At 48.0% G+C, this 138,105-nt stretch overlaps 1 protein-coding gene, 1 long non-coding RNA gene and 1 other non-coding gene across 10 annotated transcripts; 2 read left to right on the forward strand and 1 right to left on the reverse strand.

The window, feature by feature from the left end:
* Positions 1 to 651: 651 nt before the first annotated feature.
* Positions 652 to 106,435, reverse strand: ABCC5 (ATP binding cassette subfamily C member 5). 8 transcript variants are annotated; one of them, XM_029074063.2, is made up of 30 exons: positions 106,322 to 106,425; positions 100,470 to 100,653; positions 65,742 to 65,899; positions 65,387 to 65,542; positions 64,454 to 64,601; positions 58,699 to 58,932; positions 58,382 to 58,555; positions 57,290 to 57,437; positions 56,481 to 56,629; positions 55,135 to 55,242; positions 52,271 to 52,621; positions 48,513 to 48,584; positions 46,771 to 46,895; positions 46,579 to 46,651; positions 45,317 to 45,520; positions 43,683 to 43,826; positions 37,368 to 37,470; positions 36,348 to 36,532; positions 35,255 to 35,401; positions 34,369 to 34,498; positions 32,828 to 32,981; positions 32,598 to 32,726; positions 30,289 to 30,475; positions 24,760 to 24,849; positions 24,176 to 24,365; positions 22,436 to 22,595; positions 14,860 to 14,938; positions 14,059 to 14,172; positions 9,284 to 9,448; positions 652 to 2,175 (listed from the first exon to the last, which is right to left on the reverse strand). In XM_029074063.2, the coding sequence occupies exons 2-30, from the start codon at positions 100,596 to 100,598 to the stop codon at positions 2,074 to 2,076; spliced, it is 4,308 nt and encodes a 1,435-aa protein (XP_028929896.1). In that variant the 5' UTR covers positions 100,599 to 100,653; positions 106,322 to 106,425; the 3' UTR covers positions 652 to 2,073. The 8 variants fall into 8 exon arrangements, with proteins under 8 accessions (XP_028929896.1, XP_028929903.1, XP_028929912.1 ...); XM_029074070.1 differs by lacking the exon at positions 106,322 to 106,425 and adding an exon at positions 105,173 to 105,207; XM_029074079.2 differs by lacking the exon at positions 106,322 to 106,425 and adding an exon at positions 102,445 to 102,714.
* Positions 69,756 to 102,358, forward strand: LOC114814765. Its single transcript, XR_003762573.2, has 3 exons — positions 69,756 to 69,913; positions 99,148 to 99,426; positions 102,154 to 102,358. It is a non-coding gene; the product is annotated as an uncharacterized LOC114814765 (long non-coding RNA).
* Positions 106,436 to 122,382: 15,947 nt separating the features above from the next.
* On the forward strand, positions 122,383 to 122,520 carry LOC114815644. Its single transcript, XR_003763444.1, has one exon. It is a non-coding gene; the product is annotated as a small nucleolar RNA SNORA7 (small nucleolar RNA).
* Positions 122,521 to 138,105: the final 15,585 nt, after the last annotated feature.

Raw genomic sequence — 138,105 nt, forward strand, 5'->3', positions numbered from 1 at the left:
GCTCGTCACGGCTCAGTGGAAAGAGCACGGGCTTTGGAGTCAGGGGTCATGAGTTCGAATCCCAGCTCTGCCACTTGTCAGCTGTGTGACTGTGGGCAAGTCACTTCACTTCTCTGGGCCTCAGTTCCCTCATCTGGAAAATGGGGAGGAAGACTGGGAGCCCCACGTGGGACAACCTGATTCCCCTGTGTCTACCCCAGCGCTTACAACAGTGCTCTGCACATAGTAAGCGCTTAACAAATGCCAACATTATTATTATTGAGACTCAAAGTTTCTCTCTAGACAGTAAGGTCACTGTGGGCAGGGAACGCGTCTACCAACTCTGTTCTATTGTACTTTCCCAAGTGCTTAGTACAGTGCTCTGTATAGAGTAAGTGGTCGGGAAATACAATTGGCATCGACTGAGCTGGGCCGAAGCGCCCGCCTTCAGACTGGCCATGCTTCGGTGTTCTCTGATGACACTGCTTCTCTGCAAAGTTCCCGATTGTTTGATTTGAGGTTGTGTAAAGGTCGTTCCCTCTCCCATCAGGGTTCGTCAGAAGCATTCATTTTAACCCTCCCCGCTCACAAAACACACAAACCCACTCTCACAAACCACACCCCCGCCCCCCCCCCCCCCCCATCCCCCAGAGAGATCTATTGCACACCAAGAACTTTAGAAAACCCAAAATAGTTTTATTTATTTTTTCGGACTTTTGCCTCCACAAGGCGGTTCGCGAACATGCTAAGGCTACAAAATGTCCAAGTTGACGACGACATGCAATGCTGACCATTCGACGAGTCATTGCTATTACACCCGCAACCGCGCCCACCTGAGCTACCGGTCCCCTTCCCCCCCCCGCCCACCCCACCCCAGCACACGGATGGTTTATAGGAACATTCTCTACCCCGCGGGACTCAGCAACCTGAGGTAGGTCTCTTTACAGTAAGAAGAGTTGACACGAGTGTCACACGCCGATCGGGCAAGGGCTGCTTAAAGCTGCAGATAATCTAGGAGAGAGGGAGCGTCCGTGACGATCGCCGGGAAAGAAAACAGTGATCCTGGAGCGGCGGGGAAGGTGTTTGAAGAAACAAAACGAAACGCAAAAACCGAACCGAAACCCGCAGGTAAATGAAAGCGTGGCTAACGGAGGGGAATCCGGCACCTTCCTCTGGAGCCCACGAGGGTTCTGGGAGCCGGGGGAGCAATCGCAAGAGGAGATATGAAGCGGACCGGTTCGTGAACATTTTGGTTCTTCTTTGAGTCTCCTCTTCCGTTTCCAAACCGGGCCAGCCCCGCGTCTCCTCTTCGGACCATCCCACTCCAGCGCGACAAACGGTGATTAGAGGTGGCTGCTGCGGTCGGGGCTGGGCCGCGAATGTGAAAACGCCACGGAAAAAGCGGGGCCCTCCGGAGGCCCGCAAAAGCCGGGGTGGGCTTCCGGGGGGCGGGGGGCGGTCCCTCCTCCCCCGGAAGGGCCGCCGGCCCGGGGCGTCCCCGGCGGGGCGTTGTAGGGCGAGCTGCGGCCCCGCTCCCGGGTCTGCGTTGACACGCGGAAAGCCCGCTACCGAGAAAAGACCAACTGGAAGAGAACAAAAATGCCACCCTTTTTACAATCTGATAACGAAACCAGATCTCCAGTACAGCAAACTGTACAAAAATGATAGAAAAGAATATGCACCGTTAATAGCACGGTGCTTATTTTAATATAAAATAAACAGCTTACATTTTCACTGTAAATATAGGCTATCTACAGAATTATGTATAGATATAACTACATGTATAAAGCTTCATTATAGGCCTCTGATACATTTATAATTCTGGTTCCCTGAACCATCTGGAGGGCATTTCGGGACGAAAAACAGATCTGAGTTTCCATGAATACGGGATGAAGACAATAATTAAACCACCAAGAGCTTGAAAACCTAAGCACACGAGTCAGTCCTGACCGCTGTGTGAAAATTAAAACGGGGAGAGGCAAGAGATCTCGATTTCGGGACGGGGATTGGGGGGGGGGGGGGGAGAACGGTGCAGGGCCTGCCCCAGGCAGGGAATGGCAGCGCTCCAAAATTAAAGTGACTTCGGCGGAAAGGTTAGCCCTTGACAGCAACCTTGTTCTCTGCAGCAGCAAACATGGCGTAAAATCGAGAATTGTCATTGGACAGAAGGACAGACGGAGTGTCAAATTCCACCACCTGCAAAAGAAGGGCAGTTGGTTAGGACAGAGACAGTACGGTGCCCTGCACATAGTAAGCGCTCAATAAATACGACTGAATTAGCTCCGGATCACGGGACTCGTCCGGGGCGGGTGGGCCGGAGGATCTTGCAGGAGGAGCTGCAGCGACGGTCACCGGGCTCGTCTCGGAAGGGGACACGAGGCCCGTCGGAAACCTGGCTGACACCTCCCTCTAAGACAGTGAGCTCGTTGCGGGCAGGGACTGTGTCCGTTTGTTGTGGTATTGTACTCTCCCAGCCGCTCTGTACAGTGCTCTGCACACAGTAAGCGCTCAATAAAGATGACTGACTGAATGAAGAGGAGGGGCCCTACTGTAGGCCTTGGGACACTGAGGCACGAAGAGAAGTACAGAAAGACTACCGGAAAACCCCCTATGAAGACGACACCGGCTAGCGCTCCCTCTGTGTCCACCAGCCCAGATACGAAGGATTCCCAAACCAACAGGCTCTAACAAGAGACGCTAAGAGCTCCTGAGAAGGAAAAAAAAAAAATCACCTCTCGGTTCACTCACGCTCTGGCTTGCTTCACCGGTTCCCAGCCACACCCAACATTCATTCATTCAATCAATCGTATTTATTGGGCGCTTACTGGGTGCAGAGCACCATCCTAAGCGCTTGGAAAGTACAATTCGGCAACACAGAGACGATCCCTACCCTACAACGGGCGCACAGTCTAGAAGGGACAACAGCCAACAACCACCTCACCCCTCCAAACCTCGTCTGACAGGTTGCTGGACAAATGATCTCTCAAAAGTCCCGTCTATGTTTCTGTGATCGACAGTCGCCCTTCTCTTTGAAATAATAATAATAATAATAATTATGGTATTTATCAAGTGTTAGTACAATCGCCCCTCGTCAGTACAATCACTCATCATATCCCTACTGGATGACTGCATCAGCCTCCTCTCTGATCTCCCAACCTCCTGTCTCTTCCCGCTTCAGTCTATACTGCACTCTGCTGCCCGGATTATCTTTCTACAGAAACGCTCTGGGACTGTCACTTCCCTCCTCAGAAATCTCCAGGGGTTGCCCATCAACCTTCTCGTGAAGCAAAAACTCCTCACTTTTGACCTCAAAGCTGTCCATCCCCTTGCCCCCTCCTACCTCTCCTCCCTTCTCTCCTCCTCCAGCCCAGCCCAAACGCTCCGCTCCTCTGCTGCTGCTCACCTCCTCACCGTCCCCCATTCTCGCCTATCCCGCCGTCGACCCCCGGGCCACGTCCTCCCGCTGTCCCGGAATGCCTTCCCTCCTCAGCTCCGCCAAACTCACTCTCTTCTCCACTTCAAAGCCCTACCGAGAGCTCACCTCCTCCAGGAGGCCTTCCCAGACTAAGCCCCCCTTTTCATCTGCTCCTCCTCCCCTCCCCTCTGCCCCGACTCCCTTCCTCTGCTCTTCCCCCCTCGCCGCCCCACAGCACTTGTGTATATATGTACATATTTATTATTGTATTTATTTTTATTAATGATGTGTATATATCTCTAATTCTATTTATTTATATTGGTGCTTTTGATGCCTTACTTGTACCTGTTTTGTTTTGTTGTCTGTCTCCCCCCTTCTAGACTGTGAGCCCATTGTTGGGTACGGATTGTCTCTATATGTTACTGAATTCTACTTTCCAAGTGCTTAGTACAATGCTCTGCACACAGTAAGCGCTCAATAAATATGATTGAATTAATGAATCAAGCGCTTACTATGTACCAGGCACTATATTATGTACTGGAGTAGGTACAAGCAAATCAGGTTGGACAGAGTCCCTGTCCCGCATCGGGCTCTCACAGTCTCAATCCCCATTTTATAGATGAGGTAACTGAGGCACAGAAAAGCAAAGTGACTTGCCCGAGGCCATACAGCAGACACGTGGCAGAGCCGGGACTAGAACCCGTGACCTTCCGACTCCCAGGAGCTCGTGCTCTATCCACAACGCCACTCTGCTTTCCTAAATGACCTAATGTCTTTTTTACGACCCAGTGGGCTCCTAGTCATGGAACACGTTGGCCCCAAAACAACGTGAATTTCAATCACCTCAGGATGATGGAATCACTTCTAGAACTCCCCCCCAACTACTTCAAAGACATCCGCTCATCCTCTCAAGCAATTTCCCCCATGGCATTATGAGAATGGTTCTGACAGACAGCACAGGGTTGCCGATCCACCCGGAGTGGAGTTGAAGTGCTCTTTGCCTTAAGCTTCACTCTCCAAGTGCCTACAATTACCCCTCGGCAGAAAAGAGCACAGTTAAGCAATCCCTTCGCTCAGACTCGAACGCTGTCACACTGCTGTGCTTTCCTCTTGGGGTGCAAAGATGTATGGAAGATAAAAGACACCAAAAGTCACCATCTCGCCCTGGAATAACAGAGCACAAATAATAATAATAATGATGGCATTTGTTAATAATAATAAAGTTGGTATTTGTTAAGTGCTTACTACGTGCAGAGCACTGTTCTAAGTGCTGGGGTAGATACAGGGTCATCGGGTTGTCCCACGTGAGGCTCACAGTCTTAATTCCCATTTTACAGGTGAGGTAACTGAGGCACAGAGAAGTTAAGTGACTGCCCACAGTCACACAGCTGACAAGTGGCAGAGATGGGATTCAAACCTATGACCTCTGATTCCCAAGTCCGGGCTCTTTCCACTAAGCTACAGTTAAGCGCTTACTATGTGCAAAGCAATGTTCTAAGCGCTGGGGGGGCGGAGATACAAGATGATCAGGTTGTCCCAAGAGGGGCTCACAGTCTCAATCCCCATTTTCCATTTGAGGGAACTGAGGCACAGAGAAGTGAAGTGACTTGTCCAAAGTCACCCAGCTGACAAGTGGCGGAGCCGGGATTAGAACCCATGACCTCGGACTCCCACGCCTGTGCTCTTTCCACTCAGCCATGGATTATAGCAGATACTGTTCATAAAGAAAGAAAAAAACCAAACCAACCACTTATACCTCATGAACTGTTCAGAGACAGAACTGACATGATAGAACTGAACAAAACTAAGTTACAGCTGAAGGACGCCTCACCGAAGCAGGTACAGAATATGCTTTCTTCTGGAAAGAACTTCTCTCTTCAGAGCAGAGCGAGCCCCAACCAGTCAATGGTATTCACTCAGTTCTTTCTGTGTGCAGAGCGCTGTACTAAGTGCTTGGGAAAGTACACTGCAACAGAGTTCATTCATTCAATCGAATTTATTGAGCGCTTACTATGTGCAGAGCGCTATACTAAGCGCTTGGAATGGACAATTTGGCAACAGATAGAGACAATCTCTGCCCAATGATGGGCTCACAGTCTAAATGGGGGAGACAGACAGCAAAGCAAAACGAGTAGTCTGGCGTCAATATCATCAAGATAAATAGAATCATAGATATATACACATCATCAATAAAATACAGTAGTAAATAATATATACAAATATGCATGAGTGCTGTGGGAAGGGGGAGGGGGAAGAGCAGAGGGAGGAAGTAGGGGGAACGGGGAGGGGAGGAGGAGCACAGGGAAAGGGAGGGCTCAGTGTGGGAAGGCCTCCTGGAGGAGGTGAGCGTTCAGTAGGGCTTTGAAGAGGGGAAGAGAGTTAGTTTGGCGAAGGTGAGGAGGGAGGGCATTCCGGGACAGCGGGAGGACGTGGCCCGGGGGTCGACGGCGGGAAAGGCGCAAACGGGGGATGGTGAGGAGGTGAGCGGCGGAGGGGCGTAGCGTGTGGGGTGGGCTGGAGAAGGAGAGAAGGGAGGTGAGGAAGGAGGGGGCAAGGGGATGGACGGATCTGAAGCCAAGAGGGAGGAGTTTTTGCTTCATGTGACAGTTGATAGGCAACCGCTGGAGGTTTTGGAGGAGGGGAGTGACAGGCCCAGAGCGTTTCTGTAGGAAGATGATCCGGGCAGCGGAATGAAGAATAGACTGGAGTGGGGAGAAAGGGAGACCAGAGAAGAGGCTGACACAATAATCCACTTGGGATATTTTGAGAGCTTGTGCCAGTACTGTAACAGTTTGGTTGGAAAGGAAAGGGCGGATCTTGGCCATATTGTGAAGGTGAGACTGGCAGGTGTTGGTGACGGGTTGGATGCAAGGGGTGAATGAGAGAGCAGAGTCAAGGATGACACCGAGGTCGCGGGCCTGTGAGACGGGAAGGATGGTGGTGCCGTCCACAGTGACGGTGAAGTCGGGGAGAGGACAGGGTTTGGGAGGGAAGATAAGGAGCTCAGTCTTGGAGACTTGGAGGAATCATCACAGGCGTACCAACATCTGACCTTACTGATGATCATGGAACATCGCAATGCTTGGGAGGTTTGTAATACCCAAACAGGGGATTTTAAAAAACCCCAAAAGTCATCAGTTCACAAGGGACTGGCAAACTATTCAACGACTGCCTCTTCTGTCTCCAAATAAAATGCAGATATCCATGATCTACATAGTGGTACCTCATCAATTAAGTCATTGTAGGATTCGTGGATCACATAAAGCCCAGGACTGTGTATAAAATAAAGTACTGGACCGACTGAAGTCCACTAGATTCTAAACTCACCCTGACAACGTGGCAATGGAGCAACGGAAGCGGCAAGGCCTAGTGGAAAGAGCCTGGGCCTGGGAGTCCGAGGTCGAGGATTCTAATCCCGGTTCTGCCACGTCTGCTGTGTCACCTTGGGCAAGCCGCTTCGCTTCTCTGTGCCTCAGTTACCTCACCAGTAAAATGGGGATCGAGACTGTGAGCCCCAAGTGGGACAACTTGATTACCTTGTAGCCACCCCAGTCCTCAGAACAGTGCTGGGCACGGAATGAGTGCTTAACAAATACCACAGCCATCACGGTCAATGGATCGAAGGCTCCAACATAGCTCAACGCTAGGTCCCCGAGAACGGAGAAACCTATTAAGAGTGTTTGGACAACACCACTGCAGAGCTACTGGAACGAGTCCCAAATGGGAGTCCGCGATCCCGAGATGCTCCGTGGGCTTGGGGAAAGAACACAGGACTGGAAGGCAGGAGACCTGGATTCAAATCCTGGCTCTGCCATATTCGGCTGCTAGTTTTGCTCCCCGACGGCACGGCTGACAGTACCCTAACTGATCCATTCCCCAGAAAGTCTCTAGACTGTAAGCTCATTGTGGGCGGGGAATGTGTCTGCTGTTGTATAGTACTCTCCCAAGAGCTCCGTACTGTGCGCTGAACACAGTAAGCACTCAAAAATTACAACTGAACTAATGAACAAGGTAAAGTGGGGAGGGGCACAGAGGGGTCTGGTTCTGTTCTATTCACTTTGCTCTCTGTAGCCATGCTGAACGATGCACCCGGAGCGCTTGGATGTTGGTGTTTAAGTTTCTGATCCTCTGAGAAACTCCAAAAGCTATGAGTGGCACTGATAAGCCCAAGAGACAGTCATTCAGGAGCTTCTCTACCTGCCTTGGAGGCGGCCGCCCAAGACACAAAGTGGTTGGTGAACAGCTTTGCCAACACTGATAGGAAGTCTGCAGAAAACCAAGGTTTTGGGGAATCAGCCTGCTCCAGGGAAACCTGACACAGTGACAAAGGTCTCCAACCACCACACGGAACAGATCGCTACCGTGGAATTCTGTTTAGTTGCCATTGTTTTTATGAGATGTTCTTCCCCTTGACTCTATTTATTACCATTGTTCTTGTCTGCCTGTCTCCCCGATTAGACTGTAAGCCCGTCAAACGGCAGGGACGGTCTCTATCTGTCGCTGACTTGTTCATTCCAAGCGCTTAGTACAGTGCTCTGCACATAGTAAGCCCTCAATAAATACTATTGAATGAATGGATGTTCTCTAGGCCGCATTCTAGCCAATGATGCAAGGAAGTGCAACTGAATGGAGAAGGTCGGCCTACATAGCCTTTGGGAATCTGTCATTTCCTCAGGTAGCCACGTGGTATTGGGCTTCTGCCCAAACCGGGGATCTGCGGAGTCGTCCAGTCTCGGATAAAGCTGGGAGACCCAGACCCACGCTCGACGAGCCCACCTCTGGGGGATCCTGAACTTGCTGCTTTGGCATAAACGAAAAGTCCCGGAACAAAGTCAGGGCGAAAAGTCAGCTCGTTAGCATTACGGCTCTGCTCGCCTCCACACGGTGTCACTAGGGAGGATACGGATGACGGGACCCGAGTAGCTGCTGGATGGTGAACTGAAACAAAGCAAGCACGGCTGAGGGACAATAAAAGCCCAGGGCTCAGACCAAACCACCCCAGAGCTGAAATGATGGGAAACAAAGGCGGCGGACAGGCCGGCCTGGTGCCGCAGCGGAAAATAAAAAAAGGATCCGTTTGTTCCGAGAAGCTTTGAGAAGCCCGGGAGACTACGTGACAAAAACGAAAACAGCCCCAGGCGCTGCAAACCGCAAACACATCCACCCAACAAGGAACGGTCTTTGTGAGTGCCTGGCGTGGCTGACACCGTCGGTCCTGAATTAGCCTTTTCATAAACTGTCATCGGTAGCCTAATTTGGGAATCTGAAAGGCAATGCTATATAAACAACCTCCTAGTGGCTGGAAGGAGAGCTAACTCTTCCAAAGAGTCAAAGCTTCCTACTACCAGGGGATAATGTGGGGATTCAGGAACGTTAGGAATAGCAAATAGGAATACACATTAAAAGCTTCTCCCCACCTTCATCTGGTACTAATCAGGTGATTCCGCGTGGCCTAGTGGCAAGAGCACGGGCTTGGGAGTCAGAGGACGTGGGTGCTAATCCCGGCTCTGCCACGTGTCGGCTGTGTGACCTTGGGTGAGTCACTTAGTTTCTCTGGGCCTCGGATCCCTCGTCTGGAAAAGGGGGACTAAGAGCGTGAGCCCCATGTGGGAGCGGGACCGTGTCTAACATGATTACTTTGTATCTACCCCAGCGCTCAGAACAGTGCTTGGCAAATAATAAGCGCTTAACAAGATACCATAATAATAATAACAATCTTTTACCAAGAAAATGCTTCAAAGCGAGAGTGCCGCTCTATAAGCAAACATACATAGATGGCTCTCTCAGCTAATCGACGGGGCTCATCGTGAGAACGTGGGAGTGGGCCAGGAGCCAGGACTCGTCCTGTGCCAGACTCGAACTCCGAAACCGCGCGAGATGCCTCGTTACCTGTCCCTGCGTAAGCACCATGATCCGATCGGAGCCCAGAACCGTGTGCAGGCGGTGAGCGATCGTTAGCATAGTACAGTCTGCAAAGGCCTCCCGGATGGTCTCCTGAATCAGCAAATCAGTCTCCGTGTCCATTGCGGCTGTTGCTTCATCCAGGATCAAAATCTGCAAAATGGAGCGGGGGGGACAGGTCTGAGACTACAAAAGATGGAAACTTGGGGAGTTTCTAATGTTCTATTTCCATTTCTATTCATTCAATAGTATTTATTGAGTGCTTATTGTGTACAGAGCACTGGACTGGGGAGAGTACAATACAACAATAAACAGACACATTCCCCATCCACAAAGAGCTTACAGTCTAGAGGGGGAGGCAGACATTAATATAAATGACAGATAGATACATAAGTGCTGTGGGGCTGGGAGTGGGGATGAATAAATGGAGCCAGTCAGGGTGATGCTGAAGGGAGTGGGAGAAAAGTAGGGCTCCGTCAGGGAAGGCCTCAGAGATGTGCCTTCAACAAGGCTTTGAAGGTGGCGGGGAGGATAGGGGGAAAGTGATCATCTGTCAGATTTGGGGGGGGGGGGGGTATTCTAGGCCAGAGGCAGGACATGGGCGATGGGTTGGCAGCGAGATGGAGGAACAGTGAGAAGGTTGGCACTAGAGCAGCAAAGTGTGCAGGCTGGGTTGTAGTAGGAAAATAGGCAGGTGAGATGGGGGCAAAGTGATTGAGTGCTTTGAAGCCAATGGTGAGGAGTTTTTGTTTGATGCAGAGGTGGATGGGCAACCACTGGAGTTTCTTGAGGAGTGGGGAGACATGTCCTGAATGTTTTTAGAGAAAAATGATCCTGGTAGTAGAGGGAAATATTGACTGGAGTGAGGATAGACAGGAGGCTGGGAGGTCAGGAAAGAGGATGATGCAGTCATCACGATGGGACAGGACAAGTGATTGTATTATCATAGTAACAGTTTGGATGGAGAGACCAGGGCAGAATATAGTGGTTGTAAAGGTGGGACCGATAGGATTTAGTGATGGATTGACTATGTCGGTTGATGAGAGAGGGGTCAAGGATAATGCCAAGGTTATAGGCTTGTGAGACAGGAAGGATGGGGGTGCTGTCTACAGTGATGGGAAAGTCAAGGGGAGGACAGGGTTTGGGTGGGAAGATGTGGAGTTCTTGAAGGTAGGAGAAAATGCTAGACTGCAGAGAGGGAGAGGGATCAGGGCTGGAGATGTAGATTTGGGTATCATCTGCACAGAGGGGGTAATTGAAGCCATGGGAGCAAATGAGTTCTCCAAGGGAGTGGGTGTAGAAGGAGACTAGAAGGGGACCCAGAACTGAACCTTGAGGGCCACCCCCTCAGTTAGGAGGTGGAGGGCAGAGGAGGAGTCTGCAAAAAAGCCTGAAATAAGCAGCCAGAGAGATAAGAGAAGAACCAGGAGAGGACAGTGTCAGTGAAGCTGAAGTTGGATAATGTTTCCAGGAGAAGGGGGTGGTCGACAATGTTGAAAGCAGCTGAGAGATTCATGATGATTAGAATGGAGTAGAGGCCATCGGATTTTGGCAAGAAGATCATTGGTGACCTTTGAGAGAGTGGTTTCTGTGGAATGAAGGGAACAGAAACCCGATTGGAGGGAATCAAGGAGAGAGTTGGAGGAGAGGAATCTGAGAATGTAGACAACTCGCTCAAGGATTGTGGAGAGAAATGGTAGGAGGGAGATAGAGCAATAACTGGAGGGAGTTGTGAGGGTCAAAGGAGGGGTTTTTTGTTTTGTTTTTTTAGGACAGAGAGGACATGGGGGCATGTTTGAAAGTAGTGGGGAAGAAGCCCCTGGAGAGCAAACAGTTGAAGATGGCTGTTAGGGGTGGAAGAAGGGAGGGGGCAAAGTATTTTGATGAGGTGTAAAGAAATGGGGTTGGATGTGCAGGAGAAGAGGGTGGATTCTGAAAGAAGGAAGGAGATCTCTAGAGATACTGCTAGAAAAGATGTGAGAGTTGAAGAAGGGTCAGGAGCAGGGAGAAACTGCAGACAGAGGAGGTTTTAGGGAGCAGTAATCAAGCCTTAACCCTGCTCAGGCGTATAGGGGCTTAGCCAATATCATTATTAATTATTAGTAGTAGTAACATTACTGTCACTGAATATGTATAATCATTAGCTCGTGTATATGCATTACTGTTACTGAATATGTATACTTATTGTGTTGAATCCCATCTAGGAAAACAGTGACTGATAAGGTCAGGATCCACCTTATCAGCACCCTTAGCAACAACCAAACACTGACCGCCAGCGTAATCCTAAAACCCCAAATTATCATCAGCCAACCTGGCGACAGTGAATTCCTGACTGCCACCCGCAGCCTTGAGACCCCAAATTATCAGCAATCCTGTCAACAGTGAATTCCTGGCCATAGACCCATAGCCTTGAAACCCAAGACTTCTTGCGGAAGACTTCTTCGGCCACAGAGTGTCTGCCGGATGACCCAAAGCCGATAATGAAGGAACTTGGTGTAGACAACAACAAACGGGGCGGAGCGGCACGTGATATGCCAATCCAATGCAAGAACAATTGGGACTTGAGGGGAGGGTCAGTCTAGAGGGAGGGACTTGGTGCTGCATCACCCAGGGAAGAGGGACCAGCGGGAAATATAAAGATGGGCTCATCCTCAGGTCTTTGTCTTTGGCTACCAAACAGCCACCGACCTTTTGTTGCAACAAAATGAATAAAAGGCTGGCCTAACCTGACTCGTTACTTGGGATATTTTTCCAACAGAGCTCACACCTGATAGTGTCAATTTTAATACAGTACGTGGCCAGGTCATTTGGGGACAAGGGCTAGGGGAGGTGGGGAGATGGGTTTGAGGAGGGAGTTAAATGTCTGGAACAACTGGCGAGGGCGATGGGCATGAATGTGAACAAGGGTGGAGAAATGATTTTGCCAGGTGGAGTAGAGGGCAGAGTTTAAGCACGCAGGGGTAAACCAGAAGAGAACGAAGTTGGCCTGATATTTAGATTTCTGACAGTAGTGCTCTGCGGCTCGTGCGCGGGAGCCAAGGAGGTGGACTTTGCAGGTGATCCAGGGCTGTGGGTCAGTGGTACGAGATTGACGAAGCGATAGGGGAGTGAGTGGGTTGCACTGAGTAGAGAGAGTGGTGCTGACAGGATCGATTTGGTTATCAAGGGAAGGCCAGAGTTGGGGTATCAATCAATAGTATTTATTGAGCGCTTACTATGTGCAGAGCACTGTACTAAGCGCTTGGAATGAACAAGTCAGCAACAGATAGAGACAGTCCCTGCCGTTTGACGGGCTTACAGTCTAATCCGGGGAGACGGACAGACAAGAACAATGGCAATAAACAGAGTCAAGATCTGAGGTACTTTCCAAGAAATGCAGAGGAGAGTAACAAAAAGACTCCAGGACCAGAAAGCACAGTCTGATCTGAAGGCATGTCCAATCAGTCAACTCAGACACTCATGGTTGAGGCAGGTTTAAGCGTCACTGTAATGACATTTCTCTTCAGATGTAAAGAAAGAGAGACAGGTTTCTCCTCACTGGAGGCTAAGTGGGGAATGATGAGTTGAGAAAATTGGATGGGGCCAAAAAAATCGGAGGTCTCTATGAGGGAACAGTATAGATTTACGGGGAGGAGGTGTGAGGGGGAGAAGGCAAATGAGGAGGCTGTGGTCAGATAGATTTCTACATTTGCTCTATGGTCAAACTGAAGACAAGAGTAATAATAATAATGACGTTGGTATTTGTTAAGTGCTTACTATGTGCAGAGCACTGTTCTAAGTGCTGGGGTAGATACAGGGTAATCAGGTTGTACCACATGAGACTCACAGTTAATCCCCTTTTTACAGATGAGGTCACTGAGGCCCAGAGAAGTTAAGTGACTTGCCCACAGTCACACAGCTGACAAGTGGCAGAGCCGGGATTCGAACTAATGACCTCTGACTCCAAAGCTTGGGCTCTTTCCACTGAGCCACGCTGTGTGTATGAAGGCTGCAACCTTGAAAGAAGACTCATCAATCTTCCTCAGTTTCATAGGGCTCATTTCCCTTCCCCTTCAGAAAATGATTTTCCAAGTCATATGAACAAAGCATTCCTTTTTACCCCTGGAACAAAGAGATGTGTGCTCACTAACACTCAAATCAAGAATGCTCTAGGCCATCTGAAAACGGGGTCCTCTGGAGAATGAGGAGAGCCCTCAGGAGACGAGCAGAAGGCGTAAGCAGGAAGTGACGAAGGCAGGAACGGGGCCTCACATCAATTCTCAAGGAACTATACGCAACGAGTCCAAACTAAATAAGAGAAACCCTCCTCTCTGAGCATGTTATTGGTCCTCGTGGGAGGAAAACTTTCTGGTCCGGCCTCAACAAGGTCTCCAGTCAATTCTCTCTTTTAACTTCCATCCCAGTGGATCTATATGTACTATGTCAAGTGTTTAGTACAGTGCTCTGCATAGAGTAGGTGCTCAATAAATAAAAAAATGGTACCTTTTAAGCTGTATGTGCCAAGCTCTGTACTAAGCACTGCAGTAGTCACAAGACAGTCAAGTTGGATACCCTCCCCCGTCCTGCAAGGGACTCACAGACTAAGTACGATTTAATCCCCATTTTACATCTGAAGAGACCGAGGCACAGAGCAGTGAAGTGGATTGCCGAAGGTCCCACGGCAGGTAAGTGGCAGAGCCGGGATGAAAACCCAGGTCTTCCGATTCCTAGGCCCGGCCTCTTTCCACTAGGCCCGGCTTGCTTCCCGACTGATCCTCCCTCACCTTACAGCGCCGCAGCAAAGCTCTAGCTATGCACAGTAGCTGTCGCTCCCCCACAGAGAAGTTGTCTCCATTCTCCAGCACTTCAGATTCAAGCTTCAGAGGTAGTTGAGCAATCTGGAGGGGGAGAAATGGTACAGATGAGTGGATTTCTCTCAGTTCTCCTCATCCTCTTCCCAGGCGCCCGGGGGCGAGGACTCAGATCCTCCCGAAACACACACCACAGGACTGAAGCAGAGAGCGTGACTCCCACCCCAGGGAGTTTGTGCCTCAGAAAGGAAGCACTGATGTGGACTTAGAGGACTTTCTCTGAGACAAAAATGAAGCTGGAGTTTGTGCTCCAGTTTCTTCTAGGCCGTGGGAACTTCAAAAACCACCACCGAAGGAAGTTCAGGGAATAATAATAATGATGGCATTGGTTGAGCGCTTGCTATACGTCAAGCACTGTTCTAAGCACATGGGTAAAGACAATTAATAATGTTGGACACAGACCCTGTCCCACGTGGGGCTCACAGTCTAAGTAGGAGGGAGGACAGGTACTGAATCCCCATTTTCCTGAGGAGGCCCAGAGAAGTGAAAGTGACGTGCCCAAGGTCACACAGCCGGCAAGTGGTGGAGCCGGGATCAGAACCCAGGTCCTCTGACTCCCAGGCCCAAGCTCCTGCCACAATGCCAAGCTGCTCCTCAGCATAATCTTTTTCTAAAAAGTCAGAAGAAACAAGTCAGCTGGAGGGCAGGAAGGCGGGAGAACCATTTCCTATCCACCAGATCCACGGAGACCCCTCCAGTCTACATCTTACTTACACACTCTTTCATGTGCGTTCTTTCCAAGGCATCCCAAATTTGGTCTTCGCTGTACTGGTTGAAAGGATCCAAATTTGACCTAGAGTAGCAAGTGAAACAGAATTTCAACTTTGTATCAGACTTGTGTCTGACAAGACTGAGTGTGGTCCACGATTGGAATTCACAGATTTTTTCCCCTCCTGCGGGTTCACGTGTCTCATTTCTTTTCATCCCTCAGGACTAAGCAGAGAGACCTTGTGTACAGTATTTCAGGAAGCTCCTTGAGGGAAGGAACTAGGTCTCTTTTATGCTCTCATTAGCCTGGAAGATATGGGGCACTGAAATTTCAGATATAATAATAATAATGTTGGTATTTGTTAAGCCCTTACTATGTGCAGAGCACTGTTTTAAGCGCTGGGGTAGACACAGGGGAATCAGGTTGTCCCACGTGGGGCTCACAGTCTTAATCCCCATTTTACAGATGAGGTAACTGAGGCACAGAGAAGTTAAGTGACTTGCCCACAGTCCCACAGCTGACAAGTGGCAGAGCCGGGATTCGAACCCATGACCTCTGACTCCAAAGCCTGTGCTCTTTCCACTGAGCCACGCTGAAAAACGAAAGGCCCAATCCACCCAAAGGAAAGGGGAGGCTGGCTGACCCCTCCCTCCATCTCCTGCGAGTTGTTGGCCTTGTGACACGAATGCTTTTATAAACAGCTGAAATGAACTTGTGAGCCTCCTTAATCTTATTCGTTACACTGCCCGATATCCGTTTATGAAAGGCTGGAAAAGATGCCCGGAACACTCAGAATGCTACTGGGATAATGTAGAGCTAGTCACAAGAAGTAAGGGGGCAGGAATGTTGTCCATTTTATGGGAAAACTAACCTCCTGCTGTTTAAATTGCAACAGAGATGACTAGGGGTGATTATAATAATAATAAGTGGTATTTGTCAAAGCGCTTACTGTGTGCCAGGCACTGTACTAAGTGCTGGGGGGGAATAGAAGCAAATCAGGTAGGACACAGTTCCTGTCCTGCATGGGGCTCACAGTCTTAATTCCCCTTTTACAGATGAGGCCCAGAGAAGTGAAGTGACTTTCCCAAGGCCACACAGCAGACAAGTGGTGGAGCTGGGATCAGAACCCATGACCTCTGACAGCCAGGCCCAGGATTGTGCTCTATCCACTACGCCAAAATGCCAGGATCCCCCTCCCAGGAATCTTTTCCCCAGAGATGGCCTATGTTCTGCAGTCACCACTGTAACCAAGGCCTGCCAATAAGATGTCTGAAACAGAGAACTGGGCATGATCACATCTACCAACTGTCCCAAGCACTTACTCAGTGCTCTGCACACAGTAAGTGCTTAGTAAATAGGCAATCGTATATTTTGCTCGCTTAATGTGTGCAGAGCAATGGCTCCTACTCTATCCTAATCCTCCTCGACCTTTCAGCTGCCTTTGACACTGTCGACCATCCCCTTCTCCTCAACACTTTATCCATCCTTGGCTTCACGGACTCCGTCCTCTCCCGTCTCACAGGCCCGCAACCCTGATATCATCCTTGACTCTGCTCTCTCATTCACCCTACAGATCCAATCCGTCACCAACACCTGCCGGTCTCACCTTCACAACATCGCCAAGATCCGCCCTTTCCTCTCCATCCAAACTGCCACCTTGCTGGTTCAAGCTCTCATAATACCCCAAATGGATTACTGCGTCAGCCTCCTCTCTGATCTCCCTTCCTCCTGTCTCTCCCCACTCCAGTCTATTCTTCATTCTGCTGCCTGGAACATCTTTCTACAGAAACGCTGTGGGAATGTCACCCCCCTCCTCAAAACCCTCCAGTGGTTGCCTATCAACCTTCACGTGAAGCAAAAACTCCTCACTCTTGGCTTCAAAGCTCTCCATCCCCTTGCCCCCTCCTACCTCGCCTCCCTTCCTTCCTTCTCCAGCCACTCCACTCCTCTGCCGCCACTAACCCCCTCACTGGGCCTAGTTCTCCCCTGTACTGCCGTTGACCCCTGGCCCACGTCCTACCACCATCCTGGAATGCCCTCCTTCATCACATCCACCAAACTAACTCTCTTCCCCTCTTCAAAGCCCTACTAAGAGCTCACCTCCTCCACGAGGCCTTCCCACACTGAACCCTCCCTTTCCCTCTGCCCCTCCTCCCCTCCCCCTTCCCCCTACTCCCTCTTTCTGCTCTTCTCCCTTCCCCTCCCCCAGCACTTGTGCATATTTGTATATATTATTTATTACTCTATTTCATTAATGATGTGCATATATATATTCTATTTATCTTGATAGTACTGATGCCTGACTACTCGTTTTGTTGTCTGTCTCCCCCGTTTAGACTGAGCCCGTTGTAGGGCGGGGATTGTCTCTATCTGTTGCCGAATTGTCCATTCCAAGCGCTTAGTACAGTGCTCTGCACATAGCAAGCGCTGAATAAATTCCATTGAATGAACTAAGCACTTGGGAGAGTACAGCATAACCAAGTTGATTGACACGTTCCCTGCCCACAGTGAGCTTACAGTCTAGAGGGGGAGACAGATGTTAATATAAATGAATTTTACAGCTATGTACATAAGTGCGGTGGGGCTGAGGGAGGGGTGAATAAAGGGTGCAAATCCAAGTGCCAGGGGGACACAGAAAACAGTGGGAGACGAGGAAATGAGGGCCTGTTCGGGGAAGGCCTCTCGGAGGGGATGGGCTTTCAATAAGGTTTTGAAGGTGGGGAGAGCGTCAACATCTGTCGGATATGAAAAGGGAGGGCGTTCCACTCCAGAGGCAGGACGTGGGCAAGGGGTCAGCGGTGACATAGACGAAATCGAGGTACAGTGAGTAGGTCAGCATTAGAGGAGCAAAGTGTGCGTGCTGGGTTGTCACAGGAAAGCTGCAAGGTAGGGTAGTAGGGGGTAAGGTGACTGTGTGATTGATTGGTAGACTATCCCCCAGAATTTCCCCTGGGAAAGAATCAGACAGCCAATCATATTTATTGAGCACTTACTGTGTGTCAAACACTGTACTAAGTGCTTGAGGGAATACGATCCAACAATAAACAGACGCATTCCCTGCTCTCAACGAGCTTACAGTCTAGACATTAATATAAATACATAAAATTACAAATTTGTACCTACGTGCTGTGGGGCTGGGAGTGGGGGAAGAATAGCGGGAGCAAGTCGGGGTGATGCAGAAAGGAGTGGGAGAAGAGGAAAGGGGGGCTTAGTCAGGGAAGGCCTCTTGGAGGAGATGTGCCTTCGATAAAGCTTTGAAGAGAGCCTGGCTCCAAGAAGGGGCTAGCAAGTAACCACATCAGCATCCTTAGGGCTGGTTCTACACTAGCTCGATTACTCACTTGTGAGCTCCACTTGTTTAGCCCTCATCTCTAAAATGGCGGTTTTCTGCCTGCTTTCCCTCCCCCTTTAGATCATGAGCCCCATCTGGGACGCCTGGGTCCCAACTGATTATCCTATATCTTCCCACAGTGCATTGCACATAGTAAGCACTTGAGAAATTTTACAATTATTACTAAGTATGCTTACTTAACCTGGCATTACGAATTATCCTTTGAGTTATCCCGTCTCACAAGCCCATAACCTTGGCATTATCCTCAATTTGCCTCTCATTCAGCCCACAAATTCAATCTGTCACCAAATCCTGTCATCTCTAGCCTTCGCCCCTTCCTCTCCAAACTGGTAGCAGTTGGAAATGGGCAGGAAAGAGTGGAAGTTAGCGATGTTATGAAGGTTGAACTGACAGGATTTAGTGACAGGCCGAATACGTGGGTTGAATGAGAGAGATGAGTTGACGATAATTTCAACAACGCCCATGCACTGAGATCTGAGATCTTCGGACATTTGGTATTTGCCCCGCCCAACCCCACAACACTTAGGCATATAGCCTTAAATTACATATTACAGATTACTTATTTATTCCTGTTAATGTCCATCTCCCCCTCCAAACTGTATTCTCATTATGGGCAGGGAGTGTGTCTTAAATCTGTTGTATTGTACTCTCCCAAGCTCTTAGGACAGGGCTTTGCCCACAGAAAGCGCTCAATAATTGATTGATAATCCCAAGGTTACTACACCCCAGTCTGCACACTTCAATCCTCCTAACACCAGCTTACTTACTGTGCCTCTATCTCACCTCTCTCATCGTTGACCCCTCGTTCACACCCTCGCTCCTACTTGGAACAACCTCCCCTTTTGTATCTAACAGACCACCTCTCTAGCTATCTCCAAAGCCCTACTAAAAACATATCTCCTCCAGGAAGCCTTCCGTGACCAACCCCTCATCTCTCCACCCTATTCTTCCCCCCTTCTGGGTCGCATACGCACTGGGGTCGACACCAAGTGCAACATGGCACAGTGGCTAGAGCACGGGCCTGGGAGTGAGAGGGTCATGGGTTCTAATCCCAACTCTGCCACTTGTCTGCTGTGGGACCACGGGCAGGTCACTTCTCTGGGCCTCAGTTACCTCATCTATAAAATGAGGACGGACACTGGAAGCCCCGCATGGGACAGGGACTGTGTCCAACCCAATTTGCTTGTATCCACCCCAGCGCTTAATACAGTGCCTGGCACATAGGAAGCGCTTAACAAATACTGTTATTATTATTATTACTACCCCCTAAGCACTTTGATACTCATCCCACCCCCATACGCTTATTTACATCCTCCTATACTTCATTCCTTCTTCTTATCTCTAATGTATTTTAGTGTTCCTGTCCTCCACTAGATCAAAGCTCCTTAGAATCAAGGACTATGCTTACCCACCCTATTTGAGTCACCCAAGCACTCAAGTACAGTGCTCTGCTCATAGCACTCCATAAAGCTGACTGACTGAATAGCCCGGGCAGGAAGAAGCCTATAAATGACTCCTTCAACCACAGTGTTCTGGTACTCCTGTTGTGACTATCACTGCCTTTTTAGTCCTATTTTTTTTGTCTTTTTATTTGAAATCCTTCCTCAGGTGCTCAGTCTTTTCAACCTCTCAGCAGCCCCGCCCCACCTTTCAGGTTGTGAGTCTCTTGAGGGTAGGGGAACAAATTTACTGTATTACTCTCCCCAGCTTCAAAGCCTCACTGAAAGCCTATCTCCTCCAAGAGGTCTTCCCAGACTCAGCCCTCTTTTCCTTTTCTTCACTTCCCTTCTCCATCACCCCGACTTGCTCCCTTTATTCACCCCTCCTCCTACTCCCATAGCACTTATGTTACATAAATGTAATTTATTTATATTAATGTCTCCCTTTCTAGACCGAAGCTCATTGTGGGCAAGGAATGTGCCTGTTCTACTGCTGTGTGGTGGTACTCTCCCAGTGATTTGTACGGTCCTCTGCACACACTGAGCGCTCCATAAATACAACTGACTGTTTTGCAAACAGTCCTCCCTGAATCTCAGAAAGGCCAGCGAGCAACCCCTGGCTCTGTGGCTCCTCGTGCCCACTAAGCCAGGCTACTAGCAGATTTGGAGAAAGAGCAGGCTCCGATGGGCATTTCTCCTGCTACTTTGTGTCGCCTGCCTCAGGGGAAGAAATCCTCTGGGGAAATAGAATCTTTTATAACCATTTGTGGGTCTCTCCTTCCCTCCCCTCTAGACTGTAAGCACGTCATGGGCAGGGAATGTGTTTGTTTACTGTTGTACTCTCCCCAGCGCTTAGTTCAGTGCTCTGCACAGTTAGTACTCACATACAACTGACTCCTCAGCACTGTCTCGAGCTTTTTCCTCCTTTCTGTCGTCATCCCTCTCTCTGTTTATTCCTCCCCCTCTCTTGTTCTCGGACCCTCTATCAGCCCTAGTACTGAGCCAGGGTCTCTGCCAACCCACTAACACTATAGTGGCAAGAAACTGATACAAAATACTTTTATTCATTAATTTCATTGCTTTTGCCTCCATTTAGCAATGCATTCATTTGGTTGCTAAAAATTTACAAAGAGTTTATTAGCAATCTGCAGCTGTTTAACAGCTTGGCCCAGGGTACCATATAAGCAGTGTGGCCTAATGGAAAGTGCCCGGGGCTGGGAATGGGGAGATCTGGGTTTTAATCTCAATTTTACCATTTGCCCACTGTGTGATCTTGGGAAGTCACTTAACTTCTCTGGGCCTCGCTTTCCTCAACCTGTTCTCTCTCCCCACTAGATGGGGAGCCCAATGTAGGACAGGGCCTGTCTGATCTGTAGTGTACCTACCACAGTGCTTAGCATCTCCAAAGTGCTTAACAAATACCATAACTATTATTATTATTACTATTACTAGCCTAAGCAGCCTGCCCAGTAGGAATAAATCTGATACATCTACCAAAACCATATACTGTGTAACAGGGACAGATATGCCCCAGAGCTCTCCATCCCCTTGCCCCCTCCTACTACACTTCCCTTCTCTCCTTCTCCATCCCAGCCCACACACTCTGCTCCTCTGGTGCCGCTAACGTTCTCACTGTGCCTCGTTCTCGCCTGTCCCGCCGTCGACCCTTGGCCCAAGTCTTACCTCTGGCCTGGAATGCCCTCCCTCCTCACCTCCGCCAAACTAGCACACTTCCCTCCTTCAAAGCCCTACTGAAAGCTCACCTCCTCCAGGAAGCCTTCCCAGACTGAGCCCTCCTTTTCCTCTGCTCCCCCTCCCCCAACTCGCTCTCTCTGCTCTACCCCCTCCCCACCCCACAGCACTTGTGTATATTTGTACATACTTACTATAATTCCATTTTATTAATGTGTGTATATACATCTGTAATTCTACTTATTTATAATGATGCTGATACTGATGTCTGTCTTTCCCTCCTTCTAGATTGTGAGCCCACTGTGGACAGGGATTGTCTCTATTTGTTGCTGAATTGTACTTCCCAAGCACTTGATACACTGCTCTACACGCAGTAAGGGCTCAATAAATATGGGTGAATTAATTATTATTATTATTATTACCGTGAGCAGAGCACTGAACTAAGCGCTGGGGAGAGTATGACACAACAATAAACAGACACATTCCTTGCCCACAACGAGCTTACAGTCTAGATGGGTCTCTCCGGCTCCCCGAAGAGTTGGGAACTCTGGAGAGGCCTAGGAGAAATGGAGCGGCGTTGACCCAACTGGTGACGAGGGAAGCGGCTTCTGCCACCACCGTCATCAGCTCCCCAGAGTCCGCACCTCCGCTGGAGCACGGCAGGAAGAGACCGAGCAGCTCTAGAAGCACGAAATCCAGAGGCAGAAAGAGCAGCTTTTCTTTTCACCTACTTGGCTCGGGCTGCTGCTCTTGAACCCGGCTCTGGTGAGTGTTCTTGGGTAGGCAGACGCGAGGGCCTGGTGGAGTGGGGAAGGACTGACAGGTAGTCGGGGTGGGGGATCAACGTGTGAGGGTTATTTCAGGTGAAATCACGAGGCCACAGGGAAACAGTGTCTTTCGAGGAGGAAAACCCCTGGCGTGCTGTGCGAGAACGATGCCGGCAAATGGAAGGTATATGAGGAACAGCAACGGCTCAATATGAAATTTCCGCTTCTCAGTCTTCCCAGAGCAGTTCAACATATGGAATCTCAGAGAAGACTCAGGTCATTTTTCGGTGAAGGCAGAGAGATGGCTCTCGCTTCTCCGATTCTTACTCACCGGACGGTGCCGCTGAACAGTACCGGCTCCTGAGGGATGATGGAGAGTTTACTCCGGAGATCGGCGAGGCCGATATCGTTGATTCTCACCCCATCGATTTTGATGCAGCCTCCGGACAACTCCACCAGTCGGAAGAGGGCCATCCCCAGAGAGGACTTCCCTAGTGAGGCAGAAGGAAATGCACGAGGGCAGGCAGTTAAGACATCCCCAAATCAGCAGTTTGGGTAAAAGCCTAAGGTGAAGGTCACGCTCAGGAGCCCTTTGCTGCCTCTTAGGCCTTGCGGATTCCTCAATACGACATCCACCATCAACAGTCATGCGATTAACTAAGAGTTTAAAAACACATCCAATTGTCACGTTAAATCACTCATGCGGTGTCAAGCACATCGATTAGACTATAAGCCTGTCAATGGGCAGGGATTGCCTCTGTTGCCGAACTGTACATTCCAAGCGCTTAGTACAGTGCTCTGCACATAGTAAGCGCTCAATAAATACTATTGAATGAATGATCACTGAACACTAATCCTACACTGTAACCCTTACCTTAACTTCTGTTCCTCTGTGTGTGTGTGTGTGTGTGTGTGTGTGTATGTGTGTACATTTCTTTTATGGGAGATTTAGTTTGCTATTGAATGAACTATGTTTCACAAGATCAGTGAAATATTTGGGCTGACGACTGCCTTAGCTTATATTTTTAATGATCTGTTGCACAATTACACGGATACTTAGAAATCAGCAGCAAACGAAGCAGCATGGCCTAGTGCCAAGAGCCCGGGCTTGGGAGTCAGAGGACGTGGATTCTAATCCTGGCTCTGACACTTGTCTGCTGTGTGACCTTGGACAAGTCACTTCACTTCTCTGTGCCTCAATTACCTCAACCGTATACAGGGGATTAAGATGGTGAGCCCCACGTGGGACAACCCGATTGCCTTGTATCTACCTCAGCGCTTAGAACTGTGCTTGGCACATAGTAAGCACTTAACGAATACCATTATTATGGAGGAGCAGCGTGGCTCAGTGGAAAGAGCCCGGGCTTGGGAGTCAGAGGTCACTGGTTCTAATCCCGGCTCTGCCGCTTGTCAGCTGTGTGACTTTGGGCAAGTCACTTCACTTCTCTGGGCCTCAGTTACCTCATCTGTAAAATCCTGTGCTATCACAGGATAAAGACTGTGAGTCCTGCATGGGACAACCTGATTACCTTGTATCTACCCCAATGCTTAGAAAAAATGCGTGGCACATAGTAAGTGCTTAATAAATACCACCATTATTATTACATATGTATTTACTAACACTTGTGTGGTATATATTAAAAAAATGTGAATACACACATATATCAAAAAATTCACAATACAAATGAAAGAGCCCCTGCACTCCTTTTCATTTACAAGTCAATCAATAGTATTTATTGAGCGCTTACTATGTGCAGAGCACTGTACTAAGCGCTTGGAATGAACAAGTCAGCAACAGATAGAGACAGTCCCTGCCGTTTGACGGGCTTACAGTCTAATCGGGGGAGACGGACAGACAAGAACAATGGCAATAAACAGAGTCAAGATCTGAGGTACTTTCCAAGAAATGCAGAGGAGAGTAACAAAAAGACTCCAGGACCAGAAAGCACAGTCTGATCTGAAGGCATGTCCAATCAGTCAACTCAGACACTCATGGTTGAGGCAGGTTTAAGCATCACTGTAATGACATTTCTCTTCAGATGTAAAGAAAGAGAGACAGGTTTCTCCTCACCTGAGCCTGTCCGCCCCACAATGCCAATCTTTTCTTTGGGTTTGATGGTGAAAGAAACTTTCTTCAGGACCAGAGGAAGGTTCTCCCTGTATCTCATCTCTGCATTTTCAAAGATCACCTCTCCTTCCTGAGGCCAGTCTGGAGGGGGAGTCTTGTCCTTAATTCGAGCTGGAGCTTCCAGGGTGAGGGTCTATATATATTTATTTATATAGATTCAGAGAGAAGGAGAGAGAGAGAGGGAGAGGGTGAGAGAGACAAAGCGAGAGGAAAAAGCAAGAGAAAAAAGCGAGAAGAAAAAAGCAAGAGGAAAAAAGCAAAAGAGACAGGGAGAACAAGTCTTTTGGAGTACAGATTTAGGGGTAAAGGCATTCCCTTTCCACCCAAGTAAAGGTCATCCAGGCCCTTGCCTCACCAAAAGATAAATAAATATGTCCCTACCAGACACTCTATTCTCTTTTCTACTGGAGCATAGTTCTAAAGCATGAAGCTCCTCCCCTCAAGATTTCTCTCAGGAAGCAAAACAGCTGAAACTGCTAATTTGGGGAAAGACGTAATTGGGCACAGATACTTCGGGGCAGTCTGACCTTAATGTAGTGACTGATCCTCTCCACAGAGGTGAAGCGAGCCTCTGTCTCAGATGCCAGTCTGACTGTGAATTGGAACAACCCAGTTAGCTGTGGAGAAAAACAAATGGAATCTTTCATCAGCATCCATCCTGAAACCCAATAACCAGCTTGTCCTAAACCCAATTTCACCCCATTGATTTTCCATATTAATAATTACGGTATTTAAGTGCTTACTAGGCCCCAGGTACTGTACTAAGCGCTGGGGTGAATACAAGAAATTGGGTTGGACATAGTCCCTGTCCCATGTGGGGCTCACAGTCTCACTCCCCATTTTACAGATGAGGGAACTGAGGCACAGAGAAGTGAGGTACACCCTAAGCCCTGGGAAGGAACAAGTAACTTCAGAAAGGTTGAAAAGAACCTCATCCCATTTACTGCACTCATTAGCTATTATAGCTAGTATTAAAGCCTGTGCAGGTGGAATTTTTTTATTTTTATTTTTTTTAAATCCACATCTGCACCACTTCTCCATCTGAATTGGATTTTGGCACTTTATTTTTTCATTATAAAGTCAGTGGTACCAAAAAGCAATAGAGACAGAAATAGGCTTTTTACCTGAGAAAGCAATACAGAGTGGGAGTCACAGGCCCAAGACCCTGGAAAGGAGTCTGGGTAAGAACTTCAATAAAAATTATGGTACTTAAGCGCTTACGATGAATCGAGCACTATAATAAACACTGGGGTAGGTACAAGATAATCTGGTTGGACAGAGTCCCCGACTTACATGGAACTCACCGTCTAGTTAGGAGGGAGTAGGATTAAATCCTCGTTTTACAAATAAGGAAACTGAGGCGTAGAAGTTAAGTGACTTGCCCAAGATCACAAAGCAAAGAAGTGGCAGAGCCAGAATTAGAACCCAGGCCCTCTGACCCCCAAACCCATGATCTTTCCCCTAGGCTACACTGCTACTCTGTTTACAGAGAATGAGGGCCCAAGTGGGAGGAAGGAAGGAACTATCTGAAGAGCAAGGATGTCAGCACGTCGGCGCATCCTTTCCAATAAATGTCTCGTGTGACAGGCATAAGTACGTAGGACAGAAGAAAAAAAAAGAAAAATCAATCGTGTTGATCGAGTACCTACTGCACGGAGCACTGTATTAAGTAGTGCTTAGGAGAATACAGTATAACGGATTTGGTAAACAGGGCCCTGGTCACAAAGAACTTCCAGTCTAGAGAGGGAGACGGGCATTAAAACTTATTATGGATAAGTATCTAAGTGCTGTGGGGCTGGGGTGAAATCGAGGGTACGAATCCAAGTGAAGGATGATACAGAAGGAAGACGGAACAGGGGAGGTGAGGGCTTAGTTGGGGAAGGCCTCTTAGAGGAGATGTGATTTTAATAGGGCCTTGAGGGTGGGGAGAGTGGTAGACTGCCGTAGATAGACGGGGAGGGAGTTCCAGGATATGGCAGAGAGGTCAGCTGAGGTAGAGTGAGTAGGCTGGCGTTAGAGAAGCCAATTGGGCATGCTGGGTTGCAGTAGGATATCGTCAAGAGAAGATAGGAGGGGGCAGGGTGATGGAGCGCTTTAAAGCCGACGGTGAAGAGTGTCTGTTTGATGTGAAGGTGGATGGGCAACCACTGGAGGATCCTGGGGAGTGGGGAGACATGACAGAAGGTTGTTTTTTTTTTTAGAAAAACCATCTGGGAAGCAAAGTGACATCTGGCCCAGAGGGGTCAAGTCAAGCAGCAATAATAATAATGATGGCATTTGTTAAGCGCTTACTATATGCCAAGCACTGATCTAAGCGCTGGGGGAGATACGAGGTAATCAGGTTGTCCCAAGTGGGGCTCACAGTCTTAATCCCCATTTTCCAGATGAGTTTAATGGAATTAGAGAGAAGTGAAGTGACTTGCCCAAAGTCACATAGCTGACAAGTGGTGGAGCCAGGATTAGAACTCACAACCTCTGACTCCCAAGCCCGGGCTCTTTCCCCTAAGCCATGTAGAAATACGATGCTTGGAGGATCTGTATGAGAACTGTTCTCCCTGACAGCCACCCTAGGCTGGGAGTGGTTGATTTTAAGTGTTTAGTTGGGTCTAAACACTTGGAAGAGTACATGGACATGTGGGCAAGTCACTTTAACTTCTCTGTGCCTCAGTTACCTCATCTGTAAAATAGGGATTGACTGTGAGCGTCACGTGGGACAACCTGATTTACCTTGTATCCACCCCAGCGCTTAAAACAGTGCTTGGCACAAAGTAAGAGCTTAACAGATGCCATCATTATTATTAATACCAAATGTATTGCTAATTCTCATACTAATTCTACCGTGCTCTCTCAAGTACTTAATACAGTGCTCTGCGCAGGGAAGGCACTCAACAGACACTACTGATTAACTGAATGGGAGTCAACCCCGGCTTCCAGTCCCAAAGCTGGAAAAAAATCTCGGTGCATTGTACTTTCCTAAGCGCTTAGTACAGCGCTCAATAAATATGACTGAACGAATGACCAGGGGAGGGTGGACCTGGGTTCTACTCCCAGTTCCACCACTCGTCTGCTGTGTGACCTTGGGCAAGTCACTTCACTTCTCTGTGCCTCAGTTATCTCATCTGTAAAATGGGGATGAAGATCATAAGCCCCATGTGGGACATGGACTGTGTCCAAACTGATTAGTTTGTTTCTATTGCAGCGGTTAGTACAGTGCCTGGCACCTACTAAGTGTTTAACATATACCATAAGAAAAAATAAGTACAAAAAATAAGGGGGGGTGATCTTACACCCATACATTTTTTAATGTATGTACATTCTATTCATTCAATCATCTTTACTGAGCACTTACTGTGTACAGAGCACTGTACCAAGCGCTTGGAAAGTACAATTCGGCAACAAAAAGAGACAATCCCCACCCAATAATGGGCTCACAGTCTAGAAGCGGGGAGAGAGACAACAAACAAACCAAAACAGGTAGACAGGTATCAAACATGAGACATTCTAGCGACCAATCCTGCCACTTCTCATTCCTCTTGCCCAAAATGGCTACTGGCTTATTACCTGTGGCTGGGTATACTGGCTCAAACACTGTCTCTGTCTTTCTCCTGACTCGCCCAGCACTGGAGATGACACCACCATCCTTTGTCTCACAAGCCCCTAACCTTGGTGTCATCCTTGACTCCTCTCTCTCATTCAACCCACATATCCAATCCATCACTAAATCCTGTCGGTTCCACCTTCAAAACATCACTGAAATCCACCCTTTTCTCTCCATCCAAACTGCTACCATGTTAATCCACTTACCCTATCCCCCCTTGATTACTGTAGCAGTTTCCTTTGCTGACCTCCCTGCCTCCCCACTCCAGTCCATACTTCACTTTGCTGCCTGGATTATTCCTCCGCAGAAACGTTCAGGCCATGTTTCCCCACTCCTCAAGAAACTCCAGCGGTCGCCCATCCTCCTCCGCGTCCAACAGAAACTCCTCACCACAGGCTTTAAAGCAGTCCATCACCTCGCCCCTCCCTACCTCACCTCGCTACTCTCCTACTACAACCCAGCTCACACACTTCGCTCCTCTAATGCTAACCTTCTCGCTGTACCTCCATCTCATCTATCTCGCCACCAGCCTCTCACCCACGTTCTGCCTCTGGCCTGGAACGCCCTTCCTCCTCATATAGTAGAGACGATGACTCTCCCCCATTTCAAAGCCTTACTGAAGGCCCATCTCCTCCAAGAGGCCTTCCCTGACTAAGCCCTCCTTTCCTTTTCTCCCATTCCCTTCTGCAGCACCCTGACTTGCTCCTTTTATTCACCACCACCCCCAGCCTCACAGCATTTTTGTATATATCTGTAATTTATTTATTTATTTATATTAATGTCTGTCTCCCTCTCTAGACTGTAAGTTTGTTGTGGGCAGGGAATGTGTCTGTCTACTGTTGTATTGTGCTTTCCCAAGTGCTTAGTACAGTGTTCTGCACACAGGAAGCATTCAATAAATCTGACTTCCTGTGATTCCCCAACCCTCAATGGGAAGATTTCTTTTAGACCAACTCCCTAGATGGAGGAAATTCCACACTTGCACCTGATATCTCTTGGAAGTGAATTAAATTCCCCTCCTTTTCAACCAAGATGGTTTTAATAATAATAATTACTATGTGCCAAGTACTCTTCTAACTGATGGGATAGATACAAGATAATCAGGTTGGACACAGCCCCTCTACCGTATAGGGCTCACAGTCTTAACCCCCATTTTGCAGATGACGGAACTGAGGTGCAGAGAAGTGACCTGCCCAAGGTCACACAACAGACAAGTGGCAGAGTGAGGATCTGAACCCATGACCCTCTGACTTTCATTCAATTATATTTATTGAGCGCTTACAGTGTGGAAAGCACCATACTACCACTTGGGAAGGTACAACAAAGTGACATTCCCTGCTCCCAGTGAGCTCCCAGTCTAGAGTGGGAGACACATATCAATACAAATAAATAAAATGACAGATATGTACATAATTGTTTTGGGGCTGGGACGGGGGAGAAGCAAAAGGATAAATAAAGTGACAGTTATGCACATAAGGGCTTTGGGGCTGACAGGAGGTAGGAATGAACAAAGGAAGCAAGTCAGGGTACTGCAGAAGGGAGTGGGAGATGAGGAAAAGTGGGACTTAGTCTGTGAAGGCCTCTTGGAGGAGATGCGCCTTCAATAAGGCTTTGAAGCGGGGGAGAATAGTTGTTTGTCAGATTAGAGGAGTGAAGGCGTTCCAGGCCAGAGGCAGGACGTGAGCTAGGGTTCGGCGGGGAGACAAGCAAGACTGAGGCATAGTGAGAAGATTAGCATGAGAGGAGCAAAGTGTGCGGGCTGGGTTGCAGAAGGAGAGAAGAGAGGTGAGGTAGGAGGGGGGAAAGGTGATAGAATGCTTTAAAGCCAATGGAGAGGAGATTTTGTATGAAACGGAAGCGGGTGGGCAACCATAGGAGTTTTTTGAGGAGCGGGGTGACGTGTCCAGTACGCTTTTGTAGAAAAATGATGCGGGTAGTAGAGAGAAGAATGGACTGGAATGGGGAAAGTCAGGGGCTGGGAGGTCAGCAAGGAGGCTGATGCAGTAATCCAGATACGATAGGATGAGTGACTGTCTAGGTTATGTGCACGGCATCGTAGATACAAGACAGTCGGGTCAGACACAGTCTCTGCCCCAAATAGGGCTCACAGTCTTAACCCCCCACTTTACAGCTGAGATAACGGAGGCACAGAGAAATAAAGTGATTTGCCCAAGGTGGCACAGCAGACAACTGGCGGAACCGGGATTAGAACCCAGGGCCTTCTGACTCTCAGTCCCAGGCTCTATCCACTAGGCCACACTGCTTTCCCCCAGTGATGTTATTTAGGTACTCCTTACCCTCTGTAAAAAAAACTTATCTGTGGCTGGATGTGCCACCAGGCCCCAGAAGAGATTTTTAAACCCAGGAGTGACTCGCTGGGTTAGTGTAACCCGCCCACTGTGCTTCCGAGCGTTGACCCCGGATGGAGTAGGGGAGGTCGCCAATCCCAAGAACTGACCTGCACGGCGTAGGAGATGGCCAGCCCCGCGTAAGCCGGGGGGATCTGGCCATGCATCAGGACGATCATCAGCCCCGTAGTCGTGATCAGAGCGATGCTGATCACATCCAACCGCACAGCCAGCCACCTCATTGCACAGGTAAATAAAAAGAAGGGCGCCTGGTTGTCATCCAACAGTTCCTGGTACCTAGGATAGGAAACAAGACACCTAAGGCTAACAGTAGCCCCGGGGATGCAGCTCTTGGATGGTGTCAGGCTGGAGATTTGATAGCCAAATATCTCTAGCGAGGTCCTACTTAGACTGTGGGACCTGATTACCTTTTATCTACCCCTATGCTTAGTACAGTGCTTGACACATATTAAGCATTTAACAAATAGCACAGTTAAGGTCTGGGACAAGGCTATGAAACACCGTTTGACCCCACATTATGGTTTCCACCGAGTAATCTCCCCCTTCCCGCCGCCGCCTCCCACCACCCGCTCCCGACGTTTGAGGCTGAAACAAAAGATTTTATGAGCAATGCCAGCTTCGTGCGCCGGTGTTGGAAGAAGAAATGGGTCAGAAAGCATGGACGTTGCAGGTGCTGGTTTGCGCTGGAGAATGCTCGTTTAGCTTGTGCATCCGAGCCCAGAGGAAGGAGGAAGAGAAGGAGCAGAAGGCAATGGTGCAGATACAGGCTCACAGTGGGGAGGGAGTTTCATCAGCAATTAAAGGGGAGGGGAGGAGGGGTTGATTCATTTAAGGCCTAATGTTTACAGCACTTGGGACAGTGCAATAAAAGAGGGGTAAATGCCTCCTCCTTACCTTTCTTGTCCTTCTCCCCCTTCTTTCCTCATCCATTTCTCCCCCCCCTTCTCTCTCTTCTTGCTCCCTGTATTGCTAGACTTAATTCTTATATAACCTTACACAGCCTTCCCTGCTTTTGGGGTGCAATTATGTGAGTAAATATGCCACTTGGTGATGATGTTGATGATCTCCATCCGGATGGAGCAAGGAGAATGGACTGGAGTTTAAGGCTCGAAAGACAATCCCCAAGGGGAAGGCTTTCTTGGGCCACTTTGGAAGACACAGAAAACTCCGCTCCTGGAAGAATTCTGATTATAAACCTGCAACAACAACCTTCAAAAACAGAGCCATTGACTTAAGTGTAAGCACCTGTGGAAGCAGGGAAAGGAGGGAGCAAAGATTTAAAAAACATCTAGTTTTATTAAAAATGAACTTTGGCAGCAGCAGACCTCTGAGGCATTCATTCATTCAATCAATAGCATTTATTGAGCGCTTACTATGTGCAGAGCACTGTACTAAGCGCTTGGAATGAACAAGTCAGCAACATAGAGACAGTCCCTGCTGTTTGACGGGCTTACGGTCTAATCGGGGGAGACGGACAGACAAGAACAGTGGCAATAAACAGAGTCAAGATCTGAGGTACTTTCCAGGAAATGCAGAGGAGAGTAACAAAAAGACTCCAGGACCAGAAAGCACAGTCTGAGGAGACACTTGGCCATGTCCGGGGACAGGAAAGGAAAACTAAAAAACAGCTATTGACATGGATGCCATTCCTGGAGGGGGGGATAAGGGTCAATCTATCGTACTTATCGAGCACTTACTGTGCGTACTTATCGAGCACTGTACTAAGGGTCCCTCCTTTCCAGTGACTGCCAAGGGAATAATAATAATTGTGGTATTTGTTAAGCGCTTATTGCACTGTATTGAGCACTGTGGTGGATACAAGCAAATCGGGTTGGACACAGTCCCTGTCCCACATGGGGCTCTCAGTCTCAATATTACAGGTAACTGAGGGCTAGAGAAGTGACGTGACTTGCCCAAGGTCATGAAGTCACAGGGTCACAAAGCAGCAGAGCCTGGCTTAGAACCAAGGAGCAGTGGACTCAGACTGCAGAGAAGACTGGATAAAACATAAGCCAGAGGCTTCTGCCAAACAGGTCAATGGCGTCCCTGGATAGTTGCCTGAGCTGGACGGCCAGCTGAAGGAATCGAGAAGGAAACTGCAGTGCATGCAAACCTAATCAAGGAGATGAAGTAGACTCTCTGGAGACTCCAGCCAGCCCACTCTTCTAGGACTCTTCCTTCCCAGTCAGTGTCCCAGATATCGGAGCCCTGGGAAGTGAGGACAAGTCCCCCTAACTGAAGAATTTCCAACACGCAGCTGGATTTTAAGCAGCTGCTTCATTTCTCCTCTGGACGCTACCACCCTGAGCATCACAATCCCTTGCGGACAACATTGCCGGTTCTGCAGGAACTCGGAAATCAAAAACCTGAGTAGGGTCAGTTAACAGGGAACACTAACCTGTGGAGAAATTCCTGCCCTTTATTGTAGGCGTGGATGGTAGCAAGTCCCTGAATACTGGATGTAATGTGAGAGAGGAAAGGAGATTGGGTGATGTTATCCAGGCGTTTCAGCTCCCGAATTAACACCCTGAAAGAGAGAGGTGGGTGAAGGAGCAGCTTACGAACAACAGTCGTGGAGGCCCCAACTCAATGGCCACCATCTGCCACCTCCCCCAAGCCCCTTCTTACCTAGAGACGACGTGCAGGACTGTGAAGAGGATGACGAGGGGCCCCACCACCACTAGGAACCAGGGGAAGACCCCCGCGATCATCCCAACGCAGAAAAACACCAGGATGACATTCTGGATAAACATTTCGGCCTGGAACGGCAGGCGGACATCCACTGGAGAGGTGGCAAAGGAACACGAGTGAAGTCACTGGGACGGGCAAAGAGTGATTCGTAAAAAGAACGGAGCAGAGTCAGCAAGCTGAACACGGCTCCCACCGACCCTTCACTGAAAAGATGAGGCCGATGGGCAGGTGCCTTTGGCCTTGCAAATGTGAAGTTTGGGAAGGTTCATTTTCCTTCGATCCAGAAAATACCAATGGGGTCAAGGGCATTAGTTAATATCTCCTTAGCCTAAGGAGATATAAGGAATTAATATCTCCTTAGCCTAAGGTCCTACGACAAGGCCTCCTCCTCCGAGAGTGACTCTGGCTTTGGGCACCAGGCCCAGCAAGGATGGGGATTTGGTTTAGAGTCCCACAGCCAACACACCCGATCACTGAGGTGTCACTGAGCCGACGACACCTGCCAGATGGGGGAATGATTTCCTACTACAACACAGCCCGCACACTGTTCGCTCCTCTAATGCTAACCCACTGATTGTGCCTCGACCCCGTCTACCTCGCCTCCGACTCCTCGCTCATGTCCTGCCTCTGGTCTGGAACGCCCTCCCTCCTAAAATCCGACAATTACTCTCCCTGACTTCAAACCCTTATTGAAGGCCCATCTCCTCCAAGAGGCCTTCCCTGACTAAGCCCAGCTTTCCTCTTGGCCCATTCCCTTCTGCTTCGTCCTGACTTGCTTCCTTTGTTGTTCCCCCATCCCAGCCCCACAATACTTATGTAAATATCTGTTATTTATTTATAAATGTCTGGCTCCCCCGCTCTAGAATGCAAGCTCCTGGTGGGCAGAGAATGTCTATTTATTGTTGTATTGAGCTCTCCAAAGCGTTTAGTACAGTGCTCTGCACACAGTAAGCACTCAATAAATACAACTGAATGAATTAATGCTAAGCAGATAAACCCGGAGCAAAGAGCAAAAAGAAAGTCCTCCAGTTTTTGAGGCAGAGGCCACATGGGCAACCACAAAAGAAAACAGCCAATTTCTGGAACCTCAAACAGGGGGCTCCTCTCTTTCCTCAGCTACCTTTCAGGTTCCTGATTCAAATCTGAAAATCTGCTGGGCTTTTGGGAAGGGAATGTGTCTGTTTTCCCTTCCCACAATGGGCTTACAGTTATTGGCAGAGCTCCCAGCTAGGGTGGCCTGGGGCTACTACCTTGCAGACTCAAAAGCCCAGCAGATTTTCAGGTGCTTAGTACAGCGCTCTGCACATAGTAAGCGCTCAATAAATAAATATGACTGACAAAGAACAATCCAATTCTCTTCACTGGGGCCTTGTCATAAGGGCAGGATGACAAGTAACATCTAACCATAAAGAGACCTCTCTGGAGAGGTGAAAGGAAGGGGGGGAAAAAAATCCACCTCCGGAAAAGTGGAGCTGTACCTTCATCCATGTCCTTAGAAAACCTATTGAGGATTCGCCCCGTGGGAGTGGTGTCAAAGAATTTCATGGGGCTGCGAAGGATTCTCCGAAAGAGTTCATCATGGAGTCTGGAAGATGCACGCAGTGTTCCCTGTAGAGAGAGGAAGAGAGATAGAAAGAGAGAAAGAGAAAAAGAGAGAGAGAGAAAGAGATAAAGTGAGAGAGAAAGAGAGGAAAAAAGAGAGAGGTAAGAGAAAGGGAGAGAGAGAGAGAAAAGAGAGAAAAAGAAAGAGAAAGAAAAAGAAAAGAAAGGAAAAGAAAAAGAAAGACAGAAAGAGCCAATCACAGTCTGGAGCTCTGAAAATTGTCAGCCAGTTCTTTTCCCCCTCACCCTTCTCTTCTCCCCAAGACCTAATGGTTGCCAGCAAAAGCCCCAGGAAGTGCATGTAGCTGCTCTCCACACTGGAAAGGACTAGCTGGCTGAGCAAATGATGATGATGATGGCAACTGTTAAGCGCTTAGTATGTGCCAGCTACTGTACTAAGCACTGGAGGAGATACAAGAAAATCGAGTTGGACACAGTCCCAGTCCCACATGGGGCTCACAGTCTCAATCCATTTTACAGGCGAGGTGATTAGGCCCAGAGAAGTGAAGTGACCTGTCCAAGGTCACACAGCAGACAAGTCGGGGAGCCGGGATTAGAACCCATAACCTTCCGACTCCCAGGCCTGTGCTCGATCCGCTCCACCACCCTGCTTATCAAAAAAAAAAAGGAGCAGATGGAGTCCGGCCACTCCTGCTCAGGCTGACATCTGCCCAGCTCAGAAAAAACCCATCCAGGCTCACGGTCAGATTTCCCAGAAATAAAGAGAAGCCAGAGGCTAGCGTGACCACCTCCTCCACGTACCTTGACAAAAACAACACCACGAATGGCTTTCAAGATCATGATGACGCCCATGGAGAGGGCGTAGATGCTAGCGTAATAACGCATGTGAGGATTGTCCTTCATGCTGTCGCTCACCAGCGTCTCATTACCCCGTAGTACCGTCGTGTTCTGCCCGGAGACAGGGAATCCAATTTCAGCTGCTTTCTTGACTTAATAAAGGGGCTTGGGCTTAATGACGGGTCAATATTACTTCCGTGCAGGGCCTTGTGAAGACAAAATGTCTAAGAAGCTCTTTAAGGTTCTTGAGAAGGGGCTGTAACAAACCAGTGAGACTGCGCCTTCCTGTCTCATCTCCCGCTTAATAACCATAATAATAATATTGGTATTTGCGAAGCACTTGAGGTGTGCGAGGCACTGTACTAAGCACTGGGGTGGACACAGGCAAATGGCGTTGGACACAGTCACTGTCCCACGTGGGGCTCACAGTCTCAAATCCCCATTTTATCGATGAGGTAACTGAGGCACGGAGAAGTGAAGTGACTTGCCCAAGGTCACCCAGCAGACAAGTGGCGGAACCAGGATTAGATCCTATGAACTCCTGATTCCCAGGCCCGGGCTCTAACCACTACACCATGCTGCTTCCTTCTTCTTGGGAGAGAGTCAGTAGGAGGAAAAAGGATCTGGACCTCATCTGGGGAAGACCCTGCTTGCTATGACTCCCAGCCCTGACTGTTCCCCCCCTGGCTTCCTCTGGGGGTTTTGCTTCACCCGCTCAAGGATCGATTCATTCATTAATCATATTTATTGAGTGCTTACCATGTGCAGAGCACTGTACTAAGCACTTGGGAGAGTCAATATAACAACAGACCCAATCCCTGCCCACAACAAGCTTACAGTCTAGAGGGGGAGAGAGACATCAATATGAATAAATAACAGAAATGTACCTAAGTGTTGAGGGGCTGGGAGGGGGGCTGAACACAGGGAGCAAGTCAGGGTGATGCAGAAAGGGGTGGGAAAAGAGGAAAGGGGGGGCTTCTACAATGAAATCTAGTGTGTCTGAACGAGTGGCCACTTCTTCGGATCCTTGCAACCGGCTGTTGCCGGGTTTCCTTACCCCACTTCCTTGCTTGATCCAGTAACTCAGCCACCAGTTGCTGAAGGCCGTGCTGCCCACGTTCAGCATGAAGAGGGCCATGATGACCAGGAAGGCCAAGGGACCGCCGGCTGCCTTGATGTAGATGCCGTAGACGGACCAGGGCACGGAGCCTTGGCCTTTCTCTTCCACCTGGATCAGCTGCCCTGAGAAAGCGCAAGGGCGAAACACAAGCTCGACCAAAAACCGAGCCACTAGATCCAACAGAATAATTACGGTACGTGTGAAGCGCTAACCGTGTGACAAGCACTGTTCTAGGTACTGGGCTAGATACAAATCTAATCGGGTCGGACAAGGTCCCTGTCCCACAAGGGACTCACAGTCTTGATCCTCATTTTAGAGATGAGGTAACTGAGGTCCTGAGAAGTGAAGTGATTGGCCCAAGGTCACACAGCAGACATGTGGCGTAGGCAGGATTCGAACGCAAGTCCTTCTGATTCCCAGGCCCGTGCTCTATACACTAAGTTGCTTCTCTGTGCCAGCAGGGACCCAGTCAAAGAGCAACCGTACAGCAGGGGGAAGGTCCTGACGATGGTCCAATAAGTATCATCTTTCTTTCACTGGGCTACTCGGGCCTGCTCTGCCCAGTCTATTTAAACTCTCATCCCAATTTAAATGACCTTTAACATTCTAAGATTACATCTGAACCAGACAATCGTAAGGGAAAGAGGAGTATCAGTGCCTTCGCAGCACTAGGCTCCAGGCGTGCTGAAGCGGGGCCATTCCATCAATCAGCGGTACTGACTGAGCATTTCCTAGGTGCTGAGCACTGTACTGAGCGCTTGGGCGAGTACAGTATAATGAGCTTATAGTCTAGAGAGGGAGACAGACATTAATATAAATAAATCAACTGTGGATACGGACATAAGCGCTGTGGGGCTGAGGAGGCGGTGAATAAATGGTGCAAATTCAAGCGCAAAGACGGCGCAGAAGAATTCCCAACATTCCATCCCACATCCCAAATTGGGATACAGTTAATACCTTCTTCTGTCTTCACCACCTTCTCTTTCTTTACTGAGGCTGCTTTAGGACCTTTGTCTTGTGGTTTCTTCAGTGAATTGCTCATGTCCTTCTTAGAATTAACCTATTAAGACAAAAAGATGACACCAGTCAAACGGAGCAGCAGCGTAGCCCAGTGGAAAGAGCACGGGCCTGGGAGTCGGAAGACCTGGGTTCTGGCCAACATCGGCTTTGTCAGTTGCTTGCTGGGTGACCTGGGACCTGCGACGACTTCTCCGTGCCTCGGTTTTTTCATCTTTACAATGGGGATTCAATGCCCACCCTTCCCGTTATTTAAGACGGTGAGCCTCGTGTGGAACAGGGACTGTGTTCAGCCCGATTACTCTGTGTCTGCCCCCAGAGCTTGGTATACTGCTTGACACTAAAATAGCATAAAAAACATAATACAGAGGCCATCCAGACCTCTGAGCCGTGCCAAAAGAACCCATCTTAGGGCAATCAGCAGTCCTCCACCACATTCATTCCCCCAAATCCCACCTTGCTCTTGGGAAGGAATCAGATCCCAGTTTAACAGCTGGCCTGCAAATGTTACTGGGATCAGAAGCAGCAAAGTCTAGTGGATAGAGCACGGGCCTGGGAATCAGAGGATAAGGGATCAAATCCCAGCTCCGCCACCTGTCTGCTGGGTGACCTTGGGCAAGTCGCTTTACTTCTCTGGGTCTCAGTTCCCTCATCTGGAAAATGGGAGGTAAGATTGTGAGCCTCAAGTAGGTCACGGAATTATGTTCAACCTGATTAGTTGAACCCCTTAATACAGTGCCTGGCACAGAGTAAGCACTAAGAAATACCATTTTAAAAACAACAACAAAAAGTCCCAAGGGTCCCAAATACACATTCCTCCTTGGGTATGGAGCATGTAGCAACTTACTGCCTTTAACTGTCCCTCTAAACCACATCTGCATGGAGCAAATCTTCTGAAAAAGGTAGAAAAAGACTGCCCGAAAGTCTTACGTGTCTTGACTTGAACGCTCTCTTACCCATTAGCCGAAGAGTATTAGGGATCTAACATGAGCATTTTTGATACAATTCATCATGGTTAGTTGCAAAACAATTATTCATTCATTCAATAGTATTTATTGAGCGCTTACTATGTGCAGAGCACTGTACTAAGCGCTTGGAACGTACAAATCGGTAACAGATACTTTGATCTGAGGCAGTTCTGCTGAGGGGAACAGCAGAGCTGGGGAAGGAAGATGGGTAGAAATTCCCTAACTGTGAATCAGATGGATAAGGCTCACATCAAGGCTCCTGGCAGGAGTTCAGAGACGGCACAGTAAGAGGTTCACAATTTCAAAAACTCATTCTGTCCGTGGGACAATTGCTGTTACCATTCATTGACTGCGGGCCTACTGTGTGCAGAGCATTGTGAAAAGTCTGAGGGAGACGATTCTGATACGATCCTTAACCCATGTCCGCCCACTGTAATAATAATGCTGGTATTTAAGCGCTTACTATGTGCCGAGCACTGTTCTAAGCGCTGGGGTAGATACAGGGCAATCAGGTTGCCCCACGCGAGGCTCACAGTTAATCCCCATTTTCCAGATGAGGTCACTGAGGCACAGAAAAGCCAAGTGACTTGCCCACAGTCACACAGCTGACAGGTGGCAGAGCCGGGATTCTAACCCATGACCTCTGACTCCAAAGCCCGGGCTCTTTCCACTGAGCCACGCTGCTTCTCTCCACTGAGCCACGCTATAGTTTTACACTCACAAACACACACCCTCAATCATTTGGCCTTTGCCCTACTCAGCCCTTTTTACCCTTTTTTTGATATTTGTTAAGAAGTGTGACAGGCACTGTTCTACGCGCTGGGGTAGATAAAAGACAATCAGGTTGGGACACAGTAACCTCACTGTGGGCTGGGAATGTGTCTGCTACATTGTTGTATTGTACTCTCCCAAGCCCTTAGTCCAGTGCTCTGTACATAGTAAGGGCTCAATAGAGAAGCAGCGTGGCTCAGTGGAAAGAGCCCGGGCTTGGGAGTCAGAGGTCACGGGTTCGAATCCCATTTCTGCCACTTGTCAGCTGGGTGACTGTGGGCAAGTCACTCAACTTCTCTGTACCTCAGTTACCTCATCTGTAAAATGGGGATTCAGACTGTGAGCCTCACGTGGGACAACCTGATTACGCTGTATCTACCTCAGCGCCTAGAACAGTGCTCTGCACATAGTAAGCGCTTAACAAATACCAACATAATTATTAAATATAGCTAACTGACTGACAATCCCTGTCCCAAAAGGGGCTCGCAGCTTTAATCCCCCATTTTACGGATAAAGTAATCGAGGCACAGAGAAGCTAAGTGACTTGCCCTAGGTCACACGGCAGACAAGTGGGGGAGTCAGGATTAGAATCCAGGTTCTCTGACTCCCAGGTTCGTGCTCTCTCTGTTAGGTCACACTGCTTGTGATCGTTATTATTATTATTACTATTCATTCAATAGTATTTATTGAGCGCTTACTATGTGCAGAGCACTGTACTAAGCGCTTGGAATGAACAAGTCGGCAACAGATAGAGACAGTCCCTGCCGTTTGACGGGCTTACGGTCTAATCGGGGGAGACGGACAGACGAGAACAGTGGCGATAAATAGAGTCAAGGGGAAGAACATCTCGTAAAAACAATGGCAACTAAATAGAATCAAGGCGATGTACAATTCATTAACAAAATAAATAGGGTAATGGAAATATATACAGTTGTTGTTATGAATCCAACGGGATAAAAAGGCAATGACTAAATAATCCGGTAGCCTCTTCTCACGTCAAAATAACTTTTTATGCCCTGAAAGCTTGTCGCTTCCCTCAGCAAAGTGGCTCATGAGCAGGAAATTCACTGCCTGAAGAGAAGGTGAGATAAGCCTCTCCTTCTCACCCCCAATCACAGATTCTTTCCAAGCTGACGCCACAGATAACAGGCATCTCAATCATCCCTGCTGAATTTATACTGATGCCCGTTTACATGTTTTGATGTCTGTCTCCCCACTTCTAGACTGCGAGCCTGGTGGGGGCAGGGATCGTCTCTCTTTATTGCCGAACTGTACTTTCCAAGCGCTCAGTACAGTGCTCTCCACACAGTAAGCGCTCAATAAATACAACTGAATGAATGAATCTGTTCAAACAAAGAACTTTACCACTGCTGAATCAGGGCTGTTGAAGAAGAATATAAAGACGGTGGGTTAGGATTAATCCCAAATGCACTGGCTCAATTACTGGACTGGGCTGTCTCAATTACTCATTTCAGTGAATGTCTGTATTGCCCAATTCAAAAACAAAACGAGCTCTTAATAACACACCATACCCCTCAAGTTAGGATGATGACAGGGTAATCAACCCAGGGCAAACCTAATGACATGCAGAAAAAAAAATCTCATGGATTTAAGAGAGCTAGTGATTGCTCACATTTTTTAAAAGGGTATTTGTTAAGCGCTTTCTATGTGCCAGGCACTGTACTGAGGAGATACAAGCTAATCACGTTAGACACCATCCATGTACCACTTGGGGCTCACAAGTCTTATCTCTATTTTACAGATGATGTAACTGAGGTACAGAAAAGTGAAGTGGCTTGCCCAAGGTCACGCTGCAGACAAGTGGTGAAGCCGGGATTAGAACTCATTTGTGTACGGGACAAGACTGGTAATGCCTCACGTCCAAAATGAGCAAGCAAGTGGCAGGGTCGGAACTGGAACCCAGGTCCTCTGAGTCACAGGTTCAGGCTCCATCCACTGGACCACGTTGCTTCTCTCACTGGTCAGCTAACGGCAGGGACATTTGTTACTCATCCCTTCGGTTGGACGATTTCACCTCCTCTTGTTTTTGCAGGAGGTGCTTATGCACTTCTCCTAATTGGCTGGGAATCTTCCAGGAGGCCTTCCCCACACTCCCACCTCATCCCACTGCCCCAAGTGTCTGAGGCCACTTGCGACAGCATGGGAGAGGGTGGAAAACTTCAAAATGATATTATCTGTCCATCTCTGGATGAGTGTGCTCACACCGGGATCCCAGGAAGGGCTTTAAGGGAGGACCAGTAGCACCTGACTCCAAAAACACTGGTATTCCTTGCATAATTCATTCATTCATTCAATAGTATTTATTGAGTGCTTACTATGTGCAGAGCACTGTACTAAGCGTTTGGAATGGACAAATCGGTAACAGATAGAGACAGTCCCTGCCCTTTGACGGGTTTACGGTCTAATCCGGGGAGATCAGACTGTAATCGGGGGAGATTAGATAATGTGATCTAAAACAGCATTAGGCTGGCATTAGTGAGAAGCAGCACAGCTCGGTGGATAGAGCACGGGCCCGGGAGTCAGAAGGGCCCGGGTTCTAATCCCAGTTCCGCCACCTGTCAGCTCTGTGACTTCGGGCAAGTCACTTCGCTTCTCTGGGCCTCAGTTACCGCATCTGTACATTTGGGATTAAGACTGTGAGCCTCACATGGGACAGGGACCGTGTCCAACCTGATTACCTTGTAATAATAATGTTGGTATTTGTTTAGCGCTTACTATGTGCAGAGCACTGTTCTAAGCGCTGGGGTAGATACAGGTAATCAGGTTGTCCCACGTGGGGCTCACAGTCTTCATCCCCATTTTACAGATGAGGTAACTGAGGCACAGAGAAGTGAAGTGACTTGCCCACAGTCACACAGCAAACAAGTGGCAGAGCTGGGATTCGAACCTATGACCTCTGACTCCCAAGCCCTTGCTCTTTCCACTGAGCCACGCTGCTTGTACTTACCCTAGTGTTTAGGACAGTGCTTGGCACATAGTAAGGGTTTAACAAGTACCATAATTATTAATCATTACTTAATGTTAGGTTTTTCCAAGCAAAATTTGAGCCATACTGGAACTCACTCCATTAAAAAAAATATGAAAAAGAAAAATCTCACCCTGGGTAAAAAGGGCCAGTGTATAGAAACCTATAAAGGATGATGATGATAATAATAATAATAATGGAACTTGTTAAACGATTACTATGTGCCAAGCATTTCTCTAAACACTGGGGAAGATACAAGGTAATCAGGTTAGACACAATCCCTGTCCCACATGGGGCTCACAGTTTTGATTCCCATTATCCAGATGAGGGAACTGAGGCACCGAGAAGTGAAGTGACTTGCCCAAGGTCACACCGCAGACATGTGGCAGAACTGGGATTAGAACCCACCTCCTCTGACACCCAGGCCAAGGCTTTTTCCACTAGGCCACCCAGGTTCTGAACCCAATCAAACAACATCAATCAATCAATGATTGTGTAGTTACTGTGTGCAGAGCACCGTAATAAGTGCTTGGGAAAATACAACAGAGTTTATAGATGCAAATCCTGTCCCCAGTCCTCTAGGGGAGACGGTCAGTAAAATAAATTACAAAAATATGGACAGAAGTGCTGTGGGGCTGGGCGAGTAAACATGTGCTTAAGGGATGTTTAAACTGCGTCCAGCGTTGCCTAGTGGAAAGAAGACAGGCCTGGGAGTCAGGGGACCTGGTTCCTATGCCCGGCTCCACCACTTGCCTTCTGTACGACCCTGGACAAGTCGAGAAGCGGCGTGGCTCAGTGGAAAGAGCACGTGCTTAGGAGTCAGGGGTCAGGGGTTCTAATCCCAGCTCTGCCACCTGTCAGCTGTGCGACTTTGGGCAAGTCACTTCACTTCTTGGTGCCTCAGTGACCTCATCTGTAAAATGGGGATTAAGACTGTGAGCCTCACGTGGGACAACCTGCTTACCCTGTATCGACCCCAGTGCTTTGAACAGTGCTTGGCACATAGTAAGCGCTTAACAACTATCAACATTATTATTATTATTATAATGTCTTTGTGCCACAGTTTTCTCATCAGTAGTGTGGGGATTAAAGACCTGTTGTCCCTCCCACCTTGACTACGAGACCCACATTTATCGTGATGATGTTGTCTTGTTTTTGTTTCCTTCTGTTTTGCTCTGCTGTCGGTCTCCCCCGATTAGACTGTGAGCCCGTCATTGGGCAGGGACTGCCTCCATCTGTTGCCAGATTGTCCATTCCAAGCGCTTAGTCCAGTGCTCTGCACATAGTAAGTGCTCAATCAATACTATTGAATGAATAAATGAATGAATATGGGCAGAGATTTTGTCCTCCTTGATCATCTTGTGTCTACCCCTGAGTTTAATACACTGCTTAACACTTGGTAAGCAATTCCATTCCACAGTTACTATTTTGAGTTCTCAACCAACCAAAAGAGGATTTCATTTTAGCAGAATTCTGCCCACCTCAGCTGTACGTTCACCTTCTTAGGAAAGACGGTCAGAGCAATCTTACCTCAACATGGGGGGCCTCTCCCAGGAGGAGGTTATTAAAAATGGTGGCGTAATCCCCATTCAAATTCATCAGTCCCTCATGGCTGCCTCTTTCAGTAATGCAGCCCTCCTTCATGAAGATCACTTCATCGCAATCCACCAGATACTGAAGACAATGGCAGAGACAACACGGCATCATTACTCTCTCATGAAAATACACACACAACTCAATCTGTTACCCTTTGGCAGAAGAAGTCTCTCCCACTCCTTTCCGTATACCCCACCTGAGTACACAAATGAACGTGGTATCTGCCCAGTAGACTACGGAACTGCGAGTGATCAGGCTTTCTGTGATAGAATAGGCTGGTTAAGCTCCCTATTTGCCTTTCGATGTACACCAGATGGCACCGGGTTCATGTTTCTAAACAAAATTGCCATGGGTCTGTCCGCTCCGCTGATAGCAAACGTGATAACGAACCGAAAACAGGCTCTGTTTTCCCCGAACAGCATGTTCTAACCTCCACGCTGAAACCGACAACCTATTTTCCAAGCGATTTCCGTTCTTAAAACCGGCTTCAGCCCTCAACTCTCAGCCCTTTTACCATTAATTTTGGAAGCCAACTGAGCTGGGTGAGAGGCAGATAGACAATGACTCTCCCCCTTTTCAAACCCTTATTGAAGGCACATCTCCTCCAAGAGACCTTCCCTGACTAAGCCCTCTTATGTAGGAGCAGCGTGGCTCAGTAGAAAGAACCCGGGCTTGGGAGTCAGAGGTCTTGGGTTCGAATCCCGGCTCTGCCACTTGGCAGCTGTGTGACCGTGGGCAAGTCACTTTACTTCTCGGTGCCTCAGTTCCCTCATCTGTAAAATGGGGATTCAGACTGTGAGCCCCACATGGGACAACCTGATTACCCTGTATCTACCCGAGCGCCTAGAACAGTGCTCTGCCCACAGTAAGCGCTTCACAAATATCAACGTTATTATTTTTATCCTTTTCTTCAATTCCCTTTTGTGTCATCCTATCTCCCTTTATTCACCCAGCCCCACAGAGCTTATGTGCATAGCCATACTTTACTTATTTCTATTAATGACATGTCTCCCCTTCTAAACTCTTAGCTCATTCTGGGCAGGGAATGAGTTTGTTATATTGTTATAGTGTACTCGCCCAAGCGCTTAGTACAACGCTCCGCTCACAGTAAGCGCTCAATAAATACAACCGACTGAGTATCCTTCACTATCAGGTTCTCATTCCATTGATGCCAGGATTCACACATCTGCTATGGAGTGGAATGATCCAGAGCCCAGTCAGGGAGAGAGGACAGAGTGAACAAGTGTAAATCACTTCCTGGCTCTGCCAAACGAGGAAAGGAGACCTAGGAAGCAGCTTGGCATAGTGTACAGAGCATGAGCCTAGGAGTCAGAAGGTCATGGGTTCCAATCCCAATTCCACCCCTTGTCAGTTATGTGACCTTGGGCAAGTCGCTTCGTTGGGCCTCAGTTACCTCATCTGTAAAATGGGGATTGAAACTGTGAGCCCCACGAGGGACAGGGACAGTGTCCAACTCGATTTGCTTGTATCCACCCCAGCGCTTAGTACAGTGCCTGACATACAGTAAGCGCTCAACAAATACCTTCGTTATTATCATCATCCCATACCTGCAGTTGATGAGTGACAAAGAGGACGGTCTTGGATTTGAGGTGCTTCCTGATGGCACTATTGAAGATGTGGTTGCCCACGTGGGCATCTAAGGCACTGAGGGGATCGTCCAGAATGTAGATACTCCTGTCGCTGTACAGAGCCCGGGCGAGGCTGATCCTCTGGCGCTGCCCTCCGCTAAGGTTGGCTCCCCGCTCACCGATCTACACAACGGGGGGAGGGAACAGACCCACAGCCTAAAGGCTCGCTCGACACCATTTCTCAGACAGATCCGCGTTAAGGGGATCGCAGTTCCGGGCTGGACGTTGAGGGGAGGGACCCGTGTTCACGTCGCTTTTCCCAACCTCTGACCTAGGCCATCGAGTGGGAGCAATACTGTCCAGTTTAGCCGGTTAAGGAGACGTGTCGGCTAATTCTGTTTCACTGTACTCTCCCATACGCTTTCCATGGTGCTCCGCACAGTCAGCACCCAAATATAATAGAAGTTAATAGAAGTACAGTTGTCCAGTGTACTCAGAGAAGACCGCCCCAATGATTAAGCACGCACTCATTCATTCAATAGTATTTACTGAGCGCTTACTATGTGCAGAGCACTGTACTAAGCGCTTGGAATGTACGATCCGGCAACAGATAGAGACAATCCCTGCCCACTGACGGGCTTACAGTCTAGAGGGTTTGGCCTTTTCGGTGCAAAGCCACGGCCAAGTCGGGCCTAGTGGATAGAGCACGGGCCCGGGAGACAGAGGGACCAGGGTTCTAACCCCGGCTCTGCCACTCGTCTGCTGGGTGACCCTGGACATGTTGCTTCACTTCTTTGTGCCTCAGTTCCCTCATCTGCAAAATGGGGGTGAAGACCGTGAGCCCCATGAGGGACAGGCATCGGGTCCAACCTGATTACCTTGTATCTACCCCAGCGCTTAGTACAGTGCCTGGCACATAGTACGTGCTTAACGAATATCACAATTATTATTACTATCATTACAAAAAGGCGGTCTCTTGTTGTGTCGCTCTGGTTAGCGTTTGCAGCGCTGGCGGTTTCGTTTTTCATCTCCTCGCCCCCTGTTTCTTATGAAGCTTTTGCTCAAAACGCGCTACTCCTTTCTTGATAGCACAGGGCTACCTGCTGCACGTGACTCCCAGTTTTCAGCCGGGCTACAAGCATTTAAAGTAGCCCAACGTGAACCCCAGCCCAGTTCTGCCTGTCCGTTTTCTCGACACCCTCATGCCATATCGAGTCCGCTAAGGGGGACGGGGGCTTTACCTCAGTCAGGTCACTGTTGGGGAGAATTGCCAGGTCAGGTCGCAGGCAACAGCCGTTTAGTACCATGTTGTATCTGGAGAACAGAAAGGAGACCGGTCGTCGGGGCCGGGGACTGATGGGACCGGGCTGACCACGGTGCGGTGACTGAGGTGGTCCCAACGGAAAAGGTGACTGAAATCACACTCCCGTTACCTTTCTTCGTCAAACTCCTTCCCGAAAAGGATGTTGTCTCGCAGCGTGGCATTGAGGATCCAAGCCTGCTGGGCTACGTAGGCAAACGTCCCATTGACGGCAATGCTGCCCTCCAGCAGTGTCATCTACAGGGGACGGAGACACGAGCAGCGTCACCACACAATACCGGACGGGGCCCCAAGCCACACATGCAGGATTCCAAGGTTTGATGCCGTCGGCCTAAACTTCTGGCGGATACCCCGCCATACCTCTAGCCCAGGGAGCGATACTGAGGCAAATCAGTCCATCAATCAGCGGTATTCCCTGAGCGTCTACGGTGTGCACGGCCCTCTCCTATGCTCTTGGGACAGAGTCGGTAGACACGTCCGCTGCCCACCGTGAACTTATAGCCTAGAAGCACAAAGCAGTAGAAAGAGCTTTTCTAACGGCTTCCGTTTAGTGCTTACTATGTGCCAGGCACTTACTAAGCACGAGCTAGGCGGACACGGTCCATGTCCCAAATGGGGCTCACAAGTCGCATCCCCATTTTACAGATGAGGTAACTGAGGCACCGTGAAGTGACGTGCCCAAGGTCACCCAGCAGGTCACACTCACTTGCTTACGGGACAAGCCTGGTAATCGCTCATGTCTGGAATGAGCAAACATTTCCACCAATAGCCCCCATCTCCCATCTTATACTCTTTCTTCTTAACTACCTCTCAGTGCGCTAACCCCTCCGGCAACAAAAGCACTAACAGCGAGTGACCCCAGAATACCAGAGAGTTGCAACAGAAAGGCCGGGCTGTGGGGCTCACAGTCTCAAACCCCACTTTACAGATGAGGTAACTGAGGCCCAGAGAAGTGAAGTGACCTGCCCGAGGTCACACAGCAGGCAAGTGGCAGACCTGGGATTAGAATCCATGACCTACAATTCCAAAAAGCCGTAGCTCACGGCAGAGGAGACAGGGCTGGAATTTGCTAGTTCTCTATTTGCAGAATGAATAGGAATCCAGCCACTGGCTGTTGTCACGAAAGCTCTCCCCCATATGCAGCTGGATTTCTCCAGCTCATCGCTAAGAGCATCAAGTGGCCTCTTGGAACTCATCTGTCTCCTTTCCCTGCTCTCTTACACTTCCCAGATGGAAAAAATTGAAAGATACTTTTGATGATATTCATCCTACAAACTAGCCACTCACATCTCCAGGAACCCTCTGCTTTATGGGGGTGGAGGATAGGGAGAGAGATGGTTTGTGTGGGGCCCCCACCCTAATTTATTCATTAACATCTGTCAGCCCTTCTAGAGTGTAAGCCCCTTGTGAGCAGGGAATGTGTCTACTGACTGAGCTGAATTGTACTCTCCCAAGTGCTTAGTACAGTGCTCTGCCCACAATAAGTGCTCAGTAAATACCACTGATTGATCAAACCCTCAGGGTCACAAGGGCACACTCCCAACCACTTTACCTGAGCACCCCCCAAATCACTGTCTTTTTTCCTGTTAGAATTCCCCGCTTTTTAGAACTTTCAAAGACAGGTACAATTTGGTGCTTATCGTCTATGCCTTTGACATTCTAAGTCATAGGGATTCTCTGCGGCAGGCTCGACAGCAGATTTCAGAGTAGGGAGCAGAGAACAGACAGGGAGCAGACAGTGTTTATTCCCCAATACCCCTTTCCGACTTTATCCTTTCAGAAATTCAGAGAGCTCGTTCTCCTGAGGCAGGCTGGAGAAGGGGTAGACCTCAAGGAAGCCAATAAAAATCTCACCTGGCCTAAAATGGCAGAAATGAGGGAGGTTTTTCCACTGCCCACGCTGCCACAGATTCCAATCAGTTTTCCCTGAAGTAGAAAGACAGACAGGCACGATCAAAATTACGCAGAGACACTACTGACAAATTCATTTACTTAAAGGGGGGTTTCTCGGAGGGTGGGTCCTACTACGCCAGCTCAGGGGTGGGAGTGAGGGGTAGAATCGGCCACCCTGTTAAGCAACAGGCCCATCTCGATCACCGGGATTCCTGCAAACACACTCAGACTCGAGTCAACCCCACCGTCTTCGCTTCAGACCCGTCCACTTTACAAAAGGAGAGACTGAGGCACCGAAGGATCGCTCGAGTGGACTTTCGCGAGGGATTTTCCCAGCTGGATATGGGATTCCAGAGAGCCGGAATCTCAAAATGGAGTGGAGGGTCTTTTTTTTTTTTTTAAGCCCTTTGAAGACAGACTGGTTTCTCTAACCCAGAAGCTGATGTCGCAATGTCCCAAAAACAGTAGGTATTTTTTTGGGGGTGGTATTTGTTAATTATTTACTCCGTGTCTAAGCTCCTCTAATGCCAACCTACTCACTGTACCTCAATCTCATCTACCTCGTCTATCTCACCACCGACCTCTTGCACACATCTTGCACATGGCCTGGAACGCCCTCCCCTTTCAAATCCGACAGTTAGTCTCTCCACCTTCAAAGCTTTATTGAAGGTCCATCTCCTCCAAGAGGCCTCCCCTAACTAAGCACTCTTTCCTCTTCTCCCACTCCCTTCTGCGTCATGCTGACTTGCTCCCTTTATTCATCACCCTCTCCCCTCAGCCCCACTTATGTACATAATCGTCATTTATTTATTTATAATAATTTCTGTATCCCCCTCTAGACTGTGGGCAGGGAATGGGTCTGTTATATTGCTGTTATATTACTGTGTTGTAATCTCTCAAGTGCTTAATACAGTGCCCTGAACACACTAAGTACTCAATAAATACAATTGAGTGATTAAGCGCTGGGGTACACACAAGTTAATCAGGTTGGACACAATTCCTGTCGCACCATCTAAGTAGGAGGGACAAAAGGAGAACCGAGGCACAGAGAAGTGAGGTGACTTGCCCTAGGTCAAACAGCAAGCAATTGGAAGAGCTGGGATTAGAACCCAGGTCCTCTGATTCCCAGGCCTATGCCCTTCCACTAGGCCACGCTGCTTCTCATTTTACTTTAGCTTCTTTAACTACTAAATTCTCTTCTGTAAATGACCATTTGCACTTGTGCCCTACATTTTTTATTCAAGACATCTCCAAGGATCTAGGGGGATGGTAGTTATATAATAGTAATAACAGTATTTGTTAAGCGCTTACTGTGTATCAAGCACTGTTCTAAGCACTGGGGTAGATACAAACTAATCATCAGGCTCATTTTGCCATTTTCAAATGGCAAACTAAGGTTAAGCGTTCTGCTGGAATACCCAAGGTCTCCCAAGGAGAGGCCAGCTGGTGCGTGTGTTGCATTTTTCAAGGGGCTCCTTACAGCAGGGCCTCATTCTATGAGGCTCTTGAGGTGGGGAGTGAAGAGGGAAAGCTCCTCATTTCTCCAAAATACAAACACTGTTTCGCTCTGCTTGTCGGGCTCCCAAGGGTTATCCTCTTTAGAACATATTAAGAAACCCAGAATTTAGAGAAGACTTTCTCCTTTCTAAAAAGCCTATTCTAGTCTGTCAGCTCCTTCTGGGCAGGGATCATCTAGACCGACTCTGTTGTACTGCGCTCTCCTAAGAGCGTAGTAGAGTGCTCTGCACATAGCAGTTACTTAATAAATACCATCAACAGGACAGCAGCGCAGGCTACTGAGTGCAAAATATATCATGCAACAGGCTGTGACCAATTTCTCGATGTAGCAGCGTAAACCTAGTAGAAAGAGCATGGCCAGGGATTCAGAGGATCTGGATTCTAATCCCAGCTCTGCTACCTGCCTGCTGGGTGACCTGGGGCACATCGATTAACTTCTCTGGGCCTCAGTTTCCACATGTGTAAAATGGAGATTAAATACCGGTTCTCCCTCAGACTGCGAGCCTCTTGTGGGGGCGAGGATTGTGTCCAACCCGATTAACCTGTATCTACCCCGGAGCTTAGTATGGTGTTTGGCACATAGTAAGAGCTTAATAAATACCACTTGCGTTAAGCAAGAAGCAACTCGAGGGAGTGCCATAAAAAGTCCTGGCAGTTAAGCACTGGGGAGATTCCACAGAGAACAACAGGAAACAGGGTAGAAATTAAATAATAATGGCAGTATTTGTCATGCACCGTACTATGAGCTGGAAAAGATACAGTATAATCAGGTTCCCTGCCCCACACCTAAGACCCACATAGCTTGGGGTACATCCTGGTCCCCTCCCACTTTTCCCAAGTTCTCCGACTGGCAAGAGGTAAATCAGTCTTCCCCATCCAGACCTAACGCTGCAAGAGAAATCACAATCACGGTCTTCTGAAGCTTGGGGTTTATACAGTCATTCAGTCGTATTTGCTGAGCGCTTACTGTGTGCAGACCCCTATACCTAGTGCTTGGGAAAATACAAGAGTGGCAATCCCTACCCACGACGGGCTTACAGTCTACAGGAAGAGAGCTCAGCTAAAGCGGACAGAGTGGTTCACTCAGGATTCATGTGCGCCCTTCACACTGTTCCCTTGAAGCCTGGGCTTCTCTCAGAAAAATGAAGCATTCGTTTGGTCGAATTTATCGAGCGCTTACTGTGTGCAGAACACTGTACTAAGCGCTCGTGGCTCAGTGGAAAGAGCAGGGGTTTAGGAGTCAGAGGTCACGGGTTCTAATCCCAGCTCCGCCACCTGTCAGCTGGGTGATTTTGGGCAAGTCACTTAACTTCTCGGTGCCTCAGTGACCTCATCTGTACCATGGGGATTAAGACTGTGAGCCTCACTTGGGACAACCTGATTACCCTGTATCTACCCCAGCGCTTAGAAGAGTGCTAGGCATATAGTAAGCGCTTAACAAATAGCAACATCATTATTATTACAATGCGACAATTCTTTTACATCCTCTCTCACAAGGCAGAGCTTTACCCACCGTTGATGTCTTTGGAACTACACTGTTCGACTGAGAAGCAGCGTGGCCTAGTGGAAAGAGCTCGGGCCTGGGAGTGGAAGGAACTGGGTTCTAATCCCAGCTCCGACTGTTGCCTGCTGTGTGACCCTGGGCAAGTCACTCTGCTTGGGAAACAGCGTGGCCTAGGGCAAGTCACTTGACTTCTCTGTGCCTCAGTTACCTCATCTGTAATATGGAGATTGAGACTAGGAGCCCCATGTGGGACAGCAACTGTGTCCAACCCAATTTGCTTGTATCCACCCCAGCGCTTAGTACAGTGCCTGGTACACAGTAAGTGCTTAACAAATACCATAATTATTATTACTATTTTTCTTACTGTTCTCTGGGTCTCAGTTACCTCAACTAGAAAATGGGGATTAAGGGTGTGAGCCCCATGTGGCAGAGGGAGTGGGTCCAATCTGATTATCTTGTATCTACTCCAGCGCTTAATACAATGCCTGACACAAAGTAGTGTTTAACAAATACCATTTTAAAAAAACAAACACAAAAACATTCGAGTGAGATTTTGGGGACTGCGGAGATCCTGATTCCAGTTTGAATAGGCAAAAAAAAAAGTCAAAATTCGTTTACTATTGCCCAGATTTCTATCACTGGCAGTCGGCTCAAGACGTGGAGGGGGAAAAGGGGAGGGGAAGGGGTTTAGGCGTACCTCCTCAATCTCCAGGTCAATGTTATAGAGCGTCCTCTGCAAGCGAAGGTTCGCAAGGTGGAGCTGTCTGCTCTCCTCCTCGGGGCTGGGTCGCTCGTCACTGTCCACAAGGAGGTGTCCCTTCTGCTCGGCCAGGACGGCCTGCTGTCCCTCATGCTGCAGCTTTGCTTTCTCTCTCTTGCCTTTGGCGGCCTTCCTGTCTCTTTTCATTTTGGGGGTCAGCTTGGGCGAGCTCTCGATGCTGGAGTGGGAGAAGTCCCACGCCAAGGTGGCATTTTTCACCTCTATCGTGATGTGAGGCCTGGCTGGTTTTTTCTTTATCATGTGAACCTCTTCCATTAGAAACAAACTCTGATAGGAGTTGTGAGAGAGGTGCAAAGATGAGACACTGGATCAAGACCGAGGGGGAGACAAGCCTATGGAGCACGCTCACGTCGCAAAACGCATCGGGCTATACAGTGGGAGAAAGCCGAAGAGCAAAAGGTGGTTCATTAGCGTAAACTAAATCCAGGCCGGCTTAAGGGCCCGGGGTCACGACGGGAGGGCGAAGCTCCGAGAGAGAGTGACGCCTGTCAACCGGAACAGCACTTCAGACCCCACCACCCCAAAAGGTGAACATCCTCTACCGCAGATGTTCAACGAGCTGATCTGGAGCCAACCTGCTCTACCCTTTTATATACACGTGGAGCAGTGGCAGATGGGATCCTACGGGATTAGAGATAAGGGAGGCTTACAAGCAAGAGCTGAGTCGGGTACAGAACAATGCCTCACTGTTTTCCCTGGAACACATTTTCTATCATTGGACCTAACTCCAGGCTCTAACTTTTGTCTGAAGAGGGGAAAAAACAAAACAAAAAACCACCAAAAACAGCATTAGGGAATAAATCGGAGACGGAGACACACTCAATTTTTGTTCCTCATTTCAGGAAAGGTTCCTAAGATTAACCTCTGACATCCGTTATACCCCAGTGTCCATCACATTCAGTATCACGCCTTAAAAGTAGTGCCTTCAAGGGAGACCGCTGCTATCACGTGAAAAGAAAGCCATTTCCACTTGAGGAGCCCAAACTAGAAATTAAAGAGCACCCCTCTTCTCCCAGGAAGTTTTAACATTTGGACTTAGCCTTGACGCTCTAGCTTTTGGCACTGCTTCCCAGTCTTGGGAATGATGGGAGTGGGGGTGGGAGAGTGGAAAACAAACAAAAAACTCACCCCCAACTTTTCCAAAGGTTCCATCTAAGAATCTGCTGGCACTTTATTACTCCACATCACAGGCTTCCCCATGACCAGCCTGCCGGAAGCTTTCCACAGGTTATCCTATACTCAATGATCAATCGGGCAGGACTGTCATTGTGAATTAACGTTTCCGGGCTTAGAAAGCAGACCTGATTCAAGGACTCTCTGCTGACGCTAATTCAGGCAACTTCCGGAAACCTAGGAATTTTACGTTTTCAAGATCGACAGGGGCGGAGCCACTCCCGTGAAATTTCCGCCCTCGGGAAAAGATTCTCCAACCCTGTTACAGTCCTCAAACTCTTATGCCTCTTCTCCAGGTGTCCTTTCTTGGGGAAACACAACAGCAAACACCCTGGGAAAACACCATCTCTCCTGTGATGGCTGCTTCTTCTGGAAAGAGAAGTACCCCCCTGCCACCCACTCCCAACTCCTCCCTCCAAAGCCTCCTGTCAACAGAGATAGGACAGTACAAAGACAATTCTTTACTTCAGGTACTAGCTGAGAAAGTGGAGAGGTTAAGAACAGGCCAGAAAAGGGCTCAAACCTTATTTAAGCCAGAAAGGAAGGTCTTCTTGCTTGTGTTGGACATAGGTTCTAAAAATAAACAGACAAAAATGCCTGCTGTTTCTCAACCCTTCTCTAGTGGCTGCCACATCCTAAATACCACCAAAAACTTCCACTGACTAGGTCATAGGCCACATCCTGAAAGGCAGGCGTGTTTTACGGCAGAGGAAAACACCAAAGATGGTGGAGATTTAACAAATTTTCTAGTTTGGCTGCTTAAACAATCTGACACCGAGTCCTAGTTTTCAGAGTACCCTGCTACTCTGGAGAGATCATGACTTTTTATTTTTAATCTTGTGCTTGGAAGCATTCCTTCTGGCACTTTTCCAACCACACTTCAACCTTGGCATGATATAAACAAAGTCTTTCCTGGCAGGCCCTCTCATGCTGTTATTCACCTTCACACATCTCCCCCAACCCCAAGCTCTTGTGCTAGTTTAAATAGTGGGGAATCAGCATATTACAGTTCAACTAATCACTTGCTAAAAAAAACCCCCAAAAACCAGGACTTTCATCTAGAATCCTCAAAAGCCATTTAGTTTTATGATTAGTCGCATTCACTGCATTGCCTACTTCAAGTTGGAAGCCACGAGGCAAAGGAAGGAAAGCAATAAAAATGATTTACTCTACAAACTGCTCAAGGTTGTACAGAGAAATGCCAAGGAGAAGCAAACCCTGACAGTCACCTATGCTTCGGACCTTACAGGGTTTAGTCGCTTTCCTATGCCTTTACGGGGTGTTTTTGCCCATTCAGAAAAGATGAAATTCAAAGAGTGGGACCCTAAGATTCCTGTTCTAAATCGTCCCTTCAGAAACAAGATTTCTGTAATTTACGCAACACGCCCTGGCCCTTCACCAAAACAACCACATTTTCCTTTGTTCTGGCAGTCGTTTTCTCCCCATCCCATCTTCTTCCCTTGACATAATCAAAAAGTTCAACCTGAGGAAGAACACAATGTGTCCATAAATGGACTTTTCAAATAGAAAAGGAGGGTGGTGAGATACTGTCCAAGACATCTTCCCTTCAAGGAGGAAGAGGGAGGATAAAATCAAAGGACACTTACCTTAAATCTGTCGATAGCCACAGATGCCTCAGAGAGAGATTTCACTGAAAATGGTGTTACTTTCAGAGCAAATGTCATCGAATTGAAGATGGTGACAACTGTGAAAGCCTAGTCATGGGAAAAGATAAACAACAACAACAAAAAAACCCCAGCGTAATTTGAATTGAGAGCCCTGACAAAAGTGACAAACTAGCCCGAGTGTGTGTTTCAGCTCCTTACTGGCTGGTAGAAAACACCCACCTCCAACGCAGCACGGCCTAATGGATAGAGAACAGGCCTGGGAGTCAGAAGGACCTGGGTTCTAATCCCAGATCTGCCACTTATCTGCTGTGTGACTTTGGGCAAGTCATTTAACTTCTCTGTGCCTCAATTATCTTATCTGTAAAATGGGGATTATTTTCTTTTTTTTATGGCATTTGTTAAGCGCTCACTGTGTGCCAGGCACTGTACTAAACACTGGGATAGATACAAGATAATCAATTTGGACACAGGATTAAGACTGTGAGCCTCATGTGGGCCAAGGACTGTGTCCAACCTGACCTCTTTGTATCTACCCCAACACTTAGTACAGTGTCTGGCATGTACCATTGAAAAAATAATCATAAATAATTTTCCTTCTAGATTTTTGTTACCGTCATCCCCACAGGTATATATAAAATGTCTCCTCTATTGGGAGCAATATTAATTACTGGGAATGTTATAAGAAAGGTTCAAAACTCAGCCTGGGGCCTCAAAGAGCACAAAGAAGCAAAATTTTACCCAATCAATGGTGTTTATTGAGCCCTTACTGTCTGCGGAGTACTGTTCTGCGCATTTTGGAGCATATCAGTAAGGTATTTCTTTAGCGCTTATTACGTGTCTAGCACTGTTCTAAGTGCTGGAGTAGCTACAGACTAATCGGGTTGGACACAATCCCTGTCTCATTTGGTGCTCTCCAACCAAGTAGGAAAACGAGCAGGTGTTGCATCCCGAATGAGGCCCAAAGAAGTTAAGTGACTTGCCCAACCTCACATCGCAAGCAATCGGCAGAGTCAGGATTAGGACCCAGGTCCTCTGACTCCCAGACCTGAGCTCTTCCCGCTGGGCCCGTGCTCTTCCCGCTGAGCCACGCTGCTTCTCAATACAAGCTGGGAGTCATCATTACTGGCCTCTTGCCCTCTAGGAGCTTACAGTTTAGGAGAGACAGACATTAAAATCATTTGCAGAAAGGAGGAACGGGAGGGTATAAACTCAACCTCCGCTTTCCAGGAGCAACGTGACTTTGGGCAAGATGAAACCAGTTCCCACCAGGCCAATGGCACCTCCAAATCCTCTCCAAATCCGCGGGGAACGGCATCCTCACTTACCTGGGCTGCAGTAAGATCGTAGCCGAGGATCATGTGAACAGAGAACGTCACCACGCTAGCGATCACCACCACGATGGGGGCCACTCCGACTGTGATGCTCTGGAAGTACCCGGCCCGCTCTAGGATTCGGCGTTCCTCCTCTCGGATTTCTAGAGGCGAAAATAAACCACAATCAAATCGAGGGAATCAACTGGAACTCAGCCCCAGCCCCAGCGTCCTGGACCCAGAGATTATTTAACTGTCACCACACTGTATCATCGTCAGCCACTTGCCCGCTGTGTGACCTTTAAGCCACAAATTTAACTTCTCTGGGCCCCATCAGTGAGAAGGGGGATAAAAAACCAGTTCTCGTTCCCCCTTAGGCTATGAGCTCTATGAGGGACAGGGACATGGTCCAATCCTCTCATACTGAATCCAGCCAGCACTTAGTCCAATCCTTAGCACATAGTAAGTGTTTAAATACCACAATTGTTCTTATTATCAAGATGAAGAAAGGTCAAGCTGGCATGTATAATGCCCTGTACATATAGGAAGGCCAACGAACTAGAAGGTCAAAACGTTTAACTTGGTACGATGGAGAGGATGCTTTTCAGAAATTTCCAGTTCCCGTCTCTCCGTCAATGCTGTGTTTTAGAACATAAGGAGCTATGGGTCTCCAGCAACAAATTTCTCTAGAGAAAAACATCTGGAATATCCCAAGGGCCTACTGCAGAAATATATCCCCTTCTCTTGCCTCCCTATGCTAAAGTCCCGAACTGAGCCTTTCCAGAGCCCTTCTTCGACAGGCCTTGCCACGCCCGCACACTCACTTTGGACATTCTGGGAAAAGGCTTTGACCCAAGCATACATTTTAATGAATTTAATGTAATTGAGAACTTCGTTCATCTTTTGGACACGCTCGTCTGTGGCAGCCACACATTTTCTCCTGAAATACGCGGTGAGTCGTGAAACAAACATCTGAAAGAACAAGAACAACAACAACAACAAAAAGAGTGAGAGAGAAAGAGAAGTGATGCTGTGCCAGATGACGGACGTCTAAAACTTAAAGAGAAGCTCAGCTCTCTGAGCAAGACGAAGAACCAGTTAATGGCTACATGCCCTCTACGAGCTGGGGTGTCACTGCGAGGCTTTCCTTCCCCCAATCTCACCCTGATTCCCACAGAGCCCCTCAAAAAGTCCCCTCAGAGATGTAGCATGGAAAGAGCACAGGCCTGGGAATCAGAAGGACCTGGGTTCTAATCCCAGATCCGCCACTCGTCTGCTGTGTGACCTCGGGTGAGTCACTACGCTTCTCCGGGCCTCAGTTCCCTCATCTGTAAAATGGGGATTGAGACTATGAGCCCTATGTGGGACAGGGACTCCGTCCAACCTCATTCCCTTGTATCTACCCCAGTGCTTGGTACAGTACCTGACACAGTAAGCACCTAACAAATACCACAATCGTCATCACTCGTCTGCTGTGTGACCACAGGCAAGTCACTTCACTTCTCTGTGTCTCCGGTTACCTCATCTGTAGAATGGGGATTAAGAACTGCGAACCCCGGGTGGGGCATGGCTGTGTCCAAACCTATCATGTATTTACCCCAGCGCTTAGTACTATGTGCCTGCCACATAGTAAGTGCTATTCCAATGCCATTAAAAAGTCCCCGCTTCCCTCCAAGGGACATTTTCTTTCCCCTAAACTCAAGAGTTCAGATTGGTGTGCGGAGGACTCCCCACCACCTTCTGCTACCCTCCCAGTCGGACGCCGGCCACCACCCTGACTCGGAGGAGGCGCTTACACTTAGCTGTCACGCCGACTGGCCGCTGCCGCCCGAAACAAACCGAGCTCCCAGGGGTCGGGCGGCAGGCGGCCGCCCTACCAAGACGGGCAGGGGGAGTTGGCGGGGCCACTGACTCACCATGGCTGGGTAAAAGAGGATGAAGACAGCTGATCCCAGGAAGCCTGTGGGCCCCAGAATGATGACAGTGTAAACCATGCCCAGGATGGCAATGATGGGCCCTCCGGCCAACAAGCTGCCGACTGCTGCCGCCTCAAACATTCTCAGCCCGTCGTTGGAACATACGTTGATGAGCTAGAGAACACAGAAGGGCGGTGAGAGGGTTCCCCCGGGAACGCGGGCTGCTTCTCCTGAGGGGATGGTCGGCGGGGGCAGAGAGCAAGAGGAGCCAAACGCACGGTGCCCCTCCCCGGCCCCCGAGAGGACGCCTCACTCACTTCCCCCAGGGACTTCTCCTTAATGTTTTTCAGCTTGAGGATCTTCTTAAATGCCATGGTGAGGACGGCCCCCCGCAGGCGGACGCCAGTACGATAGTTCAGTGCCCAGGTGAGGGTCAGCGACCAGGAGCGCACGATTTCTGTCAGGAGGAGGCCCAGGACTAAAAGTAAGCTGTACCGTAGGTTGGGCTCCCGCGCCTGGGTGTACTCCAGGAGGTGCTTCACCACGAAGGCCTACAGGGAGAAACGCACACCCATGTGAACACCCCCTCGACCTCCTGGGACCACGCGACAGCTTTGTGTTAAGTTAGAAAAGAGTGGACGGCTCCGTCCCCACAGCGGCAAGTTTACAAGCAAATGAACTTCAGCCCGGAGGGCACAACGTCACGGCTCAGAGTCCTCCTGCCCTCGGAAAATGGGAATTAGCCAGAGGTTGGGGTGGGGTGGGGGGGGTCCCCTCCCCGCCCCCAGATTTGCAACCCTCAACGCCAGCTAAACCATCACACCTTCTAACTTAACAGAAACCTGTCCATGAGCTGAAATTGAGTACTAAGAGTACGGTCCCTTAAGAATGAGAGCTCATCTACTCTGGCATCGTCACGCACGGAGAGACAGACATCCCTTCGGGTGCAATCAAGACCTCTTTTCGACCGTTTTCAAACGTGCTTATTTGATAAAAAGGAACAGGGTACCTACAGTTGTACTGGGGAAGAGTGAGGACATTTGCAAAACATTCCTGAAAATAAACATCCGCAGTTTAATCCAGAAGAAAAGCAAACACGAGATGCATAAGCGAGAGTGCACGGACTGTTGAAGAACTAAAAGAATCCCCCCTTCTAGCCCTCCCCACCTCCCACCTCCCTCCCAAAAACAAAAACACGTTACCTCAGGTAGCATATCTCAAACACCACCTGCAGAGAGAAGGCGGCCAAGCCCCCAAGAACCACCGATTGCCACCTCCAGCTTTGAGGTCCTGCGACACTGGAGCGCACACTCACACAGGCACATTCAGCAGCAGTATTAAATACCAGGAACTGGGAAACAACGCACTTTTATTGAAAATAAAAAAAATAAATAAAAGTACCATCTTCAAAGAGCATCTCACAAACACTGTACAACAGGAGGAGCATTGCATCAACATACAGTGTGCACATACAGAGTTGAGTTTTACATGGTTAGCCATCCAACAGGTATTCTGGCCTCTGCCACTATCACTTTAACTCGATACAGTGGAAAATACAGAAGAGAAACAACGGCTGTTCCCGGAGTCCATGGCGGCGTGAAGCTGGAAGCGCTAGTCTGTCGGGACCCCCGAAGCTGCAGTGACTCTGCAAGAAGGTGGAAAGATTCTCGGCCCTAAAGGCCTCACGCTAACGGACGAGAGACTCCCCTAAAAAAGCTGCTCTGCTTAAAGGCGCTGGTCCTTCCATTCATTAACCCAGAGCTGAGGGATTAAGTTTTCTTGAGACAGAAAACGTGAAAAAAAAAAAAATTAGTCCCCAAAGAAGGACTGTTTGGATATCCTTCGGAGTCTGTTGGAGTCCTCGGAGCTAAAATGAAATCCTTCAGAAAGCCAGAAAAGCCCCACTCCCCCAACTCTGTGAAAATGACTCCCTCCAAAAAAAGAAAAAAAAAAAGTTCTGACCGAGAAAAAAACCCCACTTCTAAAACGAAGGTGACTGCCACTGTGCATCAGTGCTGGGCGACAAAAAAATTTAAAAAATTTAAAAAATGGAGACCAAATACACTTGTCAGAGGTGGCCACCGCTGGATTCCAGAGCCCAGGATCGACTCCAGGGCAATCTGTGTTTCCCATTTTTTCCGTGAACGAATTAGTGCCCGATGTCCGCCGGGTTCTAAAATCCCCCCACTGATCCAAATTACACCAAGTCCCAGGGAATGGCCTGATCAAACGGGGGGGCGGGGCAGGGTAGGGGTCTCGGATTCACAGCTCTATCGCGCTCCAGCTCTCCCCTCACTTGGATTTTGGGTTTACATCCAGGGTTTTGGTCACAACTGTGTACAGTTGGGTTGCTGGTGCACTAGCGAGGAGATTAGTGGCTTCTTTTCCAGTATCCAATCCAACAGGTGGAACTGAGTCACTGAGTGGCAAGGTCTGAGCCCCTACATCCTCCTCACGAGAAGCGACTCAGAAAGATGGCTGGCGCAGTAAGCATTTTCGCGCACACCACGGCCCGGGCGGAAACAGTCTCCAAAGGAAGGCGTGGAAAGACAGCGGGTTGTTGCCTTGGCTTCTTTCCTTCCCACACCTTTTAAGTGCCATTTTTTTCAGCACCTCCCACGCGGGGGGGAGGTAAAAGGACACAAACGCTCACATTATGTCAAAACTTTCCAAAGGAAAAAAAGAGGAAGACAGCAGATTAAAGAATTTCCAAAACAAAACACATAAGGTATTTGAAAACAATCACATTTTAAACCATTTGGTACTGGATACAAAAGAAGAAAGGGAAAGGCTTCTGGGGAGGGAGGGAGGAAAAAAATTCCAACCGAAACAGAGGAGAGAGAAAAAAGCGGTACATATTTATCACTTCAATTTACACAAACTAGGAGGAAGAGTTTGAGGCTGTTAGCAGGGTGGTCAGCATTAGCTGTCTGGCTGTGGTAAGCATTCCCAGGGAAGAAACATTACCTTACCTGTGCTCTTGGCGAGAGATTCCGCCCAGCTTGACTCTCTCATTCTGACCGCAGAATACAGCCATCCTGAAAATTCTAAAGAACAGCTTCTGTCATTTGTCCCCCTACAGAGAGACACGTCCCCAGACCATCCAGGACCTGACAGCGCTAAGCAAGCTGCGGCTGAAGAGAGGTCGGAGGAGTGGGAAGCTTATCCCTGTAACGGCTTTCCACTCTTCCTTCCCTAAAGGGGCCTCCCGGAACAGAGGCGGCGTTCACCAAGGAATCCAAGGTGAACATTAGATCTCCAAACAAACTCCTGGTTGGACCCAGGCTAAAAGAAAAAAAAAAGGGAGAGAGAGGAAAAAAAATTCTCCGGTCAGGAAGGCCCCTAATGGTCCCTCTGGAATACTGGGAGTTTGGCAGCTAACGACAATTTCGGAATGTTACCTTGAGAGTACTGCCAGTTAGCCTCACTATTGTGCCATCAAAATCCCAAGAGAGCAGTCACTGATAGATGAAGCTCCAAAGTGACTTCTGCATAAGTGAGCCTTGCACAAAGCAATGTGCCAGAGCACGAGGCAGGTCAATGGAAAATAACTTTGATTCCTCCCCACCCTGGCTCCGACTCTTTTCTATGAAGGATCAGGCTGGTGAGGAAAATGGAATGCACACACCGTTTGGAGGGAATTGCAACCGTTTGGGGACTTTCTGGAAGGCTGAAATAAATGGAGGCCTCAAACAATTTCAAAGTTGGGCCAGAATATATAGGATGTGCAAAAATCCTCAATCAACGGTATCTACTGAGCGTTTACAATGTGCAGACCCTGTACAAAGGACTTAGGAGGGAACGAAGCAAAAGAGTTAGCAGACATGTTCCCTGCCCAAAACGAGCTTACAATCTAGAGGGGGAGGCAAACGTTAATAGAAATGAATAATTTAGAACATACAATTTAAAGATAGATAGATATACACATACATAAGTGTTGTGGGGCTGTGGCGATTATCAAATGCCCAAAGGTCACAGAACCAAGTGCACAGAAGACGCAGAAGGGAGAGCGAGCCGGGAATAATGGCCTCTTGGAGGAGATATGGCCTTAATATAGACAGTTCTCAGAGGACCTGCCTGGTACTACTTAACCCCACCAGACAGGAAACCCCCAAATCTAAGGAAGCTCTGCTGACCCCTCCAACCCCCACATCTTAGCCAATCGATCAATCAATCCATCCATCAATAGGATTTATCGGAGATGGCCCCAAAGGAACTTTCTGGCCACTTCTATTTTTTATAAATTTAAAACCAATGGAATCTCCAGAACCGATGTTTTAAAATCCATTGTAATGTCACGGGAGTCAATCCATCAGTGGTATTTACTGGGTGCTTATTATGCACAGAGCACAAGACTAAGCGCTTGGAAGAATACAAAAATTAGCAGACACGTTCCCTGCCCATAATGAGTCATAAGGGGCATAGACAAGCCCCAAGACACCCAGAGCTCTTCTCTTGGACCTGAGATGACAACTCAGCAAGAGGATAGTAGTAAGGCCTTGCTATCCCAGAGGAGACCCCAGGCTCTTTTTCCTTTAAACGAGGACAGGAAGTATGTTTCCACTTGGGCAGCATTTTGCATGAGAAGGTAGACTTGGGAATATGCAGGTGTTTAAAACCATTCAGGTGAACGTGCACAGAGAAACACTAAAAAAGTTGCCTCCTCCTGAATGAACTGCATTGACAAGAGGGAGTGGGGAGAGCTGGAATCTCAGTGAAATGGGAAAAACTGGACACGGCCTCGCTGTAAAAACGCAGGGATAAAAGCACAGAGCGGCTACCTGCCCCTGTAGTGAAACAATGACAGAAGCTCTTCTTGGGAGAAGCTTGTCCCTTTACAACCTTAACTGTTTTGATCGATGAAGTCATTTGGCCTCAGACTCTGTAATTCACACCACCCTTTGCTCAACTCCACCTAGTTCTTCCGTAACCGACTGATTGCCCTCCGCCTTCAGGATAGAAGGTCTGGGAGTTAGGGAACGTTCTTCCGACGACGGGCGCGCATCTGGATAGAACGCCACGTGACGTTGGAAGAAACAGGTGAGAGGGGGTCGGTCGTGGTGCAAAGACCGGGACGCAAATGCTCCTAACTGCGGTCTTCATCAAGAACGGGACTCCCCTTCCCTGCCCCTCCCTCCCGCCCCGGCATTATGGGAGAACCGAATGAACTAAACTGAAGGCGGTATTAGAAAATAACTCATCCTCGCTTCGGGGAACAAGGAAAGACTTTAAAATAAACGGCAACATAAAAACCACTCGGAATCAGCTTAACCTAGTCACCATGCACCAGAGGTGTATACTTACCCAAGTAATGAACCTCCAGCTTACCCGTTTGGAAAAGGTGAGCTACAAGCAGTATTACTGCTCCAACGCCTCAAGGCAAATTTGTAAAGAATAAACTGAATCAAGGTCTCAACTGTAAATCTGCACAGCAGGTGCAACAAACAAGTGACAAAAGAAAATGGTGTGAATGTCAAAAGCACTACTATGTATATCTTCTCCATACTGACTAAAGAAAACCAAGTTCTTTCCCCCCCACCCCCAAGTCTCCGCTACTCCTTTCATTCCACTCGGTCACGCTTCGAGGGTGATTCTGGCGAGAATCCTCTCCTTCCTCAAGACAATCAAGACCTAACAACGTCTCCTCTACGGTACGAGCAATATTCGCCAATGCACACACATGCTAGTGTCTTGGTCAGAGTGCTACCGGCTTACACCCTTCCGGAATCGGCAGTTCGATTCCACGTCCACACGTTCCCTTGAAGAAGAACAATCAGCTCGGTCCGAATCGCCTCGGAGTGAGTTTTCCCCGCTAAGGGAGGAAGCCGTTTTTCTTTCCAGCACATTGCCCCTCCGACACTGGGCCCTTCCACCCCCCGGGTGACTCATCGACAACCCGGCAGGTCGCCGCTGGCTCCGGACACCCCTGCCCCTTGCACGGCCCGAGGGGACGCGTTGAGGTTGCTAGCTAGCCCGCGTGCGTTGAAAACCCTGCAACGGAACCTGAGCGGGTTAGAGCTGGCCATGGGATGGCCCCTCGATGACCGGTAGAAAGGATGGCTTTAAACTTACTGGTCCACTGAAGCTAGCAAGCTGCGTGATCATCAGGCACGCGATGGAGATGATGAGCCTGGTACGGCAGAAGATCCACACGACCCTTCGGAGAGAGGCGGCGTCCGGCCCGACTTCGTTCAGTTCTTCTTGCCACAGTCTCTCTAGTCTTAACAAGGGCATATGTCCTCCGTTACACATTTTCCCACGTGAACACACATGTGCGTGAGCGCGCACATAGACACAGAAACACGCCACCTCCCTTCACAAAACATGCCAGGACCGGGGTTCAAAACAACTCAAACAGATAAACTGTTTCCTTCCCTAGGGAATTAAAAACAGGATCGGTTCTCATCTTCAAAGCCCTTGGAAAAAAATATTTCATCTTGGGGTGACTATAAGTTTACCCTCCGAAGACTCTTTAAGAAAGTGATGAAACCAAAAGTCTTTTACTCCACCCAGATTAACTCTCCCTGAAGATACTTTGCTGGTGGGCGAGAACCGCCTTTCTCAAGAATTCCCTTCCCTTTCTGAAGGATCCTGTGGTAAAATGGTAAATTTTGTGTTTTAGCATGGCAAGCAGCTATCGCAAAATTGCATTCTGTCACAATGCAGCACCACCACCTCCCTGAAGCCCCAGGAAGAGGAGCTCGGCTGAGAGAGAGAAAGAGGGGGAATAAAAAAGAGGGGGGGAGAGAGAGCACAAGCGAGCGAGAGAGAGAAGAAGATGAAGAGAGAAATCCCTTGGTTAAAACAGAAACAGAGCTAGAATATTTAAGTAGAAAAACGACGATACAAGAATGATATCCCACGGACACCCTCCCCATACAGGAGAGCTCGACTTTTAGAAAAACAAAAGGGATGTAAGCCTTCAGATCGACGGCCCCCCGGGCTCCTCTCTCAAGGCCCTCAAAGTCCGGTACGCTGAGACGAGGACAGACCAGAGACTCCTACCTTCTGCAGTTCACATCGGAAGACTCGTGCTTGGACAGAGACCACACATCCTCCATAAACAACTCCCCCTTCTTGTAGGCTGCGCGGGCCAAAGGAGTGAGCCAAGAGAAGGTCATAGAGGAGAAGAGTCCAGCGTTGTCTACCGGGTGCTGGTGCCTAAGGAGAGGGGGGGAAGAAAACGGCCAAACTGAGAGGAGAGTCAGAGAACCACTTCCACACTCTTCAGAAAGCAAAAGCTCTGGTTTTAAACAAACTCTTCTCCAAGACTACCCGGGAACACCACTGGGATCGGACATTTTCCGGAACACTACGGGTGCTTCCTGAAGAATACAGCCGGTCCGATAGACTATCTTACTTGGAGGTTGTCCGGAAGGGTTTCAGTGCGCTTAAACCATGATGGTATTTGCCCTTGGGATGCCCTTCATCCAGGATTCTCAGCTGGGAATGTGTGGAGACATCCAGTGAAAGACCCTCTGCTCGGGCTGCAGATTCCAAGGCATCATGGCATTCCATCTGTTCAGTCAGACAAGAGACATGAGACCCCCACAACCCAAAAGTTGCCAGGAGCTCAGACGATAATAATAATTAATAATAATAATTGTGGTATCTGTTAAGAGCTGGGGTAGATACAAGGTAATCAGGTTGGACACAGTCCCTGTCCCACATGGGGCTCACAGTCTTCATCCCCATTTTACAGATGAAGGAACTGAGGCCCAGAGAGGTGAAGTGACTTGCCCAAGGTGACACAGCAGACAGAAGGCAGAGCCGGGGTTAGAACCCACATCCTCTGACTCCCAAGCCACGCTGCTTCTCGAGGAAGGACAGTAGAGGAGGGACAGAGCTGCACAGCGAGATGGTAAGGAAACTAAGTTGTGAACGAATCAGGACGAGAGATCTTACTAGGAACGTACTCGCTGTGGACCTTGAGGCCGGTCACTCTTTCAGATCATCCGATTACAGCATCATTCAACGACCTGAGCGATGCGTGACCTGAGGACCGAGCGGCTTTTTCGTGTACATCCACCAGCAACGGACATTCTGGAGGCGATGGGACATACGGAAGTACGCACACCAAGGCGAGAGTGGTAGCAAGAGGAACCAGCAGGGAGGAGTAAGGAGGAGGCAGAGCAGCAGAAAGAAGAGGGAGAAGGCGGCAGCAAGGTGGTGGAAGGGGGGATTGGCGGGAGAGGCGGAGGGGGTGCCCGAAAAAGAATCCCAGATAATTAACATCACGCAGAGTTCGGTTCGGACCAAGATTTTAATGCTACAGACAAGACTCGTGCTACAGTAACCAGAACCGAGAAGTCGACGAGGCTACAAATAAATCGATTCGCTGCGTGAATACACTAAAAAATAGTTCTTCCTGTAGTGTTATAATTTAGAATTCGGGAAGCCCTTTCTCCGTGCCCAAGATTTACCATCCTAATGACCGACGAATGTAAAGACTTTGCCAAGCGAAGTGAGTTTGAATCTGGGAATCTGTGTGCGGGTATTTTGGGGGAAGCAAACCCTTTTGCTTAGATGAGTGAATGACCTTTGAATGATTGGCAGAAGGTTAAAAGGAACAGCAAAACGCTTTGTCCGTCAGAGCATTTTATTTTTCGGAAAGTATTTATTAAGCACTTACCATGCGCCCAAGAACTTTGCTAAGTACTGGGGTAGGTACAATCCCATCAGAAAGAGTCACTATCCCACAGTCTGAGAGGGAGAACAGGTGTTTTACCAGATTTTACAGAACAGGCACAGAGAGGTTAAGTGATTTTTCCAAGGTCATGCAAAAAGCAAATGGTGATGTCTGAGTGAAGAGATGGTAAAGTGAAGAGATGGAAGCCACAAGATACTATTTTTTTTCCCTTTCCATTCCAAAATTGGGCAACAGGGAGATGGGGTGGTTACTTCTGTGTCTGCCGCACCCAGAGTGAGTACAGGAGGATGCCCACTGCTACTGACTCGAGTGGTTCACTTGGCTAAGCATATGAAGTGAAGCAGATGCCACACCATTTGGGGTCAGAGCAGAGAAGGGATAACTGTATGGATGCACTCTGTCAACTCTCCAAAGAAAAGGTCAGGATTAAAACTGGCTTTGGAATGTAGGAGACCACAATCTTTATGAATGCGGTATCTCGACCTAGTGGAAAGAACCCAGGCCTGGGAGTTGGAGGACCTGTGTTCTATTCAATCGTATTTACTGAGCGCTTTACTGTGTGCAAAGCACCGTACTAAGTGCTTGGCAGCGTACTAAGTGCTTGTAAGTGGATTCTAATCCAGGCTCTGCCACTTGTCCACTGTGTGACCTTCCCTGCGCCTCATAGTTACCCCAGCTATAAATGGGGATTAAACTCTACTCCTTCTTATATAGACTATGAACCCCATTTGGGACAGGGACTGTGTCCAACCTGATAAACTTGTATCTACCCCTGCGCTTAGGACAGTGTCTGGCACATAGTAAGAGCTTAACAAGTACCACTATTATTATTAGTATATTAAAAACCTTGATTGTGTAAAGCAGGGTTCTCTTTGGGATCCCAGCTCATAGTGTTTTTGTGACTATAAAATTCATTTTGCTATGAGCTGGGATCCCAAAGAGAACCCTGCTTTACACAATCAAGGTTTTTAATATCACCTAACTTTGGTGATACTAACAACTAAACAACAGTAGATGGAGTTCCTGTTTTTAAACATTAGCTAAAGTACATATTGACCTTCACTGAAAACACACTCTCCAAATAAATTCCTGGTGGGACTTAAACCGGGTTAAGAGTTCATTAGTATCCTGTATACAAATTTAGGTGATGCTTTGGTATATTAAAAAACAACAACACAACAACAGCATTTGTTGAGAGCTTCCCAAGCACAGAACACTGCTCTAAACGCTTAGGATGGTTCAACAGAGTTCGTGGACATCATCCCTGCCTTTAAGGAGCCGTGTGGTCTAGTGGAAAAAGCACAGGCCTGGAAGTCAGAGGACCTGGTTTCTAATCCAGGCTCCACCACTTATTTGCTGTGTGATCTTGGGCAAGTCACTTTACTTCTCTGTGACTCAGTTTCCTCTCCCGTAAAACGGGGATTCAATTCCTGTTCTCTCTATCTAGACTGTGAGCCCCACAATAATTGTGGTATTTGTTAATAGCTGTGATGTTTGTTAAGTGCTTTCTATGTGCCAGGCACTGTACTAAGCACTGGGGTGGAGACAAGCAGAGCGGGTGGGACACGGTCCCTGTCCCCACGTGGGGGTCACAGTCTCAATCCCCATTATACAGATGAGGCAACTGAGGCGCAGAGAACTTGACCAAGGCCATGTGGGACCTGAATATCTTGCACTTACCCATCATTTAGTACAGTACTTAGCTAATAACAGTAATTAAATAATATTTGCTAAGCACATACTATGCGCCAAGCACTGGATTAAGCACTGGAGTAGATACAAGACAATTAGGTCCCATATGAGGCTCAAGATCTAGCAAGGAGAACAAGCATTTCATCCCCATTTTGCAGATGAGGGAACTGAGGCACAGACAGTGACTGGACCAGCAGATAGATACATAGCAGAGCCAGGGGTAGAATCCATGTCCTCTAATTCCCAGACCTGGGGACTTTCCACTTGGTCATGCTGCTTCACACAGCAAGCGCTTAACAAATATCACAATTATTATTATTTATAATCTAGCGGGAGAGGTAGACGCTAAAATGAAATTTCAGGTAGGACGAAGCAATAGAGTGCAAAGATACAACCATAAGCCACAATGGGGAACTGGATGACGATGTGGGAACCCAAGTGTTTAGGTGATGTGAAGTCCCAAAGCGGCAGTTGGGGGAAGAGAGAAATCAGATGAGGATATGAGCGATTATTTTTTACTACATTTCTAAAGCACCATTCTCAGATACAAGCTGGCAAGAAGACGAACTGGTGGCTGGGCGAAAAAGAGAAAGGTCGACACTTGAGAAGCAGCATGGCTCAGTGGAAAGACCACGGGCTTAGGAGTCAGAAGTCATGGGTTCTAATCCCAGCTCCACCACTTGTCAGCCACGTGACTTTGGGCAAGTCACTTCACTTCTCTGTGCCTCAGTTACCTCATCTGGAAAATGGGGATGAAGACTGTAAGTCCCACATGGGACAACCTGATCACCTTGTATCCCCCCTTAGCGCTTACCAACAGTGCTTTGCACATAGTAAGCGCTTAACAAACACCATCATTATTATCATTATTATTATTATTTTGAAAAGCACTCATGTATTTGGCCCAGCACCTCACTTGCCAAACATCAAATAATACACAAATGGTGAAAGAACAGGGGAAAAGGACAAAGAAATAGAGCCGCTGAATCTAAGTTCTTGTTTGGAAGCATATCGGCATAAAATTCTAAATAATACCAGGAAACGGATCGTCGGCCAAGTCATTTTACAGCAAGCAGGCAAGAAGGCCCTGCCAGTTTCCATTCATTTTTTGTGTATGTTCACTGATCCCTTTGTGCTTCGATCTGGGACAAATAGATGCTCTTCACAGTACAGTTTCTGGTCGGCCACGGGTAAGAACATTTTGAGCATTTCAAACCAGGTTCTAGAGGGGAATCTGTCCCTATATCTAAACCGTTTCACACGGCATCGCCCATGCTGAGATGTTGGGTTTGGTGCTTTACTATCATTTTTTTATGGAATTTGTTAAGTGCTTACTATGTGCCATAGTACTATCTTACTATGTACACAAGATATAAGGTTGGACACAGTACGTGTCCCACTTGGGGCTTAGAGTCTTAATCCCCGACATTACAGATGAGATAACTGAGGTCCAGAGAAGTCAAGTGACTTGCCCAAGGTTACCCTGCAGATAAGCGGCAGAGTCCGGATAAGAACCCGGGGCTCTCTGACTCCCAGACCTGTACTCTTTTGCACTAAGCCACACTGCTTCTCTGCCTTGGACTTAGCTATGTAGAGAAAAGGCAGCATTTGTACAAACGGGGAGACATTGTTTTGAGTTTCAAATACACCTCCAAGACAAAAAAAAACCTTCTTTCTATTGCATCCCCTCCGAAGACTCTAAGTACTTTTTCCGGCCACAGTTAAAGATATGAAAAACACTGGTTCTTGCCTTGAAGAGTCCTCGATAAGGTCGACAGAGCTTTCCAAAAAGCCAGGGGCTATCTATGGTTCTCTGGAGATGAATGGGCCTTAGAATGCTCCTAATGGCTTCCATGTGCTCCTAGAAGTTCCAAACCATCCCCCCAATTCCTGCTTCCCATGGCAACCATTGCTCTGGAGTATTGGGGGGTGGGGGGTGGGAAGGGAGTAGGGAGAGAAAAAGAGTGGCATTCCCCAAGCACAATTCCAGGTTTACCTCTCCTCCCTTGTTCCTTCCCTCTGCCACAATAATTAACCCCTTTTCCTCAGTTCCCCCTCCCCTCCGCGTCACCTCAACTCGCTCCCTTTGCTCTTCCCCCAGCAATTATTTATATAGATATATATCTACAATTCTATTTATTTATATTGATGCCTGTTTACTTGTATAGATGTCTGTCTCCCCCGCTCTAGACTGTGAAAGCGCTGTGGACAGAGCTGTCTGTCTTTATTGCTGCATTGTACTTTCCAAGCTCTTAGGACAGGGTTCTGCATAAAGTAAGCCCTCAATAAATATAATATTGGTATTTGTTATGCGCTTACTATGTGCAGAGCACTGTTCTAAGTGCTGGGGTAGATACAGGGTAATCAGGTTGTCCCACGTTAGGCTCACAGTTAATCCCCATTTTACAGATGAGGTCACTGAGGCACAGAGAAGCCAAGTGACTTGCCCACAGTCACACAGCTGACAAGTGGCAGAGCCGGGAGTCGAACTCACGACCTCTGACTCCGAAGCCCGGGCTCTTGCCACTGAGCCACGCTGCTTCCCAAAATGACAATGAATGAACAAATGTACTTGTTAAGCACATAACTCTCAAGCACTGTACTTGGCTCTGGGTAGATACAAGATAATCAGGTCCCACTTGGGGCTCACAGTCTGAATAGGAGAGAGAATAGGTGTTGAACGCTCAATTTTGCAGATGAGGGAATTGAGACACCAAGAAGTGAAGTGACTTGACCAGGGCCACACAGCAGGTAAGTGGCAGAGCCAGGATTAGAACCCAGGTTCCCCGACTCCCAGCCCCGGCTCTTTCCAGTAGGTTACGCTGCTGCCCTCATTCCAAGCTCACTCATCTCCCTCCAGAGGGCTCAGAGTCTTAATCCCCAATTTGCAGATGAGATGACTACGGCACAGAGAAGTCAAGTGACTTGCCCAGGATCACACAGCAGACAAGTGGCGGAGCCAGAATCGGAACCCAGGTCCTTCTGACTCTCAGGCCCGTGCTCTATCCACTGGTGTCTATTAACTCTTTTGAACTCTCCCAAGCGCTTAGTACAGTAAACAGTAAGCACTCAACTACCAGTAAGCACTCGATAAATACCACGGATGATAATGACAATGAGGAGAGGAGGGGAGAGGCCAGGACACGGCAGTTGGCATGGAATTCATTCAATCGTGTTTACTGAGTGCTTACTGTGTGCAGAGCACTGTACTAAGCACTTGGGAGAGTACAATATAACAACTCACAGACACATTCCCTGCCCACAACGAGCTCAAGAGTCTAGAGAGAGATGGAATTCACTCAATCCTATTTATTGAGCGCTTACTGGGTGCAGAATGGTGGGAGATGGTGAGTTTATTTACCTGCAGGGCTAATAATAATAATAATAATAATAATAATGTTGGTATTTGTTAAGCGCTTACTATGTGCAGAGCACTGTTCTAAGCACTGGGGTAGATACAGGGTAATCAGGTCGTCCCACGTGAGGCTCACAGTTAATCCCCATTTGACAGATGAGGTAACTGAGGCACAGAGAAGTTAAGTGACTTGCCCACAGTCACCCAGCTGACAAGTGGCAGAGCTGGGAGTCGAACCCATGACCTCTGACTCCGAAGCCCGGGCTCTTTCCACTGAGCCACGCTGCTTCCCCGAGCTACAGACCAGCTCGGGAGGGAATAGAGGTTTTCAATACCGTACAAATCTTCTGGCAGGTGACCTGATACAAGAAGGGTCAGACCTCAAAATACACATAATAAGAGCATTTTTCTATGACTATGCTGACGTAAGTGTTGTGGCCACAATGGATGTCTGTCACTCCCATGCACTTTTTTCTTTTATGGCATTTGTTAAGCTCTTGCTACGTGTCCGGCACTGTTCTAAGCACCGGGGTAGATACAAGACAATCAGGTTGGACACAGTCCTTGTCCCGTATGGGGCTTGCAGTCTTCATCCCCATTTTAGAGATGAGGAAACTGAGGCCCAGGGAAGTAAAGCGATTTGCCCAAGGTCACACAGCAGGTAAGTGGCGGAGCTGGGATTAGAACCCAGGTCCTTCTGACTCCCAGGCCTCCGCTCTATCCACTAGGCCACGCTGCTGCTTCTTAGTAGGCTCTCCTTCCTGGCCAGCAGATTTAGTTTACATGGATTTTTGGTTAAGGAAATTCTCTACTCCAAGAATAACACGAAGCAGGGCACAACCCAGGATACGCCGCTGACTGATCTTCCGTATCCTTCTGGCCAAGAAAACCGAAGCAAGAGTTCGCGCAGATAGCATCTCCAACGGTTCGATATGCTCAAGAACAAAGAGGGTAGAACATAATTGCAAAGCACTAGTTGCAAAGAATTTAGCGAATATCCTCTTTGAGCCTGGCTCTCCACTAGAAGCGAAGAGGGTTTAACGGAAGATGGAGCTCTGCTTCACCCATCTAAGCTTTCAAAAGGGGGTACCACGTTCACACACAGAGTGCTGCATATACATTCAGGTACACAAACACCTAGATCTATAGATGAATACCTATGAATACACACGGACAAATATTCGGAGAACGGGTAACTGTTGCAAGTAGACACTTAACCGAGTTAATGGTATGTGGGAAGCCAAATTCTGTTCAGCCCAAGGAGTGCTCGTGGACAAAAGCATATTTAAAATACCAGAATTAATGGCTAGGAACCCTGCTGGCTCTTACGCAGTCCAATGGCCAGATCGACAAATATCTTGGACAAGCAAGCTCCGTAAGGTTCATTCATTCATTCGTATTTATTGAGCGCTCACTGTGTGCAGAGCACTGAACTAATTCCTAGGAAAGTACAATTGGGCAAAAGAGCCAATCCCTTACCCAATGGGCTCAGAGTTTAGCGGGGGGAGACAAATAATAAAACAAAGCAAGGGGACATGCATCAACAGCAGCAATGTCAATAAACGAATTACAGATATGTACACATCATTAATAAAATAGAATAATAAATATGTGCATATATACACAAGTGCTGTGGGGTGGGCGGGGGGAAGAGCTGAGGGAGTCAGGGCGATGGGGAAGGAAGGAGGGGCACAGGAAAAGGGGGCTCAGTCTTGGAAGGCCTCCTGGAGGAGGTGAGCTCTCAGTAGGGCTTGGAAGAGGGGAAGAGAATTAGTGTGGCGGAGGAGAGGAGGGAGGGCGTTCCGGGACAGCGGGAGGATGTGGCCCGGGGGTCCACGGCAGGATAGGCGAGAACGGGTGACGGTGAGGAGGTGGGCGGCGGAGGAGCGGAGCCTACGGGGTGGGAGGTAGAAAGAGAGAAGAGAGGAGAGGTAGGAGGGGGCAAGGGGATGGCCAGCCTCGAAGCCTAGAGTGAGAAGTTTTTGTTCCGTATGGAGGTCGATAGGCAACCACTGGAGGTTTCTGAGGAGGGGGGTGACATGCCCAGAGCGTTTCTGAAGGAAGATGAGCCGGGCAGTGGAATGAAGAATAGACTGAAGCGGGGAGAGACGGGGGTTGGGAGATCAGAAAGGAGGCTGATGCAGTAATCCAGTTGGGATATGATGAGTACTAACAATGAGCGAGTGTACTAACACGCACTTAAATACCATAATGATTATTATTATTACTTCCAAGAGAAGGGCAACTGTCGATCACAGAATTAGTGTCAGACAGGACTTTGGAGAGACCATTTGTCCAGCAGCCTGTCAGACGAGGTCTGGAGGGGTGAGGTGGTTGTTGGCTGTTGTCCCTTCAAGACTGCGCACACTTTGTAGGGTAGGGATTGTCTTTATGTTGCCAAATTGTACTTTCCAAGCACTTAGTACAGTGCTCTGCACACCGTAAGCACTCAATAAATACGACTGAATGAATGAATGTTGGATGTGGCTGGGAGGGGACAAGGGGATGGCTTGGAGGAAGCCAAGAGTGAGGAGTTTTTGTTTCGTGCGGAGGTTGATAGGCAACCACTGGAGGTTTTTGAGGAGGGGAGTGACAGGCCCAGAACGTTTCTGCAGGAAGATGATCCGGGCAGCGGAGTGAATCATAGACTGGAGCGGGGAGAGACGGGAGGAAGGGAGATCAGAGAGGAGGCTGATGCAGTAATCCAGTCGGCTTTAGCGGAACATAACCAGGAGGGATAAGAGCTTGCAAATGGTGATGCTCAAACCCCAAGCAGCATAGCCTACTGGACAGAGCACAGGCCTGGGTGTCAGAAGGTCACGGGTTCTAATCCCAGCTCCGCCACTTGTCTGCTGGGTGATCTTGGACAAGTTACTTCACTTCTCTGGGCCTCAGTTACCTCATCTGTAAAACTGGCATTGTGACCGTGAGCCCCACGTGGGTCAAGCATTGTGTCCAACCCCATCTGTTGGTATCCACCCCAACGCTCAGTGCAGTGCCTGGCACGTAGTAAGCGCTTCACGGTTACCAGAATTACTATCGAGTTCTTTGCGCGGGTCCTCGGTCCCCAAGTCCTGGTGGTTGGACCGAGAGACTCGACCGTCACGCTTGGAAATGCCAAAATTTATGCTGCATCCACCCGTGAATCGGACTGTACTAGATCTAACGCTGTCATGAAGCGGGACTAATCACACGTGGCTCTCTGAGGGAAATAAGAGTCAGCAGCGGTCAGGGAACCAAATCAATAGGCCCTGGGTGTGCCCCTGTCATTTTGAAAGGCCGCTTCCCCCTCCAAACCGATCGTTGAGTCGCAAATCACTCCAAACGAAAACGTGTCCGTTCCGGTTCTGCCCACTCCGGGGATCCGTGCCAATCGCTGGCATCTTCATGGTGCTAATACCGGATTTCGTTAGTCCCACCAATGCGAAGGGGGACTCGATCCAGGGGTTTTGCCATCACAGTTCAGCTCGACACCGTTCAGCCGACCTGGTACAGATGGCTGAGTTTGACTCTGGGATGTGCCCGAGGTCAACCTGAAGGGTGCTAAGGATCCTTTCTTGCAGCCCAATCAGACTCGGCCAGGGAGGACAATAATAATAATAATAATTTGGTACTTGTTGAGTGTTTACTACATGCCAAGCACTGTTCTGAGCGCTGGGGTAGACACAAGTTCATCGGCTGACCCACATGGGGCTCATAGTCTAAGTAGGAGGGAATAGGATTAACCCTCATTTTACAGAAGAGGAAACTGAGGCACAGAGCAGCATGGTGTAGTGGATAGAGCACGGGCTGGGAAGCAGAAGGTCATGGGTTCTAATCCCGGCTTCGCCACTTGCCTGCCGTGTGACCCTGAACAAGTCACTTCACTTCTCTGGGCCTCAGTGACCTCATCTGTACAGTGGGGATTGAGACTGAGTTTTGTTTCGTTGTCTGTCTCCCCCGTTTAGACTGTGAGCCCGTCATTGGGCAGGGACTATCTCTATCTCTTGCCAAATTGTACATTCCAAGTGCTTAGTACAGTGCTCTGCACATAGTAAGCGCTCAATAAATACAACTGAATGAACGACTGAATGGATGACAGGGATTATGCCCAACTCCATTTGTTTGTAACCACCCCTGGGCTTAATACAGTGCCTGGCACATAGTAAGCGCTTAACAAATGCCGTTATGTTCCCCCCAACAGACTGTGAGCTCATTGTGAGCAGAGAATTGTCTCTATGCTGTATTGTACTTTCCCAAGCGCTTAGTACAGTGCTTGGCACACAGAAAGCGCTCAGTAAATACGACTGAATGAATGGAAGGGAAAATCCATTGGCCCTTAGCCCTGTGCTGCTTCGCAGCGAGTGAGGGAATGTAGCATCCACAGGGACAGAGCAAGATCCTGGCTCTAGGATCGTCATTTACTGCCATCCATGTTAACTTCCTCTTGGAGGCTCCCCACCATCTTCCAGCGCTTAGTACAGTGCCTGGCACATAGTAAGAGCTTAAATACCATACTCCACATCACCTTCCAGAAGCCCCAGCTGTGCCCGCTCCCCCGACACACACTCCATAAACCTATTATTTGGAGATTAGTTCTCCATGCCAATATTTATCACGGATCTTCCGATTTAAAAGAAAATACACTTAATTCCATTTGCAGAGTCTGAGCCAGTGATGACAAATACAACCTCAGGCTGATTTACCTAAACTTCTCCACTGTGCGTCCGCGAAAATTAATCAAAGAGAATGATCAAGTGAAGCTATATTAACTCCACAAACATTATTAAGCTTACTGCTTAAATCAAGCCAATTAACAACCCTTTTCCCTGGCCCTGAATTAACAGAATGAGGTTTACCGTCTAATGGGTTCATTTCGGGGGTTCTACTTGGGAAGAGCAAGCAAGTGATTTGACTACTCAATTTCGCTCCCCTAGCAAACTGGCTTCCACCTAGGGGCCTGCTAGCAATAAGCACTCACATTTTCCAGATATGCCTTAAAAAATACCTTTAAATGAATCTAGGAAGTCCCTGAGAAGGAAAGATAAATGTACAGATGTACTTGGGAAGCTTTCCAGAAGTTGCAAAACAATCCAATGAGTTTTACTGTTATTTCTAAGGGTTGGTGGAATCTTAATCCATCGACAGCAGTTCCTGAGCATCTGTGGGCAGAACACTATATTAAGTGTTCGGGAGGGTCCAAAAAAAAAAATTAGCAGAAACCTGCGTTCGAGAAGCTTACCAAGCCTAGCGGGTAGCAGTTAAGCAGCGTGGCTCAGAGGAAAGAGCACGGGCTTGGGAGTCAGAGGTCATGGGTTCGAATCCCAGCTCGGCCACTTGTCAGCTGTGTGACTATAGGCAAGTCACTTAACTTCTCTGTGCCTCAGTTACTTCACCTGTAAAATGGGGATTAACTGTGAGCCTTACGTGGGACAACCTGATTACCCTGTATCTACCCCAGCATTTAGAACAGTGCTCTACACATAGTAAGCGCTTAACAAATACCAACATTTTTATTATTATTATTAAGCAGGGGGCTTCTTTGTGCTTAAACTAAGACTTTCAGTCCTACCAAGTTCCCAATGCAGCAGGATTGTCCTCGGAACCAACATTGCTGATGGCCTCATTATGGGCAGGAATATATCTGTTTGTTGTTATACTGTACTCTCCCAAGCGTTTAGTACAGTGCTTTGCACGCAGTAAGCGCTCAATACGATTGAATGAATAAAGGTGAAACTATATTCTGAGCGCTGGGTGACCTTGGGCCTGTCACTTCACTTCTTGGTACCTCAATTACCTCATCTGTAAAATGGGGATTTGACCGTGAGCCCCATGTGGGACAGGGACCGTGTCCAGTGCGATTAACCTGTATCTAACCCAGAACTTAGAATAGTGCTTGGCACACAGTTAAGTGCTTAAATAGCATAAAAACTAAAAATAAATCAATAAATGCTACCTCATTCACCGAATCATATTTATTGAGCTCTTACTCTGTGCAGGGTACTGTACTGTAACACTGTACACTGTACTGTAACAAATGATGGCATTTGTTAAGTGCTTACTATGTGGAAAGCACTGTTCTAAGCACTGTTGGGGGGGGTATATAAAGTGATCAGGTTGTCCCACATGGGGCTCACGGTCTTAATCCGTTTTCCAGATGAGGTAACTGAGGCACAGAGAAGTGAAGCGACTTGCCCCAAGTCACACAGCTGACAAGCGGCGGAGGCGGGATTAGAACCCATGACCTCTGACTCCCAAGCCCGGGCTCTTTCCACTGAGCCACGCTGCTACTAAGCGCTTGGGAGAGTACAATATAACAGTAAACGGACACATTCCCTGCCCGTAACGAGCTCACGGTCTAGAGCGACGAGGTTGCAGTCTACTGTAAGCTACTGGAAGGTATTTCCATTTGTATCTTGTTGACTGAGGCACTGTGTGACAATGAGAAAGTAGGGTCCCTTGCCATTCGGGTGAGCGCTCAATAAATATGACAGCTTGCTCGATGGATGCAGGCCAGGATGATTGTTTTCAAAAGGAATCTGCAACCGTGGATCCCGGCAACTGTCGGACTTGTGGAACCCCTCCCTTAATCAACTTCCACGTAGAGGAAGAAAGCCCTTCTGATACCCCCAGTCTCTTAGTTTGTTGTGGGCAGGGAATGTGTCTGTTATATTATATTATGTACTCTCCCAAGCGCTCTGCACACCGTAAGTGCTCAATAAAGACAACTGACTGATTGACTGACCGGGTGCTCTCCTTCGTCAGGTTGTCCAGGCTCACTCTGGATTATTTTCTTTTAATGATACTTGTTAAGTGCTTACTGTGCTGTGCTAAACACTGCGGTAATAATAATAATTAAGATATTTAAGGGCTTACTGCGTGCCAAGCACTGTTCTAAGTGCTGGGGTAAATCAGCTTGGACACAGTCCCTGTCCCAAATTGGCCTCATCTTAATCCCCATTTTTTTTTTTGAAACAAATAAGGTAACTGAGGCCCAGAGAAGTGAAGCAATTTCCCCAGGGTCCCACAGCAGACAAGTGGTGGAGCCAGGATTAGAACCCATGTCCTTCTGACTCCCGTGCTCGATCCACTACGACACACTGCTTGCTAACCAGGTTGGACACAGTCAATGTGTCTGACATGGGGCTCACGACCTTAATCTCCATTTTACAGATGAGGGAACTGAGGCCCAGAAAAGTGACTTAAGTTAAAGCCCATGGAAAGATACCCACAGAGAAATAGCTTTGACCTTCTTTTCCCTGGATCCGATCCGAATACTACTAGTTAAGAGATTCTCACCTCCAGTGCACAGATATTGACAAGCTGGTTGCAGATGGCAAAAGGGTGGGAAGGAAAAAATAAAATGAATTCAAGGTATGACTCTGCTAAACTGAAAGGGCAAGAACTTTAAGAAACTGTTCTCCCTCCCAAATAGACTGTGAGCCCCACATGAGACAGAGACAGTCCCCGATCGGATTAACTGTGACTCTGGGCAAGTCACTTAACTTCTCTATGCCTCAGTTCCCTCATCTGTAAAATGGGGATTAAGACTGTGAGCCCCACCCGGGACAACCTGATAACCTTGCATCTCCCCCAGTGCTTAGAACAGTGCTTGGCACATAGTAAGCGCTTGAATGCCGTTCAAACAGAACAATAAGCTCATTGTGGGCAGGGAACGTGTCTGCTAACTCTACCGTACCAAACTCTCCCAAGCATTTAGTACAAGGCTCTGCACACAGTAAGCACTCAAATACCACTGATTGATTCATGAACGAGACATCACACTCAACTCCGTATTAGTCAGGCGGCCTGGGGCAGTCGATCGTATTTACTGAAGTTTACTGTGTGCAGAGCACTGTACTAAGCCCTTGGGAGAGTACACTATAACAAATATAGTAGAAACATTTCCTGCCTACAGTAGTCTCTGCTTAGTCTAGAGAAGGGCTTCCCTGCAAACCTCCCCACTCCTGGGATAAACTAATGTAGGCCCATGAGGGTCCCAAGGAAGAGGGAAATGGGGATGGGGGGAAACCAACCAAACTGGCGTAGAGGTAATCAAGATTGGGTAGCTTCTGGGTAGAAACTGTGATGCTAAGAGCTGGAAATCAAACAAGGGCCAAACTCCACAAACAACAACGGGGCAGAAGAGCAAACACCACCTTCACAAATACCCAGTTCCAAAAGTTCATGGGCAAATAAAATGCACTGCCAATAATATCCCCTTCTGATATACCTGGTAGGTATAATACATGAAATACATTTTCACTTTTCTATGAGAACATCGACACCTCAAATCCTCAGTGAAATGCATAAACTGGGTAAGAATTGTCACATTAGCAAGTGATGGGTCTATTCAGCTGCTTTAAAAAACAACCCAAAAACTTCCCATGGGATTTTACAGTCCACGTTTCCAGTCTTTTCAAACTTCTAATTAAAAAAAATCCAAGATTCACTCCTGAATTGCCAGGTTTGCTAAAAATAAACCCAACTCTCCCTGTCCCCAAGTTGCACTGGTAAAATTCAACCAGCAGAGCTCATTCCCCTCCCAAAGTGCTTAATTTACTTCCAAAGTCCTGGGGAAGGGGTTTAAGGAGCTACTTTAGACCAACAAAATGCACCGGTAGAAAAGAAGCCCAGGTCGGACCAGATTCTTTACTTCCACCCTATCAGCCCTCCATGTAGAAAAGAACAGCTCAAGTTCCTGTAACTTGCTTGGCAGGAAGCTTTATGTGCATTCTTTACCCACAACAAAACACAAAAAAAGGGAGGAAGGGAGACAATAGCTTAAATATTTCATTTTTAATCATCTCTCCTATTTTCCGAAGTCACTGAAAACAAAGACAGCCCCCTAGTCTTGTTTGAAGAGCTACCTATCATACACAGAATTACTTCATTCACTCAATCGTATTTATTAAGCGCTTACTGTGGGCAGAGCCTTGAACTAAGTGCTTGGGAAAGTACAATACAACAATAAACAGTGACATTCCTTACCCACCACGAGCTCAGTCTAGAAGTACAGGCAGAATTCTGTAACCCCCTGTTCTCTGATATATCTAAATCCACCCTAATCTCTCTCTCCCCTCGGGGTGCTAGTTAAGGGTTCCAGCAACTAAGGCCAGCTTCCTTGTCTGGGCCACCAGATCTTATGATGGGCTTCGTTTCATCTAAGTTTTGTTTGCAGGTGGAAAAAAATATAAATTCACATAACCAGAACCACCTGCTTGAAAAACAGCGTTGCCTAATGGAAAGAGCATGGGCCTAGGAGTCAGGACCTGGGTTCTGATCTGAGCTCTACCACCTGTCTGCTGTGTGACATTGGGTAAATCACTTCACTTCCCTGGGCCTCAGTTACCTCATCTGAAAAATGGGGATTAAGACTGTGAAGCCCACGTGGGACAGAGACTGTGTCCAAACTGATTAGTGTGTAGCTACTCCAGTGCTCAGTACAGTGCCTGGCAAAGCATTTAAATACCATAAAACAAAATCCACCGTGTTATATTAACATTCAAGGCCTGATTTATCACAAATACTGGGATCATTAGCCTAGCCAAAGAGATCTTTGTCCAATTACAACACCACCTCCTGAGAATAAACCTAACATGGAATCAAACTTGAAACTGGGGTTTGAAGTAGAGGCATTTTATTTTTCATATATTCCCCTCTTCCTTTCGCAGAGTCTGTTGGAAGAGTTGGGGGAAGGAGGGAGGAGAAATTTCCAGGAGCGATCCCATGACATTGCAGGTTGCAATTTCCCAAGTCTATAACTGATGTGTCCATTTTAATTGCCATCTGAAAGCCCCTACGATGTTCTAGCGTCCAACTTGTATTCTCTACTAGAATAATTCTCCCCCCTACTGTGAATTACGACCCCCAGCTATAGGGAAGCCAACTCCCATGTTGTAGATGTTCACGTAAATCATACATCACCGGTCAACAGTATTTAAAGAATGCTAACTACGTGCCTTAGTAGGACTGTACTAAGCACTTGAGAGTACAACACAATTGAGTTGGTACACATGAACCCAGCACCCAAGGAGCTTACAGTCTAGAAGGGGAGATAGATGCCGGAATAAATCAGAATTAGAAATGGCTGGCTATAAAGGCTCTAAGTATTTGGGGGCTGAGGGTGGGGTGAAGGGCATGTACTTTAAAAGGGTAATAATAATAATAATAATGTTGGTATTTGTTAAGCGCTTACTATGTGCAGAGCACTGTTCTAAGCGCTGGGGTAGACACAGGGGAATCAGGTTGTCCCACGTGGGGCTCACAGTCTTCATCCCCATTTTACAGATGAGGTAACTGAGGTACAGAGAAGCGAAGTGACTTGCCCAAAGTCACACAGCTGACAAGTGGCAGAGCCGGGATTCGAACCCACTAAGTTCATAAATGATGCAGTAGGGAGGGGCAGGGGAAATGAGGGCTAAGTCAAGGAAGGCCTCTTGGAGGAGATGTGATTTTAGGAGGGCTTTGAAGGTGAGGAGAGTGGTGGTCTGTAGGTTATGAAGGGGGATGTTCCAGACTAAAGGGAGGATGCGGGCAAGGGGTCAACAGAGAGACAGGAAGACTGAGGTACAATAAGTAGGCTGGCGTTAAAGGAGCGGAGTGTGTGGGCTGGGTTGTAGTGGGAGATCAGTGAGGTTAAGGTAGGAGGGGAAAAGCTGACGGAGAGCCTTAGAGCCGACGGCGACGGGTTCCGTTTGATGCAGAGGCGGGTGAGCAACCCCTGGCGGTTTCTGACAAGTGGAGAGACGTGGACTGAACTTATTTTAGGAAAATGATCGCGGCGGCAGAGTGAATTATGGACTGGAGTGGGGAGAGACAGGAGGCAGTGAAGCTGATGCGGTAATCAAGGCAGGATGGGATCAGGGTGGCAGCAGATTGGATGGAGAGGAAAGGGCTGGATCACAGAAATGCTGTGAAGATAAAACTCCCAGGATTTGGTGCTAGACTGAATCGCTGCAGGTGGGGAATGTGTCACTGCTGTTGTACTCTCCCAAGCGCTTATGACAGTGCTCTGCACAGAGTGAGTGCTCAAAAAGATGATTGAATGAATGACAGCGGCACGGCCTAGTAGACAGAGCACAAGCCTGGGACTCAGAAAGGGCCTGGGTTCTAATCCTGCCTCTGCCACTTGTCTGCTGTGTGACCTTGGGCAAGTTACTTCACTTCTCTGTGCCTCGGTGACCTCATCTGTAAAATGGGGATTAAGACACGGACCGTGACCAACGTGATTAGCTTGCACCTACCCTAGACTCAGTACAGTGCCCGGCCCACGGCAAGCGCTTAACAAATACCGTGAGAGGGATGAGTCACGGAGAACGCGGAGGTCTTGTGAGATAGGAAGATAGCGCTGTTGTCTACAATGATGGGAAAGATGGGGGAGGAAAGGGTTAGGGTGGGAAGATGACGAGTTCTTTTTTGGACACGTTAAGTTTGAGGAGTCAGAGGGGCATCCAAGTGGAGATGTCCTGAAGGCAAGAGGAAATGTAGGACTGCAGAGAAGGAGACAGGGAGATTCAGGAATCATTTGCATAGAGATGGGAGTTGAAACTGTGGGAGTGGTTGAGTTCTCCAAGGGAGTGGGTGGAGATGGAGAATAGAAGTGGATCGAGAATTGAGCCTTGAGGAAACCTCACTGTTTGAAGGGGAGAAGGAGAAAACCCCGCCAAAGTGACCGAGTTTAAAACGGAAGCTTGGCTCACTTGAATATTTTCCTTGTTTCCTGATAGCGTAGAAAGTGCTTAGTACAGTGCTTTGCACACAGTAAGCGCTCAATAAATACGACTGAATTCATGATGTTCAGCAGTAGTTGATTTACAAGGGGCTATTTCCCAAGACCAAATTACACAATCCTTGGAATATAGTTCCTGTCGGCATTACGTAATCTGAACTAGATTTCATCTAGAAAAAGAATTACTGTGTTCTTCCTACTCTTTCATGTTAAGGACTACTGGTAAAATTTTGGACCATGGGAAAAAAAAAGTCACCTGAGCACCTAATTTCAATAAAAATAAAGTCAAAGGGTGTTCTTTTCTATGTTTTCCGATGTGAATAACCACACAGATAGAAGCAGTTTGGTCTAGTGGTTAGAGCATGGGCCTAAGAGTCAGGAGGTCATGGCTCTAATCCCAGCTCCGCCACTCTTCTGCAGTGTGACCTTGGGCGAGTCACTTAACTTCTCTGTACCTCAGTTCTCTCATTTGTAAAATGGGAATTAAGACCGTGAGTCCTTTGTGGGATAGGGACTGTGTGCAACCTGATAACTTTGTATCTACCCCAGTGCTTAGAACAGTGCCTGGCACGTAATTAAGCACATAACAAATATCATTACTATTATTACTATTAGAGTCTACTGTCCATTAGACTGTAAGCCAGTTACGAGCATAATAATGATAAATAATAATAGTGGCATTTAAGAGCTTACTATGTGCCAAGTACTGTTCTAAGTGCTGGGGTAGATACAAGGGAATCAGCTTGTCCCACATGGGACTCACAGTCTTAATCCCCATTTTATAGATGAGGGAACTGAGGCCCAGAGAAGTTAAGTGACTCGTCCAAGGTCACACAGCAGACAATTGGCGGAGTTGGGATTAGAACCCACGTCCTCTAACTCCCAAGCCCGGGCTCTATCCACTAAGCCACGCTGCTTCTCATGGAATGTGTCCATTAATTCTCCCCCAAACACTTTGTACAGTGCTATGCACATAGTAAGCACATAGTGAATACCACTGATTGACTAATTGATTAGATCTATGGAAAGAGATTTCACAGCCTTTTAGTTACTGATCCGAGTCCCAGTTCTTTGCCAAAGATCCTCAACTAATGTTAACTCCCTTTAAAAAAAAAATAAATTTAATAAAGCTAAGACTCCCAATTTAAAAAATGCACAAATACCCATAAGAACCCTTCTTAATAGTAAATGCTATATACTCACCTCATCTTCCTCATCCCTCCTGCCGCTGACTCTTTGCCCACGCCCGCCCTCCTGCTTGACGTTTCCTCCCCATTCACATTCGGCAGAGTGCTGTTCTCCCCATCTTCAAAACCCTCCTGAAATCATAACTCCTCCTGGAGGTCTTCCCGGATTAATCTCTCATCTCCCCATTCTCTATTCTCCACCGCCCCCATACACCATTTCAGCATTCCCAACCAATGACATTTCCTGAGTGCAGAGACAACACTAGGCAATGTATCCTAGTGGATGGAGCCTGGCTCTGGGAGACAGACAACCTGGGTCTTAATCCCAGCTCTGCCACTTGCCTGCTCGGTGACCTTGGGCGTGATGCTTAACGTGCCTCAATTTCCTCACCTGCAGAATGGGGATTAAATCCAATTCCCTCCTACTTAGATTGTAAACCTCATGTGGGGCAGAGACTAAGTCCACTCTGACTATTTTGTATCTACCATAGCACTTAATTACTATTATGCACAATCATGTAGACAGACACAATCCCACCCCTCGAGGGGTAACAGCCCGTATAATTCAGGATCAGTAGTACTTATTGAGTGCTTACTGTGTGAAGAGCATTGGGTGTACAATATAACAGAGTTGACAGACATATTCCCTGCCCACAAGGAGCTCACGGTCCTGAAGGGGAAATAGACACTAATTTAAATAAATTGTGGATATGTACATCACTCCCGGGGGGCTGAGGGAGAGGGAAATAAAGGATGCAAATCCAAGTGCCAGGGTGATGCAAAAGGATCTTATTTACAATCTGCTGCCACCTAAAGATTTGAATACTGTTCCCGCATTGGCATTTTTTTTGTGTCTTACGCTGTCGAGTCGTCTCTGACCCACATTGACTCCATGGACATCTCTCTCAGAACTCCCCACTTCCACCTGCAATCGTTCTGGCAGTGTCTCCAGAGAGTTTTCTCGGCAAAAATACAGAAGTGGTTGACCATTGCCTTCTTCCGTGCAGTCTTCGCCCTCGATTTTCTCCCATGCTGCTGCTGCCCAGCACAGGCGAGTTCATTCAGTTGTATTTATTGAGCGCTTACTGGGTGCAGAGCACTGTACTAAGCACTTGGAAAGTACAATTCAGCAATAGAGAGAGAAAATCCCTGCCCACACCAGGCTTACAGTCCAGAAGGGGAGAGACAGACATCAAAACAATTAGGCACGGATATAAATAAAATTATAGATACATACATATATACACAAGTGCTGTGGGGCGGGAAGAGCGAAGGGAGCAAGTCAGGGCAACACAGAAGGGAGGGGGAGCTGAAGAAAAGGGGGGCTCAGTCTGGGAAGGCCTCTTGGAGGAGGTGAGCCTTCAGCAGATCCTTTTTATTCTTGTTACAGGGAAATAACTGTTTTGTGTGCTCTTTTAGCAGTTTGAGGGCTTTGAAGGGGGAAGTGTGATTGTTTGGCAGATTCGAGGAGGGAGGGCGTTCCAGGCCAGAGGTGGGACGGGGGCCAGGGGTCGACGGCGGGACAGGCGAGGTCAAGGGACTGTGAGGAGGTGAGCGGCGGCAGAGGAGCGAAGTGTGTGGGCTGGGCTGGAGAAGGAGAGAAGGGTGATGAGGTAGGAGGGGGCCAGGGGATGGACAGCTTTGAAGTCCAGAGTAAGGAGTTTTGCTTTGGCTTGTAGCAGATTGCCTTCCACTGGCTAGCCACTGCCCAAGCTAGGAATGGAATGGACAGGTCTCTGCTTGACTCTCCTTCCCATAGTCAAGACTGGTACAGGACTGGAAACTCTCCAGGTGCCATCCTGACAGAGGACCTTTGCATTTAGACAGACATAATTCTACTCTACTGTTTCCTCCTGCCTTTAGCAACTATCTCCCTCACTAGCTTGTAAGATCCCTGAGGGCAGAAATCATGTCTACTACGTCTAGAAGGCAACAAATATCATTGATTGCTGGAGACAGTCCTTTTAAAAAAAAAACTGCAAAAAAAGTACACAAACAGTTAATTCCCTGCAACAAAACTAAAAAGGATCTAAGAGATATAATAGTTCCAACTACTATGAATCCACAGTAGAGTGGTATCAAAAATATCAACAAGATTCTGGGGTGTATCGACTGTAACAGAGCACAGAAATGAGATATACAGTTCTCCCAAGTTTTTTGTGGGGGGGTTTTCAAGGGTATTTAAGCTCTTACTATGTGCCAGGCACTGTACTAAGTGCTGGGGTAGATACAAGCTAATCTGATTGGACACAGTCCATGTCCTACAAGGGCTCACAGATTTAACTCCATTTTACAGATGTGGTAAAGGAGGCCCAGAGAAGTGAAGCGACTTGCCCGAGGTCACAAAGCAGACAAGTGGCAAAGCTGGGATGAGAACACGGGTCCTCCGAATCTGAGCCTCTTGCTCTTTCCACTAGGCCACACTGCTTCTCAGTTAGATTGTCAGACCTTTAGTAAAGTGCCGTATCCAGCTGTGGGCTCCGTAACTGGACTGGAAAATGGAGAACTTGAAAAGTAAAACGGTTGGGAGAAGAATCTCAAACACGATCGGTGGTTTGAAATGGTTCAAACAATTGGGATTGGTTACCCTGGAAAAAGGTGACCGGAAGGCAATTTCACTATTTAAATGAACGAGGATTACTCTACCAGCTGTTCCTCATCTCTTCCGACCTGAGGACAAGGAGAAAGGGACTGAGACTGCAGCGTGAGGGATCAGATGTCAAGTATGAATTTTCTGAGCGCGATGACTGCAGACATTTGGAGGTGGCAGGGAGGCAGGCTCAGAATTGCTCCCCTAGGTCTTCTACAACAGTATCCCGTCTCATGGGTGTGAGATGGTTTCCGAAAGCAAAGGAGAGGGGAACGACTGATCCAGTGCAGCTCCTCCCTCAGACTGGAAGTTCTTGGGTAGGTCTCGCGTCTACCAACTCTGTGGTATTGTAATCTCCCAAGTGCTTAATACAGTGCTCCGCACACGGTGAGCGCTCAGGAAACACCACTGATTGACTGCGGCAGCTCCCAACTGGGCCCCAGCAATTCCAGGTCCAGAAACATATGCCTCTATTTTCCACAAAAGGTTGTGTCCCCGTGCACCATTCCAAGGAGACAGACAGAAAGACAGAGACAGACAGAGAGACAGAGACAGACAGAGGCAGAGAGACAAAGACAGACACACAGACACACAGAGAGACAGACATAGGAGGAGCAACCTCCAACCAGACTGTCACAAGCCTGAGGCAGGGAACAGAGGTCCTTCCAAACCTTAAGAAAACCTGTTAACAGTCATTTCCCAAATCCACTCAATCAATGGTACTTATTGAGAACTTACTTTGTGCAGAGCACTGTATGAGCACTTGAGAGAGTACAACACAAAAAATTAGCGGACACGCTCCCTGCCCCTCGCAAGCTTATCAGTCCTGGAGTCATTCATTCAGTCAATAGTATTTATTGAGCGCTATGTGCAGAGCACTGTACTAAGCATTGGAATGTACAAATCGGTAACAGATAGAGACAGTCCCTGCCCTCTGATGGGCTTTCAGGCTAATCGGGGGAGACAGACAGACAAAAACAATAGCAATAAATAGAATCAAGGGGATGAACATCTCATTAAAACAATAGCAAATAAATAGAATCAAGGAGTCCTGCAGGAGCCTAAATTACAAGGCCCTGCCTGGCATCCATCCTCAGCCTGGCACTGCGGGGCACCCAGTGGGAGCAATCTTTCTTTTCGTTATGATATTTGTTAAGTGCTTACTATGTGCCAGGCACTCTACTGAACTGGATAGATATAAGCCAATCAGGTTGGACACAATCCCTGTCCCACATTCATATTTACTGAGCGTCTACTGTGTGCAAAGCACTTTACTAAGCGCTTGGGACAGTACGACGATAAACTGATACATTCCCTGTTCACAATGAGTTTACATGGGACTCATCGTTTCAATCCCCATTTTACAGATGAGGGAACCCATCTGAGATGAGGGAGCCCAGAGAAGAGAAGTGCTTGCCCAAGGTCGCACAGCAGACAAGCGGCGGAGCCGGGATGAGAACCCAGGTCCTTCTGACTCCCCGGCCTGGGCTCTTTCCACCAGACCATGCTGCTTCCCTGTGATTTCCCACAGATGATAATAACTATGATGGCATTTGTTAAGCGCTTACTATGTGCCAAGCACTGTTCTAAATGCCGAGGAGGATAAAAGGTGATCAGGTTCTTCCATGTGGCGCTCACAGTCTTAATCACCATTTTACAGATGAGATGACTGAGGCACAGAGAAGTGGCTCGCCCACAGTCACACAGCTGACAAGTGGCAGAGCTGGGAGTCACTGCGGGCAGGGAATGTGCCTCTTGATGTTTGTATTGTCCTCTCCCAAGCGCTTAATGCAGTGCTCTGCACATAGTGAATGCTCAATAATGATCATAATAAAGATGGTATTTATTAAGCACTCACTATGGGCCAGGTACCCACAGTGCCGGGCAAGGTAATCAGGTTGTCCACCATGGGGCTCACAATCTTAATCCCCATTTTACAGATGAGGGAACTGAGGCACAGAGAAGTGAGTCACTTGCCCAAAGTGACACAGCTGAAAAGAGGCTGAGCCGGGATTTGAACCCATGACCTCTGACTCCCAAGCCCGGGCTCTTTCCACTGAGCCACACAGAGACTCTGAAAAGAATACACACAGAGCGGCACACGAGATGTCTGCCGCTTGTGCTCAGGGCTGCAGACCCCCTACCCCAAGCGACTCCAATCACGAGGAAGAGAGAGGGATCCCCCAGCCCCTTACTCTCCATCCCCCAGCTCTGACTCCTTCATCCAGAGACCCTCCCCCCAACCCTCTCCCACCCCCAGCCCTACAACCCTCACTCTGGGTCCTTAGCAGTTCCTCCATCCACCCTGACTTGTCAGTCGGTATTCACCCCTCCCACTGGCACAACTTCATCCGTGTGACCTTGGGCAAGTCATTCAACTGCTCTGGGCCTCAGTTCCCTCATCTGTAAAATGGGGATTAAGACTGTGAGCCCCAAGTGGGACGGGGTCCAACCTGATTACCTTGTAAATACCCCAGTGCTTAGTACCCCAGCACCTCCATCCTAATCCTGCTCGACCTCTCAGCTGACTTTGACACCGTCGACCATCCCCTTCTCCACACTTTATCTCACCTTGGCTTCACGGACTCCATCCTCTCCCGGTTCTCCTCTGGCCATTCATTCTCGGTCTCCTTCACAGGCTCCTCCTCCCCCCCACTCCCATCCTCTAACTGTTGGGGTTCCCCAAGGGTCATTCTTGGCCCTCTTCAGTTCTCCATCTACATTCACTCCCTTGGTGAACTCATTCACTCCCACGGCTTCAACTATCATCTCTATGCCAATGATACCCAAATCTACATCTCCTCCCCCGTTCTCTCCTCCTTCCTCCAGACTCGTCTCCCCTCCTGCCTTCAGGACATTTCCACCTGGATGTCCGCCCGCCACCTAAAACTCAACATGTCCAAAACTGAGCTCCTTATCTTCCCTCCCAAACCCTGTCCTCTTCCTGACTTCCCTGTCACTGTGTATGGTACGACCATCCTCCCCGTCTCCCAAGCCCACAACCTCGGTGTCATCTTTGACTCGGCTCTCTCGTTCACCCCACACATCCGATCCGTTACCAAAACCTGCCAGTCTCATCTTTATAATATCGCCTTTTCCTCTCCACCCAAACGGCTATCTTACTGTTACGGGCTCTCATATCTCGGCTGGATTATTGTGTCAGCCTGCTCTCTGATCTCCCTTCCTCCCGTCTCTCCCCACTCCAGTCTATTCTTCATTCTGCTGCCCGGCTCATCTTCCTGCAGAAACACTCTGGGCCTGTCACTCCCCTCCTCAAAAACCTCCAGTGGTTGCCTATCGACCTCTGCACGAAACAAAAACTCCTCACTCTAGGCTTCGAGGCTCTCCATCACCTTGCCCCCTCTTACCTCTCCTCCCTTCTCTCTTTCCCCTGCCCACCCCGCACGCTCCGCTCCTCTGCCGCCCACCTCACCGTCCCCCGTTCTCGCCTGTCCCGCCGTCGACCCCTGGCCCACGTCCTACCTCTGACCCGGAATGCCCTCCCTCCTCGCATCTGCCAAGCTAACTCTCTTCACCTTTTCAAAGCCCAACTGAGAGCTCACCTCCTCCAGGAGGCCTTCCCAGACTGAGCTCCCCCTTTCTCCCTCTGCTCCCCCTCTACCCTCTGCTCCTCCCCCTTCCCCAACCCCTTCTCTCAGCACTGTCCTCATTTGTATACATTATTTATTACCCTATTTATTCTGTTAATGAGATATACATCCCCGTGATTCTATTTATGGTGATAATGTTGTCTTGTTTGTGTTTTGTTCTGTTTTGCTTTGCTGTCTGTCTCCCCCTGATTAGACTGTGAGCCCATCATTGGGCAGGGATTGTCTCTATCTGTTGCCGAATTGTACATTCCAAGCGCTTAGTACAGTGCTCTTCACATAGTAAGCGCTCAATAAATACTATTGAATGAATGAACTTCGTGTTTGGCATATAGTAAGCCTTTATCAAATACCATAATAAAAATTATTTTTTATCATGTGGGCGCAAACGGGCATCATTATGGGCCACGAAAAAAGCAGGAGACCACGAGTCAGGAGACTCGGTTTTTAAACCCAGTTCTGCCACCTGTGAGTCACCTCAGGCAAGGTATGTGACTTCTCAGAGGCTCAGTTTCCTCATCTGTGGCACTCAGACTAAAAGCCCCACTTGGCGTAGGGGCTGGGCCCCATCTGATCATCTTCCCTCAATCCGAACCCTCAGCCCAATGCTCGGCATGCGGTAAGTGCTCGGCAAGTGGTTTTAACCACTTTAAAGGTAGCATAATTATCATTAACATCATTTTCCTGAAAGTTTCCCGAGATCAAGGGCTATTAAGGTACTGGGATCCACAGCATTCTACTGTGGAAATCCAGCGCATTCTATTGGGATCCACAGCAACCTAGTGTCTGCTTTACAGCAAGTTTTTTCTTCTTTATTTAGTATCGGTTAAGCACTGAATATGAGCCAGACCCTGTGCTAAGCCCTGGGGTAGATACATGCCAATCAGATTGGACAGTCCCTATCCCACGTGGGGCTCACGGTCTGAATCCCCATTTTACAGTGGAGGTTGCCGAGGCACAGAGAAATCGAGTAATTTCACCAAGGACACACAGCAGACAGGTGGCGGAGCCGGGATTAGAACCCAGGTCCTTGCTCTATCCCCTAAGCCATGCTGCTTCTCTTAAGTTATTCTTTTTTGAAATAAATCTATCCACAACTCCAGTCTAGAAATGAGTTAACAGGGAGAATAAGCAAGTCATACAGAAGAGCAAAATGCTAACATAACTAATCCAACTCGAAATAGGTACCCTTCAACATTTCTACCTGGAAAAAAATATATATATACCTTTGCTTTTTTTTTAAAAGCACCTTCACAGTCAGGAATCTGACAGCCTGAGGAAGTTTCAAATTCCAAAGTAACAAAGGGTTAGAAGCGTCCCATAACCAAGAAGCGACGGTAAAGTTCCCATTGGATAGTCGCTCTGAGGTCAGGTCTATTATTATTTGTGAAAAGCCTTAAAGAAATTCTACTCTGAGATATCTTGAGCCATGCAAGGAAAAGAAAAAAAAAGTTTGGTTTGCTTCCAAGTCAAAGAGAGCTGGGTGTGCTAGAGAGGGGGGGAAAAAATGCCAGACCATTTCTGAAGAATGGGAAGAACAAAAACTTCACTGTCCTAAATGGGTAAGAATGTTTTGTATAGAAGCCTTGGACTTCCAAGTAACATGCGTGGCTCAGTGGAAAGAGCCTGGGCTTTGGAGTCAGAGGTCATGGGTTTGAATCCCGGCTCTGCCACTTGTCAGCTGTGTGACTGTGGGCAAGTCACTTAACTTCTCTGTGCTCATCTGGAAAACGGGGATTAACTGTGAGCCTCACGTGGGACAACCTGATTCCCCTGTATCTCCCCCAGCACTTAGAACAGTGCTCTGCACATAGTAAGCGCTTAACAAATACCAACATTATTATTATGTTAGGCTGAATATAAACTTGCAGATTGGTGGTCTTCTACTTTTAACAAAACCCCCAGTTTTGTGTGTACATAATAGTAACTGAATTTCAATGAATTCTTTATCAATAATAATAATAGTATTTGTGAAACATTTACTATGTACTTAACGGTAGTAAACTCTGAGTTAAATATAAGAATCCAGACTGAATAAGAATCAGGGAGAACAAGCACCGAATCCCCATCTTACAGATGAGGAAACCGAGGCCCAGAAAATAATGTTGGTATTTGTTAAGCGCTTACTATGAGCCAAGCACTGTTCTAAGCGCTGGGGTAGATACAAGGTAAACAGGAACCTTACCATAATAATAATGTTGGTATTTGTTAAGCGTTTACTATGTGCCGAGCACTGTTCTAAGCGCCGGGGTAGACAGAGGGAATCAGGTTGTCCCGCGTGGGGCTCACGGTTTTAATCCCCATTTTACAGACGAGGTAACTGAGGCCCAGAGAAGTGAAGTGACTTGTCCAAAGTCACACAGCTGACAGGTGGTGGAGCTGGGATTAGAATCCACGACCTCTGACTCCTAAGCCCGGGCTCTTTCCACTGAGCCACGCTGCTTCTCAGAAAGTGAAGTGACTTACCCAAGGCCACACAGAAGGCAAGGGGCAGAGCCAGGATTAGAACCCAGGTCCTCTGACTCCCAGGCCCAGGCTCTTTCCATTAGGCCACGCTGCTTTCAAATCAAGTAACCGGCCTGGCTTCTTAAAGTTCCACATAGGTCCCCGATGGCAACTCAAATATTAGCTGATTATTTTTAAAACAGTGACACCTTTGTAGCTCTTTCAGGCTGTGCGGCAGGTTTGAGCTGTTGACTAGAAGAAGAGGTGGGCTCAAGACTGTCCCGACTTCCAAATCCCTTCAGCGGACTTTTGCTTCTTTCCTCCTAGATCATGGGAACCTCCTAGGATGAACAGCGTGGCTCAGTGGAAAGAGCCCGGGTTTAGGAGTCAGAGGTCATGGGTTCTAATCCCGGCTCCACCACCTGTCAGCTGTGTGTGACTTTGGGCAAGTCACTTAATAACGCTGGTATTTGTTAAGCGCTTACTATGTGCCGAGCACTGTTCTAAGCGCCGGGGTAGATACAGGGAATCAGGTTGTCCCACGTGAGGCTCACAGTTGATCCCCATTTTACAGATGAGGTAACTGAGGCACAGAGACGTTAAGTGACTTGCCCACAGTCCCACAGCTGACAGGTGGCAGAGCTGGGACTCGAACTCATGACCTCTGACTCCCAAGCCCGTGCTCTTTCCACTGAGCCACACTTCTCTGGGCCTCAGTTACCTCATCTGTAAAATGGGGGTTAAAACCGTGAGCCCCACGCGGGACAACCTGATTCCCTGTATCTACCCCGGCGCTCAGAACAGTGCTCGGCACCTAGTAAGCGCTTAACAAATACCAACATTATTATTACGGTAAGGTTGCTTAAACTAAAAGGGGAACGAGGAACAAGGAAGTAGAGGTCTAGAGAAAGATTACTCTCTAACCTTCCTACCTGTTTGGGGGAACCAAGCCAACACACCCCACACTATTATTACGGTGCTTGTTACGCGTTTACTATGTGCCAAGCACTGTATTAAGCCCCGGGGCAGAGCCAAGACAATCAGATTGGACACGGTCCCTGCCCCACGCAGGGGTGACAGTCTGAGGAGGGAGGAGTCGGATTTCACTCCCACTTTACAAACGGAGAAACTGAAGCAAGGAGAAATGAAGCCGACTTGTCCGAGGTCACACAACAGACAAGCGGCGGAGTCGGCATTAGAACCCAGGTCCTCCGACTCCTCGGCGTGTGCTCTTTCCCTAAGCAGCACTAGAGAAGCAGCGTGGCTCAGTGGAAAGAGCACGGGCTTTGGAGTCAGAGGTCATGAGTTCGAATCCCAGCTCTGCCACTGCTCAGCCGTGTGACTGTGGGCAAGTCACTTAACTTCTCTGTGCCTCAGTGACCTCATTTGTAAAATGGGGATTAAGACTGTGAGCCCCACATGAGACAACCTGATTCCCCTGTGTCTACCCCAGCGCTTAGAACAGTGCTCTGCACATAGTAAGCGCTTAACAAACACCAACATTATTACTATTCCATCATCCCAGCTCTGCCACTTTGCTGTGTGACCTTGGGTAAGTCACTTAACTTCTCTGTGCCTCAGTTCCCTCATCTGTAAAATGGGGATGAAGACTGTGAGCCCCACGTGGGACAACCTGATCCCCTTGTATCTACCCCAGGGCGTAGAACAGTGCTTGGCACGTAGTAAGCGCTTAACAAATACCATCATTATTCCTCCACAAGATTCACCTGTGACCGATTCTCCTCACCCAAGCTTTCAGCTGAGGACCCGAAGGACCTGACCAGGCCTTTCTCTTCCCCTAAAAGTTATTATCTACAATGTGAACCCATGGATGGAGCTGGAGGTCTGCGTAACATACGTAGGGGAGGGCACAGAAATGCTTAGTACACTGCCTGGCACATAGTAAGCACTTAAATACCACAGTTAGAAGTGTCTCCCACTGACAACGTGGCAGTGTTTTGGTCCACGATCACAGACTCATCAACTTCATCGACAATAGCATTCATTGAACGTTTACTGGGCGCACGGTACTGTACTAACCACTGGGGAAAGTACAACGATAAATAGACCCATTTTCTGCCCACGACGAGCTTCCAATCTAGAGGGGGAGACAGAGTCAGAAGGATCTGGGTTCTAATCCTGGCTCCACCACTGGCCTATCGTGTGACCTCAGGCAAGTCACTTCACTTCTCTGGGCCTCAGGTACCTCATCCGTAAAATGGGAATTAAGACCGTGAGCCGGATGTGGGACAGGGACTGTGTCCAACCTGATTAGCTTGGATCTACCCCAGGGCTTAGTACAGTGCCTGGCACATAGGAAACACTTAAATAATTTTTAAAAACCCACAGTGACCTTAACGTGTGCACTCTTTTCTTCACAGAGGAGCGGGCCTCACAGTGCCTGTTCGCTAGATTCAGTTTCCTCAAAACAGTCTTAGGAACAGACCTCAGTTTTCTCCAAAGCTTCAGAGGGCACTAGTTTGGAGAGCATAAGCCCGGGAGTCAGAAGAACCTGGGTTCTAATTCTGACTCCTCTACCTGTCTGCCGCAACCTCCGGCAAGTCACTTCGTTTCTCGGTGTCTCGGTTCCCTCACCCGTAAAACGAGGATTAAGACAGGGACAGGGACTGTGTCCAACCTGATTAGCAGTGTGGCTTAGCGGAAAGAGCCCCGGGCTTGGGAGTCAGAGGTCGTGGGTTCTAATCCCGGCTCCGCCACTTGTCTGCTGTGTGACTCTGGGCAAGTCACTTCACTTCTCTGAGCCTAAATTACTTCATCTGGAAATGGGGGTGAAGTCTGTGAGCCCCACGGGGGACAACCTGATTACCTTGTCTCTACCCCAGTACGTAGTAGAGTGCTTGGCACAGAGTCAGCACTTAACAAATACCATTTAAAAAAAAAGAAAAGACACGATAACCTGGGTACAATCAAAGCAACAAACCATCCACAAGGGTCACCTCATCCTGTGGATTACACCTCACAGGTGCAGGGGGAAAAAAAAAACCAAAACCCCAGGCTTTCCACCAGAAGAATCGTTGTCAACACTAGCCCCAGGGCACTGGCTTGCCTTGGCATCTCAAAAGCCAGCTTCCAACACAGCACGGGCCTGGGAGTCAAAGGACCTGGGTTCTAATCCCAGCTCCGCCACTTGTCTGCTGGGACACCCTGGGCGGGTCGCTTGACTTCTCCGTGCCTCAGTTACCTCCTCTGTAAAACGGGGATTAAGACTGTGAGCCCGTTGTTGGGCAGGGATTGCTCCTATCTGTTGCCAAATTGTATTTTTAAAGCACTTAGTACAGCGCTCTGCACTCAGTAAGCGCTCAGTAAGTACGATTAAATGACAGAATGAACGTGGCACAGCGAGCCCATCCAACCCGATTCGCTTGTATCCATCCCAGCCCTTAGTACAGCGTCGGGCACACAATAACAACAATAATAAATGTATCTGTTAAGCCTTTACTGTGTGCCAAGCACTGGGTAGGGACAAGGTGATCAGGTTGCCCCACACGGGGCTCACAGTCTTCATCCCCATTTTTCAGATGAGGTCACAAAGGAGTGAAGTGACCTGCCCAAAGTCACACAGCAGACAAGCGGCGGAGCCGGGATTAGAACAGACGACCTCTGACTCCCAAGCCCGGGCTCTTTCCACTGAGCCACGCTGCTTCTCATAATAAGAGCTTAACAAATACCGCAGTTATTACACGGTCTTGGCTGTTAAAGATACGAACCAGCAGTCGAGAGGCTCAGAGTAAATAAATTTAAAAACAAAATAATCCATACGGACTGGGAAGTCAGGTGTTCTCACCCATCTGAACAATGTCCCTGATATTCTGCTGACTCACTGAACGCCGGTTAAAATGAGGAAAGAGAAACTGCGGAGGCTGCACGGACAAATCTTCTTCCCCCAACGTGCGCAGGCTGGAATCGTCGCTGACGTTCCGGCCCGTGCAAATATCCCGGGTTTTGTTTTGATTTCTCACACAGAATCCACTTCCTTGAAGTCTGAGCCCTTCAGAAGCAGTTTGCTTGCCGTGGGAGTCAAGAGGACCGGGGTTTTAATCCCGGCTCTGTCGCGTTACCCTGTGCAAGTCACTTCACTTCTCGGTGCCTCGGTTACCCCATCTGTAAAATGGGGGTGAAGACTCTGAGCCCTCTGTGGGACAGGGACTGGGTCCAACCTGATTGGATTCTATCTACCCCAGCGCTTAGCACAGTGCCTGTTGAGCCCATTGTTGGGCAGGGATTCTCTCTGTTGCCAAATGGTACATTCCAAGCGCTCAGTACAGTGCTCTGCACATAGTAAGTTCTCAATAAATGATTGAATGAATGATAATAATAATAATAATGTTATTTAAGCGCTTACTATGTGCAGAGCACTGTTCTAAGCGCTGGGGTAGACACAAGGGAATCAGGTTGTCCCACGTGGGGCTCACAGTCTTAATCCCCATTTTACACATGAGGTGACTGAGGCACAGAGAAGTTAAGTGACTTGCCCACAGTCACACAGCTGACAAGTGGCAGAACTGGGATTCGAACTCATGAATGGTGCAGAGTAAGTGCTTAAAACACCATTATAGGCTTTCAGAACATATAAGTGCACTGACCGTGTTGACTGGCTAAATAATAATAATAATAATAATGGTGGTATTTGTTAAGTGCTTACTATGTCAAAGCACTGTTCTATGCGCCGGGGGGGGGGGGGGGGGGGGGATACAAGGTGATCATCAGGTTGTCCCACGTGGGGCTCAAAGTTTTAATCCCCATTTTACAGATGGGGTAACTGAGGCACAGAGAAGTTAAGTGACTTGCCCAAAGTCATACAGCTGGCAAGCGGCGGAGCCAGGATTTGAACCCATGACCTCAGACTCCCAAGCCCGGGTGCTTTCCACTAATAATAGTGTACCCCATTGTTGGGTAGGGATTATCTCTATTTGTTGCCGAACTGTATTTTCCAAGCATTTAGTACAGTGCGCACATAGTATTGAGCACATAGTAAGTGCTCAATAAATACAACTGAATGAATGATTAGTGTTTTTTAAAGGCTTCCTACATCCCAAGAACCATACTAAACATTGGGACAGGTACACTGCAAATAGATTGGATATAATCCCTGTGCCCCAAGGGGTTCAGTCTAACAGAGTGGGAGAATAGGTATTTAATCCCCATTTGACAAATGAATCCTCATTTTAATTCTGGCTCCCAGTTTCGTTTCGCTTTTTGTCAAAACCAAACAAAATTGATGTGGCGCTCACACTTCCATTAATCTTTTCCTCAAATAGTTTTTGTTGACATTTTAAGTTCTCCGGAAAGGAAAGCATTCTCCAGATCAAGAGGAGGAAAAAAATCGCCTTCTCCAATCATCTCAAATCCATCAGGTTGGGCAGGGAACCTGATCTACACCAAAGTGAACCTAACACACAAAAAGACCCACACACATACACACAAGCAATTGGGCCTCACAAACCATTTTAAGATACAAACCTCTCACTGGGATCCAGCTAATATAGGTTTTCTTTATTTCATTCCTAGTCTTTGCAGAAGCCCCCGACAGCTTCAGGCCAAGTTGGGTGTACCCACCCTCAACATTCAAAACGAAGCACGGTCACAGGATTTCATAAAATGCCTTGAACAAGTTAGACTGTACAACAAGATCCAGTTTTATTAAGTAACCACAAAAATGTTCAAGGAACAAGTTTTTTTTGTTCGTTGTCAACCGGAAGATTATTATTCCATTCATGAAGAGGAGGGCAAGGAGGAGAAAGGACTGGGAGAGAAAGTCGGCTGTAATTACAATAAATCTATTTTGGGGTAAGACCTGCCTCATTTCCTCTTCCCTTTTTCCCCATATATACCAACATGTCACGGTTAGGTGGGATATTTGGGGGATTACTTTTATTTTATTTTTAGGACAAGCTAGTAAGAAAAGTCACACCTCTTTCCTACTTAACCCCCTCCCTGCTCAGCTTTGGGCAACTCAGAATCAGAAGGTAACAGGCGGAAGCACAGACAGGGAGGATGTGGACACTAGACTGTAAGCTCCTTGTGGGCAGGCACTGGGTCTGCCCACTCTGTTGCACTGTGCTTTCCCAAGCATTTAGTCCAGTGCTCTGCACACAGTACGTGCTCAAATACTATCACTTGACCCGTAAGAGAGGCTGGCACCCGTGGTATACTGGACGGAGCACGGGTCTGGGAGTCAGAAGGTCATGGGTTCTAATCCCAGCCCCTCCACCTGCCTGCTGCATGACCTTGGGCAAACCACCTCACTTCTCTGTGCTTCAGTTACTTCATCTGTAAAATGGGGATGGAGACTGTGAGCTCCACGTGGGACAGGGACCGCATCCAACCCGATTTGCCTGTATCCACCCCAGCCCTCAGAACAATAACGATAATAATGATGTCGGTATTTGTTAAGCACTTACTATGTGCCAAGCACTGTTCTAAGCGCCGGACGTGATACGAGGTCATCAGGTTGACCCACGTGGGGCTCACAGTCTTAAAATCCCCATTTTACAGATGAGGTAACTGAGGCCCAGAGAAGTAAAGTGACTTGCCCAAGTCACACAGCTGACACGTGGCGGAGCCGGGATTAGAATAGTGCCTGGCACATAGTAAATGCTTAACAAATACGCTAATTATTACTGTTATTATTGACCTTGCTCTAAACATGGATGCGGTCTCTTTCCCAAGAGGAAACAGGGAATGTCTTAGCTATGACCTTCGAGGCTACATAGTATCTATGAGCTGATCCAGAAATACAAAAAAGAAAAAGAAAAAAGGAAAGCCTTGCAAGGCCATATATAGACACAGACAGACGGACAAGAAAAGCGAAAGGAGAAGGAGAAACTAACCGGATGTGTCTGCTTGTACTTCAATTCTCCTGGCTCTTTACATTGTTCTGGAGAACTGGCTCTCTCCCTCACATTTCTATACCCAGGACTGGGTATTATGTATTCTTTTCCTATGTCGATAGACTTCATCTTTCTCCAGTGAGAGTGCCAGGATCCTCAGAAACTTAGCTTCACTTCAGAATTTCTGAAAGAGTTAAAAAATAATAATAATAATAGCCCATTAATCTAGTGACGGTCAAGCATTTATTTGTTAAACCGAGCCTTAGAATATTTAGCTTTGTCATGAAGCTACGTAACAGCTTTACGAGAAATTGTATTCCAGCACATGAGCTTATTTACCTTCAGCCTTCGGTTCAAAAATAGCCGGGCATGAAAAAACCTAGCCTGCAAGTCCAGGCCAAGAAAACCATTAAAAAAATTAGATTAAAAACCAGCAGGTAGCTACAGCGCCCCTCTTCCTAACCCTAACACAGTTAAGTGAACCTAACACAGCATTTGAAAATGATAACAACTGTGGTATTTAAGTGCTTACGATGTGCCAGGCACTGTACTAAGCGTTGGGGCAGATACAAGATAATTGGGTTGGACACAGTCCCTGTCTCACACGAGGCTCACAGTCTTAATCCCCCTTTTACAGATGAGGGAACTGAGGCCCAGAGAAGTCAAGTGACTTGTCCAAGGTGACACAGCAGACAAGTGGTGGAGCCGGGAGGAGAACTCAGGTCCTCTGACTCACATCTCCACGCTCTTTCCACTAGGCCATGTTGCTTCTCTAAAAATGGCTCTGGAAACCAATCGCATTAGACTTACACCTTTAAATATACTTAATGACAACAAAAATCTTCCTGTATCATCACACAGTGCTAACATTTCAAGCTCCTATTGTCTAAATAAGCTCTCCTAAATGAAACACTAAAACACAGGCAAATTCAACAGACGCTAAGATTCATTCACTCATTCAGTCGTATTTACTGAGCGCTGACTACGCAGAGCACTGTATTAAGCGCTTGGAAAGTACAACTCAGCAGCAAATAGAGACAATCCATGCTATTGTTCTTGTCTGTCCGTCTCCCCCGATTAGACCGTAAGCCCGTCAAAGGGCAGGGACTGTCTCTGTCACCATTTTGTACATTCCAAACGCTTAGTCCAGTGCTCTGTACATAGTAAGCGCTCAATAAATACTACTGAATGAATGAAAATCCATGCCCACAGCGGGCTCAGAGCTAGAAGGGGCTGGGGGAGACAGACATCAAAGCAAGTACACACAGGCATCAGTAGCATCATTATAAATAGAATTATAGATATATAGACATCATTAATAAAATAAATAGACGTATAATTATAAATACGTACATATATACACAAGTGCTGTGGGGAGGGGAGGTAGAGCAAAGGGAGCGAGTCGGGGTGATAGGGAGAGGAGGGGGAGCAGAGGAAAAGGGAAGGAAGGGAGAGAAGTAAAATGTGACTTCCCTGTTGTGCAGAAATCAGATGACCTGAAGTCCAGTCCTGTTGGGATTTTATGCCGGAAAAGGTTTACACAGCTTACACCCTCCTAACCGAGAAAGATACTCTGACCCCTGCACCGCTCAGATCTTGAACTAAGAAAGTCTCACCCCCTTTTCCCCCGCAGAGACCTGACCCTCGACCACTCCCTAACTACGTCTCCCATTCCTAATTCCAGGTTGAGTCACCGATCTTCCTTTTCGAAAAAGAAGAGAAAAAAAATTAAAATAAGGATCCCACTCAACCCAGATGTGGGCCGTGAAGTTCTCATCTGACTCACCTCCTTTCCCCCCAAGCTCAGTAAGTGATTTCCCTACACATTCCCCGCGCCCTTGCAAGCTCCAACAAAGCGAACCCTTTAATACATCATTTGACGAGCCACATTCTGCAGCGTTAAGGCATTTTTATAAATACGGAAAGTCCTACCGGGCAATTTTGCAGCTAGACCATTTTTAAGAGGCGTACTCACTCTTCCGCTAATAATGACAGGTCTAAATTCTAAACATCCACAGGATTTTCTCGAGACCTTCTCTCCCAGCTCCGCGAGAACAGAAGCTCTAAATTGATTTCCGAAGGCTGGTTTCCTTTAAGGGCTCCGATCTACGTGGGTCCAGCTAAGCCACTTGCCTAAAAACGAAGTCACCTTGTCCGATGACGGATTGTGCCGTAGAGCCCCAAGGGCTTATCTGCTCCTGCATTTGAGGAGAGCCGCCATCACGTCATCAACTAAAACCAGATTAAACCCGAGAAGCAGTTCGGCCTAACGGAGGGAGCACCGGCTCGGGAATCGGAAGGACCTGGGTTCTAACTGTCCGCTCTCTGACCTTGGGCAAATCGCTTCACTTCTCTGGGCCTTTATTGCTCCACCTGTAAAATGGGGATTAAGTCTGTGAGCCCCATGTGGGGCAGGGACTCTCTGACTTGATTAGTTTGGATCTACCCCAGTGCTCAGTACGGTGCTGGGCACATAGTAAGCGCTTCATAAATACCATTTTTAAAAATCTATAAACAGCCCTCGTATCCATCTGCTTTTCCCAAACCTGAAGTTTCCGATCTCGACAGGCCTCCTGACCCCAACTTCCTGCACACTCTCTTCCAACCTTCGAGGGTCCAAGACCCTCCTCTTCTCCCTCCTACTTAGATTTTGAGCCCCATGTGGGACTGGGGCGTCATCCAACCTGATGAACTCATATAATAATAATTATGGTATTTGCTAAGCGCTTACTATGTGCTGAGCACTGGGGTAGATACAGGGTACGTGGGGCTCACATTTTTTTAATCCCCATTTTCACAGATGAGGTAACTGAGGCACGGAGAAGTGACTCGCCCGAGATCCCGCAGCTAAGCGGCGGAGCCGGGATTAGAACCCACGACCTCTGACTCCCAAGCTCGGCTCTTTCCACTAAACCACGCTGCGCCCTAGCGCTTAGAACAGTGCTTGACATATAGTAAGCACTTAAAGTCCTTGAAAAGGGGGAGAAGGTACCCGTTTTCCTGCTCAGGGGCAGACGCTCGTTCCCCTTTCCGAACCGGTTTGGTGGCAGTCCTTGGTGCCACCCTGACGCTAAGGGCAGGAAGCCCCATCACAACCAAAAGTGCCCCAAAAAGCACGAGAAGCGGTGTGGCCTAATGGTCAGTTCTCAGGGCTGGGAGTCGGGAAGCCCCGGGTTCTAATCCCAGCCCCGCCACCTGTCTGCTGTGAGACCTTGGGCAAGTCACCACACATCTCTGTGCCTCAGTTCCCTCCTCTGCAAAATGGGGGATTCAAGACCATGTGGGACCTGGGCGTTAGCTTGGATCGATCCCAGCGCTTAGCACAGTGGCTGGCACATAGTGACTGCTTAACAGATACCATTAAAAAAAAGAAACCAAGGACCGGCTCCAACCTCTCTGCAGAGGCAAGGCACAGTTGAGTCCACGGCGGCCTGGTCTCCATTCAGTCGTACTTACTGAGCGCCTATTTCTCTGCGCCTCAGTACCCTCATCTATAAAACGGGAATTAGGATGGTGGACCCCATATGGGACAACTTAATTGCCTTATATCTACCCCAGTGCTTAGAACAGTGCGTGGCACATAGTAAGAGCGCAATAAATACCATAATTTTATTGATTATCCCAGAGCTTAGAACAGTGCTTGGCACATAGAGCGCAATAAATACCATAATTTTATTACGATTACCCCAGAGCTTAGAACAGTGCTTGGCACAGAGTAAGAGCGTAACAATTACGATAATTATTATTACGATTAGCCCAGAGCTTAATACAGTGATTGGCACACAGTAAGAGCGTAACAAATACCATAATTATTATTATGATTACCCCAGACCTTAGATCAGTGCTTGGCACACAGTAAGAGCGTAACAAATACCATAATTATTATTATGATTACCCCAGAGCTTAGATCAGTGCTTGGCACACAGTAAGAGCGTAACAAATACCATAATTATTATTATGATTACCCCAGAGCTTAGATCAGTGTTTGGCACACAGTAAGAGCGTAACAAATACCATAATTATTATTATGATTACCCCAGAGCTTAGATCAGTGTTTGGCACACAGTAAGAGCGTAACAAATACCATAATTATTATTACCCAGCGCTTAGAATAGTGCTTGGCACATAGTAAGAGCGTAACAAAACACCATCATTATTATAATTACTCCAGAGCTTAGAACAGTGACTGGCACATAATAAGAGCATAATAAATACCATCATCATTATTATTACCCCAGAGTTTAGAACAGTGCTTGGCACACAGTAAGAGCGTAACAAATGCCACAGTTATTATTACCCCAGCGCTTAGAACCGTGCTTGACCCATCTTAAGCACTTAACAAATACCATCATTATTATTTTTATTAAAATGGGGATGGATTCGATCGTATTTAGTGAGCGCTTACAATGTGCAGAGCACTGGACTACGCGCTTGGAATGGACCATGCGGCAATGGAGACGTGAGTCGCACGAGGGACCGTATCCAACCCAATTACCTGGCACCCACCCCAGCGCTTAGCACACCGCCTACCCCTTCATCAGCGCTTAACAAACGCCGTCACTACTAGCGCTGTGTGCAGAGCACTGTGCTAAGCGCTGGGGAGAGGACAGCAGAAGGGTAAAGAGACCCACTCCCTACTCACAATGAGCTGGGAGTCTGTGGTGACTCATGAGAAGTGACTTATGAGAAGCAATGTGGCTTACTGGAAAAAGCCCGGGCTGGAGGGTCAGAGGTCATGGGTTCGAATCCCCTCTCTGCCACTTGTCAGCTGCGTGACTGTGGGCGAGTCACTTCACTTCTCTGGGCCTCAGTTCTCTCATCTGCAAAATGGGGATGAAGACTGTGAGCCTCCCGTGGGACAACCTGATGACCCTATACCTATTCCAGCGCTTAGAACAGTGCTCTGCACATAGTAAGCGCTTAACAAATGCCATCCTTATTCTTATTCTCTGGGCCTCAGTTCCCTCATCTGCAAAATGGGGATGAAGCCTGGGAGCCTCACGTGGGACAACCTGATGACCCTGTATCCTCCCCAGCGCTTAGAACAGTGCTTGTACATAGTAAAAGCTTAACAAATGCCATCCTTATTATTATTCTCTGGGCCTCAGTTACCTCATCTGCAAAATGGGGATGAAGCCTGTGAGCCCCACGTGGGACAACCTGATGACCCCGCATCTCCCCAGCGCTTAGAACAGTGCTCTGCATATAGTAAGCGCTTAACAAATGCCATCCTTATTATTATTCCCTGGGCCTCAGTTCCCTCATCTGCCAAATAGGGATGAAGACTGGGAGTCTCACCTGGGACAACCTGATGACCCTGCATCTCCCCAGCGCTTAGAACAGCGCTCTGCACACAGTAAGCGCTTAACAAATGCCATCCTTATTATTATTCCCTGGGCCTCAGTTCCCTCATCTGCAAAATGGGGATGAAGACTGGGAGTCTCACCTGGGACAAGCTGGTGACCCTGCAACTTCCCCAGCGCTTAGAACGGTGCTCTGCACAGAGTAAGCGCTTAACAAATACCAACATTATTATTACTATTGGCTGGGGCTTCCCAAAGGGCGTCCAAAACAGAGCACCAGCTGCAGTCTCCCAGGGAGGCGCCGATGCCTGCCCCCCCCCCCCAACCCGCACCGCGCATGCGCAGAAGGGGCGAGGTCGCGCCAGGCCGTGCCCGCGGGCGCAGCGCCCCCTGCCGTCCGGTGCCCGCCATGGCGAGCCGGGAGCGCGGCTCCCTCCTTACCCCCGCAGCGCCCCCGCCATGTGTGCGGGGGGGATTCCCTTCCCTCATCTCCCCCGCGGCGGCCCCCGTCTTCCTCCGCAGGGATGGCCGCGCCCCGGCCCGCCCTACCTGCTCCCTGACTCCCTCCCGGCCGGCCCGGCCCCGCCGCAGGATTGCCCAGCATCGGCGCCGGCGCCCACAGGAGCCCTCGGAGCGGCACCGGGCACCTCAGGGCGCCTGCGCCCCGCACAAAGGGCCGCGAGGCCGGCCGGGAGTTGTAGTCCGCGCCGCCTGCCGGCCGCAGAGGGAAACGGGAGCCCCGGCGGCGGAGGACTACATTTCCCAGAAGACCCCGCGGAGGGCCGGGGAGGGGGGGCGCTGCGCCCCCTGGCGGCCGGCCGGGTCCTCGCCCCCGCCCCCCCGGGTGTCGCAGGATGTCTTCCTGGAACCTTCTCGGCCATCGCGGGCAGAGGCCCTTATCCAGTCCGCAGCGCTTGTCACAGTGCTCTGCGCGCCTGGAGAAACCTCTCCATTCATTCATTCAATAGTATTTATTGAGCGCTTACTATGTGCAGAGCACTGTACTAAGCGCTTGGAATGAACAAGTCGGCAACCGAGACAGTTCCTACCCTTTGATGGGCTTACAGTCTAATCGCGGGAGATGGACAGACAAGAACAATGGCAATAAATAAAGTCGAGGGGAAGAACATCTCCAGCCCCCACGCTCTGCTCACCTCCTCGCCGGACCTGGCCCACATAATAAGCATCATGATGGCATTTGTTAAGCGCTTACTATGTGCAAAGCAGGGTTCTAAGCGCTGGAAGGGATAAATAATAATCATAATGACATTTGTCAAGCGCTTACTGGGTGCCAAGCACTGTTCTAAGCGCTGGAGAGGTTAATAATTATAATGCTGGTATTGGTTAAGCGCTTACTGTGTGCAAAGCACTGTTCTAAGGGCTGGAGAGGATAATAATGTTGGTATTGGTTAAGCGCTTACTGTGTGCAGAGCACTGTTCTAAGCGCTGGAAAGGATAATAATTATAATGCTGGTATTGGTTAAGCGCTTACTCTGTGCAGAGCACTGTTCTAAGCGCTGGAGAGGATAATAATAATAATGTTGGTATTGGTTAAGCGCTTACTCTGTGCCGAGCACTGTTCTAAGCGCTGGGGGAGATACAGGGTCATCAGGTTGTCCCACCTAGGGGTCACAGTCTCCATCCCCATTTTACAGATGAGGTAACTGAGGCACAGAGAACTCATGTGACTTGCCCATAGTCACACAGCTGCCAAGTGGCAGAGTCGGCATTCGAACCCATGACCTCGGACTTCCAAGGGCTCTTTCCACTGAGCCACGCTACAAGGTGATCAGGTTGTCCCCCTGGGGGGCTCACAGTCTTCATCCCCATTTTACGGAGAAGGGAACTGAGGCCCAGAGAAGGGAAGTGACTTGCCCACGGTCACACAGCTGACACGCGGCTGAGTCAGGATTTGAACCCATGACCTCTGACTCCCAAGCCCGGGGTCTTTCCACTGAACCACGCTGCTTCTCCTACCGCTATCCTGGAATGCCCTCCCTCCTCACAGCTACCAAACTCACTCTCTTCCCCTCTTCAAAGCCCTACTGAGAGCTCCCCTCCTCCAGGAGGCCTTCCCAGACTGAGCCCCCCCCTTCCCCTCTGCCCCTCCTCTCCTCCCCATTCCCCCTTCTCCCTCTGCTCTTCCCCCTTCCCCTCCCCACAGCACTTGTGCATATCTGTACATATTATTTACTACTTCATTTTATTAATGATGTGTATATATCTATGGTTCTATTTATCTTGATTATATTGACGCCAGACGACTTGTTTTGTTTTGCTGTCTGTCTCCCCCGTTTACACTGTGAGCCCATCGTTGGGCAGGGATTGTCTCTTTCTGTTGCTGAATTGTCCATTCCAAACTCTTAGTACAGTGCTCTGCACACAGTAAGCGCTCAATAAATACGATTGAATGAATAAATTAATGAATCTATTTTGATGCTATGGATGCCTGTCTACTCGTTCTGTTTTGTTGTCAATCTCCCCCCTTCTAGACTATGAGCCCATTGTTGGGTAGTGATCGTCTCTATCTGTTGCCGAATTGTACTTCCCAAGCGCTTAGTACAGTGCTCTGCACACAGTGAGCGCTCAATAAATACGATTGAATGAATGAATGAATGAATGAATGGCCAAACTGGGGGCGAATTATTCCCCCCCGACAGAATAATCCACGGTCGGCGTTCCCCTACCTCTGCCCTCCCTACGTACAAGCAGCGTGGCTCAGTGGAAAGAGCGCGGGCTTTGGAGTCAGAGGTCATGGGTTCAAATCCCGGCTCGGCCACTTGTCAGCTGTGTGACTTTGGGCAAGTCACTTAACTTCTCGGCGCCTCAGTTCCCTCATCTGTAAAATGGGGATTAAGACTGTGAGCCCCATGTGGGACAACCTGATTCCCCTGTGTCTACCCCAGCGCTTAGAACAGTGCTCGGCACATAGTAAGCGCTTAACAAATACTGACATTATTAACATTATTACCCAGAAGGAGCTTCGGTCTAGAGGGGGAAGCAGCGTGGCTCAGTGGAAAGAGCCTGGGCTTCGGAGTCAGGGGTCATGGGTTCGACTCCGGGCTCTGCCACTTGTCAGCTGTGTGACTGTGGGCGAGTCACTTCACTTCTCTGGGCCTCAGTTCCCTCATCTGTAAAATGGGGATTAAGACTGTGAGCCTCACGTGGGACAACCTGATTACCCTGTATCTACTCCAGCGCTTAGAACAGTGCTCTGCACAGAGTAAGCGCTTAACAAATACCAACATTATTATTATTATTAGAGAAGAAATAGTAGCTCCGATTGAATCAACTTTATCACTGGATAAAATCTCTGACCCTGTTTACTAATTCATTCTGCTTATGTTACACCCAAGAAGGACAGGCTTCTCCTTTCTATCTGCGAGTTAGAAGCTAATCAGTAACCCTGCTCAATTTCTGAGATGACCGTCTAAACCCGCTGTATGATTTGTTCTTTTTTCTCCTTTCCAGCAGTATACGGTTAATGTTGCATGCTATTTTGTATAATTTTTTCTGACTCTATTTTCTCCCTCTTCCTTGGCTTGCATATATATGTAAATATATAGTGCATACATATAATTTATCGATATACTATACGTCTGATGAAAGCTTTGAGGTCTACACAAAGGATCAATCAATCAATCGTTTACTGAACACTTAATGAGTGCAGAGCAGAAGCAGCGTGGCTCAGTGGAAAGAGCTCGGGCTTGGGAGTCAGAGGTCGTGGGTTCTAATCCCAGATCCGCCGCTTGTCAGCTGTGTGACTTTGGGCAAGTCACTTCACTTCTCTGTGCCTCAGTTACCTCATCTGGAAAATGGGGATGAAGACTGCGAGCCCCACTTGGGACAATCTGATCACCTTGTATCCCCCCAGCACTTAGAACAGTGCGAGGCACATAGTAAGTGCTTAACAAATACCACTATTATCATTATTATTATTAATAAATACCATCCTTATTACTAAGGAATTGGGAGAATACTATACAACAGGGTTGCTAGACATGTTCCCTGCCTAGAATGACTTTACAGCTTAATCAGTGAGAAAGACATTAATCAATCAATCATATTTATTGAGCACTCACTGTGTGCAGAACACAGTACTAAAGCACTTGGGAGACTGTTCTCCCGCTGACTTTCCCATCACTGGAGACAGCACCACCAAACTTCCCGTCTCATATGCCGGTAACCAAGGCGCTATCCTCCACTCATCTCTCTCATCCAAACTCATCTCTTTCAACCAACCCACATATTCAATCTATCACTAAGTCCTGCTGGTTAACGTCACAGATTTGCTAAAATCTATCCTTCCTTCTCCATCCAACTGCTATTCATCCATGTGCTTATCCCATCCTGCCTTGATTACTGCAACAGCCTCCTTGCTGACGTCTCTGCATCCTGTCTCTCCCCACTTCGGTTCATACCGAATTCCCCCACTTCTCAAGAACCTCCAGTGGTCGCCTATCCACCTCCTCATCGAAGCAAAAATCCTAACCATGGACTTCAAAGCAGTCGATCACCTTGCCCCCTCCTACCTCACCTCGCTGCTTTCCTACTGCAGCCCAGCCCACATACTTCATTCCTCTAATGCCACCCTACTCACCGTGTACCTCGAGCTCGTCTGTCTTGCCGCCGACCTCTCGCCCATGTCCTGCCTCTGGCCTGGAACGTCGTCCTTTTTTATATCCAACAGATCTCATTCTCACCCCCTTCACAGCCTTATTGAAGGCACATCTCCTCCAAGAGGCCTTCCCTGACTTCTCTTCTGGCTCAGTGGAAAGAGCCTGGGCTTGGGAGTCAGAGGTCATGGGTTCGACTCCCGGCGCTGCCACTTGTCAGCTGTGTGACTGTGGGCAAGTCACTTAACTTCTCTGTGCCTGTTACCTCACCTGTAAAATGGGGATTAACTGTGAGCCTCACTTGGGACAACCTGATTACCCTGTATCTACTCCAGCGCTTAGAACGGTGCTCTGCACATAGTAAGCGCTTAACAAATACCAACATTATTATTATTATTACTCCTTTCTGCATCCCCACTGCTACTTGGATTTGCACCCTTTATTCCCCCCTCCCTTAGCCCCACAGCACTTATGTCCATATCCATAAATGTATTTATTTATATTAATGTCTGTCTTCCCCTCTAGACTCTAACTTCATTGTAGGGAGGGAACACGTTAATATAAATAAATTCCGGATATGGACATAAGCGCTGTGGGGCGGAGAGTGGATTGAATATCGAGGGCTTAAAGGATCTAAGTGCGTAGGCAGAGTAGAAGGGAGAGAGAATAGGGGAAAAGACGGCTTAGTCAAGGAAGGTCTTTTGAAGGAGTTGGGATTTTAATGAGGTAGGGAGAGTGATGGTCCATCCTATATGGAGGGGGAGGGTTTCCAAGCCAGAGGGAAGCTGTGGGCAAAGGGGGGACAGTGAGATAGATGAGACTGAGGCACAGTGAATTGCAATTAGCGGAACAAAGTGCAAACTGAGTTGTAGTAGGAAATCAGTGAGATAAGGTAGGAGGGGGCAAAATGATTGAGTGCTTTAAAGCCTAAGGAATTTCTGTTTGGTGTGGAGGCGGATGGACAACCACTGGAGGTTCTTGGAGAGTGGGGAGACATGAACTGTACAGTTTTTTAGAAAAATGATCTGGGCATTCATTCAATCATATTTATTGAGCGCTTACTTTGCACAGAGCACTGTATTAAACACGTGGAAGAATACAACAACGGCAGAAACATTCCCTGCCCCGACAAGCTCACAGTCTAAAGCAGCAGCATGAAATACGGACTGGAGTGGGGAGAGACAGGAGGCAGGAAGGTCAGCAAGGAGGTTGATACGATAAGCAAGGAAGGATAGGATGAGTGCTTGGATTAATATAGAAGCGGTGTGGATGGAGAAGGGAGGATTTTAGCAATATGTTGTGAAGGTTGAAGTGACAGGATTTGGTGACATTGAATATTATAATAATTATGGTATTTGTTAATCGCTTACTATGTGCTGAGCACTGTTCTAAGTGCTGGGGTAAATACAAGGTTATCAGATTAGTTCACGTGGGGCTCACAGTTTTTAATCCCCATTTTTACAGATGAGGTAACTGAGGCACAGAGAGGTTAAGTGACTTGCCCAAGGTCACACAGCTGACAAGTGGCAGAGTGGGGATTAGAACCCACGACCTCTGACTCCCAAGCCTGGGCTTTTTCCACTAAGCCACACTGCTGTGAGTTGAATGAGAGAGATGAGTTGAGGATAATGCCAAGGTTATGGGCTTGTGATACAGGGGGATAATGGAGTTTATCTACGGTGATGGGAACAATAAAAAGAGGACAGGGTTTGGGTGGTTTTGGATATGTAAGTTTGAAGTGTTGACAAGACATCAATTTAGAAATATCCTGAAAGTAGGAGAAAATACTAGACTGCAGAGAGAGAGGGCAGGGCTGGAGAGGTAGTTTTGGGGGGTGTTTTAATAGTATTTAAGTGCTTTACTATGTGCCTGGCACTCTAGGCAGCATAGCTTGGTGGAAAGAGTTGAATTACCTCAGTTCCCTCATCTGTAAAATGGGGATGAAGACTGTGAGCCTCACGTGGGACAACCTGATTACCCTGTATCTACCCCAGCGCTTAGAACAGTGCTCTGCACATAGTAAGCGCTTAATAAATACCACCATTATTAAGCTCTGGAATAGATTCAAGTTAGTCAGGTTGGACCCAATCCATGTCCCAGTTGGGGCTCAAAGTCTTAATCCCCACTTTACAGATGAGGTAACTGAGGTAATTCAGCTTCCTGGGCAATCTTCAATCAATCAATCAATCAGTGGTATTTATTGAGTGCTTACTTTGTGCAGAGCACTATACTAAGCACTTGGGAGAGTACAATACAACAGAGTAAACATGTTCCCTGCCCACAAGGAGTTTACAGTCTAAAGGGGGAGACAGACCTTAAAATAAATTACCGATGCGCACCTAAGTGTGTGGAGCTACAGATGGGGTCCTTTAGACTGTAAGCTCATTGTGGGGAGGGACTGTATCTGTTTTTTGTTATATTGTGCTCTTCCAAGTGCTTAGTACAGTGCACTGCACGCAAGGGCTCAATAAATATGACTGAATGATGAGGTAAATATCAAATGCTCAAAGGGTACAGATCCAAGTACGTAGGTGACTCAGAAGAGCAGAGGAATCAGGGGAAAGAGGGTTTAGTCAGAGAAGATCTCTTGGGGAAGGTGTGATTTTTTTAAGTCTTTGAAGGTGGGGACAGTGGTGGTCTCGCATATGTGACCTTGGGTAAGTCACTTCACTTCTCTATGCCTCACTTCTCTGTAAAACGGGGAATGAGACTGTGAGCCCCACAGGACAGGGACTGTGTCCTACCCCACCTACTTGTATCCACTCCATTCATTCATTGTCATTCAATAGTATTTATTGAGCGCTTACTATGTGCAGAGCACTGTACTCAGTGATTGAATAGTGCCTGGTATATAGTAAGAGCTTAACAAATACTACAATTATTACTATTATTAAGGGGAAAGGTATTCCAGGCCAGAAGGAGGTTGTGGGATAGAGTTTGGCGGTGAAATAGAAGAGACTGTGGCACTGTGAGCAAGCTGGCTTTAGAGGGGTGAAGTGTGCAGGCAGTAGCAAGCTCGCCCCGATCCCCTTGAATATTATTGCCTAAAGTACTAACGGCTCCATATCTTGTAATTCTCCTCCCTCTCTAGGAGAAAGAACCACCGTTGCCAAACCAGATCTTTTCCCCATTTTTGTTTCTCATTCAAGTTCCACTATTTACTTAATTCCCTCTTTCTTCTGCTACAATTCAATAGTATTTATTGAGCACTTACTATGTGTAGAGCACTGTACTAAGCGCTTGGAGCAGCGTGGCTCAGTGGAAAGAGCCCGGGCTTGGGAGTCGGAGCTCACGAGTTCGAATCCCGACTCTGCCACTTGTCAGCTGTGTGACTGTAGGCAAGTCACTTAAGTTCTCTGGGCCTCAGTTACCTCATCTGTCAAATGGGGATGAAGACTGTGAGCCCCACGTGGGACAACCTGATTACCCTGTATCTACCCAGCGCTTAGAACAGTGCTCGGCACATAGTAAGCGCTTAACAAATACCAACATTATTATCATTACAGTTCGGCAACAGATAGAGACAATCCCTGCCCATTGACGGGCTCACAATCTAATCGGGGGAGACGGACAGACAAAAACATTAGCAATAAATAGAATCAGGGGGATGTACATCTCATTAACAAAATAAATAGGGTAATAAAAATATATACAAATGAGCAGATGAGCACAGTGCAATCACGATTGACACCTTGTTCTAATAAGTAAGCGGACCATCAGTCAGGTTCGTCAGTGCTTTCAAAGCTGACTCCTCTTGGTGCCAAAAATAATGTCCTTATTAAAATTCTATCTCCTCCAAGAGGCCTTCCTCAACTAAGCTTTCACTTCCCCTGCTCCCGCTCCCTTCTGTGTCATCTCTGCACTTGGATTTGTACCCTTTATTCACCCCCATCCTCAGCCCCACAGCATTTATATAATAATGATGGCATTTGTTAAGCGCTTACTATGTGCCAAGCTCTGTTCTAAGCACTGTGTAGATCCGTAATTTAATGTCGCCCTCCCGCTTTAGACTGCAAGCTCCTTGTGGGCAGGGAGTGTGTCTACCAACTCTGTTATAAGGCACTCTCTCCAATGCTTAGTACAGAGCTCTGCACATGGTAAGAGCTCAATAAATAGGATTGACTGATTGATTTCATTGTGCCATTCTAGTATCACTTATGAGTGGCATTTTAGTTTCAGTGAACATACAATTTAAGGGAGAGTGATTATTTTGTAGGATCTGGGAGCGGATCCTCTATCCAGGCTGAAAGTCCAGAAAGCCCTTATGATTGTAGGACACCTTTTTTCCCATTTTTTGTACTTTTGCTCAGGCCCTGTCATGGTTCTACAATCACACACTACCACTCCCAGTTTGCCTGCTTCATTCTTTTGTAATAGAACAGCTGTCATAGAATCTTTTCCCTGTGATGATGACGATGGTATTTGTTAAGCACTTACTATGTGCCAAGCACTGTTCTAATCACTGAAATAATAATAATGGTATTTGTTAAGCGCTTACTATGTGCCAAGAACTTTTCTGAGCGCTGGGGTGAGGGTGGGAATACAAGGTAATCAGTTGGTGCCACGTGGGGCTCACAGTCTTCATCCCCATTTTACTGATGAGGGAGCTGAGGCACAGAGAAGGGAAGTGACTTGCCCAAAGTCACACAGCTGACAAGTGGTAGAGCCGGGATTAGAACCCATGACCTCTGACTCCCAAGCCTGTGCTCTTTCCACTGAACCACGCTGCTTCTTAATATTCCTCTCCAAAAACGTTTGGCACTTTCGAGGTATTTAAGAACAGGACTTTGCAATAAGACTAGTATTTATTAAGCATTTAATACACCCAGAGCATTGTACTGAGGGACGGGAAAGAATACCCAGGTATTCTTCCCTCCCCTACCTCCCCTACCCCTCAGAGAACTCACCATCTAACGTTTTTGAAGCATTCAAGCCTAGGTCCTCTTCTTCTCCTCAGTTCACTGAAACAGTTTCTTTAAGAATTTCTGTAATGGTCGAGTAAATCCCCCCAAATCCATAATGTGCATTCTAACTAGATTAAATCCTCCTATTAATGTTCTTTGCTCTCTCTGACTCTTAGGAGTCTTACATAATGCTCATTTTGTCTATTGTCAATTTGTCCATTTGTAGCAAAGTGAGGTAGGAGGGGGAAAGGTGATTGAGTGCTTAGTTCCCTTGCAAGTAATATCAAATCATGCTTGGAATTCAGGAGTTAAGGCACAGAAGTAAGGCAAAGAAGCAATTTGCCAAATCAGTTACCAAAAACCATTTACTAAGAGAAGCAGTCTAGCCTAGGGGAAAGCCCATGAGCCTGGGAGTCGGAGAACATGGGTTCTAATTCCGGCTCTTATCAGTTGCATGCTGGGTGACCTTGGACAAGTCACTTAACTTCTCTATGCCTCAGTTCCCTCATCTGCAAAATGGGGATTCAATACCTGTTCTCCCTTCTATTTAGACTGAGAGCCCCTTGTGGGAACTGAATATCTTGCATGCCTCAGAGGAAAGAGCCCGGGCTTGGGAGTCAGAGGTCATGAGTTTGAATCCCCGCTCTGCCACTTGTCAGCTGGGTGACTGTGGGCAAGTCACTTCACTTCTCTTTACCTCAGTTCCCTCATCTGTAAAATGGGGATGAAGACTGTGAGCCTCACGTGGGACAACCTGATTACCCTATATCTCCCCCAGCGCTTAGAACAGTGCTCTGCACATAGTAAGCCCTTAACAAATACCAACATTATTATTATTATTATTACCCCAGTGCTTAGTATAGTGCTTGGCTATTATTATTACCCCAGTGCTTAGTATAGTGCTTGGCATATAGTAAGGGCTTAACAAATGCAAAAAAAATGCAATCTAATGAGGCCAAGACTTCAGACCTGCCTGCCTGCCTGCCATTAGAGGGGTCGTAGCTGGTGTGACGATACTGATTCCCCAGCATTTCACCACCCCCATCATCCGCCAGGTTTTACCATCCACAACTAAGACCAGCGAGATTAGACTAGTATAAGGACTACAACCTTTCTTCATTACTCCTTCCTGTCTTAATTCCATTTTTATCGCTCCTTCTTCTTCCTCCACTACCTGTGGGAATAGATATTATTTCTGAGGGGTTGCCATACTCCCCTCAGTATAAATTGAGCATTTTAATGCTTACTCTAGACTCCAGACTGTAAGCTCCTTATGGGTAGGGAACAGATCTGCCAGCTCTGTTATAGTGTAATAATAATAATAATCATGGTACTTGTTCAGCGCTTACTATGTGCCAAGAGCTGTTCTAAGTGCTGGGGTAGATACAAGTTAATCAGGTTAGACTCAGTCCCTGTCCCACACGAGGCTCACAGTCTTAATCCCCACTTTTCAGGTGAGAGAATTGAGGCCCAGAGAAGTGAAGTGACTTGCCCAAGGTCACACAGCAGACACGTGGCAGAGCCGGGATTGGAACCTAGGTCCTTCTGACTCCAAGACCCGTGCTCTATCCACTAAGCCACGAAGAGTTCACGACAGTGCTCTACAACACAGTAAGCACTCAGTGAAGACAATAGATTGATTTTATGCTGATCACACTCCTACCGGGTCCCTTGCCATACTTCTGGAATTTGCTGCCTCCATCACTCCTGTTTGATTTCTGGGACACCTTGTATCTGTACCTATGTTTTATTGAGTTTGTCAATCAATCAATCAGTCTTACTGAGGACTTACTATATGCAGAACACTGTACTAAGCACTTGGGAGAGTACAACATAGCAGAGTCCGGTAGACACATTCCCTGCCCACAAGAAGCTTACAGTCTAGAGTAGGAGATGAACATTAAAATAAATTATGGATATAATAATAGTAATAATAATGTTGGTATTTGTTAAGTGCTTACTATGTGCCAAACACTGTTCTAAGCACTGGGGTAGATAGAGGGTAATCAGGTTGTCCCACTTGAGGCTCACAGTCTTCATCCCCATTTTACAGAGGAAGGAACTGAGGCACCGAGAAGTCAAGCGACTTGCCCCAAGTCACACAGCTGACAGGTGGCGGAGCCGGGATTAGAACCCATGACCTCTGACTCCTAAGCCCGGGCTCTTTCCACTGAGCCACGCTGCTATGTGGCTGAGGTAAGGGTGAATAAAGGGTACGAATCCAAACGCAGTGGGAGACGCTGGAGGAAGAGGGAGTAGGGAAAATGCGTATTTAGAGAAGGCCTCTCGGAGGAGATGTGATTTTAATAAGGCTCTGAGGTGGGGAGAGTGGTGGTCTGGCGGATAAGAAAGGGGAGCGAGTTCCAGGCCAGAGTGAGACTATGGGCGAGGGGTTGGTGGTGACACGGACGAGATGGAGGTACAGTGAGTCAGTTGGTATTGGAGGAGCAAAGTGAAACTGCTGCGTTGTAGTAGAAAGTCTCCAAATTAAGATAGGAGGAGGAAAGGTGATTGAGTGCTTTAAAGCCAGTGGTAAAGACTTTCTGTTTGATGCAGAGGTGGATGCGTTACCAGTGAAGGTTTGTGTAGGAGTGGGAAAACGACTGTTTTTTTGTTAGAAAGATGATCTGGGCAGCAGAGTGAAGTATGGACTGGATTGGGGAGAGACAGGAGACAGGAAGGTCATTGGCGCAGTAGTCAAGGCAGAAGAGGGTAAGTGCTTAGATCAACATGGTAGCAGTTTGAATGGAGAGAAAAGGGCAGATTTTAGCAGTGTCATGAAGGTTGAATCGACAGGATTGTCCCGAGAGATAATTCTTCATAAAGTCTGAGAAAAGGGGCTTGCTTATCCAACCTCCATGCGTCACTAAACGTTGCATTACTAAAATCTCTTCCAGCAATTCTGCTAACTCTGTTGTATTGTACTCTCCCAAGCACTTAGTACAGTGCTCTGCACATAGTAAGTGCTTAACAAATACCCTAAAAAACGCAAAAACAAACTCCCAGACTCATCTCTAAGTAGATCCAAGCCCTAAACCTAGTCTCAAAATCTCTCAAGCTGCTCCAGTCCAGCCAGGATCCCTGGCTCTCTTTTGGTCTGGACATAAACTTCCGGGAATTGGCCAGAGCTCCAGAGAGAGACAAATGGGAATAACCTTTGACATATTATCCACTTAACTGGGCAACGACTCTATCGGAGCAATTGTCAACATCTTTCCACTAAGCGCTGGGGTGGATATTATTATTATGGCACTTAAGTGCTTACTATATGCCAAGCACTGTTCTAAACGCTGGGGTAGTTACAAGGTAATCGGGTAATCCCACTTGGGCTCACAGTCTTGATCCCCATTTTACAGATGAGGTAACTGAGACACAGAGAAGTTAAGTGGATTGGCCTTAGATACACCCTAATCAGGTTGGACACAGTCCATGTCCCACATAGGCTCACAGTCTTAATCCCCTCATGGTAATTTAATAATATTTATTATTATGGTATTTGTTAAGTGCTTACTATGTACAGAGCACTATTCTAAGCACTGGGGTGGATACAGGGTAATCAGATTGTCCCACGTGGGGCTCAAATTTTTTAATCCCCATTTTTACAGATGAGGTAACTGAGGCACAGAGAAGTGAAGTGACTTGTCCAAGGTCACATAGCAGTCAAGTGGCAGAGCCAGGATTAGAACCCAGGTCCTTCTGACTCCCAGACCCGTACTCTATCCACTAGGCCACGCTGCATCTCACAGTCAGTTCTTTTCTGGCCACCCCCAGCCAGCCCAAAAGCAGAGCAAAGCCAGAGACGGGCCCCAAACAAACCTCACTAGTTGGGCGGTCTGCAGGCTGTTTGGACCAGCTACCCCTGGCTCAACAACGCTCCAGATCCTGGACCTACCATGGTGTGGGCGAAGGGAGCGGTGGGGGGGGCGGTATCCCCTTAAATGGTGACTACGAGAACCCTCACAGCCTAACAGATCGAGGATGGGCCTTGGAGACAGAGGACCGAAGGTCCTAATCCTGTCTCTGCCACTTGTCTCCCCCTTCAAAGCCTTACTGAAGTCCCATCTCCTCCCAAAACCTTCCCAGTTTAAGCCCCACTTTTCCTCATCTCCCACTCCCTTCTGCATCACCCTGACTTGCTCCCTTTGCTCTTCCCTCCTCCCAGCCCCACACCACTTATGAACCCATCTGTCATTTATTTATACTGGTGTCCTATACTGGGGTCCGTCTCACCCTCTAGACTGTGAGCTCGTTGCGGGCAGGGAATTCATTCATTCATTCAATAGTATTTACTGAGCGCTTACTCTGTGCAGAGCACTGTACTAAGTGCTTGGAATGTACAATTCGGCAACAGATAGAGACAATCCCTGCCCATTGACAGGCTTACAGTCTAATCGGGGGAGACAGACGGCAGAGCAAAACAGACGAAATAAAAACAAGACAACATTATCACGATAAATAGAATGAAGGGGATGTACACCTCATTAACAGAATAAATAGGGTAATAAAAATATATATACAAATGAGCACGGTGCTGAGGGAAGGGGATGGGGGAGGGGGAGGAGCAGAGGGAAAGGGGGCTTAGCTGAGGGGAGGTGAAGGGGGAAGGGGGAGGAGCAGAGGGTGGAGAGGGAGCAGAGAGGGAGCAGAGGGAGCAGAGGGAAAGGGGAAGCTCAGTCTGGGAAGGCCTCCTGGAGGAGGTGAGCTCTCAGTAGGGCTTTGAAGAGGTGAAGAGAGTTAGTTTGGCGGAGGTGAGGAGGGAGGGCATTCCGGGGCAGCGGGAGAACGTGGGCCAGGGGTCGACGGCGGGATAGGTGCGAACGGGGGACGGTGAGGAGGTGGGCGGCAGAGGAGTGGAGCCTACGGGGTGGGCAGGAGACAGAGAGAAGGGAGGAGAGATAGGAGGGGGCAAGGGGATGGACAGCCTTGAAGCCAAATGTGTCTGTTTATTGTTATATTGTACTTTCCCAAGATCTTAGTACAGTGCTATAAGCACAGCAAGTCCTCAGTAACTACAAATGAATGAACAAATGAACTGCAGTGGGGACAGACAGGAGACAGCAAGGAGACTGATACAGTAGTCAAGGTGGGATATGGTAAATGTTTGACTCACCGAGGTAGTACTTTGGAAGGAGAGGAAAGGGCAGATTTTCATGATGTTATGAAGTTAGAACTGATTGTGTCCATCCTGACTACCTTGTATCTACCCCAGCGCCTGGCACATAGCAAGCCTTGAAGAAATAACAACAAATACCATTAAAATTAATAATTTAAAAGAAAATGAGGAGACAGGTGATGACTTTATAAATCAATACCAGAGAGGCAGGGGACCATGTGGGTGGGGGCTGTTCCCCACAGCACTTATGTAAATATCTGTAATTTCTTTATTTCTATTAATGTCTGTCTCCCCACTATCGAGACTGTAAGCTCGCTGTGGTCAGGGAATGTGTCTGTCTATTGTTGTATTATACTCTCCCAAGCGCTTAGTACAGTACTCTGCACACAGGAAGCACTCAATAAATATGATTGAATGAATGCTCTGCATACCGGCTCTGTCACTTGTCAGCTGTGTGACTGTGGGCAAGTCACTTAACTTCTTTGTGCCTCAGTTCCCTCATCTGTAAAATGGGGATTAAGACTGTGAGCCCCACTTGGGACAACCTGAATCTGTATCTACCTGTACCCTGTATCTACCCCAGTGCTTAGAACAGTGCTCTGCACATAATAAGCGCTTAACAAATACCAACATTATACGGTAAGTGTTCAATAAATACGATCGAATGAATGAATGATAGGGGAGGGCTGAAAATGGCAAGCCGGCTCATATCAGAGCGGACCCTCCCTGGAGTCTGTCTAATGTTGTATTATCCTCTCCCAACTGGTTAGAACAGTGCTCTGCACACAGTAAGCGCTCAGTAAATGCGATTGAATGAAATACAATCGAATGGAGACTAGAGCTGGGGCGAGGAAGGGGCTAGAGGGGGTAACATACAAGCCACTGAGAAGAGGACTAACACAGATGCTGATATGAAGGCAAGGTGGCCAAGGTTGCTTCCCTTTAGGAAAGGAAAGAATAAAGTAAGCACTACCAGAGAGTAAAGTAGGGGAAGCTAGTCACATTTCCTCTTGCGAGAACTGTTTTTCCATCTCCTTTTGGTTCATATGGTTATTAGAGAATAATCACGGGCGGTAACAAGCACCCTCATGATCCCTGCCTTGTCACAAGGAACAAACTGTTCATTTTTTTATATACCATTAATAAATGTTATTGTATATACGCATAATCACAATAGCCATCTAGACTGTAAGCTCACTGTGGGCAGGGAATCTGTCTGTTTATTGTTGTATTGTAGTCTCCCAAGGGCTTAGTACAGTGCTCTGCACATAGTATGCACTCAATAAATATGATTGAATGAATTAATGGTGTATATATATATATGTATGGTATTTGCATATATGTATATGTATACATATATACGCCATTAATATTGTATAATAATGGTATTTTTATATAATAAATATAATTTAATGGTGTTTGTCTATATTATAAAAATAAAACATATTTGTATATAAATATCATTTGTATATATAAATATATTAATGGTATTTTTTAATGGTATTTGTTCTCAGGTGAAGTGGTTTCAGAGACCTGTGAAGGTTTAAGATAGAGGTCCCTACAGATGGGCAAACTCCAGGATCAAGGAGAAAGCTTGGCCCAGATGGTATTAACACTGACTGACCTCTCTGTGTCCACATGCTGAGAGTGGACCCTGCTCAGTTGTGATCAATGTCTTCAGTTCCCAGGTCAAAGACCCTCAATCAATCAATGGTATTTACTGAGCGCTCATTGTGCGCAGAGCACAGTTCGAAGCACTTGAATCTCCACTAAAGCTACCGATGCTGGACTTAGACGCTGGGATCCTCTCAGATGTTTTTCCTTGACCTTTCAGCCGTGCAGTTCCACCAGTGAAAATGTGATTCGTGATTAAATGAGACTTCGAAACTTAAGCAATCATGTGCAAATAAGTGTATAGCAAGTATTCAATTCTTAAAATCAGTCAGTGGTATTTATTGAAGACTGTAAGTCTTATGTCCCCTCTCAGGTTCACACCTGGAGAGTTTCCAGTACCCTACCAGTCACAACTACGGGAGGGAGAGTCAGGCAGAGGCCTGTCCATTCCATTCCTAACTTGGGCTGTGGCTAGTGAGTGGAAGACAATCTGCTACAAGTCAAGACTCACCTGGGCTGGGCAGCAGCGGCACGGGAGAGAGTCGAGGACGGAGACTCGTTTAATGCAATGGTCAACCACTTCCATATTTTTACCAAGAAAACTCTACAGATCCGCTACCAGAAAGATTGCAGATGGAGGTGGAGCATTCTGGAAGAGATGGATGTGTCCATGGTGTCGCTATGGATCGGACACGACTCGACAGCATAAGATAACAACAAGTCCTATGTGGGACAGGGACTGTGACCAACCAGATTAGCCTGTAGCCACCCCACTGTGCTTAGAACCGTTACTGGCGGATAGTAAGCACTTAACAAATATTAAAGTTACTATTATTATTATTGAGCACGTACTTTGTGCCCAACACTGTACTGAGAACTGGGAGACGCAGCGTGGTCTAGTGGAAGGAGCACGGGCCTGGGAGTCAGAGGACCTGGGTTCTAATGCCAACTGCCACTCACCTGCTTTGAGACCTCGGGTAAATCGCTTCACAACTCTGTGCCTCGGTTCCCTCATCTGCAAAATAGTGATTCATATCTGTTCTCCCTCCTACTTAGGCTGTGCACCCCCTGTGGGACCTGATCACCTGGTATATACCAATTCAATCTAACGGTGGCATTTATTAATTAATACGCCCCTTTCTCTCCATCCAAACTGCTGCCACATTAATGCAAGCACTTCTCCTATCCCGCCTCGATTATTGTATCAGCCTCCTTGCAGACCTCCCTGCCTCCTGGTCTCTCCCCACTCCAGCCCATACTCCATTCTGCTGCCTGAATCAATTTCCTTCAAAAATGTTCAGACCATGTTTCCCCGCTCCTCGAGAAACTCCAGTGGTTGCCATCCATCTCCACAGCAAACAAAAACTCCTCATCATTGGCTTTAAAGCGCTCAATCCCCTTGCCCCCTCCTACCTCACCTCGATACTCTCCTATTATAACCCAAACTGCACTTTGTTCCTCTAATGCTAACTTCTCACTGTACCTCCATCTCGTCTATCTCGCCGCCGATCTCTCGCCCACATCCTACCTCTGGCTTGGAACACCCTCCTTCCTCCCATCAGACAGATAATTGCTCTCCCCGACTTCCAAGCCTAATCGAAGGCCCATCTCCTCCAAGAAGCCTTCCCTCACTAAGCCCTCCTCTCCTCTTCTCTCACCCCCTTCTGCACCCCTCTTACTTGCTCCTTCATTCATTCTCCCTCCCATCCCCATAGCACATATGTATGTATCTACATATATATGTAATTCATTTATATATCTGCTTATTTATTTATTTAGTAATGTTGGTATTTGGTATTTGTTAAGCGCTTACTATGTGTAGAGCACTGTTCTAAGCGGTGGGGTAGATACAGGGTCATCAGATTGTCCCACCTGAAGCTCACAGTTAATCCCCATTTGACAGATGAGGGAACTGAGGCACAGAGAAGTGAAGTGACTTGCCCACAGTCACACAGCTGACAAGTGGCAGATCCGGGAGTCGAACCCATGACCTCTGACTCCGAAGCCCATGTTTATCTCCCCTTCTAGCCTGTGAGCTAGATTGTACTCTCCCAAGAGCTTAGTACAGTGTTTTGCACACCTTAAGTTCTCAATAATGACAAGTGAATGAATGAATATTGAGCACTTACTGTGTGCTGAGCATTGTCCTAAGCTCTTGGGAGAGTATAATATAATACAGTTGTTAGACACTATGTCCCAAGCTTAGTAGCAGCGTGGCTCAGTGAAAAGAGCCCAGGCTTGGGAGTCAGAGGTCACAGGTTCGAATCCCAGATCTGCCACTTGTCAGCTGTGTGACTATGGGCAAGTCACTTAACTTCTCTGTGCCTCAGTTACCTCATTTGTAAAATGGGGATGAAGACTGTGAGCCTCACGTGGGACAACCTGATCTCCCTGTATCTCCCCCAGCGCTTAGAACAGTGCTCTGCACATAGTAAGTGCTTAACAAATATCAACATTATTATTAGTAGTAGTAGTAGTAGTACAGAGCTCGGCACATAATAAGCGCTTAACAGATACCACAGTTACTAAGTGCTTCAGAAAGTACAATATAGTAGATTAGGTAGACACAATCTCTGCCTTCAAGGAGCTAACAGTCTAAAGTCTAAGTCTAGAGAAGCAGCGTGGCTCAGTGGAAAGAGCCCGGGGTTGGGAGTCAGAGGTCATGGCTTCAAATTCCGGCTCCGCCCCTTGTCAGCTGTGTGACTTTGGGCAGGTCACTTAACTTCTCTGTGCCTCAGCTACCTCATCTGCAAAATGGGGATTAAGACTGTGAACCCCACGTGGGGTAACCTGATCATCTCGTATCCTCCCCAGCACTTAGAACAGTGCTTGGCATTCTTCATTTGACTGTAAGCCTGTCATTGGGCAGGGATCATCTCTATCTGTTGCCGAATTGTACATTCCAAGTTCTTAGTACAGTGCTCTGCACATAGTTAGCACTCTATAAATACGATTGAATGACATGGCAGAGTTGAGGTTTGAATCAGGACCTGGGAGTCAGAAGGATCTGGGTCCTAATCCCCGTTCTTACCTTTATCTGCCTAGTGACCTCGGGCAAGTCACTTTGCTTCTCTGTGCCTGAGTTACCTCATCTGTAAAATGTGGATTAAGACTATGAGGCCCTCGTGGGACACCTGATTAATTTGTATTTAGCCCAGTGCTTAGGGCAGTGCCTGGCACATAGTAAGTACTTGATTTCCATTAAAAAAAATCAGGCACTTCTAGTATATACATATGCATTTATCCTCAGTACTTGTCTATATTTGATATTTGTCTGGTCAGTGGGGCAGTCAATCACCTATTCTGATTGTCCTATTTGTGTTACACCTGTCTCCCGATTAATAATAATTATGGTATTCGTTAAGTGCTTACTATGTGCCAAGCCCTGTTCTAAGCCCTGGGGTAGATACGAGGTGATCAAGTTCTCCCCCGTGAGGCTCACGGTCTTCATCCCCATTTTCCAGATGAGGTATCTGAGGCACCGAGAAGTGAAGCGACTTGCCCAGAGTCACACAGCTGACAAGTGGAGGAGCCGGGATTAGAACCCACAACCTGTGACTCCCAAGCCTGGGCTCTTGCCACTAGGCCACGCCCATTCAAGTATAAGCTCCTGGTGGGCCGAGAACATGTCTCGTGCTTCTCCGCAGTAGTTTCCCAACTGCTCGGTCCAGTGCATTGCATCCAGTGGGAGCTCAGTAAATAGCTTTATTGCTTTATTGCTACCACTCCCGTGCATTCAGTCTGGACCCTCGAAACCACCAGGATAAAATCATATCTCCTCCAAGAAGCCTTCCCTGACTAACCCTTCATTCCCCCCCGGTCCCCGCTATGGACCTTCCCTTCTGGGTCAACCAAGAGCTTGGGTCTGTTCCCCTTAAGCACTTTGATACTCATCCCACCCCCACGAGACTTATTTTTATTAGTATTTGTTAATAATAATAATGGTGGTATTTGTTAAGAGCTTACTATGTGCCAAGCACTGTTCCAAGCGCTGGGGGGGATACAAGACGATCAGGTTGCCCCACGTGGGGCTCACAGTTTTTATTCCCCATTTTACAGATGAGGTAACTGAGGCCCAGAGAAGTGAAGTGACTTGCCCAAAGTAACAGAGCTGGCGAGCAGAGGAGCCGGGATTCGAACCCATGTCCTCTGACTCTCAAACCCGGGCTCTTTCCACTGAGCCACGCTTTTAAGCTCTTCGTTCATTCATTCAATAGTATTTATTGAGTGCTTACTATGTGCAGAGCACTGTATTTACTATGTGCCAGGTACTGTACTGAGCAGTGGGTTAGATACAATTCTTGATTCTATTTATTTCTATTGTTCTTGTCTGTCCGTCTCCCTCGATTAGACCGTAAGCCCGTCAAAGGGCAGGGACCGTCTCTATCTGTTACCGATTTGTACATTCCAAGCGCTTAGTACGGTGCTCGGCACATAGTAAGCGCTCAATAAATACTATTGAATGAATGAATGAAAGAAAGAATGAATACAAGCTAATCCGGTTGGACACAGTCCACGTTCCACATGGGACTCACGGTAGTAATCCCCATTTTACAGATGAGATAACTGAGGCACAGAGAAGTTCATTCATTCGTTCATTCATTCAATCCTATTTATTGAGCACTTACTGCGTGCAGAGCACTGTCCTAAGCACTTGAAAAGTACAATTCGGCAGAGGATAGAGACAATCCCGACCCCACAACGGGCTCACAGTCTAGAAGGAGAGAGAGAGAGACAACAAAACAACACAAGAAGACAGTTATCAATAGCATCAATATAAATAAATAGAATTATAGATCTATACACATCATTAATAAAATAAATAGAAGAATGAATAATAGAAAAATAAATATGTACATTTATACACAAGTGCTGGGGGCAGGGAGGGGGTAGAGCAGAGGGAGGGAGTCGGGGTGATGGGGAGGGGAGGAGGAGCAGAGGAAAAGGGGGGCTCAGTCTGGGAAGGCCTTCTGGAGGAGGTGAGCTTTCAGCTGTTAAATAATAATAATAATGTTGGTATTTGTTAAGCGCTTACCATGTGCCGAGCACTGTTCTAAGCTCTGGGGTAGATACAGGGTAATCAGGTCGTCCCACGTGAGGCTCACAGTTAATCCCCCATTTTACAGATGAGGTAACTGAGGCACAGAGAAGTGAAGTGACTTGCCCACAGTCACACAGCTGACAAGTGGCAGAGCCAGGATTCGAACCCATGACCTCCGACTCCCAAGCCCGGGCTCTTTCCACTGAGCCACGCTGCTTCATTGATGGCTTACCCAATATCATACAGCAGACACATGACTGAGTCAGGATTAGAACCCAGTTCCTTCTGACTCCCGGACCTGTGCTCTTTTCACTAGGCCATGCTGCTTCTCTTATACTTATCTTGATAGTTTGCTGCTTCCTTCTAAGCATCGTGGCTCAGTGGAAAGAGCCCGGGCTTGGGAGTCAGAGATCATGGGTTCGAATCCTGGCTCTGCCACTTGTCAGCTGTGTGACAGTGGGCAAGTCACTTCACTTCTCTGTGCCTCAGTTCACTCATCTGTAAAATGGGGATTAAGACTGTGAGTCTCAAGGGGAACAACCTGATTACCCCGTATCTACCCCAGCGCTTAGAACAGTGCTCTGCACATAGTAAGCGCTTAACAAATACCAACATTATTATTATTATTATTATTATTATTTAACGGCTGAAAGCTCACCTCCTCCAGAAGGCCTTCCCAGACTGAGCCCCCCTTTTCCTCTGCTCCTCCTCCCCTCCCCATCACCCCGACTCCCTCCCTCTGCTCTACCCCCTCCCTGCCCCCAGCACTTGTGTATAAATGTACATATTTATTTTTCTATCTAACAAATACCAACATTATATCTTGATGTCCATCTCCTCCAGATATCTCGAGGGATTAATGGTTCTTGTTAAGTGTAAGTCTAGAGGGAGACACCGTAAAAATCCCTGGGGTCTCAAGTCATTCATTCAGTCGTATTTATCGAGCGCTTACTGGGTACAGAGCACTGTACTGAGCGCTTGAGAAATACAATTCGGCAACAGATAGAGACAATCCCTGCCCAACAACGGGCTCACGGTCTAGAAGGGGGAAGACGGATCTCAAAACAAGTAAACAGGCATCAACAGCATCAATATAAATAAATAGAATTATTTATAGATAAATTTATAAACAGTCTAGAAGGGAGACCGACAACAAAACAAAACAAGTAGGCATCATCTCAGACCCATCGCGACGCAGTGGACACATCTCTCCCAGAGCACCTCACCTCCATCTGCCATCGTTCTGGGAGTGGATCCATAGTGTTTTCTCGTTCAAAATACAGAAATGGTTGACCACTGCCTCCTTTCGCGCAGTAAACTCTAGTCTCCGCCCTCGACTCTCTCCAGGGCCGCCGCTGTCCAGTACGGGGAGTTTTGACTCGTAGCAGATGGCCTGCCACTGGCCAGCCCCTGCCCAAACTAGGAATGGAACGGACAGGCCTCCGCTTGACTCTCCGTCCCATAGTCGAGGATGAAAAGTGTAGTCGAGAAGCTCTCCCGGTGCCATCTCGAAAGGGGAAAGAGCTGGGGTAGATGAGAAGCTAATCAGGTCGGACACAGTCCTGTCCCCCATGGGGCTCACAGCCTTCATCCCCCAAAGAAAAGAGGCCCAGAGAAGTGAAGCGCCTTGTCCAAGGTCGCACAGCAGACAGGTGGCAGAGCCGGGACTAGAAACCAGGTCCTTCCGACTCCCAGACCCGGACTCTGTCCAGTAGGCCATGCTGCATTTTTAGTAAAACTTTTGCGAAGGATTTTTGAAGGATAAAAAGTGTTTCCATTCAAGCAACTGCTAAAAGGTGGATTTGGAAAGAATAAAATAAAATGAAAAGGGCAAAGTCAACTAGGTTCTGCTCCCAGAGTCTAAACACTGGGGCTGTGGCCCCCCTCCACCCAGGAGAGGAGGGCCGACATGAAGCAGCATGGCCTGGGAGTCCGATGGACCTGAGTTCTAATCTTAGCTCTACCACCTGTCTGCTGTGTGACCTTGGGCATGTCACTTAATTTCCCAGTGCCTCAGTTCCTCATCTGTAAAATGGGGATGAGTATGAACCCCATGTGGAACAGGGAGTATGTCCAGCCTGATTAACTTGTATCCACCCCAGTGCTTAGAACAGTGCTTGGCACATAGTAAGCGCTTAACAAGTACCATAATTATTATTACCCAAGGCAGGAATCCCTTTTTCTCTCAACTATCCAAGGTAGGTAGGTTGTTTTGTTTTGCTGTCCGTCTCCCCGTTTTAGCCTGTGAGTCTGTTGTTGGGCAGGGATTGTCTCTATCTGTTGCCCAATTGTACATTCCAAGCACTTAGTACAGTGCTCTGCACACAGTAAGCGCTCAATAAATAGGATTGAATGAATGAATAAATAGGCAAGACATGAGCACTCTGGAGGGTGTCGCGGTCAGGAAATCTCAGACAGGGAGGACTGTGTCTTCAGAACACCAAGTTGGCATACAATAATTATTACAGTATTTATTAAGTACTTAACTATGTGCTAAACTGTATAAACACTGGAGTAGATACAAAATCATCAGGTCAGGCACCACCAATCTGGTCCAACATGGGGCTCGCAGTCCAAGGTGGGGAGGGAAAACAGGCATTTCATCTCCATTTTACAGACGAAGAAACCGAGGCACAGGAAAGTAACTTCACCCAACGTGCCACGGCAGGCAAGTGGGATTAGGACCCGGGTCTCCTGACTTCCAGACCCGCGCTCTTCCCACTAGTCCCCACTGCTTCTACTCGGCACGAGTGAAATCCAGACCGACCAAGATGGACCCGATCGGATAAATCACGTGAGCAAAAAATGATTTGCTCTTCCCACTAGCCCGCAATGCTTCTCCCCGGCACGACTCAACCCACGGTGAAATCCAGATCGACCAAGATGGACCCGATCGGATAGATCGTGTGAGCACTAATGCTGAGGTTCTCTCCCAAAGACTTACTACAGCGCTCTGCACCCGGCAGTAAAATAACTATCACTGATTGAATGATTTCTCATTCAACCCACATATTCTGTCTGTCACCCAAATCTGTCAGTACTACCATCAAAACATCTCTAGACTCTTGTTTTTCCTCTTCATCCAAACAGCCACGGCACTCGTCCAAGCACTCATCCTATCCCGCATGGCTCAGTGGAAAGAGCTCGGGCTTCGGAGTCAGAGGTCATGAGTTCGCCTGCCGGCTCCGCCACTCGTCAGCTGTGTGACTGTGGGCGAGTCACTTCACTTCTCTGGGCCTCAGTTACCTCATCTGTAAAATGGGGTTAAACTGTGAGCCTCATGTGGGACGACCAGATTACCCTCTATCTACCCCAGCGCTTAGAACAGTGCTCTGCACATAGTAAGCGCTTAACAAATACCAACATTATTATTTTATTATTATCCGCCTTCTCGCTGGCCTCCCCGCCTCCAATCTCTCCCCACTCCACTTCATTCTTCACTCTGCTGCCCGGATCTGTTTTCTTAAAAAATCGTTCTGCACGCATCTCCCCCATTCTTCAAAAATCTTGCCCATCCATCCCTGCGTTAAACAGAAACTCCTTCCCATCCTCTTTGAGGGAGTCAATCAGCTCTCCCCAAACTTCCTAGCCTCACTCCTCTCCTACTACAACCCAGCCCGCACACTTCACTCCTCTAACACCAACCTCCTCACGTTGACTCGATCTCATCTCTCTTGCCACCCAACCCCTTCCTTCTTCCGACCTGGAACTCCCGTCCCCCTCGCCTCCCTTCATATCTGACAGACCTCTACACTCCCCATCTTCAAAGCCCTTTCTTGTGTGGTATTCATGAAGTACTTACTATGTGCCGGGCACTGTACTAAGTGCTGGGGGAGATAGGAGCCAATCAGGTTGGAAACATGGGGCTCACAGTCTTAAATCGCATTTTACGGATGAGGTAACTGAGGCACAGAGAAGTTAAATGATTTGCCCAACATCACACAGCAGACGAGCGGCAGACCTTGAATTAGAACTCAGGACCTTCTGACTCCCAGGCCTGTGCTCTAGCTACTAGGCCATGCTGCTTCTCTAATAAGCCCTAATTAAATTCTATCTCCTCCAAGAAGACTCCCTTGACTAACCTCTAATTTCCCCTTCCTTCTGCATCACTTATACAGTTAGGTCTATACCCCTTAAGCGCGCTGATACTCACTCATCCCCAAGAGAAGCAGCGTGGCTCAGTGGAAAGAGCCCGGGCTTGGGAGTCAGAGGTCATGGGTTCTAATCCCGGCCCTGCCACGGTCTGCTGTGTGACCCAAGCAAGTCACTTCACTTCTCTGGGCCTCAGTTACCTCAACTCTAAAATGGGATTGAGACCATGGGACAGGGACAGTGTCCAACCCGATTTGCTTCTATCTACCCCAGCGTTTAGTTCAGTGCCAGGCATATGGTAAGCGCTTAACAAATACCATCATTATTATTATTATAGTGCTCTGCACCAGTAAGTGTTCAATAAGTGTCATTGACTGACTGACAGGGAGATCATTCTAAGATTAACTGTGGTGTTTTGTAGGTGTTTGCTCCTTACCACCAACTATGATAAACTTTATGTTGATGAGCAACATGGCCTAGTAGAAAGGTCCGGGAGTCAGAGGACCTTGGTTCTAATCCTGGCTCCACCACTTGGCTGCTGTGTGACCTTGTCAAGTCACTTAAACTCTCTGGGCCTCAGTTTCCTCATCTTGTAAAATGGGGAATCTGCAAAATGTCCCTGTGGAACAGGGACTGAATCCAGCCTGATCAGCTTGTCTCTATCTCCTTGCTTAGTATGGTGCCTGGCATATAGTAAGCACTTTACAAATACCAGAAAAAGAAAAAAAAATCTCTCATGGTCCCTGTGCCTTGTGGGGCTCACAGTCAGCACTTAACAAATACCATAAAAAGAAAAAAAGATCTATCATGGTCCCTGCGCCTTGTGGGGCTCACAACCTAAGGGAGAGGGAGAACAGGTTTTTAATTTCCATTTTATAGATGAGGAAACTGAGGCTCAGAGAAACTAAGCGACTTGCCCAGGGTTACACAGCAAACAGGTGGCAAAGCTGAGATTAGAACCCAGGTCCTCCGGTTCCCAGGCTCTTTCCACTAGTCCAGACTGCTTTAGAAGTTGTCACAAGCAAGGCGAAGCTCCCCACATCTATCTGAGCTAGAAGCTTCGTCTGCTTGGGTGTCAGTCAAAGAGAGGATCGTCTGCCTGATGACATCGGGACCTCAGTCATTCATTCATTCATTCAATAATATTTATTGAGCGCTTACTATGTGCAGAGCACTGTACTAAGTGCTTAGAATGTACAAATTGGTAACAGATAGAGACAGTCCCTGCCCGTTGACGGGCTTACAGTCTAATCGGGGGAGACGGACAGGCAAAAACAATAGCAATGAATAGAATCGAGGGGATGAACATCTCATTAAAACAATAGCAAATAAATAGAATCAAGGGGATGTACATCTCATTAACAAAATAAATAGGGTCCACAGTCACTGGGCAGTGCGGAATTCGAGCAGGGAGAGTGAAGACAAGGAAACTGGCCCTCTGCCATGAATAAGAGTTGGGCTCAGCTCTCAGAGTTAAAGGAGAGAGGAGCCAGATGTCCCGAAGAACAGGACCCACAGCTAAGTAGATTTTTAGTGGTATTCTGGGGAGCTGGGATCCTGGATTAATTTAACAAATTTAACTAGTCTAGGTTTAGAACATCAATCAATCAACGAGTGCTTAATCAATCAGTTGCATTTATTGAGCACTCTTCTGGGAGAGGAATAATAATAACGATGGTATCTGTTAAATGCTTACTATGTGTCAAGTACTGTTCTAAACTCCAGGGTAGATAATAGTAATAATAATAATAATGTTGGTATTTGTTAAGCGCTTACTATGTGCAGAGCACTGTTCTAAGTGCTGGGGTAGATACAGGGTAATCAGGTTGTCCCACGTGAGGCTCACAGTTAATCCCCATTTTACAGAAGAGGTAACTGAGGCACAGAGAAGTGAAGTGACTTGCCCACAGTCACACTGTCCCTTTACCAAGCTGAAATGGCTGCTAAAGGAGTGGTTTTCTGGGAGTAGTCACAACTTTCCCAACCTTCTCAACAATAACAGTGTTGGTATTTGTTAAGCGCTTACTATGTGCCAAGCACTCTTCTAAGCTCTGGGGGGATACTAGGTAATGGGGTTGTCCCCCATGGGGCTCCCAGTCTTCATCCCCATTTTACAGATGAGGTCACTGAGGCCTAGAGAATAATAATAGTGGCATTTGTTAAGCGCTTACTATGTGCCAAGCACTGTTCTAAGTGCTGGTAGATACAGGGTAATCAGATTGTCCCACGTGGGGCTCACATTTTTAATCCCCATTTTACAGATGAGGTAACTGAGGCACAGAGAAGTTAAGTGGCTTGCCCAAGGTCACACAGCAGACAAGTGGTGGAGCTGGGATTAGAATCCAGGACCTTCTGACTTCCAGCCTGGGCTCTTGTGACTAAGCCACACCTTTGAAGTGACTTGCCCAAGGTCACACAGCTGATAAGTGGCGGAGCTGGGATTAGAACCCAGGTCTTCTGACTCCCAAGCCCGGGCTCTTGCCACTAAGCCACGCTGCTTCTCATCATCCTCAAGGGGATTTATTGAGTGCTTACTGTGTGCAGAGCACTGTACTAAACTCTTTTTCTAATGGCATTTATTAAGCACTTACTACATAATAATAATAATAATATTGTTGGTATTTGTTAAGCGCTTACTATGTGCAGAGCACTGTTCTAAGCGCTGGGGGAGATACAGGGTCATCAGGTTGCCCAGTGTGGGGCTCACAGTTAATCCCCATTTCACAGATGAGGCAACTGAGACACAGAGACGTGAAGTCACTTGACCACAGTCACACAGCTGACAAATGGCTGAGCCAGGATTCGAACCCATGACCTCTGACTCCCAAGCCTGGGTTCTGTCCACTGAGCCTTGCTGCTTCTCCCAAGCACTGGGGTAGAGACCAGCTAATCAGGTTGGACACAGTCCATGTCCCACGTGAGGCTCACCGTCTCGATCCCCATTTTACAGATGAGGGGACTGAGGCCCAGAGAAGTGAAACGACTTGCCCTTGGGAGAGTTCACTACAACAAGAGTCGACAGACCACGTTCCCTGCCGGCGCTGAGCGTGCTCAACGTTGTGTTCATTGGAGCTTCCGTTCCTACCTCTCCCGTGCCTACAGGCGGGAGAGAAAGAGAGAAAGAGGAAGAGAGAGACCCAGATATGCTCCCCAAGAGTCCATGGGAGAGAGGGTGGCGTGATCCTTGGCCCAGTGGAAAAAGCCCGGGCTTGGGAGTCAGAGCTCATGGGTTCGAATTCCGACTCTGCCACTTGTCAGCTGTGTGACTGTGGGCAAGTCACTTCACTGCGCCTCAGTGACCTCATCTGGAAAATGGGGATGAAGACGGTGAGCCTCACGTGGGACAACCTGATGAGCCTGTATCTACCCCAGCGCTTAGAACGGTGCTCTGCACATAGTAAGCGCTTAACAAATACCAACATTATTATTATTATCCTGTGGACCCCGGCATCCGGGAGTGATCCCGAACTGCTCCTCAAGCATGGGCAGGGGCAGGGTGGCCTAATGGGGAGGAGCAGTGAGGGACACATGTTTGCAACTTCAATTTCAGCCCATCACACCCACTCCTTCAGCTGGGAAGAGGTTCCTGGGACAATGATATCAGGGGGAAGGGGAGGAGTGACGAAGCGGGTACCTGGCACTGGGCCGTTGGTCCCCCCCTTCACAGCCTTACAATAATAATAATAATAATAATCGTGAGGGTATTTGTTAAGCGCTTACTTCATGCCAGGCACTGTTCTAAGCGCTGGGGGAGATACAGGGTAATCAGGTTGTCCCACGTGAGGCTCACAGTTAATCCCCATTTTACAGATGAGGGAGCTGAGGTCCAGAGAAGTGAAGAGACTTGCCCAGAGTTCCACAGCTGACAATTGGCGGAACCGGGATTAGAACCCATGACCTCTGACTCCCAAGCCCAGGCTCTTTCCACTGAGCCATGCTGCTTCTCTTATAATAATAATAATAATGATGGCATTTGTTAAGCGCTTACTATGTGCGAAGCACTGTTCTAAGCACTGGGGGGGGGGGATACAAGTGATCAGGTTGTCCCACAAGGAGCTCGCCATCTTCATCCCCATTTTCCAGATGAGGTAACTGAGGCCCAGAGAAGTGAAGTGACTTGCCTAAAGTCACACAGCTGCTGACAAGCGGCGGAGCCGGGATTAGAACCCATGACCTCTGACTCCGGAGCTATGCTTATTGAAGGCCCATCTCCTCCAAGAGGCCTTCCCAGACTAAGCCCCACTCTTCCTCACCTCCCACCCGCTTTCTGCGGCGCCCTGACTCGCTCCCTTTGCTCTTCCTCCCAGCCCTCCCAGCCCCACAGCACTTACGTACATAGCTGTTATTTGATTTATTCGTATATTGTTTATCTGTCCAAATCTAGACCGTGAAGCCCGCTGTGGGCAGGGATAGTGACTGTTTATTGCTCTGCACAGAGTAAGCGCTCAATCAATACGACTGAATGAACGGATACACTGGTGGATACCTTGCACTGGGCCGTCGGTCCCCGGTGTGGACGACCAGCCCATTGTCTCCCGTCTTTCTCACCCCCCTGCCTCATCTGGGCATGGCCCAGCAGCCCTCCTGTCCTCCGCCGTCTCCTCTCCCAGACCCCTACCAGGGTCACCGACTTCTTCCCCTTCCCCCTGCCCCATTCATTCATTCCATCGTATTTATTGAGCGCTTACTGTGTGCGGAGCACTGTCCCCTCCCCACCCCCCCACACCAAAATGATGATGGTTACACTATGAGTCCCACGTGAGACAGGGACCGTGTCCTACACGATTAACTTATATAATAACAATGATGGCATTTGTTAAGCGCTTACTATGTGCCAAGCACCGCTCTAAGCGCTGAGGTAGACACAAGGGAATCAGGTTGTCCCCCGTGGGGCTCACAGTCTTCATCCCCATTTTACAGAAGAGGTAACTGAGGCACAGAGAAGTTGAGTAACTTGCCCAAAGTCACACAGCTGACAAGTGGCGGAGCCGGGATTAGAACCCATGACCTCTGACTCCCAAGCCCCGGCTCCTGCCACTGAGGCACGATACCTACCCCAGCGCTTAGAACGACGGAGCTTGGCACGGAATAAGCCCTTAATAAATACCACAGTTGTTATTTGGAATCTTTTTGGCAGATCTCTAAAAACAGGTACGGTTTTAGGCGTCGACTTCAGAGGCGAGTGAGGAGGTCGCCTCGGGGAACGCTGCCTGAGAGGGTAGCCATGGGGCAATCCTTTGGGCAACTCTTTTGGACCATAAACTCGCTGTGGCCAGGGAATATCTCTGTTATACTGTTTTATCGTATTCTCCTAACTGCTTAGTACGGTGCTCTGCACACAGTAAGTGCTCAATAAATACCTTGAGCCCATTGTTGGGTAGGGATTCATTCAATCGTATTTATTGAGCTCTTACTCTGTGCAGAGCACTGGACTAAGCGCTCGGAATGGACAATTGGGCAACAGATAGAGACAATCCCTGCCCAGTGACGGGCTCACAGTGTAAACGGGCGAGACAGGATTGTCTCTATCTGTTGCCGAATTGTACTTTCCGAGCGCTTAGTTCAGTGCTCTGCACACAGTAAGCGCTCAATAAATATGATTGAATGAATAAATTGATCGATTGTTTGATTGGACAGCAAAGTACCCAGTCTTCTTCTTCTTTCCTCCTACCTCTAGAATGTAAACTCACTGTGGGCAGGGAATGGGTCTACCAACTCTGTGCTACTGTAATAATAATAATAATAATTTGTTATTGTTAAGTGCTCAACTATGTGCCAGGCACTGTACTAAGCGCTGGGGTGGATACAAGCAGATTGGGTTGGATGCAGTCCCTGTCCCACGTGGCGCTCACAGTCCCAATCCCCATTTTACAGATGAGGTAACTGAGGCCCAGAGAAGTGAAGTGACTTGCCCAAAGTCACACAGCTGACAAGTGGTGGAGCGGGATTAGAACCCATAACCTCTGACTCCAAAGCCCCGGCTCTTTCCACCGAGCCACACTGCTTCTCATAAAAAGCATTTGTTAAGCGCTTAAGTAAAAAATAATAAATGTTGGTATTTTTTGGGCAAGTCACTTCACTTCTCTGGGCCTCAGTGATCTCATCTGGAAAATGGGGATGAAGAGTGTGAGCCCCACGTGGGACAACCTGATGACCTTGTATCCACCCACCAACGCTTAGAACAGTGCTTTGCACATACTAAGCGATTAACAAATACCAACATTTATTGTTTTAATTTAATTTAATTTTTTTTATTATTACAGCTCAGAAATAGCAGACACGTTCCCTGGACACCACGAGGTCACAGGCCCAGATCCCACCGTGTCGACCCCCAAAACGGCGACCAGGGGGCGCTGTGGAGCGCGCATGCGCTTGGACGACGACCGGGGACTAAAGTTGGGTGCGCATGCGCTTGGACGACGGCCGGGGAGGCGAGCGCTTGAGGCGCATGCGCTTGGACGACTGCGGGGAGTAGGGAGTTGGGTGCGCATGCGCTTAGGCGACGGCCGGGAGACGAGAGCGGGGCGCTCATGCGCCTTGACGGCTGGGGAGGGGAGCGCGGGGCGTGCATGCGCTTGGACGACGGCCGGGGAATAGGGAGTCGGGTGCGTATGCGCCTGGACGCCTGCCGAGGAGTAGGAAATCGGGCGCGCATGCGCTTGGAGGACGGCCGAGGAGTAGGGAGTCGGGCGCGCATGCGCCTGGAGGACGGCCGAGGAGTAGGGAGTCGGGCGCGCATGCGCTTGGAGGACAGCCGAGGAGTAGGGAGTCGGGCGCGCATGCGCTTGGAGGACGGCCGAGGAGTAGGGAGTCGGGCGCGCATGCGCTTGGAGGACGGCCGAGGAGTAGGGAGTCGGGCGCGCATGCGCTTGGAGGACGGCCGAGGAGTAGGGAGTCGGGCGCGCATGCGCTTGGACGCCTGCCGGGGAGTAGGGAGTCGGACGCGCATGCGC

This window comes from Ornithorhynchus anatinus, chromosome 1 (genome assembly GCF_004115215.2).
Source record: "Ornithorhynchus anatinus isolate Pmale09 chromosome 1, mOrnAna1.pri.v4, whole genome shotgun sequence".
In the NCBI taxonomy this organism is placed as follows: domain Eukaryota; kingdom Metazoa; phylum Chordata; class Mammalia; order Monotremata; family Ornithorhynchidae; genus Ornithorhynchus; species Ornithorhynchus anatinus.

Excerpts from the sequence above, each read along its gene's own strand:
- ABCC5 (XM_029074063.2), bottom strand. The coding sequence starts at position 100,598 with ATGAAGTCTATCGACATAGGAAAAGAATACATAATACCCAGTCCTGGG. Across the intron at positions 65,900-100,469 it reads AGTACAAGCAGACACATCCG|ATGGAATGCCATGATGCCTT; the intron begins GTTAGTTTCTCC and ends CTGACTGAACAG. Across the intron at positions 46,896-48,512 it reads TTTCTGCCATTTTAGGCCAG|ATGACACTGCTGGAGGGCAG; the intron begins GTGAGATTTTTA and ends CGTCCCCTGTAG.